At 38.0% G+C, this 144179-nt stretch overlaps 7 protein-coding genes across 12 annotated transcripts; 4 read left to right on the top strand and 3 right to left on the bottom strand.

Annotated features, from left to right (window-relative positions):
• Positions 1-5506: 5506 nt before the first annotated feature.
• agxt2 (alanine--glyoxylate aminotransferase 2) lies at positions 5507-17545 on the bottom strand. Its single transcript, XM_032569662.1, has 14 exons — positions 17333-17545; positions 16222-16310; positions 15756-15946; positions 15533-15656; positions 15353-15447; positions 15027-15120; positions 13582-13675; positions 12872-12972; positions 12519-12611; positions 10967-11099; positions 9940-10028; positions 9689-9838; positions 8949-9047; positions 5507-7128 (listed from the first exon to the last, which is right to left on the bottom strand). The coding sequence occupies exons 1-14, from the start codon at positions 17430-17432 to the stop codon at positions 7027-7029; spliced, it is 1554 nt and encodes a 517-aa protein (XP_032425553.1). The 5' UTR covers positions 17433-17545; the 3' UTR covers positions 5507-7026.
• Positions 17546-18588: 1043 nt separating this feature from the next.
• Positions 18589-39441, bottom strand: prlra (prolactin receptor a). Of its 3 annotated transcripts, none has more exons than XM_032569660.1 (10): positions 39238-39441; positions 36234-36356; positions 31110-31200; positions 29747-29879; positions 23288-23457; positions 22363-22529; positions 22005-22146; positions 21119-21215; positions 20902-20971; positions 18589-20796 (listed from the first exon to the last, which is right to left on the bottom strand). In XM_032569660.1, exons 3-10 carry the CDS (start codon positions 31177-31179, stop codon positions 19702-19704), a joined length of 1944 nt encoding a protein of 647 aa, XP_032425551.1. In that variant the 5' UTR covers positions 31180-31200; positions 36234-36356; positions 39238-39441; the 3' UTR covers positions 18589-19701. The 3 variants fall into 3 exon arrangements, with proteins under 3 accessions (XP_032425551.1, XP_032425550.1, XP_032425549.1); XM_032569659.1 differs by having other exon boundaries at positions 36234-36333; XM_032569658.1 differs by lacking the exon at positions 36234-36356.
• Positions 39442-43201: 3760 nt separating this feature from the next.
• Positions 43202-47295, top strand: bxdc2 (brix domain containing 2). The gene is made up of 10 exons (XM_032570543.1): positions 43202-43393; positions 44205-44316; positions 44407-44450; positions 44517-44587; positions 44675-44724; positions 44813-44886; positions 45051-45101; positions 45727-45828; positions 45968-46096; positions 46654-47295. The coding sequence occupies exons 1-10, from the start codon at positions 43244-43246 to the stop codon at positions 46900-46902; spliced, it is 1032 nt and encodes a 343-aa protein (XP_032426434.1). The 5' UTR covers positions 43202-43243; the 3' UTR covers positions 46903-47295.
• rad1 (RAD1 homolog (S. pombe)) lies at positions 47024-50331 on the bottom strand. 2 transcript variants are annotated; one of them, XM_032570544.1, is made up of 7 exons: positions 50226-50331; positions 49167-49368; positions 48974-49079; positions 48708-48868; positions 48514-48614; positions 48145-48243; positions 47024-47632 (listed from the first exon to the last, which is right to left on the bottom strand). In XM_032570544.1, the coding sequence occupies exons 2-7, from the start codon at positions 49359-49361 to the stop codon at positions 47455-47457; spliced, it is 840 nt and encodes a 279-aa protein (XP_032426435.1). In that variant the 5' UTR covers positions 49362-49368; positions 50226-50331; the 3' UTR covers positions 47024-47454. The 2 variants fall into 2 exon arrangements, with proteins under 2 accessions (XP_032426435.1, XP_032426436.1); XM_032570545.1 differs by having other exon boundaries at positions 48708-48865.
• c21h18orf32 (chromosome 21 C18orf32 homolog) lies at positions 50329-53050 on the top strand. The gene is made up of 3 exons (XM_032570546.1): positions 50329-50446; positions 51892-52090; positions 52184-53050. Exons 2-3 carry the CDS (start codon positions 51914-51916, stop codon positions 52247-52249), a joined length of 243 nt encoding a protein of 80 aa, XP_032426437.1. The 5' UTR covers positions 50329-50446; positions 51892-51913; the 3' UTR covers positions 52250-53050.
• A 1208-nt stretch (positions 53051-54258) lies between these two features.
• dym (dymeclin) lies at positions 54259-102965 on the top strand. 3 transcript variants are annotated; one of them, XM_032570509.1, is made up of 17 exons: positions 54259-54484; positions 56626-56832; positions 58714-58766; positions 58899-58992; positions 59658-59794; positions 60102-60171; positions 62266-62391; positions 63344-63483; positions 71425-71610; positions 71758-71936; positions 72536-72661; positions 72805-72918; positions 73029-73123; positions 76199-76298; positions 90260-90442; positions 93701-93814; positions 101641-102965. In XM_032570509.1, exons 2-17 carry the CDS (start codon positions 56693-56695, stop codon positions 101788-101790), a joined length of 2007 nt encoding a protein of 668 aa, XP_032426400.1. In that variant the 5' UTR covers positions 54259-54484; positions 56626-56692; the 3' UTR covers positions 101791-102965. The 3 variants fall into 3 exon arrangements, with proteins under 3 accessions (XP_032426400.1, XP_032426398.1, XP_032426399.1); XM_032570507.1 differs by having other exon boundaries at positions 54260-54484; positions 60099-60171; XM_032570508.1 differs by lacking the exon at positions 54259-54484 and adding an exon at positions 54923-55007 and having other exon boundaries at positions 60099-60171.
• A 6388-nt stretch (positions 102966-109353) lies between these two features.
• Positions 109354-129230, top strand: smad7 (SMAD family member 7). The gene is made up of 4 exons (XM_032570069.1): positions 109354-110760; positions 112634-112687; positions 117508-117579; positions 128312-129230. The coding sequence occupies exons 1-4, from the start codon at positions 110289-110291 to the stop codon at positions 128848-128850; spliced, it is 1137 nt and encodes a 378-aa protein (XP_032425960.1). The 5' UTR covers positions 109354-110288; the 3' UTR covers positions 128851-129230.
• Positions 129231-144179: the final 14949 nt, after the last annotated feature.

The following is a 144179-nucleotide window of genomic DNA, read 5'->3' as shown; positions in this document are numbered from 1 at the left end:
ATGTTGGGAGGTTGTGTGTATAAACATCTTTGGTACATCTGCTCTTAGTAGCTTCCTCCCCACGGGCCTTGAATGCATCAGGACAAATGGTGTGTTTAATGTTCAGAAACCGATTCAGCTCAGGATCATTATTTTATAGTACTGGAAGAAATTTTTTTTAGACTGTATTACTTTTTGCCTCTCGTCCATTTTTGAAAATATAACAGTAGTTATATTTTCAGCTCATGTCACCTCAAGGCACTTTAGCAAATTCATATCCAGAATTCAGTCATATAGACAGAGTCACGTTCAACCCTAGTAGTGGTATAACACAGTTCAAATCTGTTACTAATGGCAATTTGTAAATAGTGTTCTGTCTTTAAGTCCGGTTGGTTTCATTCACCTCCTGAGCAAGCATGTGGTGAGAGGAAAGAAACACTCCTTTTTGCTTCTTAGGAGGAGACCTTCATCACTATGACTGGCCTAAGAATTAGTTGAGGAGTACTCTATGTTCTTGAAAGTCAGCTTATAACACAAAATCCCTCAAAGATTGATGCATATCCGATTATTAATTTAGCTTTAATTCCTTTTGGTCAGACTGCAGTAATCAGGGTAGTGTAGATGAACACAAAAGTTTCATTGATCACAGTTTATTTAATGAGGAGTCAATTACATTTTCACATAGAACCCACTTTATTTTGACAGTCACTCATTAAGCTGAAATGCGTGACCCAGTAAAAGGTATAAACTGATAAATACACATGGAAAGGGAGATAAATATGCAAATACATGCAGATGGTGGAGCTTTTCTTATTCCATCAAGGCTCCACTCTCAGACATAGCAGCTGGCCTGATTATAATCTTAGTTATGTTTTAATGCACTGCACTGCATTGAATGAATGGCTGGGGACCTGGATGGGAAGCATAAATTACATAAGCAATTAGGCACTTTTATAGTTCGTTTGTTGAGACTATAGAATAAAACTGTTAATTCATTACATTTGTTCTTCTAAGAAGAACAATCTGAATGTTTCTGAGACTTCTTAAAGGACCATTTTTTGATGACGTCGGCTGTTACAGATCTTTTCCCCAACACACAATATCAAGACACTCTTTTATGAAACACTGTTGGCCATCGGCCAGTAACCTGAAAGGTTACTGGCCTAACAGGATAACGACCTAAAATACAGGACTGCACTGACACAGAAATTGCTTACCATTCACCAAAATGACCCTTTATCTATATCTCTGGCCATTTACAGCTCCCAGTGTAAATTCTCAAGAAAACTTGTTCAGTGAATTGAAAAACGCAGACAATATGTGAAGACCTGGTATTCTGGATTATCTAATGAGAGAATAGTCAGACTCATTTCTTTGTATTCCCTAACCTTGTGAAATCCCCTAGAAGACTAAATGCTTTATTATTGGCGAAAGGGGGTGCCAATAACTATACAACTGATGTTGTAGTTAAAAACAATAATTTTTAACAATAACATCATTTTCCTCTCCCTGAATCAATTTACTCAAAGGTTGTGAGATTATGCTGCTCTATTTACCAGGTGATGCCAAAAGATTCAAATGTGAAAAATACAGTTAATTTAAAAAAGCTTTCAAACTTAATCCTAATATAAAACATACTGATTCAGTTTTACATCCTTTCAGATCAAAAAATGTGGATGGAAAAAATCACATTGAATTACATATTCAATGTAATTGAATGTCATTTCTTTGTATTCCCTAACCTTGTGAAATCCCCTAGAAGACTAAATGCTTTATTATTGGCGAAAGGGGGTGCCAATAACTATACAACTGATGTTGTAGTTAAAAACAATAATTTTTAACAATAACATCATTTTCCTCTCCCTGAATCAATTTACTCAAAGGTTGTGAGATTATGCTGCTCTATTTACCAGGTGATGCCAAAAGATTCAAATGTGAAAAATACAGTTAATTTAAAAAAGCTTTCAAACTTAATCCTAATATAAAACATACTGATTCAGTTTTACATCCTTTCAGATCAAAAAATGTGGATGGAAAAAATGTAACCAATAAAAAGAAAACATTTAAAACTTATTACAAATAATTTGACCAAATCCTACTTTTTTATTACATACATAAGCCCCCTTAAGTGTAATCCCCCCCCCCCCCCCCCTTTTTTTATGTAATTCAATGTGAATGCATCATCAGTAGAAATCTCTAACTAAACCATTGTATTATGATACTCCCAGGTATAGCACCAAGTTTGGTTACTTTATAGAAATTAATTTTTTTTTAAAAACCCAGAAAAAATACAATAAAATCCTGTCCAATAACCACTCACTAAGCATTCTTTCACTAAAATAAACAAGATAAAACCTTGGTATTTAGCACATGCTTGATGCTAAAAGAATTGGGAGATCTTTAATAAGCTGGAAATATTTTATTACAATATGCTATATTTCTCTATAAACTTTAAGTCACTTTTTTTTCTTTCTCTAAGTATTTTCAATCTGTTAGAAAGATTTGCTCAAAATCCACTTACAGTTCAAGGGCAGATCAGATCATTTAATGGTTCAAAGTGCTCTACAGAGTTAAAGCTTTATTCTAGAGACCTTCAGCAACGTAAGGATGTCTACCTTTCTTTTGCAAGCAGAGCAAATGAAGGCAACAGACAAACAGTTGATTAAATTTAACTGAGTTCCTTGTGAGCACAAGGTGAGTTACAGTATAAAGCAGTGATGGATGAACGTATAGTGTGTGAGATAAATAGTGTCCAGAATGGGAGACCAGTGGAAGTTTTCTATAGCAGCGAAATAGGTGTGGGTGTAACATGTTCCCCTTTAGAATGGTTAAAAGCATACATAGTCGTATCACATGGCCAGGTTGGTTTGGATGAATAAAATCATTTGAAAACTAATGTATTTTCTCTGTAATTTTTGTCAAAACTGATTTTTTTAATGAACTCAATTAAATATTTAAATGTGGGGGGAAAAAAAGAGGAAAAAGGCCTTGCATATACTGAAGTGGATGTAATCAGAAATCTTTTTTTTTTTTTCATGTGCTTCCTTAATACTTGCTTTAAACTAAAAGCTAATTAGAATTTCTTTTGGTCACATAAACTTGGTAAACTTAATAAGTGTCCCTCTTTTGCTACCGGAATTAAAAACAAAAATAGCAATAAAAACGAGTAGAGATGTCATATTGATAAAAGGCCTTTTTGTATTGAGAAATAACATTTCATATGCTTTTTAACTTGAACATAGATGCTGTGCAACACTCATCTCTATATTTTTCACTGACCCTGGAAACTGCATTTAATAAGGATAAAATTAGCCCTGCTGTACACAAGTAGGGGCACCAAGGAAAACATCTATTGGTGGAGTTCTTACTTGTGCAGAAACTAATCACCATCTTAATGTTATTAAGCTAGGCAACAGTTATAGAAAAAGGTGAAAAAGAGGTTTGTGCCAGTGAGATTTAGATGACTTCTTACAATTTACAGAGCTCTGTAGAAAAATGTTCAGAACATGCAGCTCTTCCAGTAAGACCTCAGAAATATCACACTAATTAAGCTTTCTTTCTCCCACTCCATGCAGAACATTGTCATAGAATAGCTCCTCTGCAAAATCACTGCTATTCACTGAACAGCTTTCCACATTTTTGCAAAAAGTATAATTAGACGTGTACATGTGCTATCTGCATCTGTCATTTTTCATAACTGTATTGTTTTCTTAGCTTTTTATATTAACACTACTCTTAAGACTCTTTTTTAAATTTTTATCATATTGCTTATGTATATCTGTTTGCTTCCATTTACTTCATGTGTCAAACTCAAGGCATGGGAGCCAAATCTGGCTCAGAAGAACCTTCAAAATAACAGTTGTGTGCTTAAATATTATTTTATCAACTAAATCAAAGCAGTTTTTGTCTGTATACTGTGAAATTACATCAATGTGAAGAGATGTTTATATCAATTGATTTTAAGACGTACTTATTGAATGCAGAGGCAATCATTTATTAATATTTAAAGTATTTTTATGGGTTTTATCAATACTTTTGTTCACCACTGGCCCTTGGAGGACATTCATGATCTTGACATGGCCCAAAATGAAATTAGCCTGACACCTGTGATTTATGTGTTAGTTATTATTACACACTGTCATATTCTGTTCTCTCGCCTTTTTCTAGCAACATCCAGTCATTTGGTTTTATAAGTTCAATATATTTAACACAAATTATCAGGAAACTTCAGATCTTCAAAGATCCACTGTTTAAGCTTTAACATGGTTTATTCTCTGTATGTAATTTATACTCTCTTGGTGCATTTTAGGTTTGAAGTAAATTACTTTTTTGAAGTTTACTTCACCCTGTACAAGAGCTCCATAAAAATATATAAATCTTGCAAGTTAAACCAAAGGAGAAGGGAGAATATGGATAGATGGAGATTTAATTCCTATCTGCAGTTTGTATTTCTCTTTTACACATGAGGTCTTGGGAAAGAACATCCTATTTGTGTTATTCTGGCATATTTATACACCTGGGTTTGTCAGATAAACTTTAATACTAAATAGATCTAGCAATATATTCAAATAAATAAAAAATAAGAACAATTTTTTTTTTTAAATCTTTTGAAAATGTACTTTAAAAATGCAATTTGAGGTAAGGAAGTAATTACTGCTGTATCTCACTCATGACGGGTAAGACTTGTAGGGAACAGGGTGTCCTAACTTTTTGCTCAGTTAGAATATGTGTTTGTTTAATGAGTAAAACAAGCTACAATTTTGGTGTAAATCTGTGATGAAATCACTTACTTTTCATAATTTCATGAAAATTCATTTTTAATGGACTGAATGTTGAGTGGTGTATCCCACCACTACTCTGCCCTTCAAGCAATTTGGGTTCCTTGTGTTTGAAAAGTGCAACATTAATTAATGTTTATTCTAAATCTAATTTGAGTTGTATGAAGTGCAGACTATCTTAATTCCTGCTATTAAATTTATTGAGAAATGAAATTGGAGCGCTGTCATTAATAATTCAACATCTGTATTTCTTCTAAAGATTCATTAACCATTAAAAAGGCCTTCTAATATGTACAATAATTAAACACAACAATTTGCCTCCTTTGACCTGTTTTTGCCTGGTGTAAAGCTGCACAAGCACATCTGTGGAAGGTCTTGTGTTTGAAACACTGCATCTGTATGATGTTCTATTAAAATAATATAAGTGACTGACATTAATACAGACATTTAATGTAATGTAGTAATATTTTCACATCTTTGCAAATTCTCTTCCCTACTTAAATTGTCAAGTTGTAAGTTCAATTCAAAAACACATTTATTCTCTTCCTTAGAAGTCATTAAAATAACTTCTAAGTTATAGAAGTTATAACTTTAAAGACATAACTTCTAACTACTTTACTTACCAGATAGATAGATGGATTACAGTAAACTGTCCTGTATCCACATTATTTAGAGCATTGGTAAAATGTACAGGGCATTAATACATTTCCACATTTTGTCATGTTACAAATAATGAATTATACAAATAATGAGGCATACAAAAAAATCAAGTTTAATTGGGATTTTACAAAATAGACACACATTACATAATGCATAATTACAAAATCTACGTCAAATTCAAAATTTGCCCTCAGCAAATTCAGCTGTTCTCCTTCAACTGTCTGACACTCATCAGTAGCTTCAGGCTTCAGACTGTCACCATCACTTGTCTAACCAATCAGTTTGTATACAAGAGCATCACATGGGTAAATGTACGAATATTGCTGTATATATGATGTATACATGTACATATAATCAAACAACTGCCAATTTCTCAAATTTCTCAATCCAGTTCAGATTGGTCCTGGTGTATGATCAGAAATATTATTATTGTCCTTTGTTAATGTGTCATGTGACACTTCTTTCATTACCTTGAACTAGTGGCTATGAATTAGTTTTTTCTGAAGAAAGACTATCATTCTGTTTGCATCATTATTTTTAAAAAGACAGACATTCAGGACTGATAAACACTTCAAAACATAAGTATAATGCTGCTTCCAACTAAATTGTATTTAAAGGTGGGCTCGTGTGTAAATGCTATTCACAGTGGGTTTTTTTAATTATCCATGTTTAATGGTATCTTTTCTGTTTTTTCTTACCTTACGGTCTGAAATTAAAATTGATTTTTGTAGGGTTTTTTTTAATAATATACACATCACAGAACAGGTATTACTTTTCAAAGGGTTATTATGAAACAAAACTTGAAATAAAAATAAAAACAAAAAGGATTATTCAGCCCTTGAATCATTTTTACACCCTCCATTTTGTGAAAGAATTTTACAATAACACTCCCATTTTTCCCAGTGTTATGAGGTTACTGTTAATTGTGTCCTTCTCAAATGTAACTCATTGACTTGATGCACACACTGCATATCTTTTAAGTGATATTTTAAATGCTCCAAAAGATCTCCAGTACAAGTAACCAGACACTAAAACAAGTTTTCCACAAGAATCTGGTTTTACCAGATTCCATTTTGACAATCTAATTAAAAACTGTCTGCAAAGGATGTGCTGCTGCAATACTTGAATTGTATTCCTGATACAACCAAAATACATTTTTTGCACCAATCTTAGATTATTTGAATAAAATCTAATTTATTAATAATGCAAATATACATTTTGTTATCTAAAGAAATCGAATTGATCACAAATGAAAATTGTTAAGATAAAAAAATTGTAAACTAATCCGATTTAAAGCCAGAGTCTTTATTCTAAATTTATTTTTTGACATTTAGTATGACAGATTCAACAAAAGACTTCATTGAAAGCAGAATGTACAGAATGTATAGTCAGTGAAAAATATATTTATATGTTTAGTACAGAACATTTAGTGTATTAAGAGCTTAACAGTAGCTTTTAAAATGTTCCTATTTTAGTGGCTACAAAATTTAGAAGTACCAGAGAGTAATATTTGAACCATTATTAAGGATAAAAACATTATTTGCTTTTTTAGCTGTTTTTTTTGTGGTTCTGGGCTCGCCTCTGAGTCATCTGACCTTTTATCAAGCTTTCATCTTTTCTCCATATAGTTGTGGACAGATTTGTTAAAAACCGCCAGGAAGAAATCTGCATCTTCCTTTGTGATGCACATGGGGGGTTTGATGCGGAAGATCTTCAACAGAACAACAACAAATACATAAGCAAATACAACAAATATTCGTACCTGTGCAAAAATACAGACAATTACAGACAGAAAATTACAGACAGACAAATAATGCAGTGCTCTGACTGAAGTAGTGATTCGAAGGCAGTTCTTCTGGTTCTGTGTTTTAACTGAGAAAATAAAACATAGTCATTTGGAATGTAATGTTTCTCCTTCTCAGTTTGTCCTTCATCTTGTGACACTTTGGTTTTGTGTTTTTGGATCAATCTGGTTTTAGTTTGGGGATCTGCCTCTCCTTGAACACTGTGCACCTTTTTGTTGGTTTCTGGATTCAGTCTCATTTTGGGTTGTGAACTGTTCCTGGTTTGTGTATAGAGTCACGGTTTATTTTAAAGCCACTTACATTTTGTCCTGTAATCTTTGTAACCTTTGGGACATACATACCAGATAAATTAAGGCCTGCTAATCTGTAAACAGATCCTTTGTGTTGATAATTGAGGTTTTTGCATTTGTATAATAACTAGGGGTGCCCATTTAGACTGCCCGGCCAAAAAAAAGCTCATATGCTAATAGCAATATTAGCATATGAGCTAATATACTATCCATATATTGGATCGTCTTTGGTTTTGATACATCATACATTTGCTTTGGCATTGTTTTGATAAGCATCTGCGATGTCACAATATTTATTTCCATCCAGTGTTGCTTTAAATTTTCACATTTTAAATGTCAACACTTTTGACCTTTCTTAAACAGACTAGCACTTTTTCCACAACCGCAGGACGTGTCTTTCCACGTGGTTGTTTAAGAAACGAGAAGCTACCTGTTGCATCAGCTGGGCTCAAATAACTTGCTGCCAGCTAGAAGACAAGTCGTTCAAGCAGTAATTATCCAATAGGAAGCTTATGATTATTTGCTCAGTTAAATTCAGGTGGTTGCTTTTTTTAGGCAAGGAAGTGTTTAATCTTTTTTTATGTTTATTGCGCTCATTTTCCCAGGGCTCTGTGTATCGATTCTGTTTATTAATTAGCTTCTTTCAGCATCTCCTGTCCCCACCTGCATCACAGCTGCCATGTCTTCTGTAATTTAACTGATCTATGAAGCTTTCCAATACTCACTCTTTCTCATACAGTTGTTTTCCTCATCCTTTGCTTGAATTTACTGCTTTTTTGCCTTGCCCCTGGTTCCCCCTGAGCTTTTCCCTCTGTACTTCAGTTCAACAAGTTCCTGACCAATAATGAAAAACCTATCTGTAGCTACTCCACCATCCTCCATTTGGTTTCTCCAAACAACTTTTAAAATAGCATAGCCTCTTCATGTTATATACCATGTCTAACCTCACTTACATCTTTGGGAGAGCATTAAGATAAGAGCAAATAAACAGATGACATATAAACAATAAAAGAAGGGTTTTATCTGGCATTTAAGATGCCAGATAAAATGCCATTTTTAAAATGGCATTTAAAAACGCCATTTTTAAATGGCAATTTATGATTTATCAGACTTTTCTTGTTTCACTAATCTCTTTTCTTTTGACATTTGTTTTTTTAAAATTATTATTATTGATCTTAAATGCATTGAAATACATTGGAATATATATATTTTACTTTGAAACTCAAGAAAACTTAATATTTCAAACATTTCTGGACATGTCCAATATCAAGGCATAAAAAATCGGCCTAATGTAAAGTATGTCTGAAAAGCTAATATGAAATTGATCCTTGATATTAGTGTGACTAAATCAATAAATTAAAGGATGTTAAGCCTTGATCTTTAGCATATACTCCATGCAATTTACTTCATTTTTATGTGAGCAGGATTCATGTTACCTGTCCATAAACTCCTCCTTTGCCTATGAGGACTCCCATATCTTTAACATCCTCAAAGATCTCGGCGAAGTCTTCAGGAGGCAGTGGATCTCTGCTGGTCTGGAAATGGAAGAGAAGATAACTTTGCATAGAAGAAGTAGTCCTCAGATATCTACAGATCAGCCCACAATTATTCATACACCTGGAAATTTAGGTTTAAAGTTATATTTCAATTTTACCAACATGATTCTCTAACTGAAAATAATATGCATGTTTTTAGAGGTCAGAGTTCTGACTTAAACCTGACACAAAATCTGTGGAGATGGTTTAGATTAGGGTGATGTCAAGGACAGAGGACTAAACATTATGTAGAAAATCTAAAGCAACATCTCAAGACATCAGCCAGTAAGTTAAAATTTGTCCTCCTAATAGATATGAACGAAAGCATAGCGCCAAATTACAGCCATCACAGAGTCAACACACTGGAAGTTTTCAGAGTTTTTGCTGTCTTGCCTGTAGCAACAGGTTTAAAAATGATAATAGCAACAAACTATTATAACCAAAATGTTTCCTATTAAGAAGAGCTACTGTTAGAGAACATTCACCGCAGATTGGTTCGCTCGGTTCACAAATACAGACGGCGAACATTGCAGCCAGCTGGGACACAGCTGAACCCTGCCCCCAGGACGCATTGTGCAGAAACACATGTTATACAAACATGGGAGAAGAGGTGAGAGTCTCTTCTGTCATACACTCAGTACCTTGTCTTTGACCATTTCCACACCGATCTGAAGCCCTTTTCCACGGACGTCGCCAATGATTTCATACTTGTCTCGAAGTTTCGCCAGCTCTGTCATCAGATAGGTGCCCACATCAAGACTGTTCTTCTGTGTGCCGTCCTCTATGATTGTCTGTATAAGAAAACGCAATCGGGAATCAGAGAGCTGCGTGCTCCAGAGAATTTGAAGATACCTTCTTTCCTAGTCAATCTTGTTGACAGGAAATTACTCACATCAAGCACTGCTGAAGCAACGGCACAGGCCACAGGATTTCCACCAAAGGTGTTAAAATGCACTCCCTTGGTAAAAGAATTAGCAATTTCTGGAGGGAAATAAAACATAAATTAACAAGCTCACACCTTTAGCCACTTCAGGTTCTACTTGATGTCAAGCATTCAGCACACTAAGCGAAAAGTATTTTTTTTAAAAAACCCTTTTTTTTTTATATTGGCTTTTGTTCCTGCTCCATTTGTTTCTTGGAAAAATCAAACATCTTGGAACAACTGGAGGGTCTTTAAGTATGCAGAAGTTTAATTATTAACCAAGTGCCATGGAAACTAGCTTTCACAACAAATAACACAAGAAGCAACATGTGATGTGCTACCAGAAATAAGATGTGCTTGTGATTATTTTGGAAGTGTGAAGTAAATCCTGACGGCAATCAGCAAACAAGGCTACATAGATTAAAACATGGAGAGTGAAATCGATGAACCACTGAGGTGAGGGTCCAGGCAGCTTACTTCTCCAGCCCGATTTAATATAATATTTTTTTTTCTTTTTTTGCGAGAGATTATTGAAGTCAATAAGTCTGGCAGGTTGCTAATAATGCTCTATTAATAAGGATGATATCGAAAATCTTTAATGGCTCTGTGTTTTTCTCTTTATAACTCAAGTTCTGTGACAGCATATTCTTCATCATTCACAACTATTCATCTTCCATCTATAGACAATAGACTTACTAATGTTGCAAGTAACAAACTGGAAGTGTAAAGTGTATTTTACTGCCAGAAATAAGGCATGATTTCTGCTCTATATGTCAAATTGAACTGCTAAAAAGAATCAAAACTGCTGCAGTTATTTTGACTGTAATATACAGAAATAAATCTACGAGTGTTTAAACTAAATAGATGTGTATGATTTACTGTCTCAGGCAACAAACAAAATCTGTGAATCCTCATAATGTTAAAAAAAAAAACAATGATAATTTAAGATCACCCCTTGCTGTTGATAAATGATAAATGTATACATATATTTTCTCACCTGGTGTTGTAACAACAGCTCCCATAGGGAATCCATTACCAATGCCCTTTGCCATTGTAACCATGTCAGGGATGACATCATGTCCTTGGAAACCCCAGAAGTGGCTTCCAGTTCGTCCAAATCCAGTTTGAACCTGCCACCGTGCAGTAAGAGACAATATGGGGATTCATCAGCACCTTGCAATGTGGTGATTGCTTTTGGTGATTCCTTCCTCCCAAGTACCAAAGGTGTTATCAATGGGTAATTTACCCACGTATGCAGATACATGTCTTTCCTTTGACAAGCAGAAGGAAGACTCCACCCAAACAATAATTTTCTTTATTATTAGCAGTAGGTAACTAGCTTTGCTCTAGTTATTTTTCTAACTGAAATGCAAAATGGACTTTATCGAATAATCAAACACAGTAGTTGATTCTGAAATAAAAGCACAGAATATATCAAACTGAGCTTAGCTTTAATGTGTGACTTATCAATTGATACAGTTTTCCAGGTGTAGCACATATTTATGCCTCTGATTTTCAGACAGAGATAACAAGGGTAAACACAAACGTTTGCAAATGATGATTTTATCTATGAAGGCAAAGTGTTCAACCGCCCTTGTACAATAATGAATTGCATTTAACTTAATTTCTTTCTAAAGTTGAGCTTAATTCACAAACCACGCCAGAACTTGTAAGTACAGCTAGCACAGTATTCTTTGTCAGAATTGTTCATAAACCTACAGAAAACTGAAAATCAGTTAATCTCATGTCACATGTAGTTAAATGTGGGTAAAACATATCTCTCTGTTTTTCTGGATGAGTTACTGTTGTCTCAGGAGAATTGTAAGCCTTCAGTTTATGACCTTAAGCTGAAGGGAACATGCTTTATGCAGTCAGACAATAACCTGAAGCATGCCAGCTTTGAATGGCTAACAAAAAAAAACTAAATTATTTTGGAGTGGCCTTCTCAAAGTCCACTGTAACTGAGATACGGAGGCACAAAATTAAACTTTCTTTCATGCTCGAGAGCTTTCGGATGTGATTGAATTGCAGCAATTATTCAAAGCATGGAGGGCCAAAGTTTCTCCTCGGTGGCATAAAACATTCATTGCCAGTTATTACAAATAGATAGAGGCAAAAACAGTTTTTAGGTTAAAAAGAAATTGTCCTTTCAGTTGGTTTGCATGTTTTTTTTCTCTTTTTCTTTTCCTTCACCATTTGAAAACCACATTTTGTATTTACTCAGGGTATAAGGTAAAAATAAGTTTTATCTGAAACATTATTTTTCACAATATAATTACAGTTTCATTAATTATATATGTGTATATAATTACACATTATAATTATAATGTTTTATGATAATAATGAAATTATAACTGAATTTCATTCAGTTTCATGAATGAAATTTCATGATGTTAAACCCTTAAAATTTTTTATTGGCTGTTTAAAACTTTTGGTAATGCCATTCTACAGAAGTGACCGTGCAGATGATGAAAAACCTCAAACGTTTACTGATACTCTTAATAGCTTTTGATTTTTAAATAAAATATATATACATATATATAACAGACCTCATCAGCAATGCAGATCCCTCCTCTCTCTCTTACAAGCTTGAAAGCGTCCTTGAGGTAGTTTTTAGGATACTGAACAGCTCCTCCAACTCCCTAAATGAACCAGACATATTCGCAAAAACATGGAACATATAAGTGGAAAAAGATAGAAGAATTATATCAGAAATGTCTTAATTTTTGATAAATATACTTAATCACCATGCATGTTTATCTACCTATACATTAAAGTATAGGTGACTAAATTATTTAAAAGATTTCAAGTCAAAATTAAAACTACTGGAAAAAAAACACATTGATATGAGCATTATTTCCAATATCATCACTGTATGATTTCTTGAAACGTAAAACAACACCTGAATAGGTTCTGCAAAGAAAGCAGCAATTCTAGGAGGGACGCTTGTAGCTAATGTCTCTTTAAGTTGTCTGATGTATTGCTCATTCGCTGCGCAGTGACCTGTATAATAAAAACATAGAAAAATGCTGAGCGGTCATGTTACAGGATAGAATCAACTAGAACACGTTCAACGTCTCTCCCACCTGATTTGAACTGTTTTACTTTAGTCCCAGAGAACAGATTTTTTAAAAAGAATATTTCTTAAAATTAGTTTTTCCCTGACGCATTTTCTACAACCGCGTCTAAAAATCACAGTAGATGCCTCGTGTCAAAATGAACCTGGCAAAGAGGCAAACTTTTCACCCTGGTTAAAAATAAGCCAATGATCAACAGGAGGAGACTTTGAACTTTACTCTGCTCATTCAGCACTTATTCTCGTCTCCTCACATCTCATTTTTAGGAGTTCAGCATTTTTACTTTTACAAGTTTCATTTATTAAATTGAAGATATTTTAGACTGGTTTGAACAATAAGTAAGAACTGCTAACAACATAGCATAATAATGTCTGGTGCCATTGGGAGTTGTACAAATATTAAAAGGCTAAGCAAACACTCTAGATCCAAAACATCAAACATTATTTTTTTTTTAACAAAACATGGCTGGATGATATTATATGATTTCTTTTTCCTGTTAATGAGAACTGAGTCTTGTGTGGCCATGTCTGTGTACCTGGAGCACAGCTACAGTCTCTGGTAGTCTGCACAGGTGAGTCCCTGCAGTGCCTTCCTCCCCAAGGACCTCTGAACACATCCGGACACATCGTCTGTTTAATTGGCAGAAAACAACACAGCTGGGTTGAAGTGACAAAAACAGAAATTCTTACATAACAAAGCAGCAGAAAAATTTTTTTAAACTAGAAAACTGCAAGAGTATTAATTAGGTCAATATTCTGAATGCTGCAATTGTGCAATAAATAACAAACAAATATTAAATATGAAATGCGATTATATTCATTAATGTTTAACATGTTTGAATAACAAAAGCTGAAATAAATGTAAAATATACACTTCTTTGTGAGCACATCTCAGTACATTAAAAATGTTCCAGGGCTGCTTTGTTTCTTCAAGACATGGACAAAATGACATAATTTAGCAACTATGTATACTGCTTTTTTTTCCAGAATATCCTGAAGGACAGTAGCCATTACTTCTTGATATTCAGCTCACCTGATTTGGGTTATGAAACACGATAGGGATCTAAAACTAAGAATTAAGTCCACCTTAGAATGTTACCAAAAATAAATGAAGGTTTTGGAGTGGCTTCAATTGAAAAACAATGCTTGCAAAATCCCTAAAATGTGTCTGTTTCAGAAAATGCTTCCAAAGAAGAGTTCGCCACAATTCCTCTACCGCAATGTAAAATACTTGTCACCAGTAACTGCTTGCCAGTGTGGCATGGTTTTTTTTTGTTTTTTTTTTGCCAGTTGTTTGTTGATTCTTGCGTTGTGTGTGAATTGTGAGGCAGTTATTTTTTTGTTTTTGGGCATGTGCACTGACTGATGGCACCTTTTGAATTTCGTTGTTCTTGTGACAATGACAATAAAGATTTATCTTATCTTATCTACAACTAGTTTTTATGCCCTATAAACCTGCTGGTTAGCTTTTAACATAGAGCCAATTTCTTTAATAGCATTTTCTATTTTCGTAGGTTTTCATTGTCTGATAATAAAAAGTGTTTCAAACAAAGTGTTTAAAGAAAGAAATTTTCAAACACTGTGCCCCACTGTGTGAAATAAATTGGTATTTTTCACTTTTTCAATTGAATTACTGAAATAAATAAACTTTTCAATGTATGGAGATGTACCTATTTATCATTTCTATTTCATGGACGAGACTAAATGAAATCCTGTACCACACCAGCATGTTTCAGTTAGGCACTGATGTTCCCACACTTTAGCTCTCTACAAGAATAGCAACTTGAAATGATTCCTTGCCAACGCTATTTTATCAACTTATATTAGAGGGTATGTTATTACAATAAAACAATACAGTCTTATTAAAACATAAAGGCGTACAATAAATACACCATCACAAATCATGAAAGCATTGCCACAGGAGGGACAGAACCGTGAATGCATGACTGCTTTTCTTTAGACATATTGCTGTTCTACATACATTTGTACAACCTAAACCGTTGGCAACAGGGTATTTGTACGCTGCATTGGATGTCAGACCCATGGCCATCGGGCTGCCACCATGATATGATCCTCTGAAAAACACACAACAACTATGAGCACTTTGTACATGTTTATCTCAGGGAAATATTCTTGTTAATTTAGCAATCCTCACGGACAAGAAACAAAATGAGAAAAATGTCTCCTTGCTCTCTTCCAATTTGGTGCAAATATGTTAAAAGTTTTTAAGAATTCCTTGGCAATATTTTTTTTTTACCATTGGATATTTCTATTCTAACAAAATGTAGAAAAAAGAAAATGTTGGACCTGAAAGTGATTATGTCAAAATTTCCAGTGTAGAGACGAGCCATGAACATCGCAAGGTCGTTTGCTTCAGAGCCGCTGTTTGTCAGAAAAACCACCTGCCCAAGGAAATAGACCAGCGTACATTTTAACTACAGCATAAATATACATACCCACGACTAGTCTAAAAATACACCACCCTACCTTAAGAGGATCAGGCAAAAAGGAGGCAAGTTTCTCGCAGTACTCTTGGAGAGTAGGGTAGACGTAAATGAAAGTAGTATGCCAAAGTTTTTTCAGCTGTTTTTCAGCAGCAGCAGTTACCTTCCTACACACACAGACATCAACAATTAGCTATAAATACACTAAAAAGTGAACAAACAAAAACATAATTCCTGCTTCACATAAACACACAAAAGGACCTTACGGGTGGCAATGGCCCACACTGACAGTGGCCACACCAGCAAACAGATCCAGATATCTGGTCCCATCCACATCCCACAGATACTGCATGTACCCCTGATGGATGAACACTGGTTTCTTGTAGTATGTAACTTTCATGGTCATGGGGTTGCAGTTCTGTTTGCGGACCTCTATCATTCTTGCTTTTGACATTCCCTGGAGAGGCACATGGTGTAAATATTGTGTAGAAATATTGTATTTCATTTTATTTGATTTGTTCTTGGATTTTCAAAGTACAAGACAGTGTGTGCATATCAGTGGCACTTGAGACTGGAGGTGTGAATGTAACATTTTTTTGTTTTTCCATGAAACGATTTAGTCAGTTAGACAGTTAACTTAATTCTTACATAATACAAGACAAAACTTGTCTTTCAACCTTAGATCAAAGTCTAAGGTTGATCTACTGTGTGTCTACAGATTTTGGCTCGTACCTTATATTCCTCTGGAGTGAAACTGCAAGAAGGCATCTCTGGCATATCTGTGCGAGAGAATCTCAAGTCTGATTTCTGACATGATGCACCTGTAAAATAAAAGTTAATGAACTTAATACATTCTGTTAAGTTACAACCACAAACTACAATGTATACTATTGTGGTTTTACAATATGGGGAATATGGCCGAAAAAGGATTTCATGTCAGTCAATATTGATAATTATTTATTTGGTTTTTTGTTTGAAATACTGGCAAACTGGTGATGTGGTCTTTCCTGTTTTATCCACAGTTTCTTCTCAAGGTGTTGTACAGATTTTCTCCCTTTATTTCTTGGCTTTTCTCTTTTTTTCATTAGATGTAAGGCATGATGGTGCAACCTTAAACTGCTGCTGCATAAGTTACTCAATAAGTTGTTGCTTGCTTACCAAAGAGTGAGTCAGGGAGTTGTTGCCACCTTGTTTAGCTGTCCCTGAGAGGTAGAGGATTACAGCCTCTATTCTGCCTACATCTCCCAAAATGCTGTGCAGTTTTTGATAGAGTTCAGTGAAATAATGAAACATTGCATTGGACGTATTTTCTACAGATACTAATAATCATATGCATATCACATGTTTTTTATTTATTGCCCGGCCCTAGTAATAAGCCAATACAAAGTAAGGAGGAAGGGAAAGAACATGTGGTTTCTAAAATGTTTTGAAAATAAAAATGTTTGATTTTTGTTTATTCAGTGCCAGAATGCCAGAATTGTGCAGTACCAGACAAACGCTTGTTTTAGGTCAACAAATTCTTCCAGTTGAGCTGTGGATCAACATTGGATTAAATGTTAGTATGTTCAACTGAATATAGCGGCATGATTAGCTATTTTAGATAGAGGATGTACTCGCTTGATTTTAGGTGCGTACGACTGAATTTTTATCTGCTTATGATGACAGTCGAGTTCTAGTGGTTCAAATAACAAAAAGGATAAACACAGAGAAAAGCTTGACACGTGTGCTCTCTGCATAGTATAACAAAAACAAGTATGGCATATTCTGTGAACAGCTGTCTGCACTGCAGCAACATTTACAAAGTAGTTCGATCCGGATTTGATAAGTTTCCACGTTAACTCACCGCTCGCCAGGTGGATTTTAGCCGAAAATTGGGGCCGATAGCCGGTATGTCCCGTAAAAACTGCCCATCGGTCACTCGCACAGGATACAACTTTCAGCATGTTGAACAGGCACCAGAGGATGTACTCCGTTCAACTTTGCGCAGACCACGGTACTTGTGTTTTTTGTTTGTTTTCTCTATCTCTCTTCACGGTAGGCGTAGACTGGCTCCGCTTCGCTAATGGTCCTTTCGTCTTCCAACTTACTGAGAGGTGTTGGCGTGCAGCACCGCAGCACAAAATCCTGTAAACCACCCAGGTTGGCCCCCATTCCCACTTGATCATTGACATTATGCCTTGTGTTTCCCCCCCGGCCCCCCATGGAATAAGACACGAATAAAAAGAATTATATTAGTTTAGTCACTATAGAGTATTAAGAAAATGCCTTGTTTCTGGACTATTAAAAGTCAAATGGATAGATGTTTGGGCTTCTTAAACCCAACAAGTAGACTCATGTAAAGACTTCACATTAAAAAAGTAATTACAAAAATATAAATTATAATAACTTACTTTTAACAAAACTTAAAATGAACAGTTCTCCACATCCATTTTTTTCTATATCAAACTTATAAAATCCAAACTGACATTATACATTGTATATCTTTTAGTTCAGGGTAAAGTATTGACACTATACTATTCGCTTGACCTGCAAATGACACAAGTTAAGCTTATAGAGAATAACAGACATCTGTTACTTCATTAAACAGCTGACTGTGCAATGCATTTTCTCTGATTAATCTCACTCACTAAGAATAAGACTTGTATTTTAGACATTGAATTAAGGGAGTAAATAATAATAACTATAAGAAACACTTTTCAATATCAAAATGTTTTTAAAAAAGGTGTTACGTCTGACTTAAACGCACCAACAGTAGGTGAAACAATAGTTAGACTCCAGCTATTCAGCCAAAATTAATCAAGAAGTTTGCTGACTTTTACAAAAAGTAATGTAATCAAGATAGAACAGATGTATGCATAAAGCATATTAAGAGTTGTGCAAGTATCTGTTATTTTTTATTAAAATTGTTAATCTCTTTAGTTAATTAATTCCACCTGTAAAAAGGAGTGGTTAAAAAAGATAAATCACATCTAAATCGGAAAAATATATAATTACAAAAAATTACTCTTTTCTCTATAATTATATAATTTGACAGTAATTAAAAAACTATATGTAACACATCTTCATGTTAGTATAAAGGTAAAGAGGGATTAAACCACATACGGTTGCAGCGTAAAGTAATTTATTATAAACTCAATTTTTAAAACAAGCTTTCAAAAGTAACTTGATGGCTGTTTCTTATGTATTGCAAATATGTTCACCACAAGTGTAGCTATACCCACAAGGACAGTGTACTGTTATACAAAGGGAACCAACTTTTATGACACAAATTTCCCATCAAAAAGTACACATCATTATAGATTTCTTCGACTCAGTAAATGTACATAATCTGCTCTGAGTGACAAATACCTCAGTAAATTCTTGCTTGTTTTCTTTTTAACTTCATGTTTAACATTCAAACCCACACAAACCCACACACACTTACTCAAAACACATATATAAACCAAAATAAAACATCTTAAAATAAGTCTCTCTTCATATCTTAATGTCCATTTAAAGAAAAGAAGCCACATATTCCAAAAGACATTCCCTCTTTTAGCATTTTTTGGATGGTCCAATACAAACTTTTATACATTTCAGCCAAATATTTCACACTGTTATCTGTGTTGAGAGCTGGTGACAGTGAAGAGCACATCATGTGATTTACATCATTTTTGTATGCAAATATTTAACAGAATATTTAACAGCAGCACAGAAAATAGCATAAAATATACTTTGCATTAATTTGCAAAGACCCCTCCCTCAGAAGAGGTAACTGGAGCTGTACAGAGAGGAGAAACTTAAATGCCCTGAGTGAAGTGTTCAGGGGTTCTTTATATATATATATATTGTTATATTTGTAATATGTACAATATACAATAAGCAGCCTTACAATATATTTTAGAGGTAAAATAACAGTTTGCAGTATAATCATCATACAAACAGAACATGTAGAATCAACATAGAAACATGTAGTACCTCATAAATTAAGATACATTTTATTCTTAATTAATCTGAATGACGATTATACTGTTTAATCATCTGAAAAATTGTGGCTCTTAAATATCAATGTTTCACCTTGACAGAAGGAAAAAAATATATTTTTTTGACAATTGTCTTTGCAACCAATTTTGGAAAGATGTAATCATTGTCAGTATGGTTTTTCTCCTTGTTTCAGGCTTAAAGTGAACCGCTCACAATGTGTAGCAGCTGCCAGATTAATATCCAAAGCACCTAGTAAGTGGGCAGGCCAAACATGGTGGCGGTGTCGACGTAACCACTGGCTGCCTTTTCGTCAAGAATTGGCAACGCGGTGTTAATGCCAGTCGCAGAGTTCTGTAATGTGGGAGTGACGGATGCTCTGCAGCCAGTCGACGTTGCTCTGCTTACCATTTCTTCTTCATAAGGCCACATATTCTTCTCTTCCTCAATATCATCTCTCTGAAGAAGTAGTAACCCGTTATTATTGTTCACCATCCTCACCCTGCTGTAGTCCTCTGTTTGGTGGCTTACGGTATAGCTGTTTTCCTGGCTGGGGGTAACAGGGTGAAGAAGAACCACGTCCTCGTCACTGACCCTCTGGACTTCGACATACTCGGTGGGCCTGACACTGAGCGCATGAACATCCAACGGCGCTCCCATGTAGTCAACATATGCCGCATTGAGGTCATTCTCGGCCTGGAGGTGCTCATGGGCTGCTGTCTGGGGATGGAGTAGATGAGATTGCTTGTGGTCCAAGCTACACTCCCAGTAATTTGATCTAAAGCCTTTTGTGGTGCTGGGACCAGGCTGAGTGAAGTAAGATGACAAGGAGTTTGGGGTGAACAGGCTGTCAGAAAGACAGTGTTGTTTCCCCATCTTAGGTTTATTTGGTCGATTCACTGGGCTAAGACTGTACTGGGGCAGTGGAGAAAACAAAGAAGGCCAGCTCTTCACCTTCTCCTTCTCATAGGAAATATTTGGGATCTGTGCATTTTCATGAGAACATGCCAGGTGTTCCTCCTCCATTACTTCCTCATGACTTTTTGCTTCAGCCTCAGCCTGACTACCCTCCTGATCTGTCTGCTGCCCATCTTCTTTGTCACCTCCGCCCTTATCGATAAGCAGTGTGTGGCTGTCACAGCTGCCCCGGCCAGAATCATTGTCACATGTGGAGTTTTCAGTTTTGAAGCTATCGTCTTGAAGATCTTTGCCTTCATCCATGATTAGTTCACGCTCCTCTGGGACATACACCTCTAAGTATTGCACAAGAAAATCCTCATAGTTGGATGTGGTTGGGGGAAAATTAGAAACCACCAGTGAGCTGAAGATGTCCTCAGATTTGCCACTCTGCACGTAAAAAAGTATCTGGTTATAAAGTGGTATTGATTCAAGCTACTTTAACATGTATTATTTAGCATTCAGCACATCTTCAGTCAAAAAGCTCTGGTTTACCTTAAGAAGTTGTTTGTCAATTCCCTTGATCTTAGGTCCTGGCACTGGTGGCAGAAGGTAGTGCTTCACACTGCATGCACAAAAAGTTTGAAAAGTTTATAAAAATCAACATTTTTATTACCTTTATATATGTCTGTCTGTCTGTCTGTCTGTCTGTCTGTCTGTAAATGTGTTTAATGTCTAACACATACAATTTACTAAAAATGTTTACTCTTACCTATGAAAGTTCATGTATATCATCCAAATACAGATGATGAGGATGAAGGCAGCAAAGACCACAATAAGGATCCACATTGACCTTTCCTGTGGTAAATCTGAATGAAACAGAGCAATAATGACAGTCTTAGAACATGTAAATGATTGTATTAATGTAGCATTTTCTTCTCTTCTCTCCCAAGTCACTTTTATGGCTTAAGGCTCATTTTTCCACTGGCACACAGTGGAAAAATGTGAATTAAGCACATAGTAATTCAGTTTTCTTTATAGGTAATCACTTGCTTGTGTCTGTGAGGCCAGGGTAACTAAGCTTATGGGTTGCAAAATGGGAGCATGGCGTTAAAAACAAATCCTCCCACAGCTCTCTATATTTACACATATATATATATATACATACTGTATATACACATTTTTTACTAAATCCACACAAAAACTAGGTGGAAAGGTTAAATCCACTTTGACCACAGAATAGTGAAACATGCATTCCTCCAAGTTTAAGTTTTGGTTCTCCATAAAAAATAGTCTACATTCATGATGACAGATGCTGTGAAACCTGAAATAATGTCTTGATTGCTTCAGTCAAGCATCTGGGACCTACATGAATATATTGCCTTCCAAGTTCTGCAATAGTACAATCACAAACATCAGTGTGTCTTACTTTAACTTACTGGGATGGGCCAACACAAAGTTTCATAACTGTGAAGTGGAAGTAACATGAGGATGTATATTCTGTTGCAGCTGTACTTTTGACCAACAAAATGATTGGCTTTTTTTTTCTAAAATGCAAAATATGTATTTTAAAAAGCTGGTTTTATCTTCTAAATACAGTTGACATTGTACAAATGTATTTAGACAGTTGTACAGTTATTTGTGGGTGAAGGACTTACATTCAGGAACTTTGACACGGGTTGTGGGGCTCCATTCACTCCAAAAGCCATGATCAGGCTTACAGCGAACCTGAACATCATAAGTACCACCTGACCTCAGGCTGTAAATCTTAAAAATCTTCCTCTGGCCTGCAGAGAGCTCCTGGAAATGAAACACATGTACATGAGTCAGTGAGGTCAGTAAATTGTAGCCGTCTATGTAGATTTTAGGTGTAGTATTGGGGTTTGAGCATCAAACCCTGGCTTTGTGACATATCAGCGAGTCCTCTGACATGGAACTAAATGCAAAGTTTCACATTTGAAAGACAAATGCTCAAGACACCAGGCCATTCCATCTCACTGGCAGTGGTTTGCTCACCTCCCATTTATTCTCATTCTCCAACTTGAGTCGGACCTCGTAGATGAGAGTGATCCAACCCGAGCGGGTGTCAGCCATTTTGGGGGGTTTCCATGACACTTGAAGAAAAGGCCAGTCTTTGTCCTCTGTGACATTCACTACCACTTCTTCCGGAGGATTGGGCTTGACTGGGGAGAGAGGGAAAGAGAACACGTGTTTCTTAGATCTGATGAGACCCAATAATGAATGACAAGAAATCATAAAAGATTTAGTAAATAATCACGCGTCCTTCACTCCAGATGTGCTAATATATGGACAAGTCCAGCTGAGGAACTTTAACATTCTAGCTCTGGCCACTGATGTATATTTTTGAGCTGGGTGTAAGAACAATTATTTAGACTCCAAATTATAAACCTACTGCAAAAATAGACAAGGCTGAGGTTTGTGAAAGACGCTGACACTAATTAGGTCTGATTTTCAATCATTGTAATATTCTAATGAAAAGGATAAGTGGAGCACTTACAGGTCTTCTAAATCCAAGATAAAATATACTCCAGGTTAGTCAGGCATAAGTCTCTTCCATTACCAACTTGAAAAAAGGGAACAATTTTCAAACCTCTGAAAAGGTCAGACTTTTTATTAAAAAAAGTTGTGATATTAGCATTAAAGAAGATAGAAAGAAGAAGCGGATTGCTTTTTATATATATTATAAGATTATTTTCCAAAGTTGATTGTCAGCCAAAAGCTTAAAAATGTCACCGCAACAGCAATAGTCCAAAGACTTGAATTTTGCTGTAGTGTCTGCAACAGCAAAAGTCCAGATATAACAGCTATGATTTTTCACAGTACACAAAACAACACGAGTGCTGTTCTGTCGAAAAACAGAAATTCTCTCAAGGAGTTGTGTCAGGGCTGTCACACTAAACTTTTGCCACTTTCCCCTCACCGATGTAGACGACATCTATGTCAACGGGATTGGAAAAGGTGTTTCCCATCGAGTTGGTAGCCACAACGGTGATGTTGTAGTTCACCCAGATGGACGTCACATTCTTGCTGAAGAAGCAAGAGTTCTTGCCGGCCGTTTTGTAGTCAGGACACTCGAACACCCTCTCAGAGCTGTTGAGGAGAAGGAAAACATCATGCAGTTGTGTGATTTCAGACACTGTGCAGTAAAATACCAAGAACAGGGTGTGTTTTTTGCGCTACAATTTCTATTAAAAAAAAAAGATGTATTTTGAGAGGATAAGAGAGGATGATTCAAGGATGAATTGAGAAATTATTTTCTTCTCAATAGTGAACAGATTTACTGAAAGGAGGAAGAACCATTAACTACAACAATAGGAGATACGTAGACAACTAATGAATTCAAAGAATTACTAATTATTTCAAATTTTCTGGAACACTCAACAATCCTCTTATTGTGTAGTGATGTTACCTTGTGTGTAGGGTATTTTGTTTATGAAAACAATACTTTTGATAATATAATGGACCCTCAGCAACCACTGCAGGCAAAACCCCATTAGACTTGTGGTGGGTAAATGAGTATAGCCTTGAGAATTGGTATGGAACCGATGGGAACATGTTGTTGCTGTAGCAGCAGCTGCCACTGACTGAGGGGGGGAATCATTGTGCTGTTGTAACTTTCAGGATGCAATGATCTCCTGCATCCTGAAAGGAGATCATAGTCCACTTTGCTGCTAATCTAAAAGAACCACATGTTTTAAAGTTTTGGGATGAAATTCCCAAGCTCTTCCTTGTTTGTGTTTTACATGAAGCTACACTTGAATTAAAAAATGGAGTGTTTTTATCTTCCACATAATAAAGTATACACTTATTAGACTCAAGAATAAATTGGGAAATTAATTAATAGAAAGTTTATTGTCATCTGAAAATATACACCAGACCGTGCATATCACAATGAAATTTCATTCTATTGACTTACAATGGACTATGGACCAAGCTTTCATAGCTTTTATTGCTTTGACACCAATAAAATAGTTTATTGTAAGCGACATTTCCTTGTAAACAAATTTGAAACACGGACAAAAATAATCATCAAAGGTTTTGTTTACAACCAACTGTATCTCAAGGAAGGCTTTTTGGATTGAATGCAAAAAATATGACAGCCATTTTCAGTTTGAGCAATACTGAGGTGCGGAAGTAGACTAGGGCATGTATACAATGTCAAGATATAAAAAAGATTTTAAATTCCGAATTTGATTCGACAGTTCCTACAGCTTAACGTCTTTTTAGATATGTCAGAAAATGTCAGAATGACCGAAGTGTTCTTAGGATGTAGAGCAACCCAAAACTGCCCCTCCACCACCTGCTGCTTTGCACTACCAGGCAGCTGATTAAAAGAAGGCTGAAACTTTTTTTGAGTACAAAGGACACAAGTAATTCAGCTGTGAATTTCCTGCTGTGCTAAACAGCTAAAAGTCATAGCATGAATGAGGCAAATCAAATGCACTTCAAACAGTTCACCCGGCTTACATAAATGGTTATTGAGTAGAAGATGGCCTGTTGCTAAGCTCTGTGGGCTTCCATTTATCAGTTGTGCCTTAGCATATGTCTGATAGTCTGAATCAATTTAGCACATGTTCACCAAGTTTTTCAGTCTGTTGGAGAAAAATTGTTTGCTCTGCTGTATCACAGGAGGGGGCGTTATTAAAGTGAATGGTAATTATTACTGTAACATGAGCAGTATGAATAATATGGCATGGAAAGAATCCTAAATGAACAAATAACTTGTTGGTTGTTACCCTAGAACAGAAGCAGCAGACTTTGTGATGAAGCTGAGAGACCTTAATTTTTGGAGACAAGTCACATGGTCAGATGAAGCTAAAATTGAAGCGTATTAGACTGTGAAGTACAGAGGTGAAAGGCTCATATTGTCAAGATGTTTTGCTGCAGGAAGGACTGTCATAAGAAATATTACAACATAAACAAAAAACATCATGGGGGAAATATTAACACAACATCTGAAGGCAGGAAGTCAAATTTGTGGGCAGAGACGGCTGGTAAAGGAAACTCAATTACACCAGTTCAGTTATATCCCATATGTGGATTATGTGATAGTCAGCGTATCTAATTAATGTACATTCAAAGATGTTTTTGCATAAACCTTTCTGAAGTAGTATAATTTGTAACAACAAAAGACACATTGGTTGTTCTTTGTCTTCCTTAGGCCAACCACACACTTGACAGTTTTCTCATTAAGTGGAGGATGTGTCCTGACCCACAAAAAATTATGCCAATAAATGCTACTTGTGCATTCAGGTCTCAGGCTATGTCTCTAGTATTGCTGGCTGGATTTAACAAGTATCAGAAGGAGAACAGACATTCCTAGCAGAGCTGTCACGCCAAGTGGTGAAACGTAACAGCACTTTCCCTGAACCATAATTCAGCCACAGCTGCCTTAAATTTTCGCCACAAAGAGGTCCAGGGTCAAGCAGACTAGTTATTAGAATTTCATTTCTCCTTTCTGAATTTCTGCAAAAATCATGCATAAACTGAGTTCAATAGAAAAGTGACTATTATGAGGAACGAGTCTCTGCATTTCTCTCAAAACAATTGCTTTCTTGTCAATAGTCAAATAATATAATCCCTTTAAGACTTTGAGGGGATAAACCTTGACTCAGCTTTAGTTCTTAAAATGACAAGCAAAGAGACAAACTGTGTTAAAATGAAGAAATAAATAAATGAGAGGTCTACGATACTTTTTTTCACAAAAAAGATATTTATCTGCTGTACTATGGCTTGGCTGGAGGTAGCAGGATCTTGTCACTACATTGTCACTTCAAACTATTAAAGCCCTGGACTATTAAAGCAAGGTTATGTTAAAAGGTTAGAAGCAGTTAATATCTTACCTATAGTAGATAATTTGCTAGGTGTGTTCATTTAATACATATTCTGATTAGTTGGTCTAGCTGAAGTTGAAACTAATAACTACTCTGAGAGAGGTAAAGACTTTCACCATCGTGTCACAAACAACTCTAAAAAACATTGCAGAAGTTAATTAGCAGGAGTAGTATCAATGACAGGAGGAGAAATGTCACCAATGAGCTTACTGTATAAAACATGTACTGAGAAAAAACAAGTACATCTTTTCCAGTCAGAGTAACTGGACAAAGGATTATTAATAGGGTGGGAAAAATCAATGTAGTGCCATTGAACTAATCCCCCAGAACATTGTTTCTATCAGACTGGAAATGCTTTATGTGTTTTGTTCTCAGTGTGCATTTCACAGAAGACCACTGGTGGCACACTGCGTCTTACCTCTATTTACTGTGTAATCAACTATTAGCACCATTATAAATAACCTTCTAATGAAATTACGAACATTGTTAAGAGGTTCAGAGCGCCTGCAGAAAAATATGTTTTTAAGACTGGAGTTGTTTTAATGGCAGAGGGTTGCTTTGCTGTTGGTCCCTCTGGGTTTAAGACTAATGGTTTAGCCATTAGCCTTAGCCTCAGGACCCAACCTAATGTGAACTTATAATAAATAAGGGGAGCTACCAACTGCAGATCACTACACATTTAAAGTAGTAATATTTAGCTAAATCAACTTCACTGTAGTTTCATATTTACAGACACAATGGTTTCCACTTCTAAGGTTTCCGTCCATTGAAACTATCAGTACTGTTCTTCTGAATTAGAGTTTACTTCTGCTATCAAACATTCACTTCCTGTGATTTTCAGTCTATTTGTCTTATCGACATGTATCTCAGCTGAGTGGATTAGGCTATAAACAAAAACTAATCCGCTGCATCCTCTCCTTTTCCACATCTGTGTTGGCTCCTTATCAACCCTACTCACGTTTTAAACTCCACCTTCACAGGAACAGGCAGTGCCACATAACCCTTTACAATCTTTATCCTCTTACACCAGTCTGCTGCCCTCAGTGATTCACATTATGAGGTTTCCACTCTGTGGTTCACACAGACGGTAGCAGGTGAAATGCATCCTCATTCACATCTAATTGTGCTTGAAAGTTGGTACATAATTTACTCTGTATTTGTCCATGGAGACATACACCAAAAGACTTTTAGGGATTTTTATCTTTAAAAAAATAAATAAATAAAATAACAACATGCCTTCAAGCTATGCAATATTTTGTGTTAGTCTATCACATCAAATCATTGTAAGATACATTAAAGTGTTTAGTTGAAATGTGAAAGAATGCCAAAGAAGTCGCAGGGGTATGATTAACACTGCAAAGCTCTGTATTATCCTGGGTAAACACAAACACTGAATGATCCAGATGTCTTATAGCAAACGCTGCTAGAAACAAATACCCTTTAAAGTAAAACTTAAAGAAGCCAAAAGCTGCACTAATTTCAGTTATTTTGTCCATCTGAAAATACAAAAAAAAAAGAAAACGTGGTTTAAATTAGAACAGAGTTGTATCGCTAGATCTCGCTCAGAAACATGCACACACATGTAGCATTACTTCTTAATATCCACATGTCAGAAAGGAATGAAAATTATGTGCATTCCTAAGCCTTTCTCTATCTGCTCCAAACATGTATGTACTGTTATTAAATAGGAACTTGCACAATAGTATCTTTGAATGTATTCGAAAATTCATGAGGTCATGAGGACAAGCCACAAACAGAGTAAGAAACACTATCTTTCTATCTTTTGGTCTCTGAAAAAATTGATTGGTTCCTTTCAAAAATCTGCCATTAAGTTTATTCTTTGCTTTTTTTTTACCACATATTTAAGCCATATGGATGAGGGTGGGTCACTGGTACACTAAAAATCACCACAATTGATGAAATGGAAATTAACAAGAGCAACATAAATATTTTTAACAACCAGGAATGTTTATTGTAGACAATCCGAAGGGTTTAAAACATCTCATAATCCCAATATATTTGAAATCATGTAAAAAAAGGCCATTAAAGATAAGTGTGGTCAATGCAATTAAATGTAAAAGAAGCCTTTTGAAAAAGAGCCAGATGCTAATATTCAAAGTATAACCAGAAAGATTCCTAGGAGGCTGCAAAATAATTACACAGCACAGTATACATATTGCCAAATCTGCTATTGCCAATCCTCATTATTGAGTATTTTACAAATATTTTAAAGACATGGAACTCTTACAAAAATGTCACATTTGATTTCGTTTTTCTAACTTTGGCAGTCTTTCCCAACTAAGACTACTTTTCTTTATATGTATAAAGAAAAATTAGATAGATAGATAGATAGATAGATAGATAGATAGATAGATAGATAGATAGATAGATAGATAGATAGATAGATAGATAGATAGATAGATAGATAGATAGATAGATAGATAGATAGATAGATAGATAGATAGATAGATAGATAGATAGATAGATAGATAGATAGCTATATCTCTATCTATATATACAGTATATATGTGTGTGTGGGGGTGTGTGTGTGTATATAAAAGTACACTTTTCATTGTGTAATTTACATTTAATATTGAAACATGATGAGCAAAATTCCATTAGACGGCAAAGAATCCTACAGTATCAGTTTTACCCACATCTGTAAAGTGATACAATAAAAACACAACAGAGTCCTACTTCATGGCAGACCTTTTGGAAAAAGAAAAAAACGACAGGCGTTCAAGATAAAGCGTGTATTACACTTAATGTTCTGCTTTTGAATCTTCTCTACTGAGCAAACCGTTTACAACAAGAGCAGAAGTGGAATGCAGTCCCTGTTCACACTTGGACTTGTCCAACCCATTTAAATTGAGAAGAGTAGTCAGGGCTGTATTAAAGCTAATATACAATGCCCTCTTCTGTGGAAAAATAATCTCAATCATACCAATAGTTTTGGTAGTTTGTTCACTTGGTGAACAAAGGTTCCATCTGTGCTTTGAAAAATCTCTGGCGAGTGAAGGATAATCTTTTACAGTTTGATCACAGCATCTTGAAATTTGAACTAAGGAAAATCAGGAGAGGATCAAAAACATGCAATAACCTGTTAGATTAATAAAAACGGGAAGGTCTGGATAAAAAGCAAACCTCTCATTAGCAGAGATTAGTCAGTACTTTCACAGTGCCTACAAATAATTTGTATTTTGTCTCATTTGTCTATGTAAAATATTGTTACACAATCAACTTTAAAAGAGTTGGAGCCTTATTTAGTAGTTGATAGAGTAAGAAAGTCTTATTAGTCAACTCCATCAACTACTTTGTTTGGGGATTTTTTGTTTTGTTTTTATTAAGTCTCAAGCATAGACACAACAGGGTGTCAAGCCTTTAGCACATGACACCATAAACACAGTGCATAGAAATATTAACAATTCATTAGACAAGGACACATGCTGACGGTAACAGGATCGAGACAGACTTCACCTTGATGAAATATCTGGAGGTTTTTTAATATCACTAGATCTAGTTACCGCCCCCAGGAAGCAACTTACCCTTCTTTGCGGTAGTACAAGGCGTAGGTGGTTGGAAGCCCGCCATCAGAGCCTGGCTGCCACCAGCAGGTGAAGGTCTCTTTTTCTGGAGAGCGACAACTGATATTTGTTGGCTTCCCTGGAGGGCTGTATCCTAAAGACAAAAAACACAAATAAATTCATTTGCGAAAAAAATAATGGTCATTAATGTAATTTGTGAGCAGTTATTTACAACGAGTTAATTATTCAGTGTTGGATCCTGTTTCTTGTTTCAACAGCCAGTCAACCTTAAGGCACATCTCAGATGTCTTCACTCATTAGCAGAAACTGCTGAAAGTCTGTTTAATTCTAGCTGAATACAAAACACCTGACTTTCTCCCTTTGTGATGATTTAAAACACACAAAAAAAGGAATTAACGTTGTTACAGACAGATGAAAAAAATTCCTGGATCTTATTTTAGCCATCGATAGCCTCCTTCCTGTTCTTTTCCGTATTTAAAAACTAAGAAAAGATTTCCCTAAAACGTTTCCTTGGGCAAAATGTATACTCATCTGTTTAGTCGTGTTTCCCTCTAAAACTGCTGATGCTAATAGCTCTGATCAGGAAGGATGGATTAACTGAAATTTCATTTTTAACTAGACTTTTCCAGACTGTGTAGGAACCCTGTCTTTAATATTGAAAGTACTCTTTGATCAATACTTAAGCATCATTTATACATTTGCTTTGTCCTTTCAAGCAGGCTGCTAAAAGGTGTTTCCATGGTAAGAATGAGGGATGATTCAATTCAGTCAACCACTGCCCGCTGACACACACTCGCTCATGATTTTGAGAAACAACATAATTGCATTTCAATTTGTTTATGAGACCAGATTGCATTGGATTGATTTGATTATAAATTTATGGATTGGATCTGTTTGTCTTGTAAAATGACTTACAATAATTTGCTGTGAATGAATAAACTGAATAAATAAACTGAACTAAGTAAAACACATACATAAGGCAAGAACAGGAGTGATCTTTTTGTCAAATGAACACTCATTTAACAAAATGAACATGCTGAAAACATACAGGTATTATTTTTGGATACAGAAGTTCCAATCAGATTTAACTAATGAGCTGGTTCATTAGGGTCATTAATTCCTCCCACACGATGAAGTGCAGGAGCAACTGAACACAAACACATTACCCGCTGGAAAATATATTTCATTAACAGGCTCCGGGAAAAAAAATAGTATCATTTTACTGTTGTGAATACGGATTCTGAAACTATGAAAAGAAGATTCTGAATTGGTTCGTATTCTGCTTATACATAACTTAAAAGAATCCATGGAAGGTGTTTAGAAGGTGGGGTTAATCTAAGTGCAAATCCAATGGCGAACTTACCCTCTCCTGCTGCAATCTGGATAAATAATATCAACAGCCAGAGCAGAACAACTTCCCCAACCTTCTTCATCGTGGCACCACAAAGCCTTTGCTGTGGGATTGAGCAAAAAACACAAACAAAGACAGGTGAGCATGGCAGACAGGCTGATACGGGCATTTGACCAATCACTTGACCCATAACATTTGCGGTGGAACGGGAAAAAATTGCTGTTTGCAGTGAAGGCATTTGTCTGCTGCTGGCACATTCTGACTGACATGAATGTGCCGTACAGCATGCTGTAATAATATTCACTAAAGGGACAACAAAAAACAACGAGAAAAGATATGGGACAAGTGAACACTAATTATAACAGAAGAAAAAACATCTAATACTTTACTACAGAGGGAACATGTCAAACATTTACTCAGAAAGCATTTGTGCTGTTAACATTCAACCCAACACCGAGGGCAAGGAGGAGAAAAACTGAATAAAGAAAAGCAAATGAGAAAAAAAGGAAAAAAAAACCTCTTGTTGACTCTCTAACTAAAGATTTAAAAACAGAGACACCCACACACATTCTCTGTTTCTGACTACCTCTACCAGCTGGTACAGGCAGCGTAACTGATTGCATAACCTGAGCTAGGGCTCCATAACAGCAGAAGGCTGGATTGCCATTACCCGCAACTGTCTAGACTTCCCACATCTGCCTAGCTACGGACAGATGTCTTCATTTCTACTCTGTGTTTTAAACATTTGTTTTTCAAATGACTGATAAAAGGAGGAATACAAGAGGACTATAGGAGGAAACAGGAAAATAGCTGGAAAGAAATACTCTCATATGTTATTGCCTAAAACTAACATTAAATGCTGGGCACCTTCAGTGCAGCACTTTCTTGTAGACAACAAAGGGACGTTCTTTTGTTCATTGCAAACATTTGCAAATGAACTTCCTTTCGAGCGCTATGGATGTTTATGCAAACAAAATGTAAAACAAAACTGCTGTCTTTAGGGATTTTTTCCCCCCCCATCAGTCACCTTCCTATTTACTTGCACCTAGCAGGACACTGCAACATACATGCAAATTATGGTTTTTATTTCAGAGACCATCCTGTTGCTGTAGTTTTGATTAAAACAAGTGACAATTCTTAATAAAAAAAAAAACCAAAACATGAATTTGTATGCAATTTATTGTGATTTTGATTTGGCTCTGAAACTAAGTGCACTCACTCACTGCCTGTTTCCACTGTTCAACCAGCATGACAGAATACGGAAGAAAAACTTCCTTTCATTACATGCTGTTCAGCACGCACACTCTAAAACACAACTAATGAGCATGCTGAAAACATGGAGGTAGAACATTTAAATATAGGAGTGGCTGTTGTTTCCCAAAGCATGCCACTGCAGTGCTTTATAACAATATACTCCAGCCCTGGATTCAGGCGGATACCCTCAGTTGGGTCTTTTCTCCCATTTTCTTGTTTTTTTTTCTGTTTTTGTTTGTTTATTTGACACATACAAACACATAGCACTAGATTAGTATTACTGCTGATCAGATTCCCACATTTAATGTCGAAATATTCCAGAACAAACCATGTATAAATAAATTAAATTCCTTTTTACATTTTTACTATTAAAATCGCCACTGTCAGCAAAAAAGCTGAACATGACTGTAAAGTGGAAGGAAAATTATAAATATTTGCAGATATTTTACGAAAACACATATCGTCATGCTGGTCAATATTTTGTACAGCAGGTACAAGTGAAATTCTTTTGGGTTATGCCTTTAAAATTTTGCATATCTAGAGACTGACATTTTTGTCCATTCTTCTTTACAAAATACCTTAAACTCAATCAGATTGGGTGACTGTCAATTATCAAGTTTTGCCACAGATTATTAATTAGATTTAGAAATGGACTTTGACTGGGCCATTCTGCTTTGATCTAAGCCATTCCCTTGTAGCTCTGGGTAAATGTTTAGGGTTGAAGCTCTTTCATAAAGGCTTAAGCTTTGCAGTGATGACTGTTGGTTGTTCTTTCATCAAAGTCTCCCCTGAGCTGTAGATCACTGCTGCTTCTCCAGAATTACCAGTCACTTTACTGCTCTCCTTGTCCAGCCTGTCAGTTTATGTGAACACCCATGGCAGGTCTCTTTTGTCAAGCTCAGTTTAGAAGATGGGTGGAACAACGCTCCCTGATGTGTTTATCATTATAATGTGGTTTTACCTAACCCTGCTTTAAAATTCTCCTCGACCATATCTCTGACCTGTCTGGTCTATAGGTAGATTTGGTGGGTTTGAAGTTACAACAAACTCTTTTGGTATGATGAATTGATTGAGTCATCATACCACTGACAGGACTGATTAGTCAGCCCTATCAGTGTGATTAGGGCTGGGTAAATATGCATGAAACCCTTTGAAAAGGTTAATTCATGATAATAATAAACTGTAAAAAGTGTGGCTCATTTCCCTTACACTTCACTAGCATGATACACTTTGTGCTGGTCTGGCATTAAACCTAAATACCACGTATGACCATAATGTGGTCGTACTATAACAAAACGTGGAAAAATCTTAGTCGTAGGGTTACTTTTGCAAGACTGTGTTAAAAAAGTCTCTACTCACGTTTGTTTTCTTTGTTTTACTTTATTGCTACATATTATCTGTGTATCTCACAAACTGTTCTTAGAGTTAGATTTTCTAGGAAAGGGCTTGTATTTCCAACATATTAGTTTTATAGTGTAGAAACAAAAAGCAAAATAGTTTAGTTTACCGCTGGAATGTAAACACATTGCGGGGTGAAATAGTCTGAAACGGGCGATCTCCAACATGCTGCGACTTACTCCGCGACTGATCTGAATGCCAAGGATCTGCCTGCAGACCGCAGCACTATGTGTGCCTCCAGGTAAATTCTACATTAATAATGTGCTGCAATAATGCTCAGGGATGTGGCTGCCTGGGCATGTGTTGTCACACAGCCTCTGCCTAACTACTAGCTTAGGTCTACCTTGTGCAATAGCTGCAGTGTTTCTCAACATATATGTGAAACTTTTCCATTTACACATTCATTCACCTTGTTTTTTCTTTAAGAACCTTAGAACATGAACCATATCCAGCTCATGTATATAGTGCCTTCATTTCAGGAACGTCACCATGATCTGATAATTGGCATTAAGATCAAGGCACCGGATTAGCCTCCTGCTACATATAGCCTTCTTACATAACCAGTAGCCGAGACCGTGGGACATAAGCTGCTACCCATTGCAGCAAATCTTTTTCCCTAAACCTAGCAATGATGCACAGTTTATATGATATGGTTGTGCACTTTTTATGCTTTGCTTCTTCAATCACAGTAATTTTAGCTTAAGCTTCCTGTCAGAAATGCTTTAAGTCACCCTTATCAGAGGGTTTTAAAACATGAACAGATGCTTTCTGATCATATCACAAAATCTCAATCAGTCTTAAGTCCAGATCCTGACTAGGACACCGCAAAACCTTAATTAATATATCTTTAGCTATTCAGTGCTAGACTTTCTGTTATGCTCTGGATTATTGCCTGGCCTCTAAACCAAAGTGCTTTTGTGCAAACCGATGGCAGATTTTCTGTCCAAAAACTCTGAAGGGTTTCTGCTAAGTAGAATTTATAGTTCCATCAATAAAGTCATTTATCCAGGTCCTAAAGCAGTAAAGTAGCCTTAGACCATTACACTATTACCACCATGTCTTGCTAGTATATTGCTTTTTTTCTGAAATGGAGTGTGAATTTTATCTCATTTCTATCTGAACATATGCCTTCCAAGAAGTTCCAAAAAGTTTCATATTTGTCTCAACAGTCCACAGATTGTTTTCCAAAATGTCATAGAGGTCATAATGGTCTGTTTTGGAAAATGCAGTATTGGCCTTTCTGTTATTTTTGGTCAGCAGGGATTTGTCAGCATTTAACTATTGCATTGATGTCATTCTTTTTGTTGTTGATTCATGAACACTTAACAGAGACAGAGAGGACTGCAGTGCTTACAATGCTAATTTGAGTTCTTTTGTGACCTCCTTTTGAAGAGAGGCTAAGTAGTTTGCCCTACCAAAACTTGAAAAGTTTTGGTAGGGCAGCCTCACCAATGTTCACCATCTTTTCTCCACTAATAAATATTGGCTCTCACTGTGAATTATGAATGCTCAAAGCCTTGGAAATAGCTTTCCAATTCTTCCCAGACAGACTGATGTCAATGGCTTTGTTTTTCATCTCTTCTTGAATTTTCTCACATCGGATCACAATGTGTTTCTTTTTCAGATCTTTTAACCTAGTCCGTGCTGTCTATTTAACTGGTTCCTTGATCCTATAGATACGGCAGTAACCGGGCAGAGTGTGGTTAGTACAATTCATCAAAAATAAAAGTGGAATACCAGCATTAATTTGTAATTTAACAAGGAGTCTATCTTTTCCACACAGAATCAGATTATTTTGCATAGCTTCACCCCTAAATAAATAAAATAATTTGTTAACTGCCTTTTTGGTTTTACACGTATTTGTGTAGTATTAAAATCTGTTTTATAACTTGCAACACTTCAGTGCGACAAAAATCAAAAGCATAAGGAATCCCTAAGGAGGCAAATCATTTTTCACCTTGTTTGTATTTCATTCAGTTCTTGTTAAGGTTAGCCCTTCCCGGTTTTGTTTGAATTATTCCCGATTTCTGCTTTTGAGTTTTCAACTTGGAGCACCTTTGAATTTGCTTCGTTAAAAGTGTTTTTCCGCCTTACTTGGCTTCTGCTTGTTAGCATTAAATTGCGTCCCGAAACACATCATCTCTTCTGAGAGCAACCGTACACATGAGAAAGTGATATCCAAGCAACAGAATGTGCAACCCACATGTATTTGATGCAACATGCACCTGCATGTGTGTCTACACAGCATGTGGATGTAATGAAGTTACAAGCTATAAACTGAACTATATGTGAAATGTTCTTTATGCTACCAGTAAGTTGTTTAAGATAAATTTCTTCTTTCTACCTAATAAATTAGCAATTTTGTGGGGGGTTTTTTCCTATGATGTGCAGAAAACACTCAGATAAACAATCCCAATTATGTTACCTGTTCTCCCATAAAGAACATGGCAAACAAAAGACACGACCCAGAAGACTAACACCTACATTCAGATTTTGGGTGAATCATTCATGAGCCGAGTCCTCCTCTGGCCTCTCAATTTCAGAAGGTGAGAAGAGGATGTATCAAATGGCATGCTGAGGGCAACTGTGAGCAGAGAGAGGTGTCACCTGGTGGCAGACATACGGTTAAATAGCACACCTTTGTGTGGATCACATGTACATAAAGTTTTTCTCTTATGAATAGTCAGAGCATTCTCAGGAGGCCTGACCAACACAACTGAGTTTACGGCATTCCTCTTTCCTAGAACCTGTTTCTAGTTTCCAAAAGGTTACGAGAACGACCAGAGGAGTGTGCAATATATCCTGAATGATTTACGGCACATTTATGTATCTCAGTTTTATATTAACTTGAGCTTAGTGGGATTAATATAAAAAAGAAGAAAAGGTAAAGAGACCACTTGAGTTCTTGGTAATACTTTCTTTAAAAGCTGGAAAAACAGCCTGTCCGTTTCCTGGTACTGAAAACTTTAAACACAGAAAGAGCAAAGATGATGTGGTCCAGCAGGTTTGGCATGACTGAAAGGTGGTTCGTTATGCCAACAGCTCCTCGACTTTCTAACCCTTTATTTGTGAATTTACGCTACAATCCATTTCGTGATTCTGGTCGCGAAGTGCGTGCAGGTAGCTTGGCAGGAGGAATAACAGATACCAGAAATTGCTGAAACTTCCCTCGTATCATAAGCTTGACCCGAAACCCTGCTCAAACTGGAACAAACCTAACACTTCCCAGCATTGTAAAAAAACCGGTTTGAACAGCAGCACAAACAGATTTCTGGGAACTATTTTTTTCACCGTCATACAGGCAGTCAGGGTTGGGAAGCTACAGAATGCAGAATCAAAAGGCATAAAGGGATTCGAGGTACTGTACACCGAAACCAGACTAACTAATACATGGACTATGATATATTCTGAATTGCCTAAAACTTAGGGTTAAATCTGTACATGAGTCGTTGATTTTTGTTCTATGTTAACCTCAGACTACAGGGTATGCAGTGAGTTTTACTTGAAATATTTCAGATAGATCTCACATTTATGTTCAAGTTAAAATATGAATTTCATCGATGTGCCTAAAAACTAAAGATGCAACGATTCCATTAAAGGAGAACAAATGAGCTGCCGACTCTTTGATGACATTTATTTAAAATAAAACAGGACATGGAGAAATTAAAATACTTGTACCAAATCTTAATCACACTTGTCCTGAAATCAATAAAATGTGCATCAAAGCACATGCTAGTGGTTGATGTATTTGTACACCAAAAAATAGTGATAGATTTTAAGTCTGATGCATTTAATGAAAGGGTGAAAATGAGAACAGAGACCGTCTCTGGTCTCTGGCCGATCAAGCGATGCATGTTACATGAAAATAATTAATGACTGAAGTTAACTGTTAAATTATATATTCAGGTATTTGCAGTTCCAATGTTCTGTTTGTTAAAAGGCAAATATACTTTAGGAATGACAACTCCGGTATGAACAAACATAATTATATATGCACAAAACCTTAACTACAAGTACAACATAGGGGCAAAAATGAAAAAAATATGCACAAAGGGGTCAACAAACTTGTTCAGTGTAAACTTTTAAAACGTATAGCATTACCCCTTGTCAGCCACACAGATTGTCCTGCTTGAGAATGTGTGGTCTGTGAAATTTCACTTGCTACCTTTTCTTGCCCAACCTAACTTACATCTGACAGTCTCAACATGGAAAAACAGCTTCAAGGACAACACACACGCACGCACACCCCCACACACACCTTTCCCTCACTGCAGCCCTAATGATCCCACTTATCTTCAGTCAGCTCAAAGTCAAGACATAGGTTTGTGATAAGAGCAGCAGCTAAGTTTATGGGCCACTTCTCCTATGTCGGCAACTGTTTGAGAAAGAAACAATATTAGTTCAGCTGTTTTCTAAAGAGAACACATTAGCCTGAGGTTTATGCTCATTTATCTGACACAGGGATAGGCATAAGAATATAAATCTGCATAAATGTTAAATTTCTGAATGTGGATCCGAGGCAGGTGGATCTGCTGGGACTTTTTAATGTGGCTTGAGGCTTGTGCCCGTACCGATTGTTGGGGGTCACAAACATCTCAACCCCAAGTCCAGATGTTGTTGGGCGTCCAGAGGGAGGGACAAAAATGTACATTTATTCATTAGTTGAAGCGAAAAAATTGGGTTAGGTCACCATTTGACACTTCTGTGAAGAACTTTAATGATGTAGCCGTGAATTGAGTTACTGCTTAACTTGGTGCCAATCCACATGTGCCAATAAAAAAATTGACACCATCTACTGGCCACTGCATCCTTTACATTGAGAACAAAAGCTTGAAGGTGAATTTACAGCCAAGAATAAAATACCTGTCATTTGATAAGGGCTGGGTCTTTACTGACCTTTCACTGATAATAGTTAGACTGCTGTGCACTTGCTTTGGCATGAAATTAGCCTGTTGTATTCAATGTTATTGAAATTTAATAACTACGTTTTTACTGGCTGTGTCTTTTAAATAAATAAAGGGTTACATAAAACTATGCTGACTTTCAACATGTACTCCTTTAAAAGTTTTAAAGCGCCTGAGAGGCAGTGCGGCGTAAACGTCCTGGCCATGACAGCAGCAATGAAAACGCTGAAGTTAATTAAAGCCTCCGTGTCTGACTTGAAGCGGAGAGAGTCAGTAAGCTGCAGGCAAGTAACAGTGTAATCCCGTATTGAGATGATCAACCTGGTCCAACCTGATTGAGAACTTCTGCCACCTCTTCCTGACCGTTTAAGTCCGTTAAAAACAGAAAGAATAACCCAGGTAAAACCTACTGAAACTCTGCATCCTCATCCTCATTGCTGCACGATAAATGAAGTGAAAATCACATTCTTTTTTTTTTCTTTCAATTCAGACTCTAGAGACAAAAGGCATTTTAATATTCTCTCCTAACCATTGCATAACAATTACAAAAAATTAAAAAAAATAGAAAAAGTGGGGGAGTTTACCGGCAGACGACAGGTGTATCAGCGTCTCTCTCGTTTGCGCCTTCGCTGAAGTGACTCCTGTGAAGACCGAGCAACTTTTACCTGCTTTCAACTTTCCTGCTTTCCTTGGAAAGTTGAAAGGTGAGGTGCGCACACGCTCCACCGAACCGTGGGAACCGCTCAGCACGCTCGTCCCGTCTGCGAAGGAAGCGCGACTGGCACTCTACCCGCGCCCTGATGGATCAGAGGAGGGCGGGGATGGTACCGAGGAGCCCGGCCTCCAAACCCCGCCCACCGCTCAGGTTGCCACAGATGAACCGAAGACTGGCTCAACCAGTTTTGCTGTCAGTTTAAAAACGATACCTGGGGATTACATAAATCTGCTTTTTAAAGTTAAACTGTGTCGCTGAGACTATTTTCTGTTATTTCAGAATATATCCGTTTTATAAGAATAATAGAGGTCAGTTAGAATTAACAAAAGTATTTATTTGCTTAATGGCAAAAATAATCACTGTTCATTTTTTGTTTTTTTCATCTTAAAGTCAAAACGTTAAATAAACCAAGATAACCATACCTTTAAACAATTTGAAAAGGTAAAAATGGTCATGCAAGGGTTGTGTAACCTTCAGATAGGGAAGAACACCTGTGCATGTATTTAAAGATAACATCAAACACATTGTATAGTTGAGTGGCGTCATTGGGGGGAAAAAAATCAAAGTAATTCAGCCAAGCTATCAGAAAGAGAACTGTGGACCTCTATACATCTGATCCGTTCCTTGGAGCCATTCCAGATGACTGAACTTGCCACTTTCACTAACATTCAAGTCTAAATATGAAAATATGCAACAATCAAATTGTTCAGGATATTAACATGTTTTTCTTGCAGAATTTGTGTATCAACCCCAGAACAAAACTAGAAGGCAATGTGATGATTGTTGTATCAACATGACCTTTATATATTTAGAATTATATATAAGCATTATTAATATAAATTTATATTATAAATATATTATCTCTTCTTCTAACTGCTGAGCAGCCATGTTAGTTTATTCACGTCTCATCATCATATCATTTGTCTGATTATAGATATGTAAAAATGCACATTGTTTTTTTCTCTTTTATGATATCTATTTTTTTCATTGTTGCTATGATAAAATCTAACTGATGTTTGGTCTTGGAACCTCTTTACACTTTTATCAACATACTGTATGTCTCTCCATATAAAACGAGCAATTTCCCATGGGTCATATTCCAAGATGAAACCATAGTTTAAGGTTCAGTTTAAGGTATCTTGACATCCTACGCTGCTTGGTTAGGCAGCCAATGTGATTGTGATCTAGGTGATCTAGGAAATGTCACCATAATCCTGAAACCCCAAAACATAAAGGCTAGGGTTAACCTCAGAGTGAGCTTCCAGGAAATGAATGCAACTTGCCGTCCATGTTGCACAGGTATCGGTGATAATAACTAATACATGTTACCATATGGAATCGGGTTGAAAGTGATGATGGTAACTTTGAAGAAAATAAACACCAGCATTTTATGTTTTTTTAATGTGTGTTTGGGAAGGAGTGGCATTTCATTGCAGTCTTTAAAAAATGTAAACATGCTCCCTATCTGTCATCCTATCAGGGAACAGGCGTCCATGTTGGTATCAGAAAGGAAAACACACTTTAAAATGCTCCCCTGTGGTAAACCAAGACAATTTGCCTGGCTGTAATTATACCCATTATGACCGAAGAAAAGGCTGCCGTCTTTATGCTGCAAGATCCTGGCTTTCTCTGCAAACCAAAAATAGGCACGTCTCCTTGGGGGGGGCGAGTGGGAGGGGGGCACCACATGGTGCCTGCTTGGCGCTACCTTAGTAACTTTTGGTCGCTCTGAGTATGAACAAATATTGTAAAACGCACCATGAGCATCTGAATGATGTGCTGTAAATCACTTTTTATCCTTTTTCCTCTTTCCTCTTGCAGAGAGCTATAAAGATAGTTTGGTCTCCAAGTACAGTATATTAGGTCTATGCAGAAAATCTGTCCTTGACTCTCTTTTCCATACTTTTACATAAATGTATAAACTGAAGAGTGTTTTTTAAGAGCTCTTCCCATCTCTGTGTGATGAAAAAAGAAAGATGGGCCGTTCAAAATGGAAGATACTTGTTTTTTCTGGGAACAAAAGTACCCTGCTCTCAGACATAGACATCGTTCACGCAAAAGTAAACAATGTCGAGGTGCATTTTGTTTCCAAGGAAACACCAACACTGCTTTGGAGGGCACGGGAGGAGATGTGGAGACAGATTCCTTCAGGGATCTTTGCATCCGATTATTGTCTGTCGCATGAGACTTCCTCAGAGCTTATTGTGTTCAATCTCTGGAAAAACACTCCTCAACAGATTTTCATGGGCGGGCACTGACGCAAATGCACACATGTGCATGCTTGCCGAACACTTTTAATGAAGGGGAATAGAAGTTACTGGAAACATGCATAGTGTGGTATAGACTGGCCAAGCCAAGGTCTGCCTACTTAAAAGTGAAGCAAGTGCACATGGAGAGCACTTGTTGCAATGCTGCTGTTGGTTTTCCTCTACTGATTCACTTTACTTCTTTTTTTAAAAGGAGAGGCCTCTTCATGCACATGCAGGCACTTATTCAGTGAATGAATACTCAAAAGTTTGTTGCGTTTGCCATGGACTGTCCAATATTATTTGTGAACAAGGAGCCACGAATATTCATATTAATACAGCATCTTAAATAAATCCCTCTATCTGTGAGTAATCTACTTTTAGGCAGACTAACTGGTGGCTCTCTATCGGGATGGCCCAGGAAATCACTCCCCCTCCCGTTTTCAGTTCTACTTAGTTGCAATAATGTTACATAATATGGCCATCTGCTCTTGACATTGATTTAAAAGTCTCACTATGTCTGCCCTGTGAGTGTTAGCAAACATTTGAACACAAGCGGCTTTATTGATGCCCTTAATAGCATGGTTTTTCTTATCCAGAGCAATGATATACAAATACACGTTGCCCCCCTACTTTGATTTTGTTTCAATTTTTCACACATTTGAAACGTTTCTTAATGTCAACATTTTTCAAACATTTTTTCAAAGAGTGAGAGGTGAGTCGATTATATGTAAGTATATACATATGTGTGTGTGTGAAACATATACAGAGAGAGAAAGAGAGAAGAAAGAGAGATAGGGAGAGAAAGATTTGGTCTTATACTCCGTGTAAATGAAACCAGCGTTCTGTGTCTGCGTTCATAGTGACATCTAGCGGCTGCTTGCAGAACTGATTTGAGCGAAACTCAAACTGTACAGTTGAACCTGGATGTTTATCATGACATTTCACACCATTCCACCCAAGGAAAGGTCGGAACGACTATATCTTTAAAATCCCCAAAAGGTTTTAACGTGCAAAAAAAAAATCAAAAAATCAAGGGGTATGAATACTTTTAAAATCACTGCAAAAGTGCCAATTGCTTCAGTTAATCAAATGCTTCTTTGTTTTTTTATGGGAGATAATAAATCTTTTAATCCTTTAGACACAGGCCAAATATTATTCACTTTGGATCTGGGTACCTAAATATATTTGTAATTTATTGAGAAATAAAAGATAAATGTAAAAAAGGACAAAACACACACAACATAGGACAACAGAGTATATCCATTATTAAAACTTGTTGGGTCAATTTGTCTCTATAATTAGCTTAAAATTAGATATTTAGGCATTCTATTATAATTTGAAACCACCCTTGTAATGATATCCTTAGCTGTAGAGTCAAAACATAAAGTCTGAAAGTTGTTTCTGTCAGCTTGTTGTAAATGCTGACAGACTGGTACAGAACCATCTCCGCTCCGCTGGAGTTGAAATGCTTACAAGTGTGAACTGACTGTCGGAGATTCACGCAATATTTGCGTTTTTGCAAGTCCCGTGTCTTGGACAAGCCAGTTGGTGGCGGTACTGCTCCGTTACGTTGTTTGTCAACCACCATTTACAAAAAGTAGTAGAAGAAGACGGTCTTGTACAAGCATGGCTGCGTCCAAAAGAAAACGTGGAGGAGATGGAACCTCGGACAAAAAGGGGAAAAAGGGTAAATTTGTTGCAGATAAAGGCGAAACTCCGCCTGAAACCGAGCAGGAGACAAAAAATGAAGTTACTGTCCCAGCTCCGGTTTCTATGGTAAGTGATTAGCCTTGTTATTAGCCATTAAGCTAGCACCAGCGCTCATGTAGAATCCATTTTTAGTTGTTAAAAATGGTGATTAATGGTATTATAGAAGACTTCAGCGTTTAATAAACCACTACAAACATATAAAACAAGTGAACGTATGGACAGAAGGTCTTTAGTTAAACAAAGTTGTGAAAAATAACTGAAATAAGAAAAAAAAAAGTTATTAAAGATGCGGTTTTTTTTAGATTTCTTCATTCGCCATGGTTTTCGGCAGTGAATGAAATCGTTATCAATGACATGTTATATTAATTTGGCAATAGGATTACATTGGGGAACTTTTATATGAATGCACAAATCGTCAGCTGCTTTCACGATTTAAACTTCTCCACAATGGAAAGACACTGAATTTTAACATTGTTCAGGCCAAATTCTGTGAGTTTAATCCTTTATAAAAATGTCCTAGATGATTTCCATAAAAGATCTTTGACGGTGTTTAGATGTGTTATTGATGGAATAAAAACTTACTTTATTGCATTGCATGCAGCCATTTGCATTACTACTGTCATTGGGGCTCATTTTTCAAAGACAACAGTTAGTTTGCATATTTACAATGAAAATGATGATCAAATGAAATAACTCTCTAATGATGGAAAGTCTAAGCTTGAAATGAGCTTACCAGAATTAAAGTTTGTCTTTGGTTGCCTCTAATTGCTAGTAGTTTTGTCTTTATGATTTTTGTGTTGTGTGATAACCTTGAAAATGTAGATGAAATCTCAGAAATTACTATTACTGAATTTAAACAACCATTTTTCCTAAACAGGGCAAATGGACCAACAAGGAAAGAGTTCTTATCTTCTCTTCAAGAGGAATCAACTTCAGAACCAGACACCTGATGCAAGACCTGAGGACCATGATGCCTCACTCAAAAGCAGGTCAGTGTTGAGTCATTCAGAGTTGTCTAATGATGGTAATGCCTGAATGTATGATGAGCCAAGATTTACTTCCACAATGTTCTGTACCAGATACCAAAATGGACAGGAAGGACAAGCTGTTTGTTGTTAATGAGGTAAGTCTGTGAAGAGCAGAATTCCTCTCATCTCACAGCATAGCCTGATGTCTGTGTGCTTTCCAGGTGTGTGAAATCAAAAATTGCAACAAGTGCCTCTTTTTCGAGGCAAAGAAGAAGCAGGACCTCTACATGTGGTGAGGGTTTCTGTCTAACGTTTAAGCTTGATTATTACTGGAAACCAAACATATTTTACACCGAATCATTCTGTTTTCTTTTTGTAGGATCTCCAACTGCCCGCATGGACCTTCTGCAAAGTTTCTGGTTCAGAACAGTAGGTTGTTTTTCTCCTTCAGCTCTTAGATGCGAAGGATATTTGTGGTGTTGCAGATTCTTGATAAATGTTATTGCTTCCCTTCCAGTTCATACGTTGGCTGAGCTCAAAATGACAGGAAACTGCCTGAAAGGATCCAGACCACTGCTCTCGTTTGATCCAGTGAGTGTCACACAGGGAAAACTTGCTGATTTGCCCAATGAAAATAAAAATGTATAACATTAACATGGAGATATTTTGCCTTTGTTTTGTGCTCCATGATCTGAATAATGAGCAGAGCTTTGATTGATGAAATCTGAAACCATCTCTTTGTTTCCTTTTAATAGAAATTTGACAAAGAGCCCCAGTATGCTTTACTGAAGGAACTCTTCATCCAGGTATGTTTTTTGTTGTTAAAGCTTGAAAAGAAATTCCCCCAACAGTGAAAACGTCTAATACAGGGTGGAATTTAGTGTGACTGAAAGGTAGAAAAAGAAAGAAAATGTATTTCCAGACTTAATTCTGTACATTGGTTTGCAAATTTTTCCATTTTATCCATATGTCAGTTACTTTATTCCTTCCATCAGTCTGATAGTCTGTTCACCCATTTATCTAGTCGTCTGTCCATTCCTTAATTTCATTTATTCCATCCATCTATTTTTTATTCATTATCTATTCATTTTTTTCCAGTTTAATTCTGTTTAGTTCTTAAGTCAATCAATCCTCTGTTGTTTTTGCAGGTTTTATATGTAAAGCAGACCAAGGCACAATATTTACTATATGTTTTGTTTTTTTCCCTTTAAAAGAAATTAGCTTTGTGAGAAAAAAAATCATAAGTATGAAAAAGTCTTTAAGATTTTGTCATGAAAAAATGTTTAGCAAGTAGAACCTAACCTACGGTACTAGATAATTGAAATGCTAAGCACTTAGCTTTTACCCAATGCATGTATTTTCAATGTTTGTTTTTGTTGTTTGGAGAATTCTTTTCAGTTTCAAAGAAATGACCTCTAAGTTTTCTTGTAGACATTTTCCACGCCTCACTATCATCCTAAGAGTCAGCCTTTTGTGGACCACGTCTACACTTTCTCCATCGCAGACAACAGAATATGGTTTAGAAACTACCAGGTGATCTTTCTTCATGTATCCTCAAGTTTTACACTGTAAAAGCACATTTTTAGTAGACACTTTTACACAAGGCAGAGTGTTTGTTTTTCTGGGTCTTTGATTTACATTTATAGTAATTCCTCTATTTTTCCACTTTCAGATAATTGAAGAGGACGCCTCTCTGGTGGAGATCGGCCCACGATTTGTTCTAAATCTCATAAAGATCTTCCAGGGAAGCTTTGGAGGGCCCACGCTGTATGAAAATCCCAACTTCCGATCTCCAAACTTGGTAAAAAAATCATATTTAATCAAGTTTCTTTCTTATTTTTACTGTCACATTTCATTTTTTTTTTTTTACTTTTTTCTTGTAATAATATTCATCATTGCTCAAGCGTGGAAGATAGACATTTCATCTAACTTTTGCTGCCACTGCAAAAGTGGTTGATATTATTAGGGAGAGTAAATGTTCTCTGACCCTGTACCAGAGACACCACAGATTAGCCTGTATTTATTTTTTTCAGCATGATGGACGAAAAAACTTAACCCAAGAGGGAAAAAAAATCCACCCTTTCGTATACAACCAATAAGCACCAACATGTCAAACTGATACTTTGTGGTTTGAAAGTTATTACAGCAGAACTACTCAGTAGCTAAATAATTTTTAGTGAGATCAGAATGAAACAAAAAGTGTGGAAGCTCTGGATGCATGTGTGATATTCAGAGTGCTGCTTTTAAACAGGAAGTCTGTCTTGTTACGTTGCGCATACATTTTTTGGGACTGAAGTCCCAAAAACTGACTGTAGCTATTGTTGTAATCCTGCATTTTTTTTCCCCGTGCACCCACAGCACAGACGGGAGATCCGCCTGGCAGCCGCAGCCAAAGTGCGAGAGAAGCAGATGGTGAAAGAGATTCAGAAAATAAAGAGGAAAGATGCAAAGGAGGTGGTCGACAACGATGTGACGGCTGACGTCTTTGTTACACCAGATGAACGGAAACCTGTTCACATTCAGACGGAGCCACCTGCGCCAAAAGTAGTGAAGAAGAACAAACACAAAGCTTTCAAGAGGGAGCGGATGCAGCGGGGACGCAGATGATTTGCTTCAGCCACAATCCTAATTGTTTTCTCCTTTTTTTTCTTCTTGATGTCGTGTTGTGTTCAGTGAAATGTGCAGAAACTAATTGGCCATGTACAAATCTTTTATTTTACAATACACCTTAAGTATTTACAGTCCTTTTTAATAAAAAATACATGCTGTTATATAAACCAAGCTTGATATAAATTTTGTATAAAAAAATATATAATTTTCCGGTGTACTTTGAATGTGTACCGGAAAAAAGTATGTTTTTCCTCAGTGTACTCATTTCACCTGGGGTCCATTTTGTGTCAGATGAGTCAAATATTTGCTGTACAAAGAATCATGAACAGATACTTGTGAATCCCTGCATAAATATTTCCATATTAACACATTAAACATAAATGGAATTTACTCAACCCAGAACTTTTGAGTTTGACTTTGGCAAAACTACATACAGATACATGACAGGACTGGGTGGGCAATGATCTTCCATGTGTCAAAAAACACATATGAACAAGTTAATTGTGCTAAAATATAAACATTGTGTTACTAAATTCAACAAATCAGCTGTTACTCCTCCTCTACCTCTTCATCAGGACAACAGAAATATTCCACAAAGCAGATCTGACCATCGTCATTCCTGACCAGGTACTGCAAAGAAAGAAGGCCCCTGCTGTCTGTCCTCACTGAGACTTTACAGGATATAGCCAAGGCTTTGGTGGACGGCTTTAGTAAGGACATCTTGTATCTGTCGCAGGAGGAAATCAGAAGTTGAAATAAGTCGTTGACGGATCCAGGGTGAGAATAATCAAACTATAAATGACTGCATTTCATTTAGTTTCTAGTTTCGTAAGCGCCTGAATGAAATAAAATGGTTTAAGGTTGAATTCATGGAATCTAGTGACATCTGGTGGTAAAAACAATTAACTACCTCTTATGTAACTGTCGTAGGATAAAACGGGTGAACTGTGGACCTATGTTCAATAACTGCTTAAATTAAAATGATAAAAATGCAAAAATGTATTTTTAATTGTTGAACTTAAGTAAACAAGTTTCACCAACTGCTTCAATTCTCTTCAAAAATATCCTTTTGGTCCAAATATTGAGCATTCCTTGGCCCTAGTTAAAATGATTACGCAGACCAGTATCCAATATTTTAAAAAGCAAAGGTGACTAACTGTTAGCTTAGTTTTTTATTAGATGACCTCTTGCTTTTCTGTGGTGAATGTGTGTTTGATGATGTCTGATGATTTCACTCACCTATTGGTTTGTGTCGTGCTGCACTGAAAAAGCTCCATCATATCTGAATCCTTGGAGTAATCATAATGAGCATTTCCAGAGTTTCCAAATGTGGACAACCTGCAGAGTTGAAATGAAAAATAAAACTTTTTAAAGGTAATAGGGTGTACAACGAGAAACGATATTGAGGTTATTGCGTAGGGGAATACACATAATACAGGGAACAAAATTTTACTATTGTATAATTCCTGATAAATTAGTGATAGATTTTCCATTGCATTACTTTGCTTTCCTCAACAGTTGAAATGTGAATTATTGGAAAGTGTGTTTTTTCATTTTTACTGCACTATCATAAACCATAGAACACTATAAAAACTTCAGGCAGCCCACCTGAAGTACGGCTGGCTGGGGGACATGGTGATCTGCAGCACCTCGCTGGTCATGTCCAGTTCAGAAAAGGCTTCCTTTAGACTCTCTGACTGAAGAATGACCTTTGAAAAGAGACAGAAACAAAAATTTACTCATATATATTCTATGACGAGTCAAGAAATGCTGTTTTTTGAAGAACAAAAACAAGATTGAACCTTGTTTGTGACATTGGAGCTGGAGAACTCAAAATCAATTGGTTCTTCTGGTTCTTGTGTGTTAATTTTGCAGACAGTCACTACACCACCCTCCTCCAGGAACAATGTCAGAGGATGACCATACCCCATGTAGCACATTCGCAGAGCCGTTGATGCTCCTGAAACATCATACAAGGCATGAGGTAAATAAAAAAAAAAACGTGTAGCATTGGGGTCATACATTTAGTTTTGTTTCATTTTCCAGTCATGTTTCTTTTAGTTTTCACCTGCTGTGCTTCCTCCAAAGATATTCAGGCAGTCGAGCAGGACAGTAAGATTAACTTGAAAAATAACCATATCTTCTTTTAATGTGAACTCTTGAAAGATATCTGCCTGAAGGAATTTAAAAAGAAAGAGTGAATATTTCAAATATAAACGCAGAAAAACTTGCTTTTCTAAGTGCTTGATAAAAAAAATGACCTGAATGAAGGCATTGGCTTGCATGCATTTGCTGTCCTCCACTGTGACCTTCAGGCCGTTTGCTGTTGCTGTGAAGATGGCGTGGTCCTTGCAAGTGATGGCTTTCAGGATATTGGAGAGATTGCGAGCGTTATCCAAGTTGGCTACCAGAACATACTGTTCATTTTGACTTTGAGATTGCGTGGACAGAGGCATTATGGGGCTGGAAAACATACAAAAAGACCCCCACAAAATAAATGTATATATTTCTCAACACTTGCACTAGGAATGTACATAATAGACCACATGATCTCATATATTGTTAGCCTTTGTGATTGGTACCATAATTTTTGGTTATTTTCAGTTTTATGTTTCCTGGACATTTCCTTCCTGCGTAATTCTCCTCGATAAAAAACTGTAGTGGAAATGCACCAATTCGTTTTTTCTTTTAAGTTCTGGTTTTCTTAGTCTAACCAGTTGATTTACATTTTTCAATCAAACAGAAAAATAGGCTGCAGATTCTTTGACATAAGCAATATTTTGAAACCCCACTGGAAATGAAGTAATTACAAGACTATATCCATTATTTATGCATCAGACCTTATATCTCTAACAAACTAATAAACATTTATAGAGAAATATGGTGGAAGTTCATAGTTTTGAGGTCATAGTTTGTACTCGAGAAAGTGTAACCGTACAAATATGTTGCTTTAAAATATGTGCGAAAAGGCCACATATGAATGTTGGGATCTTAATAAAAACAAAAAAATGTTTAGCTTAATGAACAGGTGAATTAAATGTTACATATTACTGCAAAATGCAACATAAATGCTAGTCATTAACGTTTATAATTTACTGCAACAGATAAACATTATGGGTCGGCCTAGATTTTTGGAGGAAAGGTGCATCATACCCAATGAAATTTATATTTTCCCGTTTGCTAGCTAGTATACTTAGTCATTAAAAATATGTCACTGTTTAGCAATTCAAAAACAAAACACCGCTGCGACGTTAATTATTAGGCATTATATTATCCGAAATACAGTACATGATGTAAGAAGACGAGTATGTAGAACTTACAAGCAATCATCAGTCACTCACAAAGTTAAGAAGTCAGCAGGAAAAAAAACAACAAATGTTTTGAAGAGATCCCAACGTGCCCGCTGGCAAGTAGTTTCCGCTTTCGTCATCCACCCCTAACGGAAGTAGGATTGGTGTTCGAACATCACGTTCCAGAGAGTTCGCTCAGTCGCAACAAATTTACGTGACAACACCCGTGTTTTAATATTTGACTTACACAGGTAAGAGTTTTTACTTTTAATTAGGAGGGAATCTTTGGGAGCCTTTAGCCTTTTAATGTCTCTCGTTAACCACAGAGTTAACCCCGGAAGCTAACGTCGCCTAGCCACCGGCGACGTTTCTAGGGCTAAAATGGCTATAAACAGTTTAAAATGAAGGTTTGTCCGCTACTTTTTACCAGCGCGAGTTACGTTAAACGGACTATTATGAATTTTATTATTAAACCCCTGATTAATCTTATATACACATAGCACAGTTACATAAGTTATCTTTAAAGTTTTTTGTTGTGAACGAAGAAAAAATAAATGTAATGTAACAAACGGACCCAAGTCGTGTTATCTTATGTTGAGCCGAACTCAATTCGGTTTATTGAATTTAACCTGATAAATTGTAGTGCATTTAAATTGGGACTTGGTCACTTTTTTCACCGGGGTATACAATAAGTCTTTTTAAATGGGCCTAAGCTAAATGACTACTTCTCAAAAAACATTAAAAAATGACTTGTAATGGCTTAGATATTATCTCATCAGCTTAACCATTGCCTATTAAAGGGATGAGCTGGTCTCTATGCATGTTGGTTGCAATTTTACCTTCATCATTGACATTTAACAAATACAGACTTGACTATATACTGAAAACTGCTTTCTAAAAAGGTGCTTAAGCTCTGTGAAAACAAGCAGCATGTAATCTGTGAGTACATTTTGACCAGTGTAGGTTACTTCATAGATTATATCGTAAAGCTTTGGCATGTCATCCAACTGGCTTTTAACATAAAACGTGTTACATGTCTTTATTGGAAGTGGGGGGAAAAATGCTGATTAATTAAAGAAAGGTAACTTACTTGTCTCATTTTGTTGTCAACTGACAGAGGAGTTGTTGGATATTTGATCTGCATTACAGATGAGACAATGACATTTAATAAAACTATGTAGCCTTAAAACTGGAGCTCACTGTATGAGTAAAATGCATCTTATATATAACATCTTCTCAGTACAATGAAAGATGACTCATTGTTGTAATCTGTCATTGTGTTACAGGCTTAGAAATGCAAGTCCTTTAAAAAAATTGTTAAAAAAAAAAAGTTTTGCTCTCCTGAAATTAGGCTGACAGTTTTATATAAATGTATAAACTGGATCAGTAAAGACCATTAAAAAGCAGAGGCACAACTCCATAGTAAATGTATGCCAGAAAATCAGGAGTGTTATTGCACTAGATGATATTAACCTTTCAACCCAATTCATAATATGTTTTTCTCTATTATATGAAAGAAACTGATGCATTTCTACTTTTCTCCTTCAAAGACACGAGGATGTGTGAAAAAAAGTCAATCTTGTCCATTTAAAGTACTACCTAAACCTTACTCGGTTTAAGTTGGTGAAATATTTCATTGAATATGAAGTTAGTAATTTGTACTTTTTGTCCTTTTCTCCTCTGGTTCTTTGTCTAGTCCACCTGTGTTAACCACAACCATGGTGTGCATTCCCTGCATTGTGATTCCTGTCCTGTTGTGGGTCTATAAGAGGTTCCTTGAACCCATCATCTACCCTGTTATTTCACCCTTCATTCAAGCGTTCTGGAACAAAAAAGCTGTAACAGACACAAACACTGATCAGAAAGGCAGTGAAAATAGCAATGGGACTTACAAGGTAAGACATTTAGTGAACTGTTTTAAGGTGTAAAATTAACCTTGTGTTATATTTATTAACTGCCTCACTTAAAAAAACAAATTTCTGTTTCAGCCCCAAAGCAACGGTGAGGTGACTGCGAATGGAGCTACTATAGCAGCTGATAAGAAGACAGACTGAGTGCTGCATCTACTGCACTACTTCCTATTAACAAAGACTACAAATATTCCTATAGTATCATTTAGAGGAAACATTCAGTTTTTTTCCAAATAATGTGACTATAAAGCTATTCAAAGCTTGTTTTTAGTTTTTCTTTCTTCTGGCTGAGATAGCGTCATTGTGTATTCTGTTTTTTTATTGCTGTTTGAATGAAACAGATTAAAGCACTTTAATGAAACTAAGGATGAAAGAAAGCTTTCAAATAAATGCATATTTATCTCAAGCCTGACCTGCCACTTTAACTACTCTACCTTTCTGCAGAAATTGCTGCAAAGACATCACAGCATAGATTCGTTTATATAAATAAAATGATTGTTGTAGTACTGCTACTCATAAAAATGGCTAAAGATTGGTCGTCTTTTTTTTTTTTTTAACTGTAATTGGTTGTCCATTTTCAAAGGGTGAAGAAAATAAAAAGTTATTTATATGGAAGATACTCATTCCTTTAAACATACTTTGAGCATATGGTTTTCTTACAAATAATATATGAATCCAGTCTAGTTGTAATAAATAAAAGTTGATTTGTCATTCAATAAAAAAATCAGCATTGCAGTTTGATGACAATATTTGATGCAAATTATTTTTAAAAAAAAAAGCTAATCAGGAGATTTTGATAAATATATTTTCTGAACAAGTGGTTTAAAGCATAGAAGAACCAGATTGTAAAGGTTTTTTTGTTGGTAACCATTTGTGTTCATAGTTAGAAAGAAATGTACAGTTGTACTTTTTGATTTGAATTTAAATAAAAATGAATTAAAGCAATGACTGGTTTAGTTTCCTCCAGTTAGACATCATTATTATAAATCACAATTATTGCATTTCCTGAAAAATTATATATTCTATTTTAAGATGTTATTGTGAAAACTTTTCAGTTCAGTCTACTAAAAAGCTTATGTATTATTGTATCATTGATGTCTGATACACCAATGATACAATCTATCATTGCTGTATTGATACATTGCATCATTAATGTATCAACTATGTCATAATGGTTTTAATTTCTGCCATAGTTGATTACTTTTAGTGAACATATGTGTAAAGTGCAACTTAAAACTATCTTATTGGAATCTACGTGACAGACCAAAGTAGTGCATGACGAAAGAAAAATAGACGGGTTTTATTTTTTATAATCAAAATGTAGAGATTGCATTTCTATTGTTCCTTCTTGAATTAGTCACTGCAGAACTGCCTTTCACTCTAAGTGCTGCTGCATGTGAACATCTACTGACAAATGATTGAAAATGAAGAAAAGCCTTTCTGCAAGATGATAGTGCCCATTACTGTGGGAACGCTGTGTTCAGGGCTATATACACAGCATTTTGCAGGAAGGCCTAAATGTTACATCATTGTGTCATCTAACCAGATAATCTCCTTCCTTCCATAAAACCATCTGCGAAGGCCAAAAATGCTTAAGATTGAATTTTGAGTGGACTCTTAAATTTGGGGTTGTGCATATTTGCACGGCATTGCGAATCTATTAAGGTGTATATCTAGGACAGAAAGAGGCATATGACATCACCTAGTTAGCTTTAAAATAGATATACACTTTGCATTGAATTACATTTAGAACAAATTAAAAAACGTAAAAAAAGAAATTAATTTCTTTATGCTATATTGAAGAAACGTTGACACGCTTAAATCCTAAAACCAGAATACGTATGGCAAGCCGTTTTAACATAAATTCGGTTTTGCCGCCCTTACATTCCAGATATCTTAAACTGTCTTATGACTAGACGTTTTAGCGATTTAAGATATCTCTAATTACATTCTGACTAGTCGAAATGACGTCAGATTTACCATTGAGTTGTATGGAGACGTCAATTCAAGATATCTACAATGAATTATTGACTATCTGAAATACACATTTCAGATATCTACAATTAAAATGCACAATGAGAATACTCGTTGGAACAGAAACCCGCATCTGTTTACGAACAGACGACGTCACTCACGTAGAGATCATCACTCACATTTCGTCATTACGCAATGGGTGGCGACGTGGAAAACATGGAGGAAAAGGGTACGTAGAGTTAGGCTAGCAGTGTAAATGACTTTGTAATTTCAAGTGTTTTCCTCTTTTGAAATAAACCCGGTAAACAGTCGGTATAAAACAGCTTCTTTCCGGAGAAGCTCTTGGTCATTAACGCTGCTGACGCCAAGAGGAACCAAAGAAACTGCGAGAAGCTTTTGTGACAGGTAAGCTGAGCTGTCAGCTGATTGCAAACAACCAGTGAACGTTAGCGTTTTCCTCAATAATAATTCACCAACTAGCTGTAAAATGTTCCCATCAATCATAAACTAACCCTGGCGTGTCTCTCTCAGTGCTGTTTGACATCAGTTTCCTTCGTTTAGCGTCAGAGATGTTGAGGCACTCCTCAATTCCTTCAGTTAAAAGCCAGAAAATTGCTAACATTAACCAGACTCACTCATATGTGTGAACAGAAATAACGCTTGAATACGTTGCAAACTTCACGTTTGCCACTATATGTATTCATGTACAGCTACTTGCAATGCCTGTTTTTAGTTTACTGCGGTGACTGAGCACTGCTATGTACATATGATGCACTGCACCTGTTTGCAAAAGGCGCGTTATTAAAAGGCAACTCAATGTCCTGGTTGATAAGACTCTATCCTGTTGAGTGTCTTCAGTGACTAAATGACCTGCTGCTCTGACGTGTTTGCATAGTAAACCGAAAAAAAGAAGATTTGGACATTTGCAGTGAGTACATACAGATTTTTGAGCGATTGTAGCTTTTGGTATTTATAAAGTGATGACTTGGCTGTTTAGATAAATGTAGTCCAATTATGTTTTGTCTTCTTGTTCAGTGAATGTTAATCACAGTTGTGATTGCAATACCAGTGTGTTGCGATTTCTGTCCTCCAAGTTACTTTACAGATTGTATGAACTAAGTTAGTATGCTGTTTTCTTACAGTCCAGTTCTAGAGTTGAATGCAAACCCATATTCCATTCTGACTATTACTAAATTCAATGCAATATAATTTCAGTGCTCAGTCAGCATCAGTTGGTAAGATATTATTTTTTCATGGATTTCTAATGCATAAACATTTTCTCTATATTGATTTCTTTGTAGAATCTTTTGATAATGATCACAATATGGTTTCAAATTAAAAGTTCAGTTTCTAGCAAATGTTCTGTTTCAATATGAATTTAAAGAACAAATACATATTAATTAATTAAACAATAACTGATGCATTTATTTTGAAAAATTATCACAAACTATACACCAAGTTCCTTTCAGAATTGTTGAATTGTACAGATTAATATTGACACCTTCTCTATAAGAAACATATTGATGCATAAATTTGAAGTGTGAATATGTCTGAGTACCACCAGAAAATGAAGCAAATCAAGTTCTTGCTGATGTCTGCAGTCTCTTCTTTATCTTGTTAAAATGCTTAAATAATGGTGGTCCCATGGACTGCCTGTTAGGCCACATTTTCTATCTGTCTTTTTGAATTTTAAGACCTAACCTTATCATTCTTTTTGATGTTTTCTGTTTCTCATTAAATTATCAAAATAGTTTTATTTTATTGCCCAGCACTGCATCTTCTCATTCTGTGAACTAGTAGCTAACACCAACAGGAAATGGATTACAGTAAACTGACAAATGGCGCTCCTCTGGTCATCACAAACTTCTAAACACTTTGAGTTATATTGAGAAATGCAGGATTGCAGAACCAGTTGTATGACAGAGGAAAAGACGTTCAGCAGAATGAGTCTGCAGTTTGTAGCAGAGAAGAGACACCAGTTCATTATTTGTTGTCTCGCTGACCAGAGAAATACATTGATGAGTAGAATACGATGCAGGTAATGCCAAGTTATGAACGGTTGGTAAAAACTTTTCTTGTATTTAAATGCGCATATTTAGCACAGAATTATAAACTGATTTGGCTATTGATTTACAAAGTATGTGGCAACAGTGGAAAGGAACGACTCCCAAAGCTCTAATTTAAAGCCCAAAATAATTTATTGTATTATAACTGTATGCATGTGCAGCTTGATACTGGTAACTAATTTATTCACATTTGTCTGCGAGTCTTGGAAAGTAAGCTAATGCTACATCAGCAGTTTTAAGTAAGGCATCAAAAGGGAAAACCTTTGGTCTGTATATTACAGACTGGGAAAGGTCAAATATAAATGGTTTTCTTTTTTCATATATTTGAATATTAAGTGCATATAGGTGAAGTTAATGGGCCATTCAAAGTATAATCAGTTTGTAAAATGTGTAAACTGGAATTAAAGAACAAATGGCCTAAATGGATGCATTTTCTTAATTACTTTTCACATCGGAAATTAATATCATCATTTGTTATAGCATTTGGCTCATGCCCAGAAAATAAGGACTGAAGATCGGCAGGTGTGGCTGAAAGAAGCCAGGAAATATGGGAGCGAACACCAGCCAGGTTACTGACTTGTCCGAAAACACCAGCCTGAAGGCCCTGGTGGGCACAGAGTCCATATCTGAAAACGACCCCTTTTGGAATCAGCTCATCTCCTTCACCTTTATCAGCCCTACAAACAGGTAAAAAACAGAAACAAAGAAACATTCTGAGTATTTTAAAAATTGTGTTGAAAATGTTCTGTCTTTCTCTTTGCCATTTCTGTTTGCATACTGCTGAAAAGCAATGGAGCAGTTTTTACAATTTCTAGTTTGTTGTTTTTCATTCACTAAAAAGTTGTGTATTTACAATTTTGACACTAATTTCTTCCCAGTAAGCTGATGGTGAGAATAACATAAAGTCAGTGTTAAGTGTACATGTTTTCCTGTCTAGAAAAGGAAGTAGTTAATCTTTGTCATAGTGACATGAGCACATCTTTCTAACTTGTGAACTTATTCAAAAATACTTTGTAACTTTACTTGCATAATGGTTTAGTATAAAAATTTAACAATGTTTTAGCTATGGAACAAATATTTATTTCATTCCTTTGCATGCTTTTGGAATACATTGACAAAGTCCTTCAAATTTGTACCCAGGATGTTTTGTAAGCTTTGATGCAAAATGTGTGCAGAGCTCGACCGAGTGATGACTGGGTTTCTGATAAGCTTCTGATTTTTGTTAACTGTTAACATGCAGACCCCTTGTTAAAAAGTGAATGAAAACGAGACATGCATTCCTGTTTGTGTTTGCCAGCTAACTTTGTTTCTGTATATACATAGTTGTATGTTAATCCCTTTTAGGATTTTTTTTTTGTCATTCGGTGGAGTGGTTCTCTTTCAGGTGTATGGGTGAATTCACAGGATGTACTTGAGACAGAATGAGGGTAAATCAGCTGTGATCTGTTGTAGCAAACTGTTGGTAACAGATTCCTTAAGTCTTTTAGGATAATCCTACATGGATCAACCTTGATCCATTTAGTTCATTTAGGTTGCTTAGTGTCCTGAATATTACGTCAAAGTGAAATGATGTCTATAGGAATAAATTGGCATTCTTAGAAAATTGCATATTGCCTGAATTTGTTGTAACTTAGACTTTATTTAGTGTTGTCACTCATATAGTATCTAAGCCTTTTCAGATTTATTTGGTTTTTATGTTTTAGCAACACCTAAATGTTTTGAATGCTCAAACAAATGTTAAGAATTAGACAAAGATAACCTGAGAAGATGTAAATAACAGTTTTCAGCTGATGATGTAATTTATTATAGAAAAGATAAACAATGCAAGCAAATCTGGGGCTATGTGGAATACTTTGGCACATTCTTATTGAATAATTGTTTTTATTCACCCAAATTGTGGGGTTCAGAATTGGACTTGCTGGAGTCTGCTTTGGATCATAGTCGAGCTGCATGACCCAAGAGTGTTTTAGCTTTAGGTCAGAAACTGATAGCTGGTCACTTCTCTTCTGGCATAAATTAAACTGCAGGCTTACATTGAGTATGACATCTAGGTCCTGTAACAGCAAAACAATCCCGAACCATCACATTGACACTCGTATGTTTGACTTGGGCACAGCGTTCTTCATGTAAAGTGTAACTTTTGGAGCAACTTCCAAAAAGTTCAAATTTGCCCTCATCAGTCCAGAGAATATTTTTCCAAAAGTCTTGGGGATCCTTAAGATTCCTGTAAAGTTTTTTTTTTTGTTGCATCTTGGCATTCGGCTGGGTGAATGGTTGAAGAAATTAATTTTCTCCTGTAGTGGGCCCTGCTGCATCTTCTCTTTGAAGGCAATAGGCTAGATATATATGAAAACCTTTTAGATTTACATATACAGCATCATGGAGTAACCAAAACAATGTTTTACACTCAGACGGGGAAATGCAAAACACCATCTTTTTAAATGTGACTTATCAGCTACTTATTTCAGAAAGAAAAAGGTTCAGAATATAACCTTTGTAAAATATTATGCTCTAACAGAGTGTAGCTTTAATAAAATCTTTTTTTTTCTTCATTTTCAAATTTCACAGTGGCGACTCGAAGTTACTTGAAGAGGCTGTCATCCCACTGGCCAAGACTCTCAGTATGTTGGATATTTACCTCACGGTTGCATTTTTATGCTGGGAAAATGAGCACTTTATATGAATTTTATCTTTGTGTACTCCTGCAATTTTTAATCGTTTTATGGTTTTTATCTTTTCTTTTTTTTCTTCAGTTCAAAACAATCCCAGGACGGGAAACTTTGGTGCTCTTGTGAGAGTTTTTCTGGGCAGAACCAAGGAGCTGAAAATTTCTACAGAATGCCAGGAGTGAGTATGAGAGCATGTCTGAGTAAAAAAAAAATAAACAAACTTGTCTCATTGCATTAAAGATGACAGGGGATATGAACACTGTTGTTGTTTCCTATGAGAGAAATGCTAATTCTGTGTATAAAAACTCCACAGTTACTAACTAAGCACAAGTTTTAGGCCCCAATAATCCACAGATTATTGGTGCCTAAGTAATTTAAACCTCAAGGTAACTTAAAGCTTAAGCTTTTTGTTATCTTTGTCATTCTGCCACTTCCTCAAATTCTTTTTGAAGCAAACGTAAATTGTGGACTGTAACAGTTTCAGTCTATCTATTGGATAATTTCTGTTCCACTCCTTTTACATTTTACATTGTCTATGTTTCATACAGCAACATCTGTGTTTTGAATTATCAACTTTGTTGAAATAAACTTTGTGTTAATCATTTTATCCCACATACCACCTGTTTTTCCTGCTGCCCTCTAGCAGGTGCTACAGGCCCATTAGAACCAGGGCAAACAGACTCATGAACAGTCTGGTGATTCTTGCTCATTTCACTCCTGTTGCTTGTTTTTCCTCATCCTGATACAAAATTTCTTTGCTTAAACTTAAGTGTTAAATAAATATATGGATAAAATAAACTGCAAAATATTGTGATTTGTTTCTGTTTTGTCTTTCTGCCACAGTCAATTATTCATCTGGCAGGCACATAATGCACTGTTCATGATTCGCTGCCTGGTGAAGGTTTTCATCAGAGAGATGAGCGAGGAGGAGCTGCAGCAACAGTTCTCCTTCCAGGAGAGGGCGCCAGGCTCCTGTGGAGGTGAGCTCCATCAGACTGAGCTGTAAATATTGAGATAACGATTTAAAATAGCTTAAAGTATTAGTTTAAGCTATATTATTACAACAATCTAAGGAAAGCAGTGATTGTGAATCAAAAAATGTATTGATTTATGAATCGATAACATAACTGTGAATATTTTTTACATTCAGTTGCACTTAAACAAAGGGAATTGTGTTCACCAGGAATTATGTTGAATAAAAACTCAGATGTGCATGTGTTCCCTCCATTGCTTTATATGGTGGTTTGATCTAAGTAGTTATTTAACTAGAAATTATTGTTTTAGAAGCTGGGAGTGAGGACCTCTTGGAGGAGCTGTTGTTGAATCTCGTTCACCTGATTGTTGAAGTGCCCCTGCTGTAAGTATATCCGAGCATGTGAGGATATGAGTGTCGGAGAAACATGCCTCTGTATTATGAATGACAATATCCTCTAGTGCTCTTATCAAAGTGCTCTTTTTGATAATTACCATTAACAGATTTGTAACTATTAATGGTAAGTTTGACGTGTGACTACAGAAGTATTTTGAAAATTTCTCTTTAAACTAATAATAGTTCTTTTTGTCACTAATGTGTCTTTAGTCCCATCCTTGATCTTTCACTTCTTATAGCCTAAGAAAAAGGAAAACCGTTGTTGTTCATGCAGGCCTTGCACCAGCAAGCTAGAGGTAAAAGCTGGGAACAAAATAAATTGTGAAATAAAAAAAAGGAAATTATGTGTGAGAAACATCTGAAGGCAAAGAGAAAGTGATGTAGAGGTGCAGCGAAAAGGCTTGAAATGAAAGTTCATGAACGTTTCCAGTGAGTGGGAGAGAAGAGAACATAATGTTTGAAAAATAAAATCAGCCTTTACTCCCACTGGGCAGAGCACACACTAACTCTCTGAATTAATGAGGGAATATTTCACTGAGTGGGTGGCTCATCAATGGGTGAATTATTTGACTGACAGTCTACAAGACATACAGGGAGACTGCAGCTCTGCACACATCCCCTTTGCTCTCCACAGAGGCTTGTTAGCCATGTCAAACCAGTTCTCACAAACCGGCTGACATTTGGTATTTCCTCAATACTGCAATGTCCCCTTTTTTTCAAATCTCATGTCTGTACTGGGTCAATTTTGACATTGTCTTCTGTCTAACTCATTTCTTTTCAATGCCCCTTATTCACTATTATTATTTTTTTTCAGTTGTCTTTGGACATCAAAACCTGGCTCTTGTATAAATGCATTCAGCATTCCAACATTATTCATTGTTTCAAGCTTAAAGGCTCCCTGTTTTTCTTCCCTTCGCCACTTTGTGGCTGTCAGCCCATTTCCTCCGTACGTGCTGCTGCTTTGGGAATCGGGCCATTCTTTTGGTGTAGTCTCTCCAAATCTCCAGCAGACTTCTGCACCTTTTGTATCATTGTTTCACATGAGGGATGGATGGTTCTTTTTTTCAGTCCAATACAGAGCAAGCAGAAGCCGTTGATCAAATACTGGCTTATTGACTGGTACAAAAAAGAATGTGTTATTATCCATTTACTGATAGGTTCCCTGTAAATTATTTGCTTAGTCAATGGAAAAAGATGCAGTGGAATTCAGGAACATATAAGCATAAATTTGAGCTTTAAAATCTATATTTTGTTCAAGCAGATTATTTAGAAGTCTGTCAGGTCTTTAAGTTCAAGACATACTTTATTTCTTTTTAAATTTTGACAAGTTTCCTATTTATATTTGTTTGATATCATTTAATAAGGGAAATGGTTTTCTTATTTCAGATTTTTTTGTTGGATGCAAGCATCATTTTCTTGTTTGGTTGTGAAGAGCTCATTTTTGTTGAATTATGTGGAGATCATAGTTTAAATTGACTTTTTTTTAATATTTGTGATTAGCATAAGTAGCACAGATGGTGCAACTAAATGCAAATATCCCTTCAGAATGTAAAGTCTCATCTTAACTCTGAGATTTCCCAAAGGCTTGCAAACGTTTATAAATGTAGCATGTTAAGTGGTTGACAGGATCTGAAAGCTCAGAATAATAAAACGGCACCTTTTCTTTCAGATGTTCAGTCTGCTTGTGTCTTCCTAAGTTGGCTCCATGTCAATTTGCACCTCTGCCAACTATGTGAAACCTCTGTGAAACACACACAAACAGATGTCCTGTCAGCCATTCAGTTACCTTTTTAAATAGGTTTTGGCATTCCCCAACTTTATGTTGGCACTGATGATAGATTTCACTCATCTTCCTTCAGTAACAACTTCAGTACTGAAGAGTGTTATAGTGATCAGGTGGAGTTTACATATGGTTTGCTCAGCGATTTGAAAAAGAAATCTAAGTCTCCTATCAACCACTCAAGTGTCAGCGCTGACTGTTGTCTGCAAAGCTTAATATCAGATGATTCAATTAACCGGGTGATTTTTGCGTATCTTGTAAATGGTAATCATTCCTGAAACTCTGTGCTCCTAATCCTGCAGTGACATCACCTACAGCATTCTGTTTGAAGCAGTGACAACGTTACTGATATTCTTCTCCTATCAACTCTTCCACAAAGACATCCTCCGAGATGGATTAATATACCAGCACATCATGAAGGGACGATGGTGAGAAGTGCATTCATTGTTTTACTGTAAAGTATTGTTAACTTGACTCTGAACCCAAAGTTTATGCAAAGGTTTAATGAAACTGATTATAAAAAGAGTTTCTGTTTTGGGTCTGGAGGAGGCGTGCGGCCTATAGTCTGTATGCTCTTCTTTATTGCATTGCATAATTGTTTTAGATTCCTCTAAATTGATCATGCAACACAATCAATGTAAGAACAAATAGTGGTAAAACTGTCTTGTACTTGGAAATAGCTAGAAACCCTGGGACTCAGTAGATTTGTTATACACAAAAAGCAATATTTAAAGCTCTAGACACATGGTCCAAAAATAACATTTATTGGGACAACTAGACATTTTCTGAAAGATATAATTTATTTTCGGATTTTTTTTTTCAAATTCTCATGTGCTGAGGAAGTTGGACCCTTGCCAGCTGCTTAAGAAGAATGTAAATTATTGTAATTCATAGTTAAGGTATTCATGTTTCTTGACCTTTATTAAACACAAACTTTTATTTATTTTACTGGAATTTGATGTGAAGGACAAAAAAAAATAGAACCCAAAGCAGAAATGAAAATAAAACTTGACTTTGCAAATGGAAATCTAAACAGCCTGACTTACACATGTAATTAGCCACATTACATCTAATGTCCCTAAATAAAATCCATTGCAGTCAATTACTTTCAGACGTCACCTAATTAACACTTGGTAATCAGTCACCTCTCGGTAATTTTACCTGCCCAAAGGTCAAGTCAAAATCCAGACCAAAATTTAAGAGAATTTGTCAAAAGACTTGAAAACTCAAAAATGTATTCTCAGGCCGGTATAGACATACCCTGAGGTTTGTATTTCCATTGTAAGATGATGCAACATCTTTAGAAAATGTTGCATTTTATTGGTTAAAATGCAACATGACAGATTACTGATTTGACCTGTTTTCTTCTCGTTCCCATAGTTTGGAGCTGACTAGTCGACTGGTGAAGACCTTGCTTTATAACTTCATCAGGCAGGAGAAGTGTCCTCCTCCTACAGCCCACATCTTTGAGCCGAAAGCTGAAGGCGGCCTTCTTTATGGGCTGGCGTCTGGGGTGGCAAGTATGTACACAGTCTTAAATAATAGAAGCGCCCCGAAACAAAACATTTGAGGTATTTTTTTATTCATAACTTAGTTCATATCCAGGTTTACAAAGGAATAAGGTTTTAGACTGATAATGTAACTATTTTTAAATAATGCAAGGTTTCAATTTAGATCTTATCATTGAGTTTTTTTATTGCAATATTTTTTCTGGTAGTCTCAGTTTTGTTCTCCCTCTAAATCTGTGGTCTATGACCTAAAAATGAAAATAATAATTAGTCAATTTAATTATGTTTTTTTTTCCCCTTTTCAAGCTGTTTCTTGTAAATTAGTTTTTGGCTCCTGCAGGCCTAAGACATGTTCCAAGAAGACATTGGGGTCACATGCTGGGTGCTTTCATAAGCATAATCACATATCTGGCATTAATTGTTAATTTGCTAAGGCAAAGCTGTAGTGTAAATTAAATTGAGTTCTTATTTCTGCTTGTAACCAAAGAGTCAGAGAAATCTGATTTATGTGGATGAGAGTGATGCGTCAAGAGTAAGCATAGTTTGAGTATTTCGGCCTGCTTGAAAAGGTCTGTGTGTGTGTATTGAATGTTTGTTTGAATGTGAGAATAGGGCAGGGTTTCCCCCACGGATATATGCTCTTTGTTGGTTGTTGGTTGCAGATTCCTATCAGTGAGCAATCACCATTCAGCCCAGCCTGTCTGTCTGTGGCCAGTTGATCGGCTTGATGAGTTATGGTCCCCTGTCCTGTTCTGTAATCCCCTAGAGCCTGTCTGTCTGCAGACGCCTCCCTTATGCACACACACAGGGGCCGACAAAGACACAAACTCTTTTATGCCTAAAGCTCAGAAAGAACACTTGTTTTCTTTCTCTGTGTCAAATGATTAAAAGCATCAGGAGATGTGGAAAATCTACAACAAATGGATGTTTTCCCATGTGATTATAATGAATCACTGTTGTATGTTTTTGCAGTGTAAAAATACTACTTATGAAGGCGGCACGAAGGGCTTTTTTGGGGGGGATTTTATATGATGATTTTTATTTATTTTGGATGCAAGTGGATCTTTTTCCCCTTTCCAAATGACTATCTAAAAGGTGTGGCATGTTTGTTATTTTTGCTGTCATCACAGCTGAAAGTCTTTGTGGTACTCTTCCACTAGCTTTGCAGATCTAGAGATGGAGATTCTTTCTAATTCTTTTCTTGATATAATGAGGCATGTTTCTGCTTGTTTTGTGATGATTTACCTTTGTTGAAGATCTCCAAGGTTTTTAGACTGAAAGGCCTCTTTGCCATTACCCAAATTTTTAGCTTTCTCCTCTGATTCAGGTCGAGAGTTAGAAAATGTTAACATTTCTGCTATTCAGAAGAAACGTGTTATAAATGCAAAAGACTACTTTATTTCTACACTTGCCAGGGTTTTTGAATAATTCTGGGCTTAATTTTTGTGTACATAAATAATCAATAGAAATTATTTGAAAAAACTGTGCTATACCAAAAATGTAATAAAAATGGAACATTTTTATCTTTTATAAGGTTTTCTTCATGCCTCTGGCATGTACAAAGAGATCCTTGAACCCTAATGACAACTCGGAATTTTTAAACATTAATTTCATTTTTTTTTATCACTGACATCCTTATCAGTGGTACTAGGAAATAAAACCAAAAATCATAACCAAGATATATCTTTTTTTTTTTTCTTTTTTTAATTCAAAATATCATTTGAGACTAAAAGCCTTGAGCATTACAAAGGGTTCTTACACTTCATCTTTTGGTTGGTTTTGAATGTCTGCACTTAATTCTAAAGGAATCCATCAGTACTGTTGATGGAGTGCGTTTGTTACTTCTTGCTGAAAGGCAGAAACGTCAGTGTCTTGGAAATCTCTCAGATATTTCAGTCTAGACACAAAAAGATGAGTCAAATGTCCCGCATTACTGTCTAAAGTGCAATACCAGTAAAGTGGGTGAGAAGGTTTTCACAGAATTACACTATCGAAAACATCAGTGTCATTTCTGTTCAAACTCCATGCGAAATGTTTATGAAGCGCTGTAGCCATTTTCCCTCTAAAAGAATAGTTCATAACAGAGCCACAAAATCTCACTTATTATATTGACTGTGTGTGTCATTTGTCAATCGGATCATATTTTAAAATATCATTAAGATTTTTTTTTCCGGATGTCATTGTGTTAAGATTTGATTTGTTTGGCATTTATTATAAGACTGTGGATTGATGAGATGTGTTTGGATTTTGTTTTTCTCTTTAACAAGTGTTTTTTTGCATTTAAATATCTGATATTCCAAAGAGTTTATCAGCAGTAGAGAGCATGCCGTTTTGGATAATCATTGCATCTCTGGAATATGCGTGTGTGTTTCTTCTCCTCATGCTTGGCCAAGACTTTGGCCTGAAGCTCTGATGTTCTGTTTCTTTTGCTGTTATGCAAGTAAAGAATTGGTACATTGTGTTTGTCCACCAGAAATTCACTCCTCTGCCTGTATTGCAGCATAGTTTAATGTCTTGCCAATCTGTCCCAACCTTAGTTTATTTTTACTGTTGTGTTCATTTTATCCACTGTTTTGTTGTGGACTTATTTTTTTAAATAACTGCAACAGAAAAAAAACAGACATTGAGTAAATATTACCAATATTTATGTCTGCTTAATTTGAACTGAAATAGTATGTAATGGAAATATTTTCACTAACATTTAGATGGGAGATTTGGGTTTAGGATTGGTTGTTTAATTAGAGTAAAGGTTTTCTACAGTCACAAGGAGATTACATAAAACTTTAATTTGGACACAATGACCTAAAACCTAGACTCATTAAAAATAGACGGCCTTGTATTCTATTGAACTCTGCTTTTTGGTGCTTATTTACTACTGTTGCAGAGAATGTTCAAGATTTTAACTTGTATAATGTAAACATCTAATCTACTTCAATCTCCTACAGTCTAGCCTTTAGTCAACATGTAGTTCTCACAGTATTATAATCTTTAGTAAAAATAAGATGGTTTCATGATATCATAGTATTTGCACAAATACTATAAGACACTACAATTTCTATAAGACACTAAGGTACAAAATGTACATTATGATTTTATATTTACAAGAGAAAAAATATAATTATTAGCTTTTAAGCAAAATACTAAGACATAAACTTAAGCATAAATCATTTGTACCCCTGGCAGATTTAAAATTACCGTATTGTAAAGAAGGTTTGTTGTGATGGGGAATGAGATGTGCATCTCGCTAAAGTTATGTCATTTTAAAACGAGCATCAATGATTTCAAAAAAAAAAAAAAAAAAATTATGTTTACATTTTGTCTTCTTGCTGACAAGTGTTTTGCATGTTTCCAGTGGTATTTTGATGACTTTCCTTTGAATTCCAGGTGCTTGAGGTTGGAAGGTCTCCTGGAAATCACTCTAACATAAAGATCTCAAGTGGTGATTCTGGCTACTCCAAAACTTTAGCATAATTGCAAGTCAGATGAGAGAAATTGAAATTATATTTAAAGAGTACTTTAAAGTTAAATCTACTTGGGTATGAATGAATTTGGTCTTAAGTGTATCTATTACCATATGTATACATTGTAATAATTTGGATGTTGACTAAAGCAAAAACTTAGAAACACCAATTACATTTGATATTTGTGTCTAGTCTTTATTGTAGATAACATTCTGCTCTGTCCAGTAACACAAGAAGACCAAGCTGTAATGTACAAGTTTGTTAAGTCAAATTATCAGCTCCAGTGGTCAACCTGCTTCCGACTGATTAACTGGTTGTAAACAGTTAATACACTGAACTAATATGACCTCTTTCTAATCAAACAGTAGCCTAAAAGAGCTTTAAAACCTTGATGCTCAATCGGTAAATTGCAGAAACTTTGCTGTGTGGTGGAAGAAGCTGAATTTGAACTTGCCACACGCCAATTGACTGTAGTTTATATTTTCCAATGATCTATAGCCAACTTGCTGCTTGCCAACTTTAGTTTTATTAGAGTTATCATTATACAAGTGATTTGGTTGTGTGTTATTTTAGTTTCCAAACCCTGTTTTCTATGTTTTTCTCTAACAGTGGTCCAAGTAGTGAATTTTTCTGTCATTTGGGGCAAAGAAGCATGTAAAAACCTTCTTTCAGCCAGCTTGGAGGCAATCCACATCAAGGGCAGGGGAGGTGGAGGATGCACTGTTTTACTATGTGATTCATTGAGCCACAGAAAACAAGTCATTCTGACTTTCTATCCCATCTCTAAAAGGGATTTTAGGCTGTAGGAACATCAGCATTACAAAATGTTTTAGCAGTTTCAAAACCTTTGACTTTTCAAAACCTTGGTTTACCTTGATATAAAATCTACACAAGATTAAAAAACACATCAGTGTTAAATATATTGATTGAGATTTATTAAGCTTTAAGATATTGATCACTGAGCTCTGTATCAGCTGGAAGGATAAAGGACATACAGTACAGACCAAAAGTTTGGACACAACTGTGTGTCCAAACTTTTGGTCTGTACTCAATACAGAACAAAAGTTTGGACACACTTTCTAATTGAATTCAATGAGAAGGTGTGTCCAAACTTTTGGTCTGTACTGTACATAAGTGGTAATCTGACTTTGAATGCATTGTACCTAAAACGTTGCAGCCTAGAAAGTTTTGCTGTCATTTGCAGATGCAAAATGTCATATGTTGAAATGGTAACAAGAACCACAATTTGAACATCCCATGGCAACAGTATTTTGTTTTTTGTTTGTTTTTTGTCTCATCATAAGTTGTCGTCAATACTCCCAAATTCTGACATTCATCGTATCACTACTTTTCTTTTCCTGACTTCTCTCTCCTCCTGTATGCCGTCCTACAGCCTAAGCTTTGTAACCTTATTTAGTTCATGTGCCGTGCAGGCAGACAGGGAGAGGGCACCAAGCCAGACGGATAACAAAACAGCACCCACAAAGGTGAAATAAAGCGTGTGTGTGCAGGAAGCGTGGCCGCCAGACTGGGCTCCCTGACACCGCTGGACCAGTCACTCTGGTGCCAGAGATCTGATGAACAGGACTCCATCCGAACTCTCATTGGTTCACCTTTTCCCTTTCTCTCACTCCTGTTTCTGGTCGGATGTCTTCTTGCCCAGATATGATAGGAATTTCTTTCCCTTGTCACTAGAATTGAATTCACATAAAATCACTTTAAAAGGCTGTTATAGCACGTTAGCAAATAAATTAGGTCAAGTATTATACCTCCATGTGTGCATTTAGTAATATACGCAGATATGTGTTCTGATTTTCCAGCTTTCAGCTCTAGATGGCACCAAGTCCTCTTGTCTTTGTCTCAGACTCAGTAGCTTGATCTATAACGCTCTGTCACTGGTTCTATGCTGTTTGGTCGTGCAGGCAGTTGCGGTAGACTTGCTGGAGCCAGAGACAGTCATCTGTGTACGTTGGTGTTCATGTTTCCCATGCTTCTCGTGATGCCTGACATGGCCAGCCAGCGCTTTAGTGACTCTGCAACAAATTCTGACGTCTGTGTCTCTGATCCCAGAGCAGAACAAATATCCTCACCCTCGGTGTGTCCCGCAGTTCCAGTTTCTCTTTGTTGAGGCACTCTCTATGCTGTTTCAAATTTCAGGTGCTGTGAAATGATCTGTGTGACTTCATTGTGCCTCCTTTTGCTGTGATTACATCAGTCTGAGTGCAAATAGTCCTTCGTCAAAGTCATACTAACAATAATGTGACAAAACACACTTATTTCTAGCAGCCTTCACTGCTATTCATGTAATTTTTAGGAAGATTTTCATCTCATTATTTACATGTGTGTTTGCACCTTTACTCCTTCACACCTGATGGTCTCGCAGCATCATGTCTGGCTCCGACTCAGAACCGATTTTAACAAAATTATATCTATAAGCTTCCTGCACGCATTCTACTCTGCTACAACGCTGGCACAATTTATGATGTAGCACTGAGGAAAATAGGTCGTTTAGCAGCTCAAGTGACAGACTTCCCTCAGGCAAAACCAAACGAGTAAATATTGAACTGGATTTTGTCATGTGGAAAGAAGCATGACTCCAGATGAATATTAATGTCTTGGTCTAAGCTGTTAAATAGAAACCAATGGCAAATATAATAACAGAGTTGCACCAAATATTTTGATCAATATAATATTTATCAAATTTTTCTTTTGTTACCCCTTCATCATGTATATGTGGAATCATTCTCTTTGCTTATTTGTTTAAAGGTTTTAGTTTAATGTTTGAACATTTATTTCAAGTCTGTTTCACATACAGAGATGTCTTCTTGATATTTCAGTGTAAATTGCCTAAAGGACCTTAAAGTCCTGTTGTTGTCATACATCTGAGCTAACAAGAGAGTTTATGAGAGAGCAGTGAGTAGGTGTAAGCATCTAAAACCAGCATAGCTGTTCCCACTTAGAGGACCCTCAATGCCAGTGTCATTTATGTCAGCAGGTATTATTGGAGGACATGACCTTGTTGAAAGATTGACTTATGAAAAGCAGAGGCATTTTAACAAGAGGCTTGTATTTGCAGTCATAATGTGGAAACGTTCGTGAAAAGAGCTTTAGTTATGTTTGAAAATACCAAGCACTAAAAAGCTGCTTGTTAGAGTGCATGTTCTATTAAAAAGTAATTGTGCATATTTTTGCTGGATCACATCACTGTATTGTAACTGCTTACACTCCTGCTTGAAGTCGGGCCTGTAAGCAGTCCTGACTTCAACTAAGTTGTGAGCTAAGTTGGATCTGTTACTTCTTACCGGTCCTTAAATCCAGTTTTGCTGTCAAAATCCAGCCTCAGAAGTAAAAATGGGATCTAAATATTTGACTAAAGCCCATTAGTGTCCTAATTGACAATGAGAAGCCAATAGTGAGCATTTTAAAAACAATAGCCTCTTAGGTTCATACCCAGTTTGCTGACAAAACACTTTATGAATAATTTTAGCCTGATTTCCCCTTATCCTCTTATTTCACAAAGAGATCCTTTAAGATCTTAAACAGTCTTCTTAATGCCAGCTGACTGTAAACTATTTACCATTTTCATTCTTTTCGATTTGACTTTTGACATCATCTTCATCAGTACCTTCACTCTGTTGCAGGTCTGGTGGCACTTGTATGTAAAATGGAGAAAATGTCAGAATAAAGAATCTTGCTCTCTAAAATAGCTTGCGTTTTACCATTATTCCAAAAACAGAAAGCTCCCTATTTAGTATGTTGAAATTCAAGGATAGTTTTAGGACATCAAGTTGACACATTTCCATTTGGTTGATGGCTTACCTGATAAGTTACCAGGTAGATTTCCACTGATAAGCTTCCCTAATTATTCATTCAAAATATGTTTTTTAGTCTTCCTGTTGTGAGCATCTTGGATTTATGTATATTTTGGGGCAACCTACAGTTTCCTTAATTAAAAAAAAAAAAAGGCAAAACAATTTCTTCTGTGTTTTTCTCTGACGTTATGCTAAACTCTATACCGATCCTGAAAATAGCCATCTTTGAGTGTTCTTGCAGTAATAAATTCTGCACCAAAGAGTCTTTTGGTTTGAACACTATCAATTAGCAATTAGGTTTGATATAATTATGAATTGAAAAAAAGGTAAAATTTGGGGGTTTCTCAATAGCTGGTTGGATCTGGTTTAGCTAAAAATCAGTCAGTTGTAGTCAACAAGTTTCATAAAAAAATCATAAAGCCTCTTGTCACTTTTTAGCTTTGACTTGTGTCTCTGTATTTCATCCATAACAGTTTGCTTTTTGAAGACCCTTTTCTATCAAATGAAGTGCTTACAATTTTATTGGGTTATTTCTCTCTTTTATTAAATTAAAGCATTACAGTAAAATATAATTCTTTCAAATGGTTCAATATATCCTAAAAATCAACTTTGTGTGAATGTTTACATCTTGTATCTATTGATAAATATTTCTTGGTGCTATTTGTTCTCTTTCTCTCTAGGTGGTCTGTGGAGTGTCTTCACTCTTGGTGGAGCTGGTAATAGTGCCGGGATAGACCAGGACAACAATCTTTTACCTTTATCCAATCAGAGCCTCCTGCTTCTGCTGGTATTGGCCAATCTAACAGACGGGCCTGACTGGCCCAACCCCTTCCGCCAGGCTATCACTTGTTTCAGAAATACACAAGGTAATAACTGTACGAAAGACAAGATATTCGCTATGTTCTGCTGTATAGCTTCAAAACTCTTATGCACAGCACTCGTATGACTCGTGCCAGATGGCAATAAAACAGTGTTGGTAGTAATCCTCACAATATTTACCCTTCCTCCTGTAGACACATCGTCGCTGCCTGTGGAGCCACCTCACACTTTCCAGATCAATTTCAACAGCCTGTACACCGCTCTGTGTGAGCAGCAGCGCTCCGACCAGGCCACTCTGCTGCTCTACACCCTGCTCCACCAGAACGCCAACATGAGGACGTACATCCTGTCAAGAACTGACATGGACAATCTGGTGGGTGGGGGGGAAGCTATAAAGTGCCTCTTATTCTATCAATATTCCAGCAGTTAGATATTTTCAGGAAGGTGGAAGGAACAGCCGTGGTTAAAAATCAATTTTAGTGTCATTGAGTGCCTTTGTAATTTTTTTATCCGTTCAAACTGGTATAGAGGCGATAATGTTTGATTTATGACCAAACACTATGGTTCAGTAAACAGGCATAGGTGTGCGCAGTGACAGATGGTGCTCTTTCTGTCGGTAGGAACCAGTGCCAGTTATTTTATGTCACAGTATACAGTCTTTCAAACACGATATTTGATCCAACGTTGGGATTTTCTTTCTCCATTGACGTTCCCAAATTGTTTGGAATTTTCTAAAATAAATATTCAGCATGAATTTATGTTGTTACAAGAAATGAGTCATTTATTTTGAACCTATTAAGTCACTTTTTCCGAAGATAACAACAAATCTGTATATTCCCAGCTCTAGTCTGATCTGGAATTTATTTGTAGACCAGGGCCTTTAGCTGATCCGTTTTCTGACTCTACCTTATACCACTTAATTTTACAAAGCTTTATGTGTAAATATTGAGCTCTGTCTCAATCTTTTCTCAGGTTTTGCCCATCCTCGAGATCCTTTACCACGTAGAGGACAGAAATTCCCACCATGTCTACATGGCCCTTATTATTCTTCTTATTCTTACGGAGGACGATGCCTTCAATCGCTCCATCCATGAGGTGGTAGGTAGACGCACTTTATTGTGCATGCCACAGCTCACATCTGGAAGTGAAGAAAAGAAATCTTCGCTTTCTGGCACTAAAGTCAATCATTCATAAAGTTTTCAGTAGCCGCGTGTCACAACTGTCCCCTTGTCGTCTTTCAGGTGTTGAAAAACATTTCATGGTACACAGAGAGGTCACTGACAGAGATCTCGCTTGGAAGTTTGCTCATCCTGGTTGTCATTCGCACCATCCAGTTCAACATGACACGGACAAGGGTAAAAGAGACTCAGACACAAATACATTTTTTGACAAGATTTTATACTAAAGAACTCAGTCAGTACTCATCTAGTGAACTGGTTCTTTGCTGTGTTGTGTGCATTGTCAGGATAAGTACCTACACACCAATTGTCTTGCTGCACTTGCCAACATGTCAGCCCAGTTTCGAAGTCTCCATCAGTACGCCGCTCAGCGCATCATCAGGTAAGTGCATACTTAGATATATCAGGAGTGTTATGGTGTTTGTACCAAAAATATCTGGTTGACTTGTTGTGTGGTGTTGTTTTACAAGTCAACATATACAGCAAGGTTATGTCCCAAACTAAGAGCACTATGTAATGTTCTGTAGCACAGTTTAAAAAACAAAATAGGGGTCTAAACATTAAGGAAAATCACAGTTGGGTATGCTTCATTCAATGAAAACAGTTAAAAAAGGATATGACTTTTGTTTCTTTTTTTTACTTTGGTCTGCAGTTCAATTTCTGAAAAGTGATTTTATGTTCTAAAACTTAGTGTAACTTGGAGAACTCACTGGAGATTTTGTTGGATTTATTTAAGTAATTAAACACACATAAGCATGCAAAGCCAATGCATGGATAGATTATACAACAATATAACCACTTGGGGCGTGCTGTGGTGGCGCAGGGGGTTAGCACGCCCCACATTTGGAGGCCTTGGTCCTTGACGCAGACGTCGCGGGTTCGACTCCCTGACCCGGCGACCTTTGCCGCATGTCCTCCCCCCTCTCCTCGCCCCTGTCCTGTCTGCCACTAGTAGTGGCTAGTACTAGCTAGTGGCTAGTACGAGCTAGTGGCTAGTACGAGCCACTAGCGCTGCAAAAACTCTTCGGAGGAAAAAAAAACAAAACAAACAATATAACCACTTGAAAATGATTAATGTTGACGTCAATCTTTTTTTTTTTTTAAGTGCCCATATTTCAATTCAAACAATAGCACATTTATTCTTTAAAAGTTTCATATTTAATGTCTTAAAATGTAATTTGCTACCTGACAAAGGCTACTGAGTCTCTCCCTTGGTTTTCCTAATGTTGCATAACATTGTTCTCTGCACAAAGGGCCTCAATAGAAGGCTGAAGAGGACGAAGCCCAAACCAAAGCACATACACACAGATACACACACACTCAGTGACATCAGGTCATTCATGGCTGTTTGTTCACTGCAGGCACACGGGAAAGAACGTTTCCTTCCTTGAAGACGTGCGCACATTCACGCAAATTCAAGGATCCTCTTATCTCGCTGCCTGTGTCTCTGTCCCTATGTGTGACTGGTGGTTTCAGACTGAGAGGAAAACTGTCTCAGTGTGTACACTTGTGCCCAGCATTAATGTAGAGCAACTGACTACGTCTGATGATGATGATCAGTGTGATTGCTTGGGTTGGGCTTAGCTGGTTGGCCTGCTGCAAGATAAAGGGAATTTCCTGCCAGGAATTACCAAATGTCAGCCAGAGTGCACTGAACTCTGCCCCACATCTGACCTCAGAGAGAATCTTAGATCCTGCTGTTGATGTTGCCTTCCTTATTATTTTATGCCCATTGTTGCTCCCTTGCAGAAATGCTGTTATGTAAGCTTATGCATCTGTAGACTCAAATCAGGTCACCATTCGCTAAAGATAGGAATCAGGCAAAATAAAATAATGCAGTGCATCTTCTGTCTGTTTTGTATAAAATGTATCTGGAAAACAATGGAGACTGGCGTCAGACTACGTGCAAGTATGTGGCACTGTGATGTACAGTAGGTTAGCAACAGTTCAGACTTCATGAAGTAAGAAAATTGAATCGGAGTGCAAGTATATTGATACAATGCCAAGTTATATTGTAGTTTCGCCAACATCTCATAAAGTCCAGGTACATCTCAATAAATTAGGATATTATTGAAAAGTTGATTTATTTCAGTAATTCAGTTCTGCAAGTGGAACACATTATTTAAATTAATTACACACACGGATGTTTTTCAGCCTTTACGCCTGTTAATTACTGCTTACAACTGGTGAAAACAGTATTTAAGATTAGAATATTACATCAGTCCAACTAAACACTTTAAATTCAGAAATGTGAGCTTAATCAAAAATATCTTTAGTACATGCTTAGATGTTATTTTTAAAAGATACTGTTAAGCTGACAAATGAGCCTCATTGGATCACATATTTTAATTTACTGAGATGTAGTGGATTTATTTGTATACTCTTATAAAAGCTTTAATCTATTTTGTACCAGTTTTCCTTTTTTTTTTTTTTTTTACATTGCAAAAAAAACATTTCAGGCTTAAGTTACATAAAAACGTCTTGGATCTTTTTTCATCACTGCTTCAGTTTATGTTGAAGTGGGGACAGATCAACTAGTCATCCTGCAGTATTGTATGTTAACACACCAGATGGAGCTTGGTTGGTGGTCTGTCATTCGAAATGAAAAAAACCCTGATAGTTTAGAACAACAGGTCTTTATATGATTCTAATAGAGGCTTGAGCAGCATATCTGGAGATGAGAGGGAGATCTCCACATAGTTGATCCAGTTCCTTCATTCAGCCAATTTTCTTGGATCAAGACCACGGTGGTATTTTGCATGTGTAAATTTCCTGTGCTGACAGATGAACATGTGGGTCTTTAGTGGGATTTATCAGAGCGCTCTTTGTGTTTCTTCTGCCCTTTGCATTTTGTGGGATAGAGTAAATTTTACTTTTGGAATGCAAATTAAAGGTTTGTCCTCTCCTGGGGCCACAAATGCTACAAACCTGAATGTTAAAAATGGATGAAATGAGAAAAAACAGTAAAACATGGAGCTTTTTTCCCCCTCAAACATAAATATGTTTGTTGAGTTACTCAAACCCAAAGTTACTCCATCAAACTGGCTTTATGTCTGCACCCATGTAGTCATACATTATCCTTACGTGTACTGTGGTCCAGTCGCCTTAAGAGGAGTAATCATAATTTGTAGATTTTCAACTCCTGTAATTTCAAAATCATCCCATGAGAAAGTCTGGATTACTTTGAAGACTCGTTAATAATAATTACTTTTGAAAAGCTTCATTTAGAAATAAAAACAGTCATGTCTCAATAATCATCTATCTTAAAGTGAGGCTTCTGGCTTTTAAAGGAGAACGAAGACTACCATTTCAGCATTAATCATCTATTAGTTTCAGAAACGGAAAACATTCCAGCTGGCTACTTGGCTCCTTTGTGCTTAACTTGGTGTACCATTCATCAGTTGCTGGAGCTCTCAGTCTTATGTCTCTCTTTCTGTCTCTCTGTTTTTCCCGTCAGTTTATTTGCTTTGCTTTCCAAAAAGCACAACAAGGTTTTGGAGCAGGCAACACAGTCTCTAAGAGGCAGACAAGGCGACAACGCAGCCTTGCCAGACTACGTGAGTAAAGCACACATACGCACTCACACTTTCGCTAAGTGGGAATAAAGTTTATTAATAGCTGCTGAATTGTGTCTACATGGATAAGAAGCAGGAATTTGACACAGACATGTGTGACCCTTTAATGTGAGGTGCTGGGATTTTTTATAAGACATTAGTGGGACAAGGAAGGCATTTAACTGGGAAAATATGTAAGGACGACTAGAAAAGCAATATGGTGTTCAGAGTGTAGTGAATATTTATATAAAGAAAGAACATGGGGGCTGTTTTCTTCAGCAAGATGTAGAGAAGTAATAATGTGTTAAATTTGTACTTCTAGAAGTTAGAAACCCATATTCCAAGTTGGGGAAAATTAAGCGGATGCTTAATCCTGGTTTTCCAGTTGCACACCTCTTAGTACTGTGCAAAGCACTTGAAATCCAGGCCAATTAAAATAGCATATTTATTATAACAGTCGTTTTTCTAATTAAATGACTTAAAAGAAATTATTTAAATTTACCCGAGTTTGACTATTTCATTAACATGTCTGAGAACTCGCCATTGGTCTTCAGAGCAGCCCACAATATGCTACATTGACATTTGACATTAAGAATTTATAGACAAAATTCCTGTCATTGCATTTTATTCCAACCTTTTACTGACCAATTAGGTGCATTTTTACTAAAATACCCACAAGCAAGTACATGATGCATTTATGTCAATTTTGGACACAACAGATGAGGAAATTTTGATGACTGACAGATATGATTACACCTATTATCAAAGATGCCTTCCTTCAGGGTAATTTAGTGTGTCTACGTGGACATGTTGCTTTTATGTTGGTTGTTTTTTTCTTATTGTAGTGTCTGTCTGATGAAGCTCTGTACAAATCATGTCAGCACACATGTTGAAGCACATAAGCACATGTAATGCAATTACCAGCCTTGTTGAGACATCTCATTCCTTAAAGGCTTGTTTTTAATGCCTTTAAAAACAAGGCATTGTTTTTAATCACATTCAAACAATATGCACTGTTTACGGGTAGCAATGGAAAACACACAAGTGTTGCTGTGCTAAAGATATCCGTTTAGAGAAATGAGGCAACTCTGTGAATATGGAGCAAGAAGTCAAAGTGAAGGGTCATCTGCACAACAGTGCTGGTGCGTTTATCAAAAATTCAGTGTGTTGCTCAAGGGTGTGTGGCAAATCTTCAGCATATTTCTTGGGAATTTTGCAAGAGTTGTCTTTTCCTTGAAAAGCGTCTGACTTCCAGTCTGGGTCACAGACTTAGAAAAGAGTCGATCAAGTTTTCTGATGCAGCTGTTATCCTTCAGCTTAGTCTACACCAACTATATGTGACATTGGTTCCCATGTCTACTCTCCAGCTCCAGAGGCATATTGACATCTGCTGATGAAAAGTACCATGTGTTGTTTGGCTTCAGACCACGGACACACACTTACACAAAACAGAAACATACAGTGTCTTGTAAAAGTAGTCACACCCTGGAACTTTTAATGTTACAGCCATAAACCTTGATGCAATTTATTAGGCATTTATGTGAAATACCAACACAAAGAAGTTCATAAATTGAAAGTTAGAAGTGTAGTAATTGTTTTATTTTTAGTGCATTTTTTCCAGCTTTCTCTATTCGATGAAATTCAGATACCTAAATAGTAAATGGAGAACTGCCTACTACTAGAGAAACACCATCCACTATATTATACCTTTCACTGTGGTTAATTTTCTTTCAAATCATCAGGATTTTGACTTATTGTGACAATGTTCAATTTTATATGATGATGTTTACTTGCCCCAAAAACTACTTCTAGTATTGTTGGGATTCTTACGATTTCTGTTTGTTCCACAATTTGTTTTCAGTGAGCAGAAATTAATATAAATAAATAAATAAATGCAGTTATGGAGTGCTTCTTAGTAATGAAATTGGAGAACTGAATGTAGCCTATTCAATAATCAAAAGAATTGTTCTTTTTTTTTATTCTCACATTGCCTCTGTTCTGTTCAAGAGGATGCAGCAGATGGCTCTTGTGAAATAAGAACTACTGTATGTTTTCTCTTGTTTTCATAATCCTGACTTGTTACCCATGTCTTACCTTTCATGGTAATTGCTTATTAAGAAGGCACTTCTAAGTACAGCCTCAGGAGAGTTTCTCATGCTTGTCTTCTTTCTGGTAAAGATCTAAAAATTTAAATTACTCAGCCTGTTGTGATGTCAGGTTTGAGTGGTTTTTAGGTGTGGCACCTGACAATGGCAGCTCCTAGAAATGGTTGGCTCCTTCGTTGACTCATGATGATTAATGCTGTAACTAAGGTTTCAACTTGACTCAAACTTTGTGATTATGATGAATGGAAATGTTTTAAATTGCTGTTTGTTTTTATGTAAAAGTCTTTATAGCAGTGCACAATTTCCTGATGCTAATTCATAAATTGTACCATTCCAGTATCTGGGACATTTTTTAATTACAAAACACATTTTTTATTAAAAATCATGTTGCCCAAGTTCCTTGAAAATCAAATTTCTATTGCTGCTCGTCATCTCAAGTGTTTTGCAGGATTCACAGCCCCTTCTCATGAAAATAATGATTTAAATAAAACAATTCATAAGCATCTTCTGATTTCATCTTACAAGGAAAATTATTAGAACTAACAAAGCAATTAAGCATTCTTCAGAAACTTTAGTGCTGCTGTGTGCATCGTGTTTGTGACTGATCTAAATGTTGGTGTCTTTTAACCTCCATCATAGCGGGTAAGAAAAACAACATAGAAGTGACAAATAGCCAAGGTAATAATCATGATTTAAATGTTTCACTAATGAGATGATTCTGCTTTGTAGTTGTAACGTTGTTGTTTTAGCCTTTCAGTGAGTATTACAGGAAACACTTGTTTTCATTATTAAAAAAAGACCACAGATTTCAATTCCACTGTTAAATTCATCTTGTTGTCTTTTATTCAAAACAAATGTTGTCTCAGGGGCACTTTACAAAATAAACAGATTTTAGTGAAATATGTTGTACAGTCACTTCAGTTCAAACATAAAGATGGATTAAAATTAAATTCTGTATATTCCAGTTTATTCCTAATTGCAAAACAATGCAGTTAAGTTATTAGTCATGTTAGGAGCAAACTGCATCATAGTCCCATTCCCTAAAGAAAGGATGATCTGAAAGGAACAATAGGAAAGGAAAAAAAGAAATCATTATTAGCGACATTTCATGTTATATTAGGAATAACAGAACAAATTCAAATACATTCAAATATTTTTTTGCAACAGCAGAAACTTTTAGTAAAATCATCAAGATCCTACAAAGTTTTATAAGTTTCATTGTTGAGGAATATTTATATGGAACAATTGACAGTCTGCCTTAAGGCTACAAGACATGCAAATTTGAGACATTTGTGTTTTGGCTCATAAACGTTTTATGATTATTTCCAAGATCTAAAACAAATGCAAAGCTATTTTTGATAATGTCAAAGAAATAGGATTGTAGAAAAAATATGTAGAGGATTATTTTTGTTTATCTTTTTATGTGTGGAATGTTCCAAAATGAATTTAAACGACATCGTTTATAACTGTTGTGGACTAATATTCTTCTTGTTGATATAAGATTTCTATGAAACTTCATGCATAATGTTTCTTATATGAGCAGTTGTAATTAGCTCAAGCTCTGAATGAGGCTTATCACTGGTTTGGCAGATGTGACACATGACGGAAGCTCCCCTTGTCTCATTATACCAGCTCCTTTGTTTCCTCCATCCCAGGGCTCTTCTCATCTTCTGCTAGTGGTTGTGACGGCGTAATTGAAAACAGACGCCTCTGGAGTTGTTCACAAAGCCACGCCTAAACTTGAGAGGTGTGGAAGTTTAGGGAACTACAGAGGGAGATAAAGGAGGTCAAAATGTGAGGAGAAAAGAACAATTGAAACAGGAGAAGCTGGCAGGCGGTGCAGAGAGGAAGGGATTGGAGGAGGGTTCAGGGTGGGTGTAAATGTGTTTTTGTGACAGGCATCTGGAAACAATGTAATTTGGCCGAGTCTGGCTCTGCAGAGAGAACTAATGTTTGTTTAATGTGGGTTTGTCCTGGACATGTAATTGCTCTCTTTACGAGGGAGAGTCTGAGAGGAGGATATGAAAAAAACATCATGAAACGCTCTAAGCTTTGGCTTAAAGCTGCGCGCTTTATGCTCGTCTCCTAACGTCTTGGTCTCTGTCTCTTACATATACACACTGAACACACCCCTGTCTCTCTGAATGTGTTGGTGCCGCTGCATCTGGTTAGCATCAGGGAAGACAGAGTGAAGGGTTTAAGGCCTCTTGAGGCCCCCGGGTAACATCATAGAGGGTCTCGGTCAAAGCAGAGGATCTCTCATGGCCCCCCGTTGAATCGCAGAACGAGCTTGCACATACAAGCAAACATTAAAAGAAAGATGTACCCTCTGTGTTGGATTGAATTGCATTGTGTTTCTGTTTATGCTCCCAGCCAGTCATAATGGTTGTCTTACTTCTCTGCCTCTTAGTCTGTTTACTGCTGCACATTTCTGGGAAGGATCCTGCAAGCACACGCACACACACACGCTTACGGACCCACACACGCAAACACACACTGCCAGCAGCCCCATGGACCACCCAGCCTATGTGTTTATGTGTCCCGGTTGAGTCACAATCTGTGATCTTTTTTTAATAGCCAGAGTTGACGCATGCATTAGCTTTGTGGCACCAGTCCACTTGTTTAAGGGGAACAGCAGAGCCAGAGGATTTATCAACAGATAATAAACATTATGCCTTCTGTTTATTGTCAAAGCTTTTAGGATTCTGCCACTTTTCTACTAGGATATGCAGTTATTTTTGCAAAAGCCATTTTCCTTGCATTAAAGCTGCTGTAGTTTATAGTTGAGTCAAAATTGTTTTGGTGAACTTTGTCATTCAGACAAAGATACGGAGGAGTAGTTTTCATCGTAAAAGAGGGCATGTTTGTGCATTTGTAATAGCCTTCAACATTTGTTTGTCAGAATTTGTGTGTAATTTACTACAAAAGGGCATTTGACTCAAATACTTACAACAGTAATGTCACTGACTGGTACAGTACCTTAGTCATAGCTTGATGCCCCTACATGTCATGAACATTTAACAGCTTTAGTTGTACTGTTTTTGTTTAAAAAAAAAAGGCACAATGAGTACTTCTCTCATCTAAACTAATGTCTATTGCCCCATCAATGAAGCTTGAATGTAAAAACGAAAAAAAAAACTTTCCATGACTCACTCACAAGTTTGACTCTTGTACAGTGGATGTCCAATATTTGGGGTTAGGGCAACAACCAACCATGAATAGCTAAAATCCACAAATGATTGATATTCCCTTTTAGAAAAACTTAACACTGCCTATTTTAACAGTTCAAATACCCAATATACCTCAATATGCATTAATACAAACAGTGGAGACTATTTTAACACTACTGCAGAAGATCATATCGAGAGGCTTTCTTATCTCCACTCTTGGGCGTTCAGCAAAGTGGCACCAAGGAAAATAAATTGTGATCCTGGATTAGCTGTTTTGCAAATGCCAGCCATTAACCTATCAAGTTGCATTTTACTGAGGTATTTCAGCCTCGCAAGTGGCATTTTCTATCAAATATTTTAGATATGCTCTGCAAAAAGGCATATTTTCCGCAAATAATTAGGAGTTGCGTTCCACAGACAAATCTGAGAAATACTCAATTGTGAAATAGGCGGGACTATACAGTATATTTTCTTCTCTGTCTGAGACTATTGAAGTTTATAGCCCCGCTTTCCAGAGTCCACATGGATTTATCTCATTCTCCAAGGCTATGGAAGATGTTTAATGCATAGTGTGCAAGGAAGGGGTCAGCATTAACCATCATAAATCGTTTAGCTGGAAGGAACAGCCGATTGATTGCAATAGGAATGTTACATTGCCCTGTCACATTTCTTACTGCCTTTTAATGTAGAGTCCATCCTTCTATCAGTCAATGAATTAACCACACCACTGAGTCTTTAGTGCATACACAGAGAGCTTCTGGACATTCTGAATGAAATACCTTGAAGAGAGAGAATGTAAAAGAGTTACAGGCTATGTACAGTAATTATCAAAGAGTACCTGGTTCCCGTTTGGTTTTAAAAAATAAAAAAGAATTATTTCTACCTGCATTTCAGTTCAAAATTGTACATACAGACTTGCATACAAATTTCTTTAACTTCAACCAAGAAACTTGCTTCTCATAAATCACATTTGAGTATTAAAAACTAAATCTATTAGTATTTATGTTGTACTAAAAAAATGACATGTCAAAAATTATTTACACCATTCTCAATCATCAATTTAAAAATCTTGGATTGCAGCAATCACATTCTCCTTACTTGGTAATTTATCTTCATTGATGAGTTGTATAGTTTTTGAGGTTGGAAGGCCTCTTTTCCAGCACCCTAATCCATAGGTGTCAAGCTCCTTAAGACTTGAGGGTTTTGCACATTTTAAATGCATCTCTGCTCTATCAGAGCAGCTTTAGACGGCTGAATTAACTCAATTCATATAACAGTTTGATATAACATCAAACTGCAGACATCCAGTTAATAAACCATTCATTTGATTTAGTTGTGTTAAACCAGGGAACCATTTACATCATCCTGAACACCCTTACACAAAAACACTTTTTTTTGTACTCGGCTTTCACTGTTGGCCATTTGAAGGCCACTTCTCCCTTTAAAACTTTGCTGTTGAGACTTTTTATGAAATAGTCAAAGTCTGATATTCAAACTCTAGTAAAATCAAAATATCCTGTCCTTTCTATCTCAGAAGTCTTGTTTTTATAGTTCTCATTAAGGCAGTGAGCAACGGAGCTAACCTACTTTGCCCATCACCTGCTTATTTTAATTAAAAATATATCCCTCCTCCTCCTACCGTCTCTTGTCTGGCTCTCTACATCTATTCCTGAGCAGTGGGGGAGCCATGCCTGCAGACAGCATGTTGGGTTCCAATGATTATCTCCTTCCAAACGATAATTAGAGCAGCCCTGCTGTGCCCTGGTCTTTTTCAGGACTGAGGCACAGCAAACAGAGCACAGCTTCTGTCTGATCAATTAGCACTGCCCACTTTTCTCCCAGAGTTCTCCTGCAGCGGCCGGTGTCATCCCTCTTATCTTTAACCCCACTGCTGTTTTTTTTTTCTTCTTCCATCATCCAAGTCTCAACCAACTAGATGACACCTACAAAGTGATAATGAGGTCTCACACTGTTAATGGGCTCAAACTTTTCTTCTCAGACAGTGACACAGAGCCTGTCCTGAACAGATCCTAGACCTAGAACGGTCCAGTGTGCTGCTGCTGCTGTTGCAGCCGAGGCTGTTGTTTCAGACGCCGTCACTTGCCTCATTCTCAGTGTTTGTGCAACAAAAGAAGTTTTGTGCATTGTGTGTGAGACTAGGGGGTAATGAGAGGCTGACCTGGGCACAGTGCTTCACAAAATGGTGCGATTATGACGTAGCTGTTAGACCATAATGCACGTCAGACAATGACCCATTTAAAAAAAACTTTCAAACAGGGCAGCCGGCTGCTGCTCAGTCAGTCTGACCCTCTCTGGTTGTCCATGTGGCGTTTTTTTTCCTCTTTCCTCGTTGTTTTTATTTATCTTTTGCCTTCAAACTTGATTTTGTTTTTAAGCTGCATCCTACTTCACAACAAACTACTTTTTGGTACTAATTTGGAAAGGGGATACATTTTGACTCATCTCTGCGTCTCTTCTCCCACTATCTCTGTTTGTGTCGGTCTTAGTCAGTGTTCTTTCCTAATATGTCTGCTTTATCTGCCCTGCAACAGCTTGCAATGAGTGTGGCCAACCAGGGATTCTCTAAGCTATTGGTTTAATGATGCCAGCTCCTGCTTTACAGGGATTTGCATGTCTGTCTGTAAACACTCTGTCCTCATGCACAAGGATTCCCAGGCAAACATGTACTGCCAGCTTAGAAAACACACGCTGATGTTGACCACATCAGTTACCTTGTCGTTGCAATTATTAGGTGTTTTGCAAATGGTCAAAACCTGGAGAGGTGTTGGGCAAACACATGCTGATGGACTCATCCTTCCTGGTAGCATCTGTAGACTCGGTGAAACGAGTAAAACAGGACCGGATCAATGAGAGATGCATTTCTAAGGGCTATTTTACTCTGACTCTGCAGCTGAGTTGGAAACCAAGGAATGTCAGGGAAGGACAAATAATGAAAAGGAGAAAGAGACGAAGAGAAACTGAAAGAGATGTCAGGTGTCCTCTGGTCCTTCCAGGATATGCATTATTTTGGGGGCGTGGAGAGTGTAAAAACAAGTGCACAAGAACAGATTGGAAAGTTGGAGAGAAGGAGGAGCAACCAGCGTATTTAAATCCTGTCTGGGTTTCAAGTAGACCACGGACCTCTTAATCTTATCCTCTTGACAAACACGCACGCAGGGCCAGGCAGACGTCTAGCTAGCCTATTTTCATGTGACCTGAATTCCCCAGTGTGGCATTTTTTCCCCTGCCAGACTAATCTCATTAAGCTGGGTGCTGAGCTGGAGAACAAATACACCAGGCATTCCTCACTCCTACTCTTGCCTTCCTCTGCTGCTTTTGTCTCCTCCTCGTCGCGTTTGTTCCGTCTCCATCAGTTCCCCCCCACCCCTCATCTTGTACGTTCCCATTTTGGTCGCTGTCTTCATTTCTTCTGCCTCCTCTTCCTCCTACTCGGTTGTCTCCCATATGTGTGCCTGCTTTCTGTCTAATTATGGCCTGCCACTGCAGAACAGAGGAGAGCAGGTCTAGCTAGGCAGCGGTGTAGATGAGGGAGAGCCACCTCTGCCTCCAGACATACAATCAGTCCTTATTATGGCTGGCTGTCCTGCCTTCTCCCTGCCTCCTCATGTCTAGCATGTGAAGCCTTCAAACACCTTCACAGGCTTTTGGAAATCAATGCAATACATTATTGCATCTGTGTTGCAAGCCTAATTCACAGTCTATGCACAACTGAATGCTGTTATTTACAATTATCCTAATCCCCTGGCTACTTATGAAAGGCTGATTGTGTGTGTGATGTTGTGGGGTAGAGGGGGAAGCCACACTGCAAGCTAAGTTATTTATAAGATAAGGACTAGTTTTCAAGCAGGGCGTACAAGATGGAATAAAAAATGCTACCACATGCTGCTCTGTTACAGATGGATAACCCAGATTGGACAGAATCTCGGCTTCCCATCGGTTTGTTGCGACAGTCTTGCCAGGTTCCTGTTTTGAATGTGCTATCGCCAAAGCCATAGTCAAAACAGGTAATCAGAACAATAATGTTTTCTGTTCAAATCAAACCTTGACTGTAGGTCATAGGTTTGAAATGCTGCAGGCGGCGCGCGGAGATCTTTTGAGTCTTTTTAAATGGAAGCACGCATGAGACGAAAATGTCATTATTCTGAATGCAATTTTAATAGAGTTGCAAGACTTCCAGAAGAGGTCAAGCACAAACTTATCCTCTAAAGTTATAGAAAAGATGACTTTGACTTCAATCTAAATAAAAGAAAAGTAATAAATAGGGAAAAGATGTCAGCTTAAATATGTTTGCTGGCTGAGTATTGTCAAAAAGCTCTTAGAGTTAATAAGTTCCAATAAATTGTAGCTTTCAACATCTCTGTATAGACTACTGGATGTTTGGGCTAAAAAGTCTGCTTCAGCATATTATTCTAGATCAAATAAAGGAGACAATTTCCACAACAGAAAAGGTGTTCATCGATGTTCAATCATTTCCTGTTTGATTGATTTCTCTCATTTCTGAGCTCCTCTTACATCATGAGTTGGTTAGAAGTTGAATATCAATTTTCCCTAGTATATTGGGTTCCTACTCACTCTCAAAAAGTCTTGAATTTCATTTCTTCAATTTCCAGACTAGTATCGAAAAAATATTTTAATGTCCAAATGTATTTTTCTTCCTTTCCTGCCTTATGTTCCTTCCTTCCAGTTTCTGCTTTCTCCTGGTGCCAGATTCATAATAAACTTTTGACATGTTAAATTTTACAACAAGGCTAAAGGACTGAGGTGTGGTAATGTCAGTAAATTGATGCACACACACACTATTGGAAAATTCTTCATCTATATGAATTTCACAGTAGATTGCACTATTAGTCAGTGAGTTTATGTGTTTCTTAGGGTCAATGATATTTTTGCATGCAACAACAGATACTGAATTATACGGTATGCCTATTGTATGCTTTTTCCTTTTCTGTCAGATCTACTTGACTCTTAATCTTGTTTACATTAGCAGCACACTCCTGGTACTTAACCATGTAACAACCTTTACAGTAGTTCATTTCACTAGAGATCCAGGATGATCACAGAAACCTGTCACATATTGTGTTGCTCTGTGTTTAGTCAGCCATTAGACCGATTTCATGAAAAAGACACTGCATTAGGCTAAGCTGCTTACAATGTTCTTGACTCCTGTGATCTTTTAGTCTGTGTTTTCTCCTCTCAGCCTCGTCTTGGCTGCTGAGCTGCAAGCCTTTTAACTCTAAACGGCCCAAGATGCAATATGTGCTGATTTCAGTTTTAGGCTACTATTGCTGAATGTTGAAGTTGTTCTCGGGTGTATGAACAAGAATGTGAACAATGAATAAATATTTAAGATAAATAAAATATGAATAGTTCAAAACATTGATAAGTATTTTCCACATTGTTTATTTTATTTACATCTCATTATCAAACATGCTCACTGTTACCAAACATGGGCATCATTGTCAGAGGACAAACCATATATTTTTCAAGCATAAGGTTAGGTTTGGAGAATTTTTTTTTCACCTTAAGCAAGATGTGTGCCAAAGAGCAGATAGCGTTGTTAACTGAGCAGCATAAAAACATGACATGAACTGACCCATTAACGTTTCGGCACCATAAGAGATGCATTCATTCACTTGAACTTTGTTGCTATTCAGACATTAACTTGGTTGAATTTCACCTGAGTCAGATCTTTTGAAGTTATTTCCACAGACATTGTCTGTTTGAACTTTACTGTGTAGCTTAACAGATGCAGTGAGACAGAGGTAAAAACCTGTTTGAATTACAGAGCGTCAGCACACGTACACTGAAGTTTTCAACTGAAACAAAACTCCTCAGGGCTCCCTGGCATCTATCAGCCACTTTAATGTGTACCTATTGCTCCATAATTATCATCTAACACTCTCGGTAGAGCGACATTTTAGAATACATTGATCAAAAAGGGTAAAATCATCTCCACAAAACAACCAAAACAAATTATGTTCTCACAGAACACAATCACCTTTTGATTAGTTGATCAAATTATGACTAGTGAGGGAGAATGCCAACAGGATGTTTATTTAATCAACTTAAATAATTCCAAACTTAATGGAAGGCACTGGCCATTAACTTGATTTACTCTAATTATTATTTGAATCATCTCATTCTTTTAGATGTTTTGCTTTTTATTAAGACATCATTAGAGTTTGGATGGACCTGACCAAATTTTTCTATTTATCTTATTGTGTGTTTTAGTTTCATCATTTTGTAGTAACTTTCATACATGTTCCAGGGGATAAAACCCAATTTTACATTCCATATATTCCTGTCCTCTTTGGGCCCCATGTTGGGACTGTGAGACATGCTTTGTTTATCCCAGCCAATTAATTACCTTTGAAAACCTTTAGATCTATTCTGAAGATGGTTAGAATAGATCTGGCAAATTTCAGAATAGAGACTTGATTTTTAATATGAAATCTATGATGGTGACATTTGGGCTTCAGGCTTTGTTTCAGCTTTGAGGCATTTTTTTTCCAAGTTGTCATATGAAGATAAAGCAAACCAGTTTTGTTGGATTTAGATTTTTTTTTCTTCTGGATGACATAATTATTTTCGCTGAAACCTTTTGGATTGTTTCTACAACGGTTGTCGTATTTGTGGAAATCCTCTATCTTCCCCTGAACTTTGACAGTTCATAGCCATCTGTTTTTTACTTTCCCACGGTGTCTGCATTTTTTTTTTTTTGTTTGTGCCACCATGATCATGGCAGACGGGACCTTATCTAGTCATGGTGGCGTCTGTCTGGCTTGTAGACACATTGTTATGAATACAGTAACTAAAGGATGAGATATAATCTTTATTCCCCAAGCCAAAGGTTCTTCTTTTAGAGCAGATTGGTTCATGTGGGTAAACAGCTTGCTAAGATTTCTATTTATGATTGAAGTATTTGCTCAGAAGTTCCTTTTTATAAAGCTACTTTGAAACATTGCTATTGGACTAAAAAACTGATGGTCTTTATTAAGCTGTACATTTCGGTTTAAATGCTCAAATTATTTGAGCAAATGCTGGCTTTGTTAGAGTTACAATAATCAAAATAGACAATTCTTGTACTTTTTGAGTGTTTTGCATTGACAGGTACTGTATTTCTTCCTTTCTAAAGAACTGCTCAGTGTATATTGCCTTGGATAGAGTTTACAAATCCTCATACATTTGGCCTTGTTTGTTTTGTTTTTTAGTAAATTTAAAGAAAATGAATCAAGAATAACCCCTTCATGACAAAAATAGCAGTCACCTGGTACTTTGCAGATCTAACCCAAACATCTTTCTCAATATGTAAATGTGTCTGCAGTTAACAATACTTCCTGGTCCTCATAAGTTGCTGCACTTGTGTTGTAAACTAAAAATTATGACCCAACATAACAAATTGTCTGTTGAAACGAGGGGGAAAGATTACGATACTGTTCTAAGAATGTTAATCAACACGAAGTGTGGTAAAACATGTTTGTTGCCAATCAGACGTGTCAGAATGTGAGACGAGTTCAAACAAACAAGATGATTAAATGAAAAACAAATACAGACAGGTAAAGGAAGGAGTCAGACCGGAGGCATACCATGAAAATAGGAAATACACAATAAAAGAAGGAGAACCAGAGCAACTCAACCACAAGGAAATGAGTAAAAGAAGTGGGGTTTACATTAGGGGAAAAACAATCACACTGAAGACTGCAATAATAGATGAAATGGATCATTATTCTATAATGTTACGAAAACAGCTGGAAAAGTCTATTTGATAACATTTGGAGGAACCTTGAATATGTCTGGTACATTTATAAACTAAGAAAAGTTTCAAAAATAAATTGATTTCATGCTTCTGAGTGTTTGCAAGCTTTTAAATCAGTGGAAGGACAGACTTGTATGGCAGAGGTTCACTGCCCTTTATGTCTTAGACTTTTTCCCTGCCCTCCTTTGCTTCTCAACAACTTTACCATCAATAGGCCTAAAACAGCCTATCGATGATTTTTTTTGAATAAGTTCTGTTCAAGCTGGAAAACATTTAAAACAGGCAGTGGAGAGGGAGTGAGGACCACCGTTTATATCGTACATCGCTTTTGTTGCCAATAGTGGTTTGATTAACACAACTATTTTTACCTCCTGACATACTGTTAATATCCGAGTTCTGGTTTCTGAAAAACAAAATGCTGCTTAATAATGACTGTCTTTATCTTCAGTTGTCGGATGCGTTGTTTCTTCTAGCTTCATCCTTCTTCTTGAACTCCTCAGTTGTCTTGATTTTTGGCTGCGAGCCTGCTTTGCTTGAGGAACTTTGTAAATAATCCCTCTGAGTCATCCACTTAGCTCCATGCTTTTTCTTCTCTTGTTCTCACCAGCCTCTCCTCCGTCACTGTCATCCATCATTAGTGACACTTCTCAGTCCCCCATGGGAAAGTCTACCATGTCGTGACCTGTGGCTTATAAGATCACCTCTCTGTCCCTGCCTAAGACTCATCTTACTTCTAAGCTGACATTCCTCCGTCTTTATCTTCATCCCTTGTTACCTCCTTCTGCCATTTTCCTCCACCTTTTCTCACCCACCCTTCACCAAGAGGCAGTGGTTTAAAGATGCAATAATAAGTAAAACCACTGTAATGTGAAGCCAATTAACCTTTACATCCTCCCTATTTCCCCCCCCAAGGCGCAGGACCTGAATGTGATTGAGGAGGTGATTCGCATGATGCTGGAAATCATCAACTCCTGCCTCTGCAACTCCCTGCACCATAATCCCAACCTGGTGTATGCGCTGCTTTACAAGAGGGAGCTCTTCGAGCAGTTCAGGTCCCACCCATCCTTCCAGGACATCATGCAGAACCTTGACACGGTCAGTTACTGAAAATGAACAGTGTCTGATTTGTTGTTATAAGATTTTTGGCTCATCTAACTAACATTTATTTTAATAATTGATTATTCTATCAGTTATTCTGATGATTGAGTAAAAGATTACCCCATTCTGCAAATTTTTCATATAACCATTTGAGCCTTTTTTATATACAATATTAGAAATGCATGAAAGATAGAAATAAACAATTAAATTTGTGTTTAAATAAGAAAAACATTTTACTACCGAAAACGCAGTAGCATTCCTTTAGGATGCACTTGGTCATTTGTAGCGAAGGATGCAGCTAAAAAAATACTTCTAACATCAACATGTGAAAATCTCAGTCCTTTCTGCTTGACTTAACATTTGACATTAACCAATTAATGATTGCATAGCAAAAGTTGCTTAATATTAGATTTTCTTGACTGAATTTGAACCAGGTGAAGCAAAAACTATGCCACTTGAGGAGTTTTGGATCGAACATACTCAAAGAAGGGTTATGGGTTTTTTTCTCTTTGATGCAAAATGAATATATTTTTGTACAGTTTTGGCTTTATTACTACTCTCAGTATGTTGTCCTTCCAGCAAATTACCTTTTTTGAGTCTGTTTACTCCAATTAACGATGAATTGATTACTAAATTAGCTAATGATAATTTCAAAAATCAATTTATTACGATTAATTGTTTCAGCCCATCACTACAGGGATAAATTTTCATGTATTCTGGGGACTTTTATTTAGTGTATCCTAACACAGAGTACAACATTATAAAGTGAAGGAAATGTAAATATATGTTTTCAAGTCTGGTGTCCACGCTCAGCCTCCTTTACTTGGATACCCTGAATAAAACTCAATACAACCAATAGCCTTCAGACGTCATCTAGTTGAAGAACATTATTGAACAAAGTTGATGATGAATATAAAGCAGAGCTGTCCTGATAAGGGAAAGCATATGGCACAAATAAAATGCCAATGAAATACATTAATATGAACTATGTTACTGTGACAAAATGTGAAAAAGTTCAAGAGACACATGTATATAGGTTTAAGGAGCTGTGAATGAAGGCTGTAGATTTGTCTTCTGTGTCCTAACCTGCAAACTGTATGGGTAACATGAAGCCTACAGCATGTGAAACACCCTGAATTAATCAGTCCTTGTGTGTTGAGAGGCTTTGTCTCTTAAAAATTATTGAGTGTGGGTGAATAAAGATAAAGAACATAATTCAGTGCTGTATTTTATATCTGTGGCAGCCATCTAGGCAAGGAAGTAAAGCTTTTTGCTCTATCTGCATGTGGTTGCTGCATGCATCACCCTGGGGTTTGCTGTTATCCATAAGTATGAGGGAAGCATGTCTGCTAGGAACCCTTGGTTTAGACCACTTCCCTCAGGCTATTCTCTGAAGCTTTCCTCGTGCTTGCAAATTCATGTGTGCTAGCATGAGATCCAGGATGAGAGGCTACTTCTTTGCTATTCTAAATTAAGCCCATATGAGAGGCCTTCAGAGTTAATGAAAAGATTAGTATTAGATTGAGACGCACACTACACTCATCCTGCAGTAGTGTTGAATTTTATATAGCAACTGTTGAGCATAAGCAGAGAAAATGTTGCCTGTGGAGCTTTTTTTCTGCTGTTTGTGACAAAGAGGGGGCATAAAAAGAAGGATTTTTTTTTTTTTAAATTTTCAAACATTTCCTCAGAGGACATCCAGCCCAGCAGTAGAAACACAAAATATGCTTTCCTCAATTTCCTGCTCTAGTGTAAACCCAAAGGGCATCAAATAATTTAAGCACTGCTGCTGGGCTTTTTCTAAGTTTGATTTAAAAACAAAAATTGCTGAAATCATGTGTTGAATTTGAATCAGATCCCATTTAACTAAAACAACATTCATTCAGTTTTGAATTTTGCCTTTTAACCTCTTATTTTTGACTTTTCCCAGCTACTGTTATTTATTATTTGGTGCCAAATACATATTCTGTAGTCCTGGACAGTGTGGAAACATTTTTGTTCATGAACCCGTAGATGAAGTATGACTTAACTGTGTCATCTTTTTATTACTAAATTGATTATGTTATTAGTTTCATTATTTTGTTAAGGAAGCAGGATTGTCATTCAGTCGTGGTTCATTGTAAGGTCATGTATGTCACTGTTTCAGTAGGACAGACCTACAAGAAAGCAGTAGTACACATGCATTATATTACTAGCGCTACACATGCAAGATTGGCCACTTCATCAAGTGAAGTATCAGATTTCTCTCTACAACATGACACACTGTAGAGACAATTTACAGCTTGGTGTCCAGGCGGTGTGATAAATACGTCTTCAAGGCTTCTCAATCAGGAAAACACAATAAACAACATTTAATTTAATTGTGTTTGTGTGTTTTGTGGCATGAAAAGTATTGACAAGAAAGATTAGAGTAATAACTAGTGAACAGTGCTTCCATGAAGATATTATTGCCTTGATGTTTAGATATTTAATTATGAAAGCTTAGAATTTCTCATACTCAGAATCTGGACAGCTCACAGTTGCATTTGCTTTTTGAAAACATTGAAATTTGATTTAAGAATCACAAAATATACCAGTTTGCTGGATTCTGGGTCTTAATATGCAAACTCTGAAGTGGACGTCAGCCTGCATAGGATTCTCAAGGTGTAATGACTTAATAAAAATACCAAGTTTTCACATTTTCACAGTATTTACCTAAACAGAACACGAATGACTTAATCTAATGACTTTTTGTTTAATAAAGAACCTACAATATTTTCATACTTCTACTAATAGTAATAGAATGACTGATCTGTTATTTGATACTTAATTAAATAAAAATACACTTGGAGGATAATACATTTATGTTGGAGGAATTACTCAGACTGTCTGCTCAGGTGGCTAGCCAACTGTGGTTTTGAAACATTGCTACATTAATGGGTGCTGGGTAGTGCTGCTTTGGATTCCATACCAAGACTTTTCATATTTTTTGCAACTAGAAAGTTAAAAAATGTAAGCGAGGTAAAGGAATACTCGCCTTTTTTCACCTAGTTGACTAGTAAATACTTTCTGGCTTCTCATTGATATGCCTTTAAACTGTAGGAATGGTATGATGGAAAATTTTAGACATTTTCAAAACCATAACTTGTAAAAACCTTGATATGAGAAATCTGCCAAATCCTACTCAAAAGCACAATGTGGTTTGCGGATCCCCCTCCATACAACTGTAGTATAAGTAAGTTCCTGATTGTCTGTCTCCTGTTGCGTGAACTTTAGGTGATAGGATTCTTCAGTCAGCGTCTGGAGCAGGCTGGAAGTGACCTGTCAGTTGAGAGGGTTCAAGAGGTCATCATGAAAGGAGCCCAGGCCTTGCCTAAAGACAGACTGAAGGTAAGATGACATATAGGACACCACAACAGAGGTGATTGTTAATGAAGGCTGTCTACAGATAAATGAAACAGTACATGTGTAATGTAAACAGGCCGTAGACTGCGAGGTTCTGCTTATTGCATGGTTGCAGAGTAACTGAAGACAAGCTCATGAGTCTGTGTGCACAGAGGAATGGGGAGAAATATTAGAAGTGGATGAGGAAGAGTTCAAGGAAGAGATAAAAACAGCAACTGAGACCTGAGACAAAAGACCAAAGCCCAGTTCTCACCAACATTAATGCATATCTCCCTTCCATCTCTGCTGGCCTGCTACATGTGAACATGTAATGACATTTCAAGGATATGGGATGGGGGAGCTCAGGGGCACTTTGTCATGGACACATAAGATTGTAGGGAGAGGGGCAGGAGGGGACATAAATCTGCCACCGTGCCTCGTTACCCTACACTCCTGGCGGGTTCGCTAACCCCTCCCCTCCCAAAGCTCCTCCATTAATCAGTGAGGGAATATGTAACCAGGGGTCTCCACACAGCACTCCCCACCAGCACAGAGGCTCTTAATTGCCTGTTTCATCATGTGTTTCATGTTCTATACTTGGCGGCGGGCTGCAAGGCATTTGTCTCACTCGCCGATACTGAAGAGGGATGGTGCATCGCCATGAGTTTATGTGGGTTCCCCGTCTCACTCCCAGTCAGCACCTTGAAGCATTAAAGCAGCAATCAACCATAAATCCATAGAATTATACATGTGTGTAACCCTGCTCTGTCCTTCAGAGTGGTGCACATGTAGAAAACATTGCAACATTGCACGACTGCAAGTGTGAAGCGAGTGACTGCAAATGTGTCGTTGAGTTTCGCATTGACTCTCCAACCATCTGAAAGCTTTCCAGTTCCACTGGGTGAAGTGAAGCGAAAGAAATATCTGGGCAATGTCTCCTCTGGGAGAAGTCCATTCTGTCTGATGGTACAATCAGTCAAACAAACAAACAGCTGTCTCTCCTCTTCTGCCTTCCTTCTCCCAATGAGCTCATCCTGCTGTTGAGCCCCCAATCTAAAGAAAATCCATATGTTAGATGAATGTTGTGTGGAATTGTCAATGAGTCGATAATTACTCCGCAAAAGAAGAATTGGTGACTCAATCAGTTGACCCTTCAAGGCGATTGGGAAGAAAGAGATGTGAACACTCTAGGTATTCTCCTAAGAAAACACATTGAGCCTGAGCATGTTATTCATCTTGGTTAGTCAATCACAAGTACAGCTAGTCTATCCAGTAGTAATTACTTCCGATGAGGAGGTACTGGGGTTGATATGCTTTTGTTTCTAGTCCAAGATGAAAGCCAGAGTGGAAGAATAAATGTCAGATTTCATCTGTTTGAAAAATAGTTGAATTTTTTTGTTTATTTTTTTCCTTAACATTATATTATGTGTTTTTTGCACTTTGTGGAAACTAGGCCTAACATCCCTAGTTTCCACTGTTGGCTTCAAAACAGGATCACCGACGCTGAAAAGTAGCTCCTGCCATTGCATCAGGATTAAAATATTGTCCTCTACTCATAAACTTGTGATAATTTCGTACCGTTTACACAATAAATCTGCGTTATAATCCCTTTTGAGTCAGTGGAAATTCCTAAAATTGACAGATATTTAATAAATCAAGTCTGAGAGACTTGTCCCAAAGGAATATTAATCAAATACTTGGGGCAGCAGCACTTTATTTCTAAAACTCTGTTCATAATCAACATTGATTGTGATTGTTATTTATCGGTGCATCAGAACATAAACCGTTTTAAACCCTATAATATTACCTTTACTTAAATTTTGACTCCCTCTTTTACCACAGACAGCTGTGACCAGCTGTGTTGATGATTTAAAATATTTTACAGTTAAAGTTAATGGTGTAAAGTATAAGCTTTAAACTTTTTTTTTAAACTGATGTGACTAAAATACAATGTTGAAAATTTAAACCATTTCAAAATGCTCCACACTTCCACAAAACATCATTAAAATTTTCCTCGTTCATGTAAAAGTAGAGCCATTTTCTGGGGTAAATTTCTTGTTTATTGCATTTTTGCTGGATAAATTCACTGAATACTTGAGGTGGCATAAAATCGATGCCTTTGGATAACTGCCGCAGACAGTGACATCTTTGGGGGGTCACCAAGTCTCCATAACAACAATTTATTTCAGGTCTTTTTGCTCATCTTTACTGCGGTTGTCAGTAATTGTGGAGGGTGCTAAAACTTAGTGTAGGTGAAGCTTGGGCCAGTATGACATTCTCACTGCCTGATAACCCTTTGTAAAAATACCACGGTTTCTAGTTTTGATATTATGTTGACAAAGATGTAAACCATGGTTTTATCACTTTAAAACAAGAAACCTTTGACTCAAGCAAAACAATAGAATAAGCAAGCTTTGGTAGTACTTTTTAGGAATTTTTTTAAACCTTTAAAACCAGTAAGTAGCCCATGTGTGGTGGAGATAAGGCATTTCAGAAGTGAGAGGGTAGATTTGTATCTCTGGAAACTACTTGTCGAGTAGAGCTGACAGCTGCCAAGAAACCAATTTCTTTTAGACTTTACTAATCAAACAGAACTTTGTTATTTTAAGCAACAAGGATGATTGTTGACACTACAGTACAAAAGGCCAGTTCTTTTGAAGGAGCTAAAACCATTCAGACAAAAACGTTGACGTGTAAATGAAGCTCCAGCTGAGACAATGTGTTAAAGAAGGTGTAAATACCCCAAAGACGACCCTCATCTTCTTGTCCCTCAGATGTCTCTGACCCTCTGTCGGTGTGTGTGTGTGTTTTGTCTCGGGATGTGTGGTGTTTGCAGGCAGGGCTTGAGGAATGTGGTGTTTAGCCTGTCCAGCTGAAATCTGCTTTATTGAGCACTGATAGCCTGTAGACTGTCTGACTCCTCGTGGGGGCGGTGGATGGAGGGGTGAGGCAGCAGGAATACCAGCTGTCCCTCAGCTACCTGGTTCCTCACAGGCCTGGTGCTCATCACCACTCTCCCACACACCGACGTGTAGGGAGCAGAACAATTAGAAAAACAAATGCTTAAAACACTGTAAGCGATAAAACATTGGAGACTTTCTCAAATTAAACTCTTCATCAAATCATCATTACTAACCCGTCCCTATGATTCAGCGTCTGGAGGGTCTAGATTTTTCTTCAAAACCAAGCAGTAATTTAGTTACTTTTGTCCTTTTGATAATAAATGACTGAGAGATTTGGAAAGAAAGCAACTAAAAAAGAAACTAAAAAAACCCCAAAGAAAACCAACACAAGCAAGTCAATTTGAAATATAACATTTGAGTGGTTGTGTCTTTACCTGCTTTTGAGTTTATTTGTTTGCTCGGGGTTCATATTTGCTCCACAGCTGGATTCTTTTCTGTCTGGTCAAGATCTGGCAGCACAACCGCCTGCAGAGGAGGAAAGGGAACACAGAGTCCTGAGTGAAGATATGAAGCCAGCCAGTCAGTCTGTGTTCTGGGGCGAGGGCCTGACCCGCCAGGACCTATAACTAACTGATCTGTTCTCTGGCCAAGTGGGTCCCGACAACAACCTGATGGGGAGGGGATAAAGAGAAAAGGCAAAAGAGAACCACATTAGATATCCACAGAGGAAGTCAGAATAAGGGACGGTTAATAATAATGTTGGGGTCGCTGTACTTGTTCTCTTCTCAGCCTGTAAGGGATGTTTTTGCTGAATATCTAAAATTTCCGACTGCACAAAATCCCCAGCTATCCCCGTCCAATATATAAGTAGAAGGAAAAACAGTGGCCACTGTGACTCAGGCATTATTTGCTCTATTTTATGTATTTAGAGTCTAGAAGAGGTACTCACATGTGTCTGGCTTTCTTTTTCCTTCAATAAAACCCTGACTTGGGGAAATGATCATTTGAGGAAAATATGTTTAAGTGTAATCTTTTCCTCCATTTGAGCTTTTCAGGGCAGGTCATTTTACAACAACCTCCAGATTTGTATACATCCCTGTCAGCTGCTCAGGTTTTATCAGATAAAAATTTGAAAAAAACCTTGATCAGTCCAGTTAGCTGAATTTTATTAACGTGACACCAGACTTGTTTCCATTATTTGCAGCCTTTATTGAAGCTATTTGGCTGCTGCGTGTAGCTTTAGAGAAGCTTTTTTACCAAACAGACTTCAAGAACCAGAAAGAACAGCAGAACTTCCCATGTGTTTCTTTATATAACTTCTGATTACAAAAAACTGCGAACAAACTGCATCTAGTAGCTTTTGATATACAATCTGTGCTTTTTCTTGAGGACAGAACAGCTGAGAAGGGGGCAGAAATACATGCATTATTCAACAAGGGATTCTTGATGGATTTATCAAATGTAAAGAAATTGTTGCATGTTTCAGGTTTTTTATAATATTCTGCAGAGCTAGTGTCTCTTGACTTCTTGTGTGTGTTGTGAAATATGAGGCAGGTTCTAGAAAGATAAACAATAAAAACACACAGAAATTCTCTATTCCACTATCACCCATAGCTCCTTGATCTTAATGATTGTCTTGGGGAAGCTTCAACATACCAGAGGGGTTTAAACATTCTCCATATATCCAGAAATGATCAGTAATGTATGTTTTGTACTGGCAAGGTTTTATTTAATATGCAGAATAAATTGTAGATTTTGACCACAAATTATGTTCCTTAGGGTATATGATCAGTAGTCCAAAAAAACGGACTGATATTTGAAATTTTAAAGCGTCATTGTGCATTAGTAGGTCAGTTTTAGAAACTTCTGATCATTTTCTTTGCTTTTATATGTCACAGTGAATTATATTACTCTTGATGCTCATGAATCTTAGCGCTACTCTTGAGAAAGAAGGATTTAATTTATTGCTGTCGAGATAAAAGCCAAATGAAAGATACTGGTTGAGGAAAAAAAAACCCCACTAACGTTCTCTCAGGCTACATTTACGCAAATCCGCTGCCTGGAAACTGCTGGCATTTTCAGATGTTTGGGGAAACATCTGTGGTTTAGACAAGACCACGAAGACTAAGAATCCACTGTAGTTATTACCAAGCAACTGTATGGTGCTGTGTTTTTAACATCTTGTCGAATTGTGGATTCACTTTTGACTCCTCACTTCCACCTTATGTAGAAAACGGTAACCCATCTCTGATGAACCAGACGCTCATGGAGGTTTATGCAACATACAGTATATTCCTCACCAGAAGTTGTTGTCATGGACACATCAGCCGAACTGATCATACAACTACCCTGAGCATTCATGACCGGCTCTGACACTGAGAAAAAGCTGTAGTATAGAGCAAGGGGAGAGGGGCGTGGATAGCATGTGCATGAATAAGATTGACAACGCTAAGAACATCCTCCTAACATGACCCTCATCTGCAATAGCTGTGCAAATTTACATCAGAAACTGTCTGGTGATTTTCTTTTGACATTGTCTGAAAGTGACTGAAATGTACGCCACTCCATTTTCAGCAATGACTAAAAGGTCTGCTAAAATTTCCCCTTTGCACTTCAGCAACCATTGATTTTAACAGGTGAAAAATAGCATGTAGATTCAGCTAATATCAGAAATGCTTCATAAAGCTAATTAGAGTATTGTATATTGTATGGAGATATCTGCATATTCCCCTGGGCAAATTTAATCAGTTAATGTTGCTTGATGGAACAGCATTAATATCACACATTTTGACAGTATGTTGACATAGCCATGTTTGCTGATTAATGCTTTAATTATCTTAATTAGCACATCAGCATTACTGTGTAGGATCCATATATCATGATAATCCAATATGGGCATTAATCTCCTTGACAACCTTCTGTCACCATGTGGTAATGTATGTAAATCAATAAATAAAAATGAGAAACAAATTTTCCAATTAAAAGAAAAAGTTTAGAGCCATTTTTTATCCCTTAGGCAAAAAAAGAGCTGGAGTTGAGTAATCATCACCGTCAGTGTCGTATGGACATTTGCTGAGTTGGTAGACTGAGACAAGTCACCTACACACACACATACCAGGAGGATAGCACAGCTTCTGCATTGTGTCTGGCCATCACAATGGTCCTGGTGTGTGTGGTCTAGTCTCAGTAGCCTGGCATATGGCCTGTGACCCCGGAGCCCCTTCGTCTGTGTCATTATGATACCGATAGCGTTGCTGTGAATAGAGGCAGTCAGGACTCAATGGAGCAAACTGGGACCATCACATAAAGGGCACAGCGTCTGTCTTTCAGCGCAGCCTGATTACTGGACTGTGTGCGTGCACATAACATGCATGTTGAGATGGGAAGATATAATGAGGTGCCCTTGTATTATTGATGCTTTCTGCTTCTGCTGCCTACCTGCTGTTAGGTGGCCTGGCTGATGCTTGGTTTAGTCCACTTGGTGGGCTTTTCTTCTTTTTCTGGTAGAGTTGGAAAAAGATCACACAGCATTCATATGAGAAGATCTCAGCTTCTTTTTTTTTTTTGCAAAACAGAATATTGTATTCAGCTCTTACTTTATTGTGATCATTAGAGTCTTGGTTTTGTCTTTTAAATATTTATATTGGTTAACAAAATGCTATGAAACATGTAGGCAAGTGCTCCCTTGGACTAGCAGGAGCAACATTAATATAACTGCAGATTGTTTTTGGTCAATTTAAGAGACTTTCTTCACACTTCCCCTAGCACTTCCAGTAACATTTCAGCTTTATTTGATGACAGCAGACTTGCAAAAGCTAATTTCAACATCGAAGAGCATGACCCTAGCGTGATCCTGGTGTTCACATCAGAAATGTATCCCTTTTGTCTGCTTGGCCATCTTATTCTTATGGTAGTCTGTGGAGATTGTCTGAAAATATAGGTTTCTGTGCATCCGCAATCAGTTTCAGCTTGGGTGAAACTGCCGCACACTGCTTAGCATGCCATTTTGCTCTGTTTTCCATAATCTGATCCAGTCTATCCATCTCATATTTCAGTGTCTATTGATTCATACTGTTAAAAAATGTTTTGATGGCCCATCATGTTCTTCGCTGAACTTTAAAGTTTCTTATGTATCTGTAGATTTCCTCCGACTAAAAGATTTGACCAATCATGAAGAGTTCATCAGCAGGACTTGCATCCTTCTGTTCTTGTGGAAAACGAATTAATACACACAAGCAAACAACTCTATTGTCAATTTAATTCAACCATTTGTTTAAGGATTTGATTTTCTTTATTTTTCAACTTCTTGAAAGAGAAATAATTATCGCTTGTGCTGGCACGATGATGGGAAAAAAATAGAAAAACACAACACATTATGAAACTAATTACAGAAGCTACAGATTTATTGTACCTCTGACATTTTTCACACATTTGCAAACAATTGAATCTGTCGTGCAGATGATTAAGCGGGGAGAGTTTCGTGTCAATCAAAAAGTATCCTGGCATGAATCATGCTTCACTTGCTGTGGGCAAAAATATTATTTTTCTTACCTTGAAAAAGTTCTGTTCACCTTAAAACTTCTTACCGCGGTGGAAAGTTCAGTCATATGCTATCAAGTTTTTAAACTCCAAACAACATTGTGGTGTTTCTTTTGTCTTGTTATGGTTTTAGTCTTGTGTTTGGTCCATTCATCCATCCATCTCTTTATTCATCCCCATTCTATTTGCCATTCTTATGACAATGTCAATCTATCCATCTGTCCATCCACATAGCTCTCCCTTTCCTCCGTGGCACTCTCCACCTTATTCTACTGAATCCTAACATTTTCTCAAATCAGAGGGGATATATAGTACTTTCCAGCTTCAAGTCTCATGCATTTCCTTATTTTTCCTTTTCTTTTCTTTTTTTTTGTTTGTTTGTGTGTACAGAAGTTTCCAGAGCTAAAGTTTAAGTACGTGGAGGAAGACCAGCCAGAAGACTTCTTCATCCCATACGTTTGGTCGCTGGTCTTCAACTCTGGTGTTGGCCTCTACTGGAACCCACATGGCATCGAGTTGTTCAGCATGGACTCTGGTTGAACAAGAAAATAACCCCAAAAACATTCAGCCTTCATCACAGTTCAAAACAGAATAAAAGGACTAATGAGTGTGTGTGTGTTTTTTTGGTGTGTGTGCGCGCGTGTGGGGGTTCGTGTGGGGGCGTGGGTGTGTGTGTGTGTATGTTACCATTTGTAGTATGTGCACGCTGCTTTCAAAGTGCCTCGACCTTGTACATGATGGAGTTCCTTTTTATGCAGCACAACCTTGTATTGTAATAACTGCTCTGCTTCAACACTGTGAAGCCTCATCAGTGCTGGTTAGCAGTGCACACAGTAGCTTCCAATTGTTCCCCAATATATTTCTGTAGTGAATGCTTGTTTAACAGCACATATCTATTTTTGTTTGGCCAAGAAGCTCAGATTTCTGGCAATGGAGGATTCCCTTTTCTGTCATTCTTCAAAGAACAGATCATTGAGGAAAAAATAGACAATGCCTACATGTTACACATTTCCACCGTACGACTTTAGATTCTTAACTATGTTGTAATATATTGAGTTTTAAATATTAATGTCATTTATTTAGGTTTTATTTGGAACCCTCATGAGAACAGCTTCGATTTATAACTGGTTTGTTTGCGAAGTTGCCGTTGGGTTCAAAACAGTCAGAGAAACATAATTTATTATCAACTTTTAGATTAAATATGCAGTGTCCCTGGCTGTGTAATATCCATCGTTCATGTACAGTTTAATTAGAGCTTAATCTGAGTCCCTAGACAATATTAGCCTCCTGCATCACTGTGATTCATGTGATTTCATCGTTGCTTCCAGCCTGACTTCACTCAGTCTTTGTCATTTGCATCTTTCTGGATAGTCTCCCAAGGCAAGTACTTAAACTAGGACAGACAGTACATCTCTTGTCCTGTTGTGTATAGCTACAACTGTCTCTTCAATTTGTTACTTTATCTGCATGTTTAACTTGAGACTTAAGTTATTTATTTCCATGTATGTTGGGTTTTTTTTATATATATATATATATGAAGAAGCATATTCAAGACCACTAAATATAAGTGTGGCAGGAACAAGATGAGCACTGCTTTTGAGGCTTAAGGCCATGGAAACTTGATTGGAAAATTAGCTTTTTATTACTGCAAGTTCAGCTATCATTTTGTCAGTTTTCTTTGAAAAATAGGAGTTTCAATAAAATGGTTAAGTCAATGTGTTTCTCTCATTATTATAGCATTAATTCTGCACCATTTACAGAACAACACATGCTGTTTCTAAGAGATTTATGCAATTTTGCATTGAATTATTTGTTGTCTTTAGGTTTAGTGGACATTTATGTTCCCCATAGCTTCAGGTTTGGTGTGGATAGCTCTTTCACCTTAAATTAGATCACTTTAAAACTGCATTTGGTATTTTAATTCAAAGTCAAAAATACTTTAGTTCCAAAGGGAAATTAAATATAATTCATCCATGTTTCTTTAAAGAGTTGTTGCACATGGTGATGACTCTGAGCTGGAAGATCTCCTGTACCAGTCTCTCTCTCTTCCCAATTCATATGCACACTTGATTTTACTTTTCTTTGTTCACTGTGACCAAAGAACATCATTTTTCTTTCCTATGCATTAAACAAGACACAAGAAACAACCTCAAACATTCAATAACATTTTGAATGTGCCTCACACATCAACTTGGATGTGTCTTGGTTGCTTAATATCATCATTGCTGCAGAAGAAGTATGAACACTTCCTCTGCAGACTCTGAAAAATCAGAGTCTGGAGGAAAAAAAGTTTTTGACAATGGCACCCACTGTACTGTCAAAGAGAGGCATGCAATTCTCTTGGGAAGTGCATGCCTTTTGGCTCTACTGTAATGGTTTTTCTGCATGAAATTTTCCGGCTCTCAAGGACAATATAATGGATGTGATTTGATGTAAAGAATGCTGTGCCGTATTTTCAGCAGAGGCCTGACATTAGGTTACAGTGACATCGAACTCTCAAGGAGACTGAAAGTACCTTCTTTATGCGCTTCCAGTCTCACCTGCTATATTAATGCAGCGACAGATGGTTGAACGGAGGTTTCCACAAAGTGACATGGCTCTCCTTGTTCCTGCATGCAGCAAGGGTCGACTTCCTGCTTCTGTTTCAATGGGAAGATGGATGAAGCATGGGATTCTGGGAAGGGTTGTATGTTTTCTACATGTCTGTGCCCTCTCCTGAACTGTTCCCCTACTGGAGCAGTGTGACTCCAGAGCCAGAGGTCATACCCAGATCAGTTTTCTACAGAGAGTTCTCAAAAGTGGGACACTTTGGAGACTGGCTTGCTAAAGTGCTGCTTACCCCCTGTGACTCAGAGCTCATTAACTTGACTGATTGCCTCTGCAACAGTGGGAGGTCTGTAAGTTCAGCAGTTTTAGGATGAGGTCAGATCAGGAGTCAACCTCGATCATAATATGAAATGTGTTCAAAAAGATTTTAAATGTGAAAAAGAAATGGGTACATAACCACCCACAGTCCTGCAGATCTGACCTGGATTGAAAACAGACTCAGTGGGTTGGACCGCTGAAGTAAAAGAAAGATATAAACACGAGACGGGCACACTGACATGATCTTGATGTCTGCAAGATACCAATTAACTTGGGTGACAATAAATGGAATGACAAACCTCTGGTTAAACCTTAGTGAAGACTTTTTGTCTACGTCAAGTCCTTTTATTCTCCGAAACCACAGTTGTACAACTATTGAAATACCTAAAACATGCACTGATGGTATTTACTTGAGAACAAAGTGGAAGATTTTCTTAAGTATAACTAGCCTTCCAAGGTCAACAGTCGGCCTTGCAGCTAATTAAACTAGATTGACTTAAGAGTTTTAAGCATTCCTCCACCTTCTAGTTGTTAATTCTTCACATTTCATGATATTTGGCTGCGTAGATAATGTGCTAGATAGACATTGAACAGTGATAACTAACTCATGCTCTGCTACGTGTACCTCGGATATCTTGAAACTGGAAATGACGTCACACTAAGTTTAGCTGCGTTGGATTTGCTAGCTGTTGTGTTTTGTGACCAGGTTGGACATATTTAACACTACAAGATGATAATTACATATTTCTGCATATTTTATCTCTGAATTTTAAATGCAATGATCAAAATGGAAAAATCCACCTGGAAGGTAAGCTGCAAGACTTGAGTTTGTCTGCCAATTCTGACCTCCAAACTCAATATGTCTGCACATACTTTAGGGCTAGGAAGTTGAGTACTCTGCTTTTTTTTTTACTTTTAGAGACTATTTTGTTGTGTGTTGTCAAATGCTTAGTTTCTTTACTGTGCTTTGAGTGTTTTCCATATCCGTTTTGTCCCCAGGTTTGAGTAAAGATGTAGCAAAACAAAGAGCTGCGGTAAATCCTGGACATGCTGTTGGCTCACTTGAAATTTATATTTTCTGTGTATTTTCTAATGTTCTGTTTTTATTGCTGCGTAGCCTCCAGCCCTATTTTTTAAACAGCTGTTTAATTAATTGCAGGTTTTACACTACTAAATGTCAATCTTGCAGGTTTTTCTTTTGCCTGCCACAGCAATGAAGACTCTTGTAGAGATTGCTCACTATGACATTTAGGTTTTCTCATACTGTGTACAACTGTAGATTTCCCAGTGGAGTTGTTGACAAATGGATGACACTTTTTCCCTGCACAATGAAAAGAGACAAATTCAGCTTCTTGCCTTTAACCCCAGGATTTTTCTTTTCTACTTTAATTATGCGCTGACATTTACCAGAGTGGGCGTTTTCCTGCTCTTTCCTTACAAGTTATCAGATGTGCAAGCGATGTAAAAAAAAAAAAAGAAAAAAATCCCTTTCTATCTTTTTAATTAAAGTTGTCTTATTTTCATCATTCTTATCTTTGTAGAAATTCATTCCCTATGAACGGCCTTTATCCTATTTGGAAACAGCAGTTCATGCAGTAAAACTCAATTGCACATGCCTGAGCCCTTGTATGGAAGCAGTGAAGTGTACTAGTACATTTTTTGTAAAGGCCAGAACTCCTATCTAGAATACTAATTGTCTCTTTTCCTGTGTAATGCTTTTTACCCCACTGCATGCTCTTGATACAATTAGTTCTTTGGGGTCAATTTAATAGATTTAAAAAGCTCATTCAAGCATCCTGCAAATTTAAATTTTTCTGTTAGAGGAGGAGACATAGAAGCACATACTGTATGTGCTGAATTCGGAGCTGATGTCTGCCACAGCCTTGCTTGAGGTTTACTGGGAACAAAGAAGCTAATCAAACATAACTGATAATATCTTACATTTTATGAACTTCATTCAAGATTTTATTAAAAAAAAAAGGGAACTTTATTTTGAAAGGAAATATGTCAAATTAATAAGATGATAATTTCAAGGTTCTTGCACTGGAGTATCCTCCTAAAACAGTTATCTTTAGGGCTTGACTAATTGAAAATGTGAAAATTCGAGGATTTTTTTTCTAAACTGGAAGTGGGTACAATTCTTGTGTATTTTCTCATAACCTACCCAGATTAAAGTTATGCATACACTGAAAAGTATTCATACATCTCAACTAATATTTGGTTAAAAGTCACTTGGCAAGCTAAAGAGAGAAAAAAAAAACACGTTTTTTGTAGCGTCTGCCATAGTTTTGGATGGAGAATTGTTTGAGTTTATTTGAAATGGTTGGCTTCCTACCACCGAATTTCAAGCATGTTGCCTAATTTTTCAGTATGGTTAAGTTTGGGTTCATTCCACTATCTTAATGTTATACTGATTTATCCAATCCAAAACAGGTTTTGATTTGTATTTGGGATCACTATTGGCACACCCTCTTGTGTCCAAGCTTGCGACATCTAAAATAATTGATAATTATTCTATTTTCATTCCTCAGTGCACCAGTACCATTGGTAAAAAAAAAGAAGACATTATTATTATTATTATTAATAATAATAATAATAATAATAATAATAATAATAATAATAATAGCCCCAGAGCTTGATGCTACCACTGCCATGCTTGGTATTGGAACAAACATTCATCTTGTGATTGTGGCAACACAACTGAACTTTATTGAGCCTGATCTAAGAATGTTTTTGTGTAAAGCTACAAATTTAAGGCAAGCATCAAAAAGTCTGAATCAGGGTCAAATGGATAAAGCAGACTAATGAAGGGTCTCCCTTGTTTAAACTGAGTAAACGTTGCTTTGAAGCCCAGTCTGACAGGAAGCCAGAAAACCTAAGTGAACTCTACCAATCATGGCCAGAGATTGGGCTAAAATTTGATCCAGAATCATGCCAGAATTCTTATTGTGGAGCAAATCTTTAAAATTGTTATTTTGTTAAATAAATAAATCAATAAATAAAATCAATATAAAGCTGCCAGTTGCATTATAATTCCACCCTCCATTAAAAACTTTTCAAATGCATCATTAAAATGCCCAAAATGAATGTGGTATTTTATGTTCGTGATGCCACCGTGTAAAGTGATTGGATCTGCTCGTCATGTGCGTATGCCAGATTTTAACATGGAAGTGGTTTGTTTGCAAGCAACTTTAAAAAAAACACACAGCTCGGCACAACCATGCTGCTGCACAGTGTGTAACAGAAAACAGTCTCTCTCTCTCCTCTTCGGGCTAGACTGCAGACAGACTCCTGAGCCGGGCTGAGATGGAAAAGGGTTAGATAAAACTGGCTACTTCCTGGAGTCTGGACTGGAAAACGGTCTCATGCGCTCACAAAAGGAAGGGAAAGAAGAGATGTGAGGGTAGGGGAGGGGACGATATACGACTGTGGCAGCCAGTCACTTCCACAACTCCCTCTGATAGACCCCCCCTCCACACACACACACACCCCGTCCCTCAACTGATTGTTTCCAGACTCCAGTTAAAACGCTGCTGCGTCGCTCCTTCTGCTCGGCGCCAGTTGGGGGGGTTGTAAAGCCGGAATGGTCTAACTCACAACCCCTCCACGACCCCCAGCCCCCAATCCAGCACATCCCGACCACCACCACCATCATCATCGTCCTCATCATCATCATCAGCCCCCCCCCCCCCCCCCCCCCCCCCCCCCCCCCCCCTAAATGCCCTCCGGCGACTCTTTCACATTAACATACTGCTGAGTGCACCTCCTCCTCCCCGGACTGATGTCTGTGGGGGGACCTCTGTGGGCTGCAGAGGACACACACACACACACGCGTGGATTGTAGACCAATGTTATTTCAGATTATCTTGAGTTCTTTCTCATACATCTCGACGTACCTCCACGGCCACGGAGGGGTAGATTTAGGTGACAAACAAACACCAAGTGATGCATAATTCCGCAGTGATAGGAAAAGGAAATCAGTTATATTAGAATATAATGTCTGAAAAATGCAGCGTGCATTTAGATTCAGTTCACTGTACCTGCGTATCCCTAAATAAAATGAAGTGCATCCAGTTTTCTTCGCTTAAGGTTTCAGAGGTCTGTTGAAGATTTCTATGGAACAAACAGCCCAACAAAAACAAAAACAAAAATATATATTTAGCAGGGGGATGGTAACAATATCCATTATCACAAAGCTAAAAACAATATGACGACCAATATGATATGGCCATCCACTTGAACATAATAAATTTGCCAAGAGGCTCATGCTAACTCTGGATGAGTTTATTTCCCTCTCTCTTTGCGATTATGCATTAATTTATGTTTGTCTGTCACATAACATATTCCAAGGAAAATACATTGAAGTGTGTAGTTGTAACTTGACAAAATGTGGAAAAGTTCAAGGGGCATAAATGGAATTTGCTAGGATGAATTCACTAATTTAAGTGTGCTTTATTGTACAAACGAAAAACAAATCCGGGCAATAAAGACACCAAGAAAGTGAGCAGAGATGCATATTTGCTGTCAAACGAGAAAGGATTTATTTTAATGTGATGAACAATAAAGGACAGTGAACTCATATTTACCACTTGAAATTTAAATGACCAGAAGGGGGCAGCAGCGTGCTCCCTTCTAGGACTAGGACCCAACAGTATGATCTAGTTTTTACCCTGAGTTTAGTCTGACAGGCACATGTTCTTTACCTTTGAAATATAACTTTACCCGTATAACCAATCCATTTTTATTTTTTATTTTTTGCCGTCTTCACTGCAAAGAAAGACGAGGCAAATACTTAACATAGACTACCCTGGGTAATCATCATGACTCGATCACGACACACTCTTATTAAACATTTTAACTGTATGAACTGAAGGAAAACTGCTTATTCAATCCAAAGAATTGCATCTAATAAGTTCAATTATTAAACAGTATTTGTGCTGTGAGCTCAGAAAATGTTCCAGAATTATTCCTCTTTTCCATCTACTTATAATTTTAAGAATTATTTTTTTTTTGCCTTTCTATCAACTTTTTTCTAAACTTTAAACTTTTTAAAACTTTTAAAAAATATATATTGAACTTTTCTCCTTGTGTGTTTTTATGTGCGCGGGCTTGTGTGCGTGTGCGCTCCGCAGGCTCTACTTGATCTGTTGTTTGCGCAACACAATCACATTTCTTTTAAGCGACAGGGTGTCTAGACGCACACGTGACCGGGCGCGTCAATGCGCACTGGAGACTGGAGGAAGGGCACCCAAACCATCCGCCTCATTTACAGGCACACACACACAGAGAGAGCCCTTTACAACCCCCCTCCACCAACACCAGCAGCAGCCCTGCAGAGGGACTCTCTGTCGGCTCCATTTCTGCTACACACTCGGCCCACGGAAACTTCGTGCGAGGGGAAAAAAAAAAACGAGGCTGGATTATATTTGACCCGACAGGGATTCGGTTTGCTAAAATAGGTTCTCAGACTCGCTGCGTGGACGCGAACTGAGGTGGTCTCTCTCTCCCGCTCTCTCTCTCATTCGCTCTCTCGCTTCCTGCGTGGCTTTCCAACTCTACTCGGTTGTGAGAGAGAGCTTCAGACGTGGATTTGTTCCCTGGCTCCTCTCCGGACAGCAGACACCATCGGCGGAGAGCGCCACTGAGAGCGCCCGGATCAGGGATTTTGTGGATTAATGCTCCCGAAGATGCAGCGGACAGCTTGGGTTTTCATGGGATAATTAGGCCCCAGTTTCCCTGGTCCACAGCAGCATCCAGTGTACGCTGATAGAAATTTCTGACAGTGAAAATCTGCAAGGAGAGTGTTTTTCTCTTTTTTTTTCTTTTTTTTTTTTTTTTTTTAAAGGGACCAGTTCTGCAGATCGGGGCTACTCACAGCTTGGTTGCAAAGGTTTCTAAGCTGCTAGACAGTGGAGGTGATGGTGATTTATTCCTGGGGGACAAGCTGACTGTCCCGTGAAACCCCCTTGACTGTTTTTCCGCTGATCTAAGTCTGCAGGAGAAGGCGACGGAGACTGGCGCATGCTACAGACTTCCTCCGCTCATCCAGCTCCCAGCTTTTCCACCGTATCCTCTCAGGCTGCTTGTCACTGCCTGGACTCGGATCCCGGAATCTTCATGATTTGCGGACACCATGCTCGTTTGTTAGCCGGGAAACCCTCTTCTCGTCCCGCATGTTTAGGACCAAACGATCGGGGCTCGTCCGGCGACTCTGGAGGAGCCGTGCGCCCGTGGAGGGCGACGGGGAGGCGGACAGAGGGACGCATGGCTCCTCGGGGGGCTGCTGCATGGGCAAAGCGGCGAAGGTGGCCAAGTCCAACGACGCCGGGTCGGAGGCCGAACTAAAGGCGCTGACCCACTCGGTGCTGAAGAAGATCAAGGAGAAACAGTTGGAGGTGCTCTTGCAGGCGGTGGAGTCCAAGGGGGGCGCCCGGAGCCCCTGCTTGCTCCTGCCCAGCAAAGTGGACGCCAAAGTGGGTCAGCAGTCTTACTCTCTCCCCATGCTGCTCTACAAAGTGTTCAGGTGGCCGGACCTCAGGCATTCCTCGGAGCTGAAGAGGCTGTCTTGCTGTGAATCCTACGGGAAAATCAACCCGGACCTAGTTTGCTGCAACCCGCACCACATGAGCAGGCTGTGTGAACTTGGTGAGTTGAATTATTTTAAAAGTTCTTGTCAAAATGATCAGAAGGAGATGTGCTGGCTACAAGTTATTGTGAAATTATCCTAAATCAGATGACATCACCTCTCCAGAACGAGGGGTTTCGAGTTTCCATAAGGTCAAAGTCAACTTATGTACGTGCCAAGAGGTCCTTTTTCACAGGGGCGACTCCATAAAGTTTCAAAAAAGGGGCGGTCTGATTAGGGGGACCAATAAATTTATTTATTTTGCTTATTTTAGGGAGGCAAACCTAAACTAAAAGCCATGACAGATTTTTAGAAGGCTTTAATATAGAAGGAGGCCAACATAAGGTTGCTTGGAACTATTTTTATAAGAATTAACTGGCCAGAATGGAACTAAAATGAGTGAAAGTAGGATGAAATATAAATACCATGTTTTCCAGGCTACAAGTCTCTCTGGAGTATAAGTTGCATCAATCAAAATGCATCATGAAGAGGAAAAAAAACTAAACATAACATACACCGGAGTATAAGTCGGATTTGTTTAGAAATTGTCAAACATGAAGGGGGCCTCATTAATGTTGATGATGTAATGTAGTGTTGTACTCAGTTATTTGAATTTTAACAAACTCACAGAAGTTGCCAATTTTGGCTTAGAAGTCTGCTGGCAATTTCTGACGCACTGATGTCCATGCTCTAATCACGGTGGTCTGGAACGACTCCACTCCGCCTGCGAAGTGAGCAGCGGAGCGGAGACGCATGCAGTATAATTCCGGGTTGATGGAAAGGCGGTTGTCGCGGTAACACCAAGAAGGCCCGACAGCAAAGTCATTTAATATTCATCTCCTTGGCAACTACCAGAGTGTGGATACGTAACTGTTTATGTACCCAACTGGGAACTTGTTACTCCAGCCAGGGCGATCTTACTTTTAGCCAGCAATTAGCTTTCACCGCGGCTGCAGATGGTAATGTTCAACCCTAGGTTAATTTCCAACACATAAGGTTAATAGCTTATGGCTAATCTACATTATACATTAGATTTTAGCTTTTTCATGACTACCTCTTTCCATAATTCACGAAGATGAAGAAAAATAAACTGGCTGACAATAGCTCGGGTATAGAAAGAGGTGAAATGCCAATGTCGAATTACAAATTTATTTGAATTCACCCAAAGTTGTTGGAATTCATTCATTTCTTTCTTTCAGTCTTTCATATTCATGTAGAAAAAATAAGACGATGTACATTTGAGACTATCTGGACAGGCCTTGCACCCCTCCCTATTCTGGAGGCACCACTGCCTTTTCTTTCTGTTGGGAGCTTTATCAAGTCTCAAGTCTGTCATTTGCTATGGAAACATTTAATATTTAAGGGTCATTTTGAAATTCTTTGATCTCCTAATGAAAAAACAACATTTTATGGTTGCCCGTGAAATAATAATAATAAAAAAAGAACATTTTGGGTTTCATCTAAGCCCTGGTTTCCAAACAAGCAGCCTGACTGCTATCTGAACATTTCATAATTGGCATTTCCAAAGTGCAGAGTGCCTCAGCCAGGACTCCAGTCTTTCCACAGTGAAGTTTACAGCCCCCTCTCTTTCTTTCTTTCGCTCCATCTCTCTCTCTCTCTCTGTATGTGTGTGTGCTTGCTTGGCGTCCCGGGCCAAAAGAGGCCCGTATCTCAGTTTGTCCTAGACGCTGATAGTGGCCCTTCTGGCGCCAGGCGGCCCCCTGTTTATCTGCCTGCCAATGAAAGGCAATAGCCGCCCGGCCGGCCTCACTGCCTGCCTCTTCAGGCGGAGCTGACAGACACAAATCTTTTTTTTTTTTTTCCTCTGGCTGAAGAATGACAACTCTTATCTCAAAGTTTAAATCTCTCTGTTTTTTTCTCTCCTCCACACAGAGTCTCCTCCTCCTCCATATTCCCGCTATCCCATGGATTATCTTAAACCACCAGGTGAGCTTTTTCCAAGGCATGAAAATCTTAAAATGTAGATATGTATGTGTTTTTCTGTTTTTGTCTGGATTTACATAACACCTTCATTTAGTATGCTTCTGCTGTGCGTGTGTGTGTGTGTGTGCTCGTGTGTGTATGAGACGAAATGGCTCCACGTTATGTTGTGATTTATGATAGCAGTGGAGTGGCACGCCTGGCTGGCTGGCCAATTCCAGCATGGCTGGCAGCCAGGGCAAGGCAATACAAAGCTGAGATATCAGCTATAGACTGAGTGGCACGTCAGCAAGGGCGGTGGGTATGTCTGAGTGTGAGACGGTTTGTTTGTGCCCTCATCTATCTGTTGTGAGATGCAGACAGGGCAGCAGCATCTCTGGAGCCAATCACTGAGAAAAATCTACAGAATGTAGTCTGTGTGTGTGGCCAGGGGTATCGCTGACCTACTTCTGTGGGTGTACTGTAATTTTGGGGGTTTAGGTGATTTTTTTTTTTCTCTTTTGAGTATGCTCATCATTTCACCATTTTGCAGTTTGACTATTTTGACCAGGGAAATCTCAGGAAGCTGTCTTCCTCGGGGCGCTTTGCACCATCCGTCATTTTGTACCTGCCTTGACAAGTGATGATTTAAAAGAGTTGTACTTCATCGATTCGCAGCTTAATGTAAGGAAGTGTGGTTATGGCTGTGCTGAATATTCACCAGAAAGAGGTCACTCAACTGTATTATGGTTTGATTGGGGGTTTGTAATCAGGCATATTTTACAGGAGTCAACCCAGAATGTTCACTTCTACACGCATGAGTAATTATTGAAATCCATAACCAGTAATTGTGGTTTAGAAACCCCAATATAAGGGTGAGATTATTAGTTTTGCTGTTTGGATAATTTCATTCAGCTGTTTATTCCATGAGGGGAATATTAATTGATTAATTCATTGATTGTTAGTGGGTTTTGTCCTCTGACTGTAGGCAGTGATACATTTATAGTCAAAACAAACAAAAAAAACCCCAACAACTTTTAATATCACTTTCATCTTCATAGTGCACTAAAATCCATGTACCTTGTGCATTTTTAAAAATCTACAATTAAATGACGATATAAATGAATTTTGGGCATTTTGATATTATCTCAAGTTTATTATACTTCAAAGATTTGACCATGAAGTACATTAAACACATAAGCCATGTTTAACAGTGTAATGCAATTGTACACGGAAGATGATTTTTAACAGCTTGCAGTTTAAAATGCAACAAGAACGCCCTCTTAAGTCTGAATCTTTTCAGGGAACATCTGAGTTCTTTGAGTTGCCTATAGTTCAGTTTCCAACATGGCTGCCAGGGCAGATTGAACTTTAAAATATGAACCCTGATCAAGTCAAAATACCTTGATCAGGCTTGATCTGCCTATTATTATTAATAGGCACATTTCCTTACATAAACTGAGATGGTTATAGAAAATTACCAACAAGTTGACTGTCTGTGGCAGAGCGCTGTATAGTGGATCGATAAAACTCAAGAGCAAAAGCTGAACTACAAAGATACGAAATGGTGAACTCAACCGGCCCCATGCTGTTCTGCCCTTATCCTTATTGCGTTATGTCATCACCTATTAGGTCTGTTTAAATTTCACCCTACAACCAGAAAAGACTGAAGAGGTGGAGGTGATGTGAAAGATTTTCCTGACTGTAAACCGCCTCTTTTTTTTTTTTTTTTTAATTATCTCCATCTCTCTCGTGCTTTCTGACTCATTACCCATCTCGGTGTGTACTGGTGCAGAAAGAGCTCCGAGTTAAACAGTGACCAGTCAGCTGACTGGCCGGCTCGGAGGAGAAAGTGGCTTTCAGTGAGTGGAAACAATAGGAAGTCATTGCAGCTGCAGCGCTGCAGCTGCAGTAATTCAACCCCCCACCTGCCCCCCACCCCATAGCTCCTTTCATTCTGTCTTTGTCATCTGTCTCCACGCCGCTCTGGTAAATATTGTTGCACTTAAAAAGCAGCACCAGCATGTTAAATACAAGCAGAATTGATCTAAAATGTTGGCAGTGATGTCTGCTTGACGCTCGGCTCCCTGCTGATTGGCTGGGACGGGCTGCAGAGCTGGCGTCGCGTCTCTGTATTGAGTTCAGCTGGAGACTTTCCAGTGCTGAAAGGAAACGAGAAGGTAAATAGGAAATGCAAGTGGGATGCAGACAAAGGAAATGATTATACAACTCATGTTACCACCCTGTTTCCTCTCGTGGAGAGAACTGACCGAACTTGAATTGTTGAACTGAGCTGCAGGCGGCAAGGTTAAGGAGAGCAAGAAAGTTCCTGCTTTCTTATTGATCTGGGGTTTTGAAGTTTTAAGACCTAAATATTTGTCTTTTTAGCCATATTTAACAACTATTTTTGCTTTATTTCTTTATTCAGACAGGGCATGTTCAGCTGTAGCTCTGTGTCTGCATCGACCAGAAAAGCTGAAGGACTTGGTAATTGGACAGTGGAACAGCTCAGGTTATCATATAAAGATTGCCTCGGGAAGCTGTCCCGTCAGTCATCAACTCCTTTTCATTACTGGGAGTTAATGTGATTTTCTACGCCAATATTGCAGTGTTTGCTTTAGATCAGTCTGGGTTAAACTGTTACAGCATTCAGAAAATCAGAATATTCGCTCTAAGAAGGCGATAGGATGTAAATATCCGCACGAAGTGGAGCAGCGGTGGATTTTACGATCCTGCTTTTATAAATCCACTGAGCAGGAAGTGAGGTTATGTGTGTCAGGGTGCCTGTCCTTCTCCGGCAGCGGTCAATATGAAAGGAGCCTGGACATAAAACGGTACCTTGTCTCAGCTCTGGGGAATATAAATCACACACTGTTTGGCTCCTTCCCTCTGATGCCCCCCTTTCTGCACCCTGTGGTCAGCGGTGAACTGCTGCCCCAGAGTCCAGAGCAAGGCGTGCTGGCAGTGAATTAAAGGACGGGCCCAGGCTGTTCCCGTGCATCTCTTTGGGGAGACCGCAGCAGTACAGGCCTTGTCAGGACGTTGCAAGGGACTGCACCGTGAAACCACTGTGGTCACTGCTGTCCGGTGCCTTCATTGAGTCATTTTTATCATCCACTGAAGCTGCACATTGGACACCCTACTTTCTAAGTTCTTATTGTGATCAATTTGACTTAAAAGTCATCATTCAGTTGCGCTGGTGTTCAATGGATGTTAGGTGAATAGACAGAATGACTTGTAGCTAAAGGAATGTATAATTAGTGCAGCTACTAGCGACTAGCCGGTTCCCAGCAGAGTTTCGCTCTAGTCGGTGTACACAACTCTTCTCTTAAAGCTCCATTCATGTGTCGTGTTGGAACTAGTCCACATTACAGGTCTTTGAGGGGGGTTTAACATTCAAAAAGGAGGAGAGAATGACTACTTTTACCTCCCTGGTCTGCCTGATAGTTTGCCCTAAATAGGATTTAAATGCATGGTTGCCTTCAGGACCTAAGTTCTGTTTGTGTAGAGGAGTGTTCAAAGGGTGCCCACACACACAGGTTTATCCCTTACTTTAAGCTTTCTAGTTGTATTAGACCCAGCACGTTCTAATAATATTATTCAAATGTAAGCCTGAAGCTATTTTAAAACAGATATTTTTTTAATATTTTAGATATTTTAAATGTCTATTTTTTCAGCTTTCACAAATGACAATCTGTTAGAAAATCATCTGTAACAAGAACAGAATATGTAGTTCTCGAATTGCGATTTTAGTTCATTTTTTCTTAGAACTGGAATAAAGGCTACACAAATTTTAAAAACCAAATCTGTTCAATGTAGAATGATCCACTTTGAGTTTGATTTGAAGTATTTTACATGTTGTGTTAAGAGATGTTCAGATGCAGTCCAGACACATAAAAACATGAAATAATCCTTTACTTTACTGCTAATAAAAAACTACAAGGCAAATGGATGCTCTGATGACATTAGCAGCTAACTGGTAGCAACTATTCTCAAAGCACTCTAAAAGTTCATCTTGTCTGGCATTCAGACTGGTTAAAAAACTAAAAATAAAAAAAAAACCTTTGATTAAATTGATTCCTTTTTTTGTTTTCAGCTACTGAAAATATGAAGCAACTTTTTACTTTAGTTCTGATAAGAAATTACAAAGCAGATGCTAACTTTAGCATTATTAGCTGCTATTGTCGCAAGGCTTAAACTCACTTATTTCTGTCAGTTTCTTCTTACAGGTTACACAAATTAATAAGTCATTGTGCTTTTTTTTATTGCTTTTGACACATGTTCTCCTGACCACAAGTGTTTAACAGGGCAACTGAAAAACTACTTCCTTTTTTACTTCAAAATAAGAGTCTATAATATGGGTTCAACTGAGTGTTAAGCTCAAAGGTTATACCTTCATCATATCTGTTTCCATATTATCTCATACGTATTTAACTAGAAGGTCTTTATTTCGCGAGACATTCTTCCCTTTGGTGAGAAATATTGGGATGTGGAATATCATAACATTTCATTTTGTTATTGAGCAGGGAATAAAAGAGCCAGACTCAAGCTCTCACCCCGGTCGTTGACAGAAAGAATCTAACCCTTTCTGGTTCAGCAGCTCGTCTGTGTAAAGAAGCAGGGCTAACATTCCTTCCAAAGCACCGGATTATAGGGGGGGATTATCAGGGGTGTAAGAAATTCTCTGCTGTGTGTGTGAGAGAGGGTGTGAGCTTCATCGTCAGCGTCTTCATTAGGCATTGATTTCACCCGAATGATTGACGGCCTCACAGCTGCTGCTTTGCTGCCGTCTCCCATCACACACAGGAACACGCACAGTACTAACTCAGAGTCTCTCTGTCCATCAGATTCTCCAGACTCTGGGCCTTCATCCAGTGAGACTGGGGGAACTACGTACTCGGCCCCTGTGGGGCTTTCAGGTAAATATTCCCACCAATACATCTCGCCTTTATATCACCCATTTTTCTGCTCTTCCTCCTCATCATCTCCCTCCTCTGTTTTTCTTTTCCCTCCACTTCACATTCCTCCTGACACACACATCATCTCCCCTCCATACTTGCGATGATGAGGCGGTGATTGTGGGGGCCCCAGCTTCCCCTCTGTAATAAAACAGCCAGTGAAGGAGGGAGGTGCAGTTCTCCCACAGCCACATAAATTCTTCCCTTCTGGCTCTTTGAACAACGCTCCTCTCTTCTCCCTTCTCCTCTCCCATCGCTCTCTGTGTGATGTTGTAATGGAAGACAAACACGCCAGGCTGTTGTTTGCAGAAGAATATGTTCAGTGCATGTAGTGTTGTTGAGGAGAGGAATGGAAAGCAGGCTTAAATCGACATTTGAGTGTTTGTTTCGTTGTGTTTGCAGATACACTGGATGTCTTTGTAGACGGAGAGTAACTCTCCTGTAGGCTGAGACACAGAGCACCTTACTTTTCTCCAACTCTTATGCTGAACATGTTTCAGGCTCCATGAGAGTCCTTCCTGTTACCCCCCTACCCCCCTTGGCAGAGTCGCCTTCCTTACCCACAGGCTGCAGAATACGATGATGCTCATGAGAGAGGGAGAGGGTTCGCTCTCCAGTGCTGTTCTCTGCTTTCATTTGCCGCATATGGTTCTCATTATAAAGCCTTTAAAGCCTGTTTTATGTCAGTTGGTGTTCGCTGCCCGTTTCCCCCCGCCCCCGTCCTTTGTTTGGTGGTTGGGGGTGGAGGGTTTAGCCTACTTGCCTGTGTGTGTCAGAGCAGAAGATCCAAAAATCACACCCCACATCCTCCTCCAGACCATCAGGATGGACACTAAAGTCCTCCTTTTGTGCGTTAACTAAAGACACATTTCATACACTGTTCAAACTGTGAAACCCAAGAAGTGGAGGCTTAGCAGGCGCCCTCCCTTCGTTTTCCCTTCTTCGGCCACCCCTCCTCCCCTGTTTTCCTTCCTGGCGAGGAGGACATGGCCGTGGCAGGCAGCGTCTTTGGTGAATGGGCCTCCTCAGTGAGAGCAGGAGAGGTAGAAGGGCTGAGGCGTGATGGCCAAAGCTCTCTGCCCCCATGATTTCCGCTGCTAGCCAAACGAATTGGGGGTGTAATCTATTCCTCCTCTGCCTCTTCTTTCACCCTCCCTGTTTTCCCCGCTTGGCTCCCTCCCTCTGGGGGCCTGACAAAAGAAACATGGCTCCCCCAGAGGCCCTGCTGCTGACCTTCCAATTCACTCACTTTGCCCTTTTTATGTTCTTCTTCAGACAAATTCACAGAAAGGAGAGGGAGGCTTAAAGGATACTGGAAATCAGCAAGAGACTTGCTACGTCTTACATTGTTTTACAATAATAAACTTGCTTTCTTTGAGGAGAGGGGCTAGAACAACTAGCGAACTCACCTCCAAAGACATAGTTCATTCAGACTTTAGATAAATCAATTCTTCTCCGTTTCTACATTCAGGGGAATGCCTAGATTGCTCAGGATGGAAGGAGTTAAGTGAACTGTGACAGCGACAAGCACAAATGCAAACTAGGCTGCCTGCCAGACTAGCGGCTCCAAAGCTCCCCTCACTAGCCCACGTCATCGGCTTGGAACAGAGCAGAGGGGAAGGGAAGAGGAGAGGACGGCTGGAGCCGGGCGTCAGGGCCACCAATCTTGGCGAAGACCTAGATCAGGGGTTTATAGGTTCACCAGGCATTGAGCTGGGAGATCAGATTAGGGATTGAGAAATGGAGATCAGGTCAGGGTTAAGAGGGTGCTGGACTGTTGGTTATGAATCTCTGGAGTGTTAAGTAACTCTTAGTTATGAGCAGCTTAGAAGGCGTTCTTGTTGCCTGTCGAGCTTTAACATCTCTCCAATAAGTCTTTATTGAAGCAGTCACGGCTCTGTAGAGTTTGCTGCATAATGTCGTTTCATAAAAGCTGGGGGGCAAAACAATACACCCAATCCATAAAGAGAGACAATGCATGGTATACAAATCAGTCCTTAACAATCCTTTCTGAGAAAACCAAAAATGTGAAGCTGTTATTGGCTACTGGCCAATCAACAACTTTCTCTCAGTATAGCTTGTTACTTTTTTTCCCCCTTGTGGTGGGGCTTCATCAATGCATTTGTAACAGAGTTTCTCCTTTGGGAAAAATGTAAAATGGGGGTAATTTGAACAAACAGTATCCATATATAAATTTCACTTTTTTTTTTGTCTTGGCTTGATATTTTTTAGATATGTGCAAGTTAAACAATAACACCTTACATTGAATATATTCAGTCAATAAAATAACTAAAACTCGCTTCACTTAATTGTTTATGAGCTCAAATGTGTGGTTTTAGCAGTCTTGTGCTCTGACCTCAAAAATGTGTCTTTCATAGTCCAAGGGTTTAGACGTTATACATGTATGTGTTACAAAGTGAATATAGGGGGCGTGGCTTCATTGGTGAATGAAGAATTAATTAAACGCGTAAATTCAACTGTACTTGCGGAAGATCCAATTTTCATTATCTTTTCAGTAAGATGACATCTTGTTTATTTCCATATATTTCAATCTAGATTAAAGTAATACAAATATCACTTGCTTTAAGTGTGTGTTTTATTTGATAATCACGGTTGCGTAGTACCATGGCCCATACATACAAGTACTCCATAAAGTAGACTTCTTTTTGTGCCAGACGCTTGAAAGTGTAGCATCTGAGTGTCAGTGGCATGCCTGCTGGTGCCGTTGGGGGCTGACCCAGAGTGCCTGTGTGTAACCGGATCCAGTCGCACAGTGGTGGCATGTACACTCTCACAAACACGCGCACGCACACACAGGCGAGTAGATAAAATGACCCGGTGCGAGCCCTGGCGCATGGCCGATTGTCACACAGGCACTTCCTCCCACTGCAGGTTAAATTTAGGCCAAGTTGTATTCTTATACCGCCAGCCTACCTCGACAGACAGTCACCCGGCCCCTTGGCCAGTCAATTAGTCATCCAGTGAATTGGCTTGAAGTGTAACCTTGATCAGGCGCTGTGATGGAGATTAAATTTAGTCCTGGCACCATGGATCATTAAATAAAAAAAAGGCTTTATTGGGCGTTATCTTGAAATATTTTCACACAAGGAGGTTTTTACACTTAAGAAAATTAAGAATGGAAGCTTGCAGCAGAGCACCGTCAGTGTGCCTCCTCTTGCTGAGGATTCCTGCCTTGTTTGGGTTAGCAGGGAGAGGAAAGGGCCGCGCAGGATATGACCTCATGTCTTTGAGGAAAAGCCGAGCGGACAGAGAGGCAGCTGAGGCCTCATCTTGATGGAAAACAAACACTGGGGGTACACCAACCAGAAATGAGGAAGGCAGGGCATCAGAAAAAGAGGAACTGACCGGAGAAATGCACTCTTGAAAATGAGGACTGTTTTCACCAAAATTTACTATTTAGTTTCCATTTCTTGTTGGTTTTCTCATATGAACACTAAGAGAAGAGAATGAAGAGGCAGAGAAGATGGCGGCTTTGGGTGGAGGGAGAGATGGCCGGCAGCTCTGCTCGGTTCTCTGTAATTTGGAGGATGCGTGTTATAGCCAGCGAGCTGAGCAAAGCAGAGCCGGGCCGCTCTGTGCTGGGCCAGGATCTCTCATTACTCCCCACTTCCTCTCCTTGCGAGGCAGCCAAGCCAACCTCTTGGCAAGGGACTTAATTTTGGTTTTGGCCGCCCTCTGTTCCCCACCCTGTGTCATTATGCTGCACAAATCGGAAAAACATGCACGCAGAAGGCGGCGGATGATGGAGTGGGATTGAGGAGAGTTGTGTCTTGCTTTGCTCTGCATGTATTTTGTGTTTTCCCTTTGCCTCAAATGCTTTGGGACGATGTGCTTGCCGGTAAAAAACATTACCTTTAGCGCGGTTGACAGGAGGGCTCTGCAGCTCTGGTTCTGAGCCAAAGCTGGACGGAAGCCCAGGACAAGATGAACATTGTTTTGGTTCGCAGTGGCTCTGTGGGAGTGGGCTTTGACATTACCTAAGGTATGAAGCTATATCTGGGGGGTGGGGTGAATGAATGTGTGAAGGGGGCAGTGGAAAAGGAGAACTCAAACCACTTGTATGGAGAATTAAAAAAATGGAAATAAGTGGAGACATATGCCCATAAAACCTGTGTGTGTGTGTGTGTGTGTCTCCACCCTCCTGCCTGCTCATTCATGGAGTCAGTTTGTCTTTTGTGTACTCTTGAGTGCCTTTGTGTGTCAGTAACTGCATCTCTATCAGCGCTGGAACAACCGCATACAGTTAGAGGTATACAGAGCTATATATAAATACAAATAAGATAAAAACACCGCTCAGGCCACATCCAACTGGAACTGCTGGTTGTCTGTTTTCTGTTTGTGGTTTCTGATTTAGTTCCCACGGTCTTTTAGCTACAACAATGTAGGCAATTGTTCATCTTGTCTGTCCATCTATCTATATATATTTGTATGTGTGTGAGTGTGTGTGACAGTGCTTCTCCTAGATACCGATCTTGTGGGAAGTCTCCTGACTTGTGTGTCTGCAAAAGTGAGCTCATGACATCATTCTAGCCGGCCTGGCACCGTGTTTGAAAGTACCTTGTGTTTATTTGTCCTGTCACCCTGGGAAATCTGGGTTGCAGGGAGTGGTTGTGTGTGTGTGAGCATGCAAGGGTCAGTCTGATGAAGTATTGTACTAAGAACTCAACAGGAATGGGAAAGAGGTCCAGCATTAGGAAAGAAAACGTCCCATTAGAAAGCATTGTCGTACAGCTTTTGGGACCTTCTGAGTGCCATGTGGAAGATGCAGCCCAGGGACTGGAGGGATGAAATGTTCACAAGTTTTGTTTTTTTGTTCATATTTCTGAACGACCATGAGAAACCTGAGAAGCTCCTGAGAAAAACTGAGCTACGGACAGCAAGTAGGAAAACGCGAGCAGTTTCGTCTCCTTATCTTCTCCCCCCGTCGCAGCCGGATGGCTCATGTTCGAGATGGCGTGTCTGCAACTCATTCTCTCTATCTGTGTTTCTGCAAGAAGTCAGATCTGCAGATAGACAAACCGGGCCACTCCCCTGTGTGGTTTTCCTGCCATCAGGGTTTATTTACGATTCTTGAGATTGGGATGGGGGGTGGAGGGAGTTAGCAGCTTCAGTTACTTGTCATCCTAAAGCTTCACTTCCTGTCTGTTAGCTAAGAAAGCCACTCAAGCCAATCTTCCAGACCAATAATTAGTTTTGGTGTTGGAAAGCAACCTGTAACATATAGAACCATAACAAGCTTAAGACAATGTGCTGCTGGGTCTTAGATAGAATTAGTAATTTTGAATCCACTAGAATATGAAGAAATTATAAGGTTTTCTCCATTTATGTATCAAAGCGCACTACCTTTAGCTGGGTTTTATTAAACTCAGAGGAGTACATTTAAGTAGATGCTGTCATTTGATGGGTTTGATGCATTTAGTGAGTTGAAGTTAGAGCTCCTCAAATGAAACTGTTCATTTGCACAGTAATACAGTTTTGTTTGGAATTGTTTGCTATTGTTAACAAGTATCACCACTCAGCATCCTTTAGTGGCATTGATACTCAGCTGAAGATAGATGGTCTTTATTTTGGGAAGCTGAAGTTGTGTTACATTGATGTGAGATGAGGACAATCTACTTTCCTTGGTGCTGCACAGTAAAACTGCTGTCCTTTCTTCTTCTGGAGTGGCTGCCTGTCATTGAATTTCTGGCTGCACAAGAAGTGAGCCAGACAGTCCTTAGAAGCGCTGCGAGCTGGCTGTCGAAGCGTTGTCGGGACTCTAAAACTCCAAAAGAGAGAAATCAATGATACCTCGTGTTTTGTTTGTAATAATGGAGAGATGCTTAGCTTTGACTGCAGATGAAGGTGCACTCACATGCATACACATCTTTTAGGGAGGCTGGACTTATACGGCCTGGCAGAAAGAACAAAAGGAATGCCTCCAGGCTGACCCTTGACCTTTGGAATAGACTTTCCCCGGCTTGCGAGAGGGTGTTGACTTAGAAAATAAGGCACCGTGACGAGCCCTTCCTCCCCCTTGCCTCGAGCTGTTTCCCTCATGTCTTCCTCATTCCAGTTTTCATCCAGTGTGTCTGTGACAGGGCCATTACACGTCTGAGGCGAGAGAGGCCCAAACAACCGCAGATTTCTGAGGGATCGATGCGAGGCGCTTCTTGGCGCTTTCTCGCCATTTACTCATATTGAAACTGTACAGAACCGAAGGTTGAAAATCGTGTGCGAGAGACGGAGTGTAATGTGTGTGAATCGGCTGACTTCTAAGAATAGCACCAACCTGGTGGGTGTCTGTGTGTGTGGAGTCAGACAGAGGTAATGATTAACCTTTCCAGACTGTGTTTGTGTCCCTGGGAGAAGTGCAGCGAGTCTAGCACCTCCTCGCCCTCCTTCACAGCCGTCCTGCCTCGCTTCCCCTTCGGCTCAGTCCAGTTGTCTCTGCTAACTTGGCATCTGCTTTATTAAAGTTGTAGAGCATTAAAACAGGGGAGTTGACACCCAGTTAAGTCTGTGGTGCTTATGCCAAAAATTCAGCACTGCATAACAGCGTAGACGGTTTGATAAATATTTACAGTTGTCGGATATCTGTGATGCGTTATTTGCAGGTCACAGAACTACTTGTGATAAGGACATTTGTGCGCATAAAGATATAAGGCTTGCAGTATTTTCACACGTTGCACAGTATTTATTGAAAGTTTAGTTGAAGTTGTCAAACTTGTTATGTAGCAAATCTTACTTTCTAGTCATTCTGCTCTTTGATTAACACAAGCACAACAAACTATTAGCTTAAAAATATTTTGGACTATCTGCTCAGCCAGCCAGCCAGCAGTTTGCTGCTTTACATACTTGTAGCCCATAACTGACTCACTGCAGTTTATATAAAGATTGGAAATATTTCCTATTGAGTCTGTCTGACTTTTAAACATTTTAAAATGTGTGTTAGATTTCATTTAGCCAGCTTACTGTCTGTGTGCAGCTGTAGGTGAGATGTCTGCAGAAAAATTACGTAAGCATCTAAAACCACTATGAACTATAAACCGTAGGAGCAACATGATGGAAGAAGTTGAGTGCTTTCTTACGCATAAGTTTCTTAAACCTTAGTTGTCCAGTCCATTTAATGCTGTTTTGTCCATTGCAAAAACTGGCTTTAACTAGGACAGCTGGACACATCATCACTCGAGAGCTTGATTGCTTTGTTGTGAAGAGGCAGGAAAAGGCTTTGCTAGATGTGGAGGTGCGGGGGTTGGGTGTTTGCATGTGGACCCCATGGGACAAACGGGAATGGGACACAGCAGCAGCAGCAGACAACTAACAGGAGGAGGACAGAAAGGGTTAGAGTGACAGATGGCCACAGGCTGCCGGCTAGCCAGCTTATCTCTGGCGGAGGAGAAGCCCGAGACACGAGGAGCTTAGAGGCCAGAGTGCAGAAGGGAGCAGGTGGGGAGGCAGACAGAAACTCAGACTAATGCTTCAACAGGCAGACATCCAGAACCCGGACACGCAGACAGATGTACAATCAGAGCCCACAGTGAATATTCAAGACCTGGAGCCAATGAACAGGCACACACAGCGACTTCACCTGAGACACACTTATGAGAGATACATCTGAAACAGTGTCAGGCTGTAACTCGGCGAGCTTGACACCCTTTATATACAATGATTATAAAAAAAACCAAACAAAAAAAAAACCCAAGTTAAATAAGCATTTGGAAACTAAGGTGAGTTAACGTGACGCCGCTAAAATTAGTGAGTGTTTTCATACATGCATGTTTGTCCAGCAGCATAACTCATGAGGTGTAAGCTCATCTGCTGTCAGAACAAGCTGTGAACATTACTATTTGCGAGGCAGCACCCCGCAGAGAGAGGAGTCTGGCTGTCTCGCCTTCCCGCCGGCTGATTCACTGAATGGGTTTGGGTTTGTTTACCTGCAGGAGACATTTGAGCGTCGACAGAAATCTGCTGATGTCTCTGTTAAAAAGTGGTGGCATGGATATTGAAACACAAGCATTTTTTAGTCCATTTGCAGTTTCTTTTGTGAAAGAAACATAAGACTGTCAGTATATTGACTTCTTTTCTCCATGAGATTCAGACTTGTATTTTTTCCCCAGTCTGATACCCGTTAATGCTTGGAAAATAACTAACATAAGCTTTAAAGTAGGAGTCTGGACATTTTTTCATGACGATAACAGATATTTTTTGCCAAGACAGTTTTATGTTTCTAAAGATATATCTGTCTCTACAAATATAACTACTGTCTGTAGTGAGCTCTGTCTTATTCCTGCTGGAAATATTTTGATTCTGGGGAGTTAGCTGAAATGCTAGGCTAACAATAAGCTTGTCTGCTCTTTTTTCACACATGATTTAATTATCACTTTGTCTCATCTTAACTCTGTTCATGTATTACCAGCTGACAAAATGGTAAAAAAAATTTCCTGCATTGAAAGCTCAGTTTTTTTGCTTTGTTCATCATAATTTTTAACAGCTATCATTTCAGCTGCTGTCTTCAGGTCTTTCTCTACATATCTGGTTCTCTGACCACTGCAGGTCACATGAGATAGACTGACCTGAAGCTGCAGCAGTCAGTTCAGTTTCTTTGTGAAGGTCAGCTCAAAGGGTGAAAAAAAAAAAGTCTCACTCTGGGAAAGTCCATCTACAAAATAATGTGTGAGGCATGTAGCAGTTTAAATGAGAACAGGGTCGTTTTTAAAACATAAGGAGCCATGTGCACATTATTAGTCTTTAAAATCTGAAATGACTCATAAATAAGTCAAATATCTAATTGTTTTTTACAGAGTGACCCTCTGCTTCTTGACTTCCAGCGGTTTGCTTTTCTCCTGCCTTTATTCCCCCCCCTTTCCTCTGTGGTTTTCTTGCACCACGAGTTTAAAGTTTCTCAGAGGCTAGTCCACGAGGCGGGGGAAACTGCAGGGCCGTTAGTATAGTCCTGAATAGCAGAGTGTTTTCGAGCTGCAATGACAGGCTCAGACAGGCAGCCGCTCTAATGACCTATGACGCCAAGCTCTGTCTCTCTCAGCAATAACACACACACACACACACACACACAGCAGGGCCCCACAGGTGAGCTCCACCAGCAGGCCCGTGCGTCCTTGTCCTTATCAACCTTGGCTCTTCCTGTAATGTGTAAAACATGCCGGATTTGGAGACTGTCTGGCATCTTGAGACATAAAATGCTTTCCTGTCTTTTATCAGAAAGATAAATTCTAGTTCTCGCCTTCATTTAGTCAAATGTAGATAGCTGGGTGCTTGGTTTCCTTTAGCACCCCACCAGGATGGATTTACGATAAATTCCCCGAGGCTCAGCTCAGTGCAACTTCAAAGAACACAGCCCCGCTTGTTTTATGGAAGGCATGCTTTCAGTTTTGCTGGCCCCCTTTCCTTCTCCTAGACTTTTTCTGTCTGTCTTCTCCCAATGTTTTCTTTTTCCCTTCCTCTTTTTTTCCCCTCCTAATGAAGGCTAATGACAGGCCAGGATAAGTCGGCCTGGGCCAGGAGAGATCCTGCCGCATTAGCGTCGCAGTTAGTCCCAGACGGGACCTTCCAAATTACCGGTTGCATTCACAGCTACTGCTAGATGAAAGGGGCCAGGTCGAGGGGCTCTGTTCAGGTTTTCCTCCAAATATATACCCACATTCCAAGCTTTCCTGATGTTTGGGAAATGGCCTATAGGAATGGATATTTATACACTTGAGAGAAGTTGCCGCAATGTGGCGATAACGCCAAAAAGCACAAGAGACACTTAAAAGTCCAAAGAGGAAGCAAAGTTGTAAAAGTAACAGTCAAAATATGTAAAAAGCATTCCTTCTCCTCCCCACCCCGCCCCCTCTCTGTCTCAATTTATTTCCCTTGCGCCTGACTGGCTCCCTTTTCTTACTGGGAGTCGCTGGAAGCCAGATTTCTGCGGAATAGAGATATGAAGGGAGAGTGCGGCGGCGCAGGAGGCGCTCGAAAGGGAAAGGGGATAGATTTTGGAAACTGGAGCACGGCCAGTGCTACACTTCTTTTCTACGCTCAGGGGAAACTTCAGACCCACGAGGCCTCACTTGTCACCGGAGTTAACGGCCTGCTTCTGACGCCCGTCCAACATGGTTTATGTGTTTGTGTGAAAGCCCTGCATCAGTTACCATGTCTCCGTCGGTCAAACTCTTCATTTCCTCCAGCAGGGCGAAGTATGTTGCTGTAGAGACAATCAGGACAAGAGGTTGACGTCAGTACATTGTTGGCCGGGCCGCTACAAAAATACAGCGAGCCAGACAGAAGATAAGCATTTAATGCCTAGATAAATATTGTACTGCATGTGGAAACTTGCCTGGCAGTGCGTCTCCGAGTTGATTTTTCTTGTCTGTGGTCCAGGAATTCCAATATGGTTTTCCTGCATGGCAGAAATTGTGGATGACGGCTCCGTTTTGGCTCTTGACGAAAGCAAATTCTCCATTTCCCAAAACGGGGATAAGGACGAGGTTGTTCAGCTGTAGCAATGTTTAAGCAGCTTTGTTGCTCAGATTTAGATGACATCTGATCACATCTTTCATGAAGTCATCTTTTTCTCCTTCTTCTCTCTTCTTCTCCTTCATCTGCACATTTTGATTGTCTGATGTCTTACTTTTATTGCAATTTTTTTATTGCATCTAAGCGTCTCCATATCTTTGTTCCCTTCTTCCAGATTCCCTGGCGTTGCAGGAGTCAGGAGAACCGGCCCACTGGTGCGTGGTGGCGTACTGGGAGGAGAAGACACGCGTCGGACGCCTCTACTCGGTCCAGGAGTCCTCTCTGGACATCTTCTACGATCTACCTCAAGGGAACGGTTTCTGCCTGGGACAGCTTTGCTCGGACAACAAGTCCCAACTGGTTCAGATGGTGCGGGCCAAGATCGGCTACGGCATCCAACTGACGCGCGAGCCAGACGGGGTGTGGGTGTACAACCGCAGCTGCTACCCCATCTTCATCAAGTCGGCCACACTGGACAACCCGGACTCGCGCACGCTGCTCGTGCACAAGGTGTTCCCCGGATTCTCCATCAAAGCTTTTGACTATGACAAGGCGTGCAGCCTGCAGAGGCCGAACGACCACGAATTCACGCAGCAGCCTCGCACGGGCTTCACGGTGCAGATAAGCTTTGTGAAGGGTTGGGGACAGTGCTACACCAGACAGTTCATCAGCAGCTGCCCGTGTTGGTTGGAAGTCATCTTTAACACGCGATAGCAGCAGCAGGAGCCTTCCTCCTCTTCATGCTGACCTCTTCAACACCCACTCACACAAAAAAAAGACTTTTTCCTTTTTTTCGTTTTTGTTCCAGAGGTTCAAAGGCAGAAGAAGAAAAAAAGGATTTTAAAAGTGAGAAAAAAGTATAAATTCTGATGGACTTGTTTAATAAATGACTGAGATTTAATTAAAAAGAAGCGAAAAAATGTATTTTATGTTATATATAAATATATTATTAATTGTAAATATGAAGACGTTTTATATGCATCATTATTTATGTATTGTGCAATGTGTTGATGAGAAGAAAAGAAGATGCACTTTGCTTAATATAAATACAAAACGGAAGAAATGCCAAAATAATAAAAAAAACAAACAAATAATTATATTTGTCTTGTCTATTTTTGGGGATGGAGGCAATTCTTTTAGTTTTAACTTCTCTTGGCTGTACTGGATTAACGTATTGAATACCACTTGTTAACTTTTGTGTTCTAAGAAAAGTCATCATCAGTTTAACTTTGTGCTCCTGGGACACTTTGATGTCGTGCTGCAGGTCTTTAAAGCATTTCCCTCTAAGTCAAGATGAGTCAGACAATGTCACGAGCTCGGTTCCCTCGGGCTCGTTACTGCTCGGTAAAATTGTTCGTTTTTCCTGAGTTATTTGGGGATGAATGTCCCACTTCCTCTCTGTCATTAACTGACTCATGACATCACAGCCAGGAAGCACTAATGACAAATTTCAGGAACCAATAAAGTCAACAGCGGGTCTGGCTTCCTGGAGAAGCATCTTTGTTTAAATGGCTGATTTAAGAGAATGGTATGTTTCAAACAAAGAATCCTGCGCCACGCCTCGAGAGAAAATAAACAAATGGAGTCTTGGAAAACTACAACTTAAACATCTCGGATGGTGCTAGATTTTATTGGTGGAACATGATGGCCTATTTGTGACCGCCCGTATCCCTGAAAACAGGACAAAACAGATCTCCTTCTAACAAACATTCTGTGTTTGTGTGGCTGTCTGGCCATCATCCTGTTGAGAGTCAGATGGGTGTCTGCGAAGAGGATTACTACTGTAAGCCTGCTTTACCCGCACAGTCTCCAAGCCCTAGATTTACAAGACCCAGATTCCGCTTCCCATTGTTGGCTCTGTTGGAAATAGTTGGAAAGCAATTTTCAAAACAAATCGTGGGAGACTGCTAAAAAGGACAGAGCAAACGATTTAGAGTCTTAGAATATTATTTGTACATTTAATTAATTCTGGGTATTTATTACAGATGACAGCTATTAAAAAAGGAATAATGTGGTGTACAGTAGATGTAGAGCAGCCAACCCATAGACACATATGGAGACTTTATGTCCTTGAAGCAGTCAACCAGGGTTTGATTCCCATCCTGTTTTTTCCTCTTCTCTCTCTGCCCATTTCATGTCTAAGCTACTGTAAATAAAGGCGACAACATTCTTATTTATCATTCTTAAATGCAAAAGATTAACAAATTTTAATATCAGACACACACATACACACACACACCCACACACACACACACACACCAACAAAATCAATACAAAAAACAGTAAGTTTCAGGTCGTTCTACAGCATCTTAGTCAAACCTGCCTCCCTGCAACTTCCCCTCTTTTTACATTTTTTGAGTCTTCAGGATTTTCTGGTAGACAGCATAGTTTATGACTCCATCAACTACAGGAGGTTTTCCAGGTCTTGAAGCAGCATCAGACCATTAACGCCAACAGGCTTAATTGTCAGCATGATGGATTTTTGGTGAAATGCTGCTAGTATGCTAACTCTCTTTGTGGCTCACTATTGAATGGTTTTAGCTATTGTTTGCAGCTACAATTTCCAGGTTTATTCAACTCTTATTTCTGCAAAAGTTAACCATTATTTAAACAAAATATTATTTTTAGCTCATACTAACGTTTTGGCTGTCAAAACAGGTAGCTATTTAATTCTATTTACAGTTTTTGAAACAATATTCAAAATATATTTTAAATAATTCAGTTTTGTTTGGTAACATTTTTCTTCCTTTATGGAGTGAACTATTCAAACCAACTTGAGCCTGTGTGAAATACTAATAACTCCCCTTTGTTAAATCACCAATGACCAGTGATTAAACACATCATTTAGAAAACTGAATAGATTTGTGCTGATTACACCTCAATCATCCAGGAGGTCACAAAATAACATCCAAGCATTGAGGCCTCGATGGCTTCAGTTACGGTCAATATTCATGTTTAATGGGAAAGAGTTTCAGAACAAAAAGTCACTGTAGATCAAAAAGACCACAAATGTCTTTTGGAAAAAATTCTGTGAACCAATGAGACAAACCTGTACGTTATTCACATGGGTTCATCATCTGGCATAAAACTAATAGTTTTCTGAAAAATATAATTTAGAAAACAACTTTGTTGAACAGATTTTTTTGTTGTTGCAAACTACAGTAGATCAAGGTGAGAAAGTGTGTTTCGGTTTCAACAGAAAACATCCCATATAACAACAAAAGCACTGAGACGAGACCTGGATCTTGAAACTTTCCCCATCGTTACCCCTGTGAAGCCATTAAGAAGAAACTGAGTCTGTTTCGTTCTCTTTACGTGTTTGTATTTGTCTCTGCCAGGCTTTAATAATGCATTAATTTTGTGTGTTTTACCAAGCTGCATGGCTGTGAAGGGTGTGGGTTTTTCCAGATTAAATGAGCACTGAGCTAAATGGAACAAGTTTGCATGTTCAGTCACATTTTGGCTGGTTGTGGTCTGTGGTTGTTTGTTGGGTGTGCAGACAGTGTGGTTGAGGACTGTTGGATTGTTTCTTTTTCCATCCATCCAGATCTTCTTGTTAGTGATTTCCTTAGTGACAGACTTGGCTGGATGTGGTAAAAATCTGAGTAAATTGTTATCAATATTTTTTATTTTTTAGAAAATTGTTTGTTCCCAGAAGACAGATAAATCGTTGTCAGATTGCCCATTCAGTCTGGCAGCAAACATTATCCATATGAGTTAATGAAACCAAACACAAGGTCCAGTGGCGTTTTGGCATTTCTGCTAACAATAATTAATTTATTGTATTTACTTTATCAACAATAAGTGAAATATGGGCCCCAGAAACACAGAGAAATGCACATTATCAAAACACAGATGTAAGACTGTATTGTTGTTTCTCCTCTTCAAACTGCTGATATTATTAGTTTCAAACACATCTAGAATATAGGGAACTATTTCCGTATCCACATTTTTATTTCATTAAAAGGAAAAAGGTTATGTCTGTACAATCTTAAAAAATGCTAAAATTGACTAGGAGCTCTTGTAATTTTATGTAAGCCTAGAATTTTAACACAATAAATTTGCAAGAACCCTAACCCTAGCGATCAACAATAGGTATAAAGGTGCTTATTTTAAAACCTTGTATGCTAAAAATGCATAGAATTAGTTATTCAGCTGGCCAATTTCAGAGTACCACGAGTTAGCATAAAAAAATTTTGGACACTAATGTTTGTAAGTGTCTATGACACGTGTGAACTAAAGTTATTTTTATTTTAACAGGACGCATGTATTTCGCAATTTCTATTTAATTGTATACATGCCTGTACAAATGCAGTCACGTCAATAAAGTCAAGCATATATATATACTATATATATATATAGTATATATACTGTATATATACTGTATATATACTATACATACAGTACAGACCAAAAGTTTGGATACACAGTTGTGTCCAAACTTTTGGTCTGTACTGTACATACATACACACATACACACATACATACATACATACATACGTACGTACGTACGTACGTACGTACATACGTACATACGTACATACGTACATACATACGTATGTATGTATGTATGTATGTATGTATGTATGTATGTATATTCCTGTAAAGGACAGCCAAAGTTTGTGCGTGTGTGGGGGTGTGTGGGGGTGGGTGCGTGTGTGTGAGGGGGGGTTTGGGGCGGGGGGATAAGACAGTCTGCCCAACTGCCAGCTCCCAGCAGGAGGCAAGGGGGGTGGGAGGGAGTTGGGACTGTCTAGCCATGTTTACAAGCTGGAAGTGTCGGTTAAGAGTTTAAAGAAGAGGACAGTCACTTCTGGCATTCATATGCTTATTTGGCTCCAGTTCGGCCTGCAGTAATGTTTTTCCTAATGACTGAGAGAGAAGAACATTCACACAAACACATTCAAACAATCTGACATATGCCTTAAATGCAGACAGCAGGCTGTGCATGAAAAAAGATATTTAAAGTTTTCCTCTCATTGGCTGACAGAAGCTAGAACTTTATTGATTGTCATTGCAAAAATACATTCTCCAGAAGAAGAGCAATGCTGATTTCCTGCAAGAAACAGGAAATCAACACCCAGTTGGACATTTTTGATAATCCATCCATCCATCTGTTGGGTGGAGAGGCAGAGTACACCATGGACAGGTCATCGTCAGTGAATTAAGAGTATTCTTGAATTACACGACAAACAATTCAGTGTAAAACTCAAACTCTAATCATGTGATTACAGAGAACAATTCAATCTACCACCATGTCACGACGAGACCAAAACCCGCTCTCTAGAAATCAAACAATCTTGAAAGCTTTTTTCAAACGTCATGCCCTAGATACTGCATGAGACCTCATGTATTATCTAATTTCATTTTTAATCAAAGCAGCTCCAGCACATTTGTGACAGCACTCAGACTTACAGGAGATCGACTTTGAAGTGCGGCGCTTCTAATGTCGTGTTTGCAAATGCTCAAATAGGTAAATATGCCCAAACACATTAATAATTAGTGATATATATATATTTTTAAAGCAGCTAATTCATCTTCAGAGGTTGACGTTTTCTTTAGTAGATGAAACAGAATTAGTTATTGTTTGATGAATATTTTGTGGAGGAATCCGTACCCGTGTTTGATTCTTTGCAGAATTAAAAACTCCGCTGAATGCACCAATGCAGTGGGGTGATAACTTTGGATTTCCCTCCCCCCTCCACCTTTATTTTATATAATATTCTCTCTACTCCCACGCACATCACATCCCATTAAATCATCAGAAAATATTCCCTACCCCCAAAGGTCCTTCTCTTTCATATTGTATAGTGTGTGTGTTATTATGCTGATAAATCATGAGAAATGTCAGCAAACATGCTAAAGACAAGCTTCCAGGAATGATTGATAGGTGTAATATCAGTATTAGACAAGTGTGAGATGAATTTGGTATGCTTTACATTTTCAATTTCTGTTACTTTAGCAGGAGAAGCTTGCTTCTTGACTTTGACCTCTTGAGTTTTTCCACAATAAGGCTTGAATCGCTCACCTCTTCTGTGAGAACAGGTTTAAAATCTTGCCAGAAACTCAGTAGTCTGTCAGTCTGAACCTATGTTATTATCTAATTATAACTTTGATATGAACTACTGTATCTCTGACCGTCTGCTTAGAGTCACTGCTCTGCTGGAAGATGAACCTCCATCCCAGTCTCAAGTCTCATTCAATCTTTAACAGCTTTTCTTCTACGGTTGCCATGTTTTCAGCTCCATCCATCCTTCCATCAACCCTGACTTGCTTCATGTCCCTGTGGCATGATGCTGCCACTACCATGGTTCTCTAAATGAGTTAGGGGGTTAAAAAAACACAATTTTACTGCTTGAACAAATTATGAGTTGGTAACTTAGTAATATTCTTCCTAAAAAACTCCTTTGATTTATAAACCACAATCAATGCAGGTAATTAACTAACAGCTGCGTTTTCACTTAATAATGGGAAACTAGAAAAACAAAATTTCGGAAGAAATTTAGCCGGGGCCTGCCGAGGCGCGCCCGTGGGGTTCGGGCCCGGCGTCGTCGCGCCACAAATCGGCGTCGACGCTAAAGAACGCCGCGACGTGATCAGTGGCACGCGGAGAACCGCAAGAACGTTAAGCGAGGCGGACGTGCACCATTCGGTACGATTTAAAATGTTGTCAAGGCTTTTATTTTGGAAGTTTTGTTAAACTTCATTTCAAAGGGCCAAACTAATCCCATGCGTAATAGTCCTTGGGTTAAAATAGTTATATAATGCTCAAAACACAAGTGGCTGATGTAAAAATATTCAAGGCTTTTATTTTGAAATTTTCAGTATGCTTCATTTCAAAGGGCCAAACTAATACCACGTGTAACAGTGCTTTGGATGAAAAAGTCAAATGAAGCAAAAAAGAGCATTACATGATGTAAAAATATTCAAGGCTTTTATTTTGAAATTTTCAGTATGCTTCATTTTAAAGTTCTGAACTAATACCACGTGTAAGAGTGCTTTGGATGAAAAAGTCAAATAAAGCCAAAAAGAGCAATTACGTCATGTAAAAATATTCAAGGCTTTTATTTTGAAATTTTCAGTATGCTTCATTTCAGAGGGCCAAACTAATACCACGTGTAACAGTGCTTTGGATGAAAAAGTCAAATAAAGCCAAAAAGAGCAATAACATGATGTAAAAATATTCAAGGCTTTTATTTTGAAATTTTCAGTATGCTTCATTTCAAAGGGCCAAACTAATACCATGTGTAACAGTGCTTTGGATGAAAAAGTCAAATAAAGCCAAAAAGAGCAATTACGTCATGTAAAAATATTCAAGGCTTTTATTTTGAAATTTTCAGTATGCTTCATTTCAAAGTTCCGAACTAATACCACCTGTAACAGTGCTTTGGATGAAAAAGTCACATAAAGCCAAAAACAGCAATTACCTGATGTAAAAATATTCAAGGCTTTTATTTTGAAATTATTATTATGCTCCATTTTAAAGTTCCGAACTAATCCCATGTGTAACATTGCTTTGGATGAAAAAGTCATATACGGCCAAAAAGAGCAATTACGTCATGTAAAATATTCAAGGCTTTTATTTTGAAATTATTATTATGCTCCATTTTAAAGTTCCGAACTAATCCCATGTGTAACATTGCTTTGGATGAAAAAGTCATATACGGCCAAAAAGAGCAATTACGTCATGTAAAATAGTCAAGGCTTTTATTTTGAAATTTTCAGTATGCTTCATTTCAAAGGGCCAAACTAATACCATGTGTAACAGTGCTTTGGATGAAAAAGTCAAATAAAGCCAAAAAGAGCAATTACATGATGTAAAAATATTCAAGGCTTTTATTTTGAAATTTTTGTTAAGCTTCATTTCAAAGGGCCAAACTAATACCATGTGTAACAGTGCTTTGGATGAAAAAGTCAAATAAAGCCAAAAAGAGCAATTACATGATGTAAAAATATTCAAGGCTTTTATTTTGAAATTATTATTATGCTCCATTTTAAAGTTCCAAACTAATCCCATGTGTAACATTGCTTTGGATGAAAAAGTCATATACGGCCAAAAAAAGCAATTACCTGATGTAAAAATATTCAAGGCTTTTATTTTGAAATTATTATTCTCCATTTTAAAGTTCCAAAGTAATCCCATGTGTAACAGTGCTTTGGATGAAAACGTCAAATAAAGCCAAAAAGAGCAATTACGTCATGTAAAAATATTGAGGGCTTTTATTTTGAAATTTTCAATATGCTTAATTTTAAAGTTCCAAACTAATCCCATGTGTAACAGTTACTGAGTTAAATCAGTTATATACAGCCCATAGCAGCAAGTAGTTCTAAAGGCCAGTTCTCAGTCCTGATCTGTTTCAACTGAGGATAGATAGAACTACAGCGATGCGTATTTGTAGTCCAAATCAGCAGCCAATAGCCTCTTGAGTTCCGTTGCCATGGTAAATAATGGTCTCAGCAGGTGTGAGCTGTGAGTCATACATGCTCAAACACACAATTGTGTGTTTGAGCCAACACGGTTTACTGAAAAAAAGCATTGGAAACAAATCCTTTGTGTTCGGGAACCGTAATACATATTCGAAAAGCGTTTCGAGCGTATAAGAGGGCAATGTGTCTTCTGCTATAGTCCCGAGATTCATATCTGTACCTCAGTCAGAGCATTTACAGCGATGAGAGAAAGAAATGTTGTGCCCAGATCTGAAATTCTATTCAAATACATGGGAGAGAGCCTCAGACAGCCTCAGAAAATCCTGTCGCATGACTTTGCTCTGAAGCACCGTGACAGAAAACCGTACGGTCTAGATAAATTTCGAAAACATTTTACCGGAGCAGACAGGCGTATCAATGTCAGGACCGATTTTGATACTAATCGTGCGATATTTGTGGGCGTGATGGCGATTTCAAAAATGATTTGGGCTGAAAAAGTTGTCTTGATCTCTCACTCTAATCAGCCAGAGACGCACTCTAACTTTAGGAAAAATGAGAAACTTTGGGTCGCTTAGAGGCAAATTGTGGACAAACCGTAACTGGTATCGACGAGCCGTCTTCACTTTCGAAGAGATCACAGACGTATCTACAAAATGAAATTTGAATGGCATTTCTAGGTGAAATTGTGACGACACAGAAAATCCTCAAAAATAGGGTATTTCTAGGATTTTTCCCATTGACTTATAATGGGGTTTTTTTCGTAGTTTTTTGCGAATTATGTCGCCACGTTAAGCCCAAATCCCACCAAAAGTAATAGCTGGAATGGCGTGAATTTTCTGCACGTTTTGATACCTCATTTGTAGGTGTGCACCCAGCAGTATGAGCCGCATTAACGGTTACGGAAGAAAAATAAAGAATAAAGAAACACTTTCTCCGACAATAGTAATAGGTTCCTGCCATTGCTTTGCATGGCAGGCCCCAATTATTACATTTGTTGAAGTTTGAGATAAGAAACACGGGTTTCTTACAGTCAGGAGGGAGGAATGAGACTGACAATAGTTAGGTTCAAGGTTCAACGCAGTTTTGAATGTGTGGATTAAGGTCTACCAGATGTATGAAACAGACAAACTAGAAAATTTCGGAAGAAATTTAGCCGGGGCCTGCCAAGGCGCGCCCGTGGGGTTCGGGCCCGGCGTCGTCACGCCACAAATCGGCGTCGACGCCAAAGAACGCCGCAACGTGACCAGTGGCACGCGGAGAACCGCAAGAACGTTAAGCGAGGCGGACGTGCACCATTCGGTACGATTTAAAATGTTGTCAAGGCTTTTATTTTGGAAGTTTCAGTATGCTTCATTTCAAAGGGCCAAACTAATCCCATGCGTAATAGTCCTTGGGTTAAAATAGTTATATAATGCTGAAAACAGCAATTACATGATGTAAAAATATTCAAGGCTTTTATTTTGAAATTATTATTATGCTCCATTTCAAAGTTCCAAACTAATCCCATGTGTAACAGTGCTTTGGATGAAAAAGTCATATACGGCCAAAAAGAGCAATTACATGATGTAAAAATATTCAAGGCTTTTATTTTGAAATTTTCAGTATGCTTCATTTCAGAGGGCCAAACTATTCCATTGTGTAACAGTGCTTTGGATAAAAAAGTCACATAAAGCCAAAAACCGCAATTACATGATGTAAAAATATTCAAGGCTTTTATTTTGAAATTATTATTATGCTCCATTTTAAAGTTCCGAACGAATCCCATGTGTAACAGTGCTTTGGATGAAAAAGTCATACAAAGCCAAAAAGAGCAATGACCTGATGTAAAAATATTCAAGGCTTTTATTTTGAAATTATTATTATGCTTAATTTTAAAGTTCCGAACTAATCACATGTGTAACAGTGCTTTGGATGAAAAAGTCATACAAAGCCAAAAACAGCAATTGCATGATGTAAAAATATTCAAGGCTTTTATTTTGAAATTATTATTATGCTCCATTTTAAAGTTCCGAACTAATACCACGTGTAACATTGCTTTGGATGAAAAAGTCACATAAAGCCAAAAACAGCAATTACCTGATGTAACAACATTCAAGGCTTTTATTTTGAAATTATTATTATGCTCCATTTTAAAGTTCCGAACTAATCCCATGTGTAACATTGCTTTGGATGAAAAAGTCATATACGGCCAAAAAGAGCAATTACATGATGTAAAAATATTCAAGGCTTTTATTTTGAAATTATTATTATGCTCCATTTTAAAGTTCCAAAGTAATCCCATGTGTAACAGTGCTTTGGATGGAAAAGTCAAATAAAGCCAAAAAGAGCAATTACGTCATGTAAAAATATTCAGGGCTTTTATTTTGAAATTTTCAATATGCTTAATTTTAAAGTTCCAAACTAATCCCATGTGTAACAGTTACTGAGTTAAATCAGTTATATACAGCCCATAGCAGCAGGTAGTTCTAAAGGCCAGTTCTCAGTCCTGATCTGTTTCAACTGAGGATAGATAGAACTACAGCGATGCGTATTTGTAGTCCAAACCAGCAGCCAATAGCCTCTTGAGTTCCGTTGCTATGGCAAATAATGGTCTCAGCAGGTGTGAGCTCTGAGCTCTCAAACACACAATTGTGTGTTTGAGCAAACACGTTTTACTGACAAAAAAGCATTGGAAACAAATCCTTCTTGTTCGGGAACCGTAATACATATTCGAAAAGCGTTTTAAGTGTATGACAGTTCAATGTGTCTTCTGCGATAGTCCCGAGATTCATATCTGTACCTCACTCAGAGCATTTACAGTGATGAGAGAAAGAAATGTTGTGCCCAGATCTGAACCTAGATGGGCTGTCACTCTAATTTGAGCAAAAATGAGAAACTTTGGGTCGCTTAGAGGCAAATTGTGGACAAACCGTAACTGGTATCGACGAGCCGTCTTCACTTTCGAAGAGATCACAGACGTATCTACAAAATGAAATTTGAATGGCATTTCTAGGTGAATTTGTGACGACACAGCAAATCCTTAAAAATAGGGTATTTCTAGGATTTTTCCCATTGACTTATAATGGGGTTTTTTTCGTAGTTTTTTGCGAATTATGTCGCCACGTTAAGCCCAAATCCCACCAAAAGTAATAGCTGGAATGGCGTGAATTTTCTGCACGTTTTGATACCTCATTTGTAGGTGTGCACCCAGCAGTATGAGCCGCATTAACGGTTACGGAAGAAAAATAAAGAATAAAGAAACACTTTCTCCGACAATAGTAATAGGTTCCTGCCATTGCTTTGCATGGCAGGCCCCAATTATTACATTTGTTGAAGTTTGAGATAAGAAACACGGGTTTCTTACAGTCAGGAGGGAGGAATGAGACTGACAATAGTTAGGTTCAAGGTTCAACGCAGTTTTGAATGTGTGGATTAAGGTCTACCAGATGTATGAAACAGACAAACTAGAAAATTTCGGAAGAAATTTAGCCGGGGCCTGCCAAGGCGCGCCCGTGGGGTTCGGGCCCGGCGTCGTCACGCCACAAATCGGCGTCGACGCCAAAGAACGCCGCAACGTGACCAGTGGCACGCGGAGAACCGCAAGAACGTTAAGCGAGGCGGACGTGCACCATTCGGTACGATTTAAAATGTTGTCAAGGCTTTTATTTTGGAAGTTTCAGTATGCTTCATTTCAAAGGGCCAAACTAATCCCATGCGTAATAGTCCTTGGGTTAAAATAGTTATATAATGCTGAAAACAGCAATTACATGATGTAAAAATATTCAAGGCTTTTATTTTGAAATTATTATTATGCTCCATTTCAAAGTTCCAAACTAATCCCATGTGTAACAGTGCTTTGGATGAAAAAGTCATATACGGCCAAAAAGAGCAATTACATGATGTAAAAATATTCAAGGCTTTTATTTTGAAATTTTCAGTATGCTTCATTTCAGAGGGCCAAACTATTCCATTGTGTAACAGTGCTTTGGATAAAAAAGTCACATAAAGCCAAAAACCGCAATTACATGATGTAAAAATATTCAAGGCTTTTATTTTGAAATTATTATTATGCTCCATTTTAAAGTTCCGAACGAATCCCATGTGTAACAGTGCTTTGGATGAAAAAGTCATACAAAGCCAAAAAGAGCAATGACCTGATGTAAAAATATTCAAGGCTTTTATTTTGAAATTATTATTATGCTTAATTTTAAAGTTCCGAACTAATCACATGTGTAACAGTGCTTTGGATGAAAAAGTCATACAAAGCCAAAAACAGCAATTGCATGATGTAAAAATATTCAAGGCTTTTATTTTGAAATTATTATTATGCTCCATTTTAAAGTTCCGAACTAATACCACGTGTAACATTGCTTTGGATGAAAAAGTCACATAAAGCCAAAAACAGCAATTACCTGATGTAACAACATTCAAGGCTTTTATTTTGAAATTATTATTATGCTCCATTTTAAAGTTCCGAACTAATCCCATGTGTAACATTGCTTTGGATGAAAAAGTCATATACGGCCAAAAAGAGCAATTACATGATGTAAAAATATTCAAGGCTTTTATTTTGAAATTATTATTATGCTCCATTTTAAAGTTCCAAAGTAATCCCATGTGTAACAGTGCTTTGGATGGAAAAGTCAAATAAAGCCAAAAAGAGCAATTACGTCATGTAAAAATATTCAGGGCTTTTATTTTGAAATTTTCAATATGCTTAATTTTAAAGTTCCAAACTAATCCCATGTGTAACAGTTACTGAGTTAAATCAGTTATATACAGCCCATAGCAGCAGGTAGTTCTAAAGGCCAGTTCTCAGTCCTGATCTGTTTCAACTGAGGATAGATAGAACTACAGCGATGCGTATTTGTAGTCCAAACCAGCAGCCAATAGCCTCTTGAGTTCCGTTGCTATGGCAAATAATGGTCTCAGCAGGTGTGAGCTCTGAGCTCTCAAACACACAATTGTGTGTTTGAGCAAACACGTTTTACTGACAAAAAAGCATTGGAAACAAATCCTTCTTGTTCGGGAACCGTAATACATATTCGAAAAGCGTTTTAAGTGTATGACAGTTCAATGTGTCTTCTGCGATAGTCCCGAGATTCATATCTGTACCTCACTCAGAGCATTTACAGTGATGAGAGAAAGAAATGTTGTGCCCAGATCTGAACCTAGATGGGCTGTCACTCTAATTTGAGCAAAAATGAGAAACTTTGGGTCGCTTAGAGGCAAATTGTGGACAAACCGTAACTGGTATCGACGAGCCGTCTTCACTTTCGAAGAGATCACAGACGTATCTACAAAATGAAATTTGAATGGCATTTCTAGGTGAATTTGTGACGACACAGCAAATCCTTAAAAATAGGGTATTTCTAGGATTTTTCCCATTGACTTATAATGGGGTTTTTTTCGTAGTTTTTTGCGAATTATGTCGCCACGTTAAGCCCAAATCCCACCAAAAGTAATAGCTGGAATGGCGTGAATTTTCTGCACGTTTTGATACCTCATTTGTAGGTGTGCACCCAGCAGTATGAGCCGCATTAACGGTTACGGAAGAAAAATAAAGAATAAAGAAACACTTTCTCCGACAATAGTAATAGGTTCCTGCCATTGCTTTGCATGGCAGGCCCCAATTATTACATTTGTTGAAGTTTGAGATAAGAAACACGGGTTTCTTACAGTCAGGAGGGAGGAATGAGACTGACAATAGTTAGGTTCAAGGTTCAACGCAGTTTTGAATGTGTGGATTAAGGTCTACCAGATGTATGAAACAGACAAACTAGAAAATTTCGGAAGAAATTTAGCCGGGGCCTGCCAAGGCGCGCCCGTGGGGTTCGGGCCCGGCGTCGTCACGCCACAAATCGGCGTCGACGCCAAAGAACGCCGCAACGTGACCAGTGGCACGCGGAGAACCGCAAGAACGTTAAGCGAGGCGGACGTGCACCATTCGGTACGATTTAAAATGTTGTCAAGGCTTTTATTTTGGAAGTTTCAGTATGCTTCATTTCAAAGGGCCAAACTAATCCCATGCGTAATAGTCCTTGGGTTAAAATAGTTATATAATGCTGAAAACAGCAATTACATGATGTAAAAATATTCAAGGCTTTTATTTTGAAATTATTATTATGCTCCATTTCAAAGTTCCAAACTAATCCCATGTGTAACAGTGCTTTGGATGAAAAAGTCATATACGGCCAAAAAGAGCAATTACATGATGTAAAAATATTCAAGGCTTTTATTTTGAAATTTTCAGTATGCTTCATTTCAGAGGGCCAAACTATTCCATTGTGTAACAGTGCTTTGGATAAAAAAGTCACATAAAGCCAAAAACCGCAATTACATGATGTAAAAATATTCAAGGCTTTTATTTTGAAATTATTATTATGCTCCATTTTAAAGTTCCGAACGAATCCCATGTGTAACAGTGCTTTGGATGAAAAAGTCATACAAAGCCAAAAAGAGCAATGACCTGATGTAAAAATATTCAAGGCTTTTATTTTGAAATTATTATTATGCTTAATTTTAAAGTTCCGAACTAATCACATGTGTAACAGTGCTTTGGATGAAAAAGTCATACAAAGCCAAAAACAGCAATTGCATGATGTAAAAATATTCAAGGCTTTTATTTTGAAATTATTATTATGCTCCATTTTAAAGTTCCGAACTAATACCACGTGTAACATTGCTTTGGATGAAAAAGTCACATAAAGCCAAAAACAGCAATTACCTGATGTAACAACATTCAAGGCTTTTATTTTGAAATTATTATTATGCTCCATTTTAAAGTTCCGAACTAATCCCATGTGTAACATTGCTTTGGATGAAAAAGTCATATACGGCCAAAAAGAGCAATTACATGATGTAAAAATATTCAAGGCTTTTATTTTGAAATTATTATTATGCTCCATTTTAAAGTTCCAAAGTAATCCCATGTGTAACAGTGCTTTGGATGGAAAAGTCAAATAAAGCCAAAAAGAGCAATTACGTCATGTAAAAATATTCAGGGCTTTTATTTTGAAATTTTCAATATGCTTAATTTTAAAGTTCCAAACTAATCCCATGTGTAACAGTTACTGAGTTAAATCAGTTATATACAGCCCATAGCAGCAGGTAGTTCTAAAGGCCAGTTCTCAGTCCTGATCTGTTTCAACTGAGGATAGATAGAACTACAGCGATGCGTATTTGTAGTCCAAACCAGCAGCCAATAGCCTCTTGAGTTCCGTTGCTATGGCAAATAATGGTCTCAGCAGGTGTGAGCTCTGAGCTCTCAAACACACAATTGTGTGTTTGAGCAAACACGTTTTACTGACAAAAAAGCATTGGAAACAAATCCTTCTTGTTCGGGAACCGTAATACATATTCGAAAAGCGTTTTAAGTGTATGACAGTTCAATGTGTCTTCTGCGATAGTCCCGAGATTCATATCTGTACCTCACTCAGAGCATTTACAGTGATGAGAGAAAGAAATGTTGTGCCCAGATCTGAACCTAGATGGGCTGTCACTCTAATTTGAGCAAAAATGAGAAACTTTGGGTCGCTTAGAGGCAAATTGTGGACAAACCGTAACTGGTATCGACGAGCCGTCTTCACTTTCGAAGAGATCACAGACGTATCTACAAAATGAAATTTGAATGGCAT

This window comes from Xiphophorus hellerii, chromosome 8 (assembly GCF_003331165.1).
Source record: "Xiphophorus hellerii strain 12219 chromosome 8, Xiphophorus_hellerii-4.1, whole genome shotgun sequence".
NCBI lineage: Eukaryota > Metazoa > Chordata > Actinopteri > Cyprinodontiformes > Poeciliidae > Xiphophorus > Xiphophorus hellerii.
Note: the sequence above shows the minus strand (reverse complement) of the source record. Positions and strands in the feature narration are given on the sequence as shown.

Coding starts and splice junctions, on each gene's coding strand:
- agxt2 (XM_032569662.1), bottom strand. CDS start 17,432: ATGCTGAAAGTTGTATCCTGTGCGAGTGACCGATGGGCAGTTTTTACG. Junction 12,973..13,581: donor AGACTGTAGCTGTGCTCCAG/GTACACAGACAT, acceptor TTTATTATACAG/GTCACTGCGCAGCGAATGAG. Junction 12,612..12,871: donor TCTTTGCAGAACCTATTCAG/GTGTTGTTTTAC, acceptor TGGTTCATTTAG/GGAGTTGGAGGAGCTGTTCA.
- prlra (XM_032569660.1), bottom strand. CDS start 31,179: ATGAAGAAGGTTGGGGAAGTTGTTCTGCTCTGGCTGTTGATATTATTT. Junction 20,972..21,118: donor ATATACATGAACTTTCATAG/GTAAGAGTAAAC, acceptor TTGTGCATGCAG/TGTGAAGCACTACCTTCTGC. Junction 20,797..20,901: donor TTGACAAACAACTTCTTAAG/GTAAACCAGAGC, acceptor TTTTACGTGCAG/AGTGGCAAATCTGAGGACAT.
- bxdc2 (XM_032570543.1), top strand. CDS start 43,244: ATGGCTGCGTCCAAAAGAAAACGTGGAGGAGATGGAACCTCGGACAAA. Junction 44,317..44,406: donor GATGCCTCACTCAAAAGCAG/GTCAGTGTTGAG, acceptor GTTCTGTACCAG/ATACCAAAATGGACAGGAAG. Junction 45,102..45,726: donor TGAAGGAACTCTTCATCCAG/GTATGTTTTTTG, acceptor GTTTTCTTGTAG/ACATTTTCCACGCCTCACTA.
- rad1 (XM_032570544.1), bottom strand. CDS start 49,361: ATGCCTCTGTCCACGCAATCTCAAAGTCAAAATGAACAGTATGTTCTG. Junction 49,080..49,166: donor AAGCCAATGCCTTCATTCAG/GTCATTTTTTTT, acceptor AAATTCCTTCAG/GCAGATATCTTTCAAGAGTT. Junction 48,615..48,707: donor GCTCCAATGTCACAAACAAG/GTTCAATCTTGT, acceptor CTCTTTTCAAAG/GTCATTCTTCAGTCAGAGAG.
- c21h18orf32 (XM_032570546.1), top strand. CDS start 51,914: ATGGTGTGCATTCCCTGCATTGTGATTCCTGTCCTGTTGTGGGTCTAT. Junction 52,091..52,183: donor ATAGCAATGGGACTTACAAG/GTAAGACATTTA, acceptor TTTCTGTTTCAG/CCCCAAAGCAACGGTGAGGT.
- dym (XM_032570507.1), top strand. CDS start 56,693: ATGGGAGCGAACACCAGCCAGGTTACTGACTTGTCCGAAAACACCAGC. Junction 72,662..72,804: donor ATCGCTCCATCCATGAGGTG/GTAGGTAGACGC, acceptor GTCGTCTTTCAG/GTGTTGAAAAACATTTCATG. Junction 90,443..93,700: donor TCATGCAGAACCTTGACACG/GTCAGTTACTGA, acceptor CGTGAACTTTAG/GTGATAGGATTCTTCAGTCA.
- smad7 (XM_032570069.1), top strand. CDS start 110,289: ATGTTTAGGACCAAACGATCGGGGCTCGTCCGGCGACTCTGGAGGAGC. Junction 112,688..117,507: donor GGATTATCTTAAACCACCAG/GTGAGCTTTTTC, acceptor TCTGTCCATCAG/ATTCTCCAGACTCTGGGCCT. Junction 117,580..128,311: donor GGCCCCTGTGGGGCTTTCAG/GTAAATATTCCC, acceptor CCCTTCTTCCAG/ATTCCCTGGCGTTGCAGGAG.